At 44.9% G+C, this 144,179-nt stretch overlaps 3 protein-coding genes and 1 long non-coding RNA gene across 10 annotated transcripts in view; 2 read left to right on the top strand and 2 right to left on the bottom strand.

Moving 5' to 3' along the window:
- Positions 1 to 41,695, top strand: part of LOC133349551 (glycine receptor subunit alpha-3-like) — a 54,218-nt gene extending 12,523 nt beyond the window's left edge. Inside the window, exons 3-10 of one of the 2 annotated variants that reach the window (XM_061563110.1) lie at positions 14,683 to 14,798; positions 17,921 to 17,988; positions 20,776 to 20,999; positions 22,113 to 22,195; positions 22,563 to 22,700; positions 23,095 to 23,309; positions 24,294 to 24,446; positions 36,378 to 41,694. In XM_061563110.1, the coding sequence (XP_061419094.1) occupies positions 14,683 to 14,798; positions 17,921 to 17,988; positions 20,776 to 20,999; positions 22,113 to 22,195; positions 22,563 to 22,700; positions 23,095 to 23,309; positions 24,294 to 24,446; positions 36,378 to 36,518 (1,138 nt within the window). In that variant the 3' untranslated portion in view covers positions 36,519 to 41,694. Of the gene's footprint in view, positions 1 to 14,682; positions 14,799 to 17,920; positions 17,989 to 20,775; positions 21,000 to 22,112; positions 22,196 to 22,562; positions 22,701 to 23,094; positions 23,310 to 24,293; positions 24,447 to 36,377 lie in introns of both variants that reach the window. The other variant, XM_061563111.1, reaches the window with a different exon arrangement.
- An 18,173-nt stretch (positions 41,696 to 59,868) lies between these two features.
- Positions 59,869 to 124,198, bottom strand: LOC133349549 (E3 ubiquitin-protein ligase MIB2-like). Of its 5 annotated transcripts, XM_061563107.1 has the most exons (23): positions 124,002 to 124,152; positions 112,054 to 112,280; positions 110,999 to 111,170; positions 110,331 to 110,437; positions 106,651 to 106,845; positions 105,003 to 105,124; positions 104,142 to 104,249; positions 103,163 to 103,261; positions 102,468 to 102,624; positions 100,007 to 100,242; positions 96,918 to 97,066; positions 95,963 to 96,016; positions 95,860 to 95,923; positions 94,630 to 94,784; positions 92,366 to 92,492; positions 91,487 to 91,711; positions 89,795 to 89,973; positions 88,391 to 88,446; positions 84,777 to 84,903; positions 84,530 to 84,617; positions 82,952 to 83,088; positions 64,648 to 64,799; positions 59,869 to 61,596 (listed from the first exon to the last, which is right to left on the bottom strand). In XM_061563107.1, exons 2-23 carry the CDS (start codon positions 112,268 to 112,270, stop codon positions 61,325 to 61,327), a joined length of 3,198 nt encoding a protein of 1,065 aa, XP_061419091.1. In that variant the 5' UTR covers positions 112,271 to 112,280; positions 124,002 to 124,152; the 3' UTR covers positions 59,869 to 61,324. The 5 variants fall into 5 exon arrangements, with proteins under 5 accessions (XP_061419091.1, XP_061419090.1, XP_061419088.1 ...); XM_061563106.1 differs by having other exon boundaries at positions 95,860 to 96,016; positions 124,081 to 124,198; XM_061563104.1 differs by having other exon boundaries at positions 95,860 to 96,016.
- Positions 68,334 to 79,334, top strand: LOC133349550 (glycine receptor subunit alpha-2-like). Its single transcript, XM_061563109.1, has 10 exons — positions 68,334 to 68,412; positions 68,558 to 68,641; positions 70,547 to 70,650; positions 71,203 to 71,270; positions 72,282 to 72,505; positions 73,334 to 73,416; positions 75,339 to 75,476; positions 75,951 to 76,165; positions 76,980 to 77,132; positions 78,994 to 79,334. Exons 2-10 carry the CDS (start codon positions 68,580 to 68,582, stop codon positions 79,138 to 79,140), a joined length of 1,194 nt encoding a protein of 397 aa, XP_061419093.1. The 5' UTR covers positions 68,334 to 68,412; positions 68,558 to 68,579; the 3' UTR covers positions 79,141 to 79,334.
- A 1,615-nt stretch (positions 124,199 to 125,813) lies between the features above and the next one.
- LOC133349548 (uncharacterized) lies at positions 125,814 to 131,693 on the bottom strand. 2 transcript variants are annotated; one of them, XR_009755956.1, is made up of 4 exons: positions 131,514 to 131,693; positions 128,535 to 129,099; positions 127,815 to 127,863; positions 125,814 to 126,358 (listed from the first exon to the last, which is right to left on the bottom strand). It is a non-coding gene; the product is annotated as an uncharacterized LOC133349548 (long non-coding RNA). The 2 variants fall into 2 exon arrangements; XR_009755955.1 differs by lacking the exon at positions 125,814 to 126,358 and adding an exon at positions 126,952 to 127,425.
- Between the last annotated feature and the right edge of the window lie 12,486 nt (positions 131,694 to 144,179).

Raw genomic sequence — 144,179 nt, 5'->3', positions numbered from 1 at the left:
TATTGCATGTTCACCAGCTCACTCCTTGTTTAAAAAATGTTGCTTTGAAGGTCTGGCTCTCAGAATAACTCTCCCTAATAATCAACACATATTGGTAGTGTGCTGCTATAGACCGCCTAGTGGGAAGGATGTTGAAGCTGCATCTGCACTGAGAGAGCTTCTTGGGGGCCTCCCTAAAGGTGAAATAGTTTTAGTGGGTGATCTAAATTGGAATTGGCTAAACCCGCCGGCCGTGGCCACAAATTTTGCAGATGAATTTAACCTGTTTCAATTAATAAATGTCCCCACAAGACCCAACCTAAAAAATCCGGGACAGTCATCTCTGCTTGACGTCCTATTGACAAATGCCCCTCACAATTTCGCACTGACTGGTGTTCTAGGTAATAACCTTAGTGATCACTCCTTCATTTTTGGGGTGAGATCATCAGCCAGACCCAAAGCCCCCCCTAAATTGGTTGAGAAGCACTCCATGAGACACTTCAGCACTCAGGCATTTACTAATGATGTGCTTCACTCGGATATTGACAAGGTCTGTGATATTCCAAACCTGACTACGGCTTGGGAGACCTTCAGGTACACGTTTCTCCAAATTCTTAACAAACATGCTCCGTTGGTTAAATTTAAAACTAAAGGCAACCGTCCACCATGGTTTGATCCTGTGATTACAAAGCTCATGAAAACTAGGGACAAGGCTTGGGCATGTGCTCAGAAAAGTAATTTGGTCAATGACTGGCTAGAATACAGGATTTTAAGGAATAGATGCGTCAAAAAAATACGGCATGCAAAAAATAACTACTTCTCTTCCACTCTCCTTGAATCTCATGGAAATGCCAGGATTTTCTGGAAAACAATCAAATGTATCGAAAAGGCATCCAAAACAGATCATCTGCCCGTTCAGCTTAACCGAAATGGGGAATATTTTTCAGATCCCCAAAAAATAGTTGACAATTTTAACCTTCATTTTTCTGAAGCTGGTACCCTATTTGATAATGTATTGGGAGTCACCCCTGCTCATGCAAATTCCTACACTCCTGTCCAAACATTAAGCGAATTTAGTTTTCAGCCAATCCACGAAAGTAATGTTCTGAAACAACTGTCCTACCTCAAAGGGTCCTCCTCTACCGGAGCAGATAGTATTCCCGTCTTTGCTCTACTAACTGTTGGTCACCTAATATACAAACCTATAGCCCATATTTTCAACCTGTCCATCAAAGAAGCATCAGTTCCTCTAGAATGGAAACATTCCTATGTTCGTCCACTTCACAAAGGGGGCCCTAAAGATGATCCAAATAACTACCGACCTATCTCAATTTTGTCCCCGTTGATGAAAATTTTTGAAAAATTATTGACCTACCAAATTAGCAGTTTCCTGTCCGCCAACAATCTATTACATCTAAAACAATCTGGGTTCCGAAAAAAATACAGCACCACATCTGCTGCATTAGACTCTCTGAATCACATTTACAGTAGCCTTGATAATAAGCAGTACTGCGCCTGTCTTTTTCTTGACTTGTCCAAAGCTTTTGATACAGTAGACCACAACATCCTGCTTAGTAAAATAAGTTGCCTCGGTTTTTCCGAAAACACAGTAAAATGGTTAAAAAATTACCTCTTTTCTCGCACCCAAACTGTATTCACAGATGGTTGGAGGTCAAACAGTGTTAAGATAACAAAAGGGGTTCCACAGGGTTCCATTCTCGGCCCCCTCTTGTTTTCTCTTTATGTAAATGACTTGGGCACTGAACTGGATTATTCCAGGGTAAATCTTTTTGCAGATGACACGGTACTAATTACTGCTGGCCGCTCTCCGGATGACGTGATTGCTAAGCTCCAGAGTGATTTCAACAAACTACAACATCAGCTAGTTGCTCTTAAACTAGTCCTAAATCCTGCCAAAACCAAGGTGCTATGCTTCTCACCAGGACTAAAGCGGGAAGTTATTTTTCCCCAATTACATACCTTAAATAATGATCAAATAGAGCAAGTCAAGATCTATAAGTATCTTGGGGTCATCCTGGATTCAAAACTGAATTTTGAAGATCACATTGATTATATTGGGAAAAAGACAAAAATTAAAATTGGTTTTCTATATCGACACAAGCACTGCTTCCCTCCTATGTTCCGTTTGGAATTGATTAAAGCTACCATACTGCCTCTACTTGATTACTGTGACATTGTGTATAAATCAGCCCCAAGTACTGTACTTAAGAAGCTTGACTCAATGTATCACTCGGCCTTAAGATTTGCATTGAACTGCCCATATAGGACTCACCACTGTGATCTCTACATTGGGTCAAACTTAACATCTCTGAATGTTCGACGGCTTGTGCACCAGATCTTATTTATTCATGATGTACTTGCAAAAAAATCTGCAGATTACCTGCTGGATCTCGTCTCTGTTTCAAAGAACAAATTTGACCTAAGGTCTACACTCATTTACCAGCTTAATATTCCCTATTGCCGTACATATACTGGAGGAAGGGCCTTTGCTATTGATGCCCCCAGGGTCTGGAATGCTGTTGCAAATAAATTGAAACTTGAGTCACTACCTATGAGATCTTCACTCAAAACTGCTTTAGAGGAGTTGTACACCCCTAGCTGCCAGTGCTATTCAGTGACCTAAAATAAAATGTTTCGCTCCGGATGATCGCTACAAAGTATGACCTGTGTTTTGATTTAGTGTGCTGATCTTAAAGGTGCATTGAAAAATTACAATACTCCGATTGATGCTCCTGCTGTTGTGGAGTGACTCATGCAGCCAGCTATGGCTGCAGGGTTTTGGTAGTACATGTTGTTTATGCCATTTATTGTGAAAATTCCGTCAGTTCCTATGATTGCTTTTTCATTGCCTTCATGGCTTTATTTTGGTGATTTCGAAAAGTGTATTGGTTTAGCCATGTTTGTGTTGTTGTAGTACAGAGTTAGACTGATGGCCTTAATCTAAGTTGTCTTGTGGTTGTTGTTGTTGTTTGACTTGCATCCCACTGGGATTTTTGCACACAGCGTTGGTGTACGGTGTTTTTTCTGCAATATTTTTGCTGTCTTTTCTTGGATTTTCTGTTTGCACTTAGTCACATATTCACTTTAAGATGTTTTTTTGTTCATGTTTTTGTTTTTTGTTTGTTGCGGTTGCACCCGATTCAAGAGCTGAATGGCTCACAGGGCTATACCTAATAAATGAACTTGAACTTGAACTTGAACTTGAAAAGTAGTAGCCATCCCAGCTCTCCAACAGCTCCTCCCGGCCCAGGGTGTATGGTAGGTGGCATTCCTGGAGGAAGACCACCTCCCACTTGGTAGCCTGTAGCAGTTGTATTATTGCTCCTCTCCTCCCCTTTCCCTTCAAGCTCCTCACATTTACGGACGCCACGGAAAGTTCCATGTTGGGATGTGTCTCAGTCCGAAGTGGCCTTCTCCGCTCGCCCTCCGTAACCGTCTTCATTCGCCAGTTCCCGCAATTTTATTTTGCCCCTTGTTCTCAAGAGTGTCCCCCTGCGCCGGCTCTCCACCCTTTCCTCCATCCGCTCCCTCGAGGCCTCTGTGTCCAGCGAGGAGTCCGAGGATTCCGTGCTGCCTAAAGGGGCGCCTCTTTTTGGGGCTCTCCGTATCCTCCTTTTCCTTCCGATTGGTCCCTCCCATGTCTCGCTACTGCCTTCCTCCTGCTGTCGTTCCCCTTTTCCTTCCTCCTCCTCCACCGCCTCCGCCCAGTCTTCCACAGGTCGTCTCGGAGAATGCTGCCCATGCCGTCGCTCCCCTCCCCCGCCAGCCCCCCTTCCTGCTCGCTCGATGTCGATTCTGCTCTTTTTGCATGCCTCTCCCTTTCTCCCCCTCCATCCGTCGCTGGTGGCTGCTGCTCAGCCACCTCCCCACGTCCTTCCCTCACCAGTTCCTTATCCGGGTCCAGTTTGGTTCCACCCCCTTCCTCATCCCTCACTCCTCCTACCCTATACGCCCTAACCTTGTTGGCGTACGACTCCGGACAATTTTTGTACAGATGTTCTCGGCTACCGCAGAGGTTACATTGTGCCGGAACACTGCATTCTTCTACCTCGTGGTCCAGTGCCTTGCATCTATAGCAGACTTTTGTCTTGCACACTGCAGCCAGGTGACCGCTGCCCCCACACCTCCTACACAGTTTAGGTTGTCCGGCATACACAACATATCCCCGGTTGCCTCCTATGTTCAGGGCACTCGGGATGTGTCTCAAGGTCCCTCCCTCTGTTTTCAGCCGCACCCTCCATTGTCTTGCCCCTGTCCATATCCCCACTGAGTCCCTCACCTTTTTACAGCCCGACAGTACCGAGCAGTGCTGTCTTAGCCAGACCTCCACGTCGTGGTCATGTAGGGCTTCATTGTATAGGAAAATAGTCACCACCTTCGTGTCCAGCTCTGATAACAGTTGTAGCTTCATTGATATCAATGGCTTTTCCTCCGCCTTTTCCTCGAAGCGGGTCATAAATCTTTGTAGCAGGGGGCTTGAGTTGAAGCTTACATCAAACGCCCTCCCTCCCGGCAGAGTTATCAAACAGTACAAGTCTGTCGGCTCTATTTGTAGCAAGCCCATCATTATTGACCGTACAAAGGTCGCTCGGTCGATGGTCACTTCTTCTGCTACCTCGTCCTTCATCATTACTCTGACGCAATTATGTCGTTTGACATGAGGTCGTGTCAGACTCACCCCTGCCCCGCCTCGCCATTTCCCGTCTCGTTCCCGGGGCCTCCCAGCTCCCACCGGTCCAGCGTCCACTGTCGCGTTCTCCCTCCGGGCCTCCCCCTGCCCCAGGGTTGCTGGCGTCTCTCTGGCTTCGTTCCCCACCCTCCGCTCGGGGGCACCCGCATCTCTGCGTCCGGACGCCGTACCTTTTTCTCCTCGGCCTCCCTCACCCACTCCATCAGCTCCCGCCCTCCCATCCAGTTCCTCCATCCTCTCCTTCTGCCGTGCCTCCGCCACGTTCCCCTCCATCCGTCTCCATGCCTCCTCCACGCATCCCCCTTCTGCCAGCGGGTCGGTCTGGTTGCCCCAGTCCCCTCCGGCAGCGTAGGTGGTGTCGGTGGCCCTCTGCTTTCGCCGCGTCTTCTTATCTCCTGCAGTCACCGTCTGGCCGACTCTGTCGTCCCAGGCTCCCTCAGCAGTGCAGGTGGCATTCATTTCTCTTGACGCACTCCCTGCTTCCTTTTCATCTGCTGCGAGCATAAGCTGGGCGGCTCGGTCATCCCGGTCTCCTTCAGCAACTCGGGTGGCCCTCGTGGTCCTTGACTCTTGCCGTTTCCCCTCTTCGTCTGTTGCGATTTCCGTCTCCATTCTCCAGCAGTCCCCGCTTCTTGGCAGCGTGGTCATCCCTGGCCACACGGTCAGGGCCCTCGCAGGCCTCGGGGCTGGTGGCTAGGTCTCACTTGAGATCCGGACGGGCTGGAAGGATCACCTCGATGCTCCTGGTGTCTCCCCTGGCAAGCCAGGGCAGTTTCCCCCTCATCGGGCAATTCGCCAGAATGGTGAGGCTCTGCTGTGTCTCCCGTTCTTATATAGAGCAGCAACAGGGTGACGTCATCATTAACTCATTAACTCATCAGATGCAAAGATTTGAGGGGGGGGGGTTATTGTAATTATATACTAGATTAGTAATCAGGCTATTGTTACGATGCGAGTTGTAGATTAGTAATCATTTGGAATGTGTTTTATTGTGATTATGCAACATTAGTAATCAGTTAGTGTTTGTTTCTCTTATAAGGAATTGTAATATATCTTATTTAATAATACGCTTCCAGGCTGCACTAAGCCTGTAGCTGTCTGAGCGATTAAAGTTATTTCTGTTTCTCTCAATTTCAATGGATTCTCTAATTAGCCTTTGCCAGTAGTAACTAGTTTTACACAACACTTCAACGTTGTCAAAATCAATTGAGTGTCCCTGTTGGCATGCATGTTCTGCCACTGCCGACAGTTGTGTTTGCGATAGTTTAACATTTCTCTGGTGTTCTTTTAGTCTTACACTAACGTTACGCCCTGTCTGTCCAATATAGCATCTGCCACATACACAATTAATCCGATATACACCTTCTGTTGATAATTTAGGTAATTCGTCTTTAGTGCACGTTACTAGTTGTTGAATTTTGTGTACTGTACCAAATTTTACTGTAATGTTTGCTTTTGCAAAACACGGGCTAGTTTGTCAGTTACTCCTGAGATAAATGGTATTTTTATTGTTTTAATAATCTGATCGCTTTCAGCAGTGTTGCTTTGCGACCGTGATTTGGCATTTAGTGCTCTGTTAATTTGAGCATTATTGTAGCCATTCTGTCTTAGTGCTTCTTTAACATGTTTAATCTCTCTCACTAGACTTTCACCATCTGACACTGTTTTAGCCCGATGTATGAGCGTCTTGATAAGAGAGGATTTCTGAGCTGGGTGATGATGCGAATCTGCATTCAGATAGGCATCAGTGTGCGTTTGCTTTCTGTAAACGCTGTGTGTTATTTTACCATTTAGGCCATGCCCAAGTAAAATATCCAGGAACGAGAGTGTGTTATTCACCTCCATTTCGATGGTGAACTGAATGGCCGGGTTTTGTGCATTGAGATGGTTTAGAAAATCGTTCAGTGTATCTTTACCATGTGGCCAGACAACCAAAGTGTCATCCACATATCTAAACCAAAAGGATGGTTTTAATGTGCTCGAGGCAAGTGCTCTGGTTTCAAAGTTTTCCATGTACAAATTTGCTATAGCAGGAGATAAAGGAGAGCCCATTGCTGCTCCCTCTCTTTGTTTAAAGAATTCGCCTCTCCATAAGAAGTGTTATTTAAACAATTGTCAGCGAGTTTCGGAATATCTTTTGGTAAACCTGTATTCTTTACCAGTGTATCAAGTAATTTAAGCGACTCGCTCACTGGAACCTTAGTGAATAGCGAAATCATATCAAAACTCACCAAAATATCATTAGGGTTAAGTTTAATATCTTTGATCATATTCACAAGATGTTCTGAATTTCTTATGAATGATGATGTCCTACCGATGTAGGGCTGTATTTGTTTAGTTACATATTTTGCCAATTTATATGTGGCAGAGCCAATTGTACTGACTATGGGTCGTAAAGGGATGCCGATTTTATGGATCTTTGGTAGCCCATACAGTCTAGGTGGTTTTGAAGCCCTTGGCTTAATTAGGAATTGCTCATTTTTTGGGATTAATGAATTTGCAATGATTGCAGTAGTCTTACGTTCCAAAGTATTAGTTGGATCTCGTTTAATTTTAATGTAGGTACTTTCCTCTAATAAATCTTTAATTTTATTATCATAATCGGCTCGTGACATCACTACAGTAGTGCGGCCCTTATCAGCTGCTAGGATTTGAATATCTTTATTTAGACAAAGCTCTCTTAAGGCTTTTGCATCGTTCGAGCTAATATTTACTTTTGGTACTTTACTATTCTCAATTATTTTGGCCTCTATGGAGAGGATACTTTTCTTAAAACCAGAAAATTGGAGAAGCTCCGCATTAAGTGGATGAAATTGATATCTTCATTGGCGTTCCTCAAAAGGTGCAGAGATTCGAAGGTAATACCAAACGCAGTTAAAATAACACATCACATAAAGTCTTCTAAAGCTAACAAAATACTACACAAAGCTAGCGAATTATTATTAATAGAGAGAATACAACACAACAGGAGTGAATTATCCAACATTTCTGAATCGCTAAAGCATTTACATTTAAATATAAGCAATAGTGTGTCCATGCATGATTGGAATATAATCGATACTATAACACAACAATCGGCTGATAATGTGTTTAATCTAACAAATGCTAACCAAATTAACAAATTTTCTAGACTTTACAATAAACAAATCCCTATTAAAAACGAACAATTTAAAAACAAAACCGTAATAAACTTGACTAACACTGATTTAACCACTGACATGATTTCTGTCCTTTCTTAAGGCATCAACTTTGCCGTTACCCCACGCACAATTCCAGTGGATGAGATAATTGCTGAGGTAGAATCGGCAGTAAGACTCCTTCCACATAATGAGGCAGAGATGACTAGACACGAGGTTGCCAAAATAATTGAGAATAGTAAAGTACCAAAAGTAAATATTAGCTCGAACGAGGCAAAAGCCTTAAGAGAGCTTCGTCTAAACAAAGATATTCAAATCCTAGCAGCTGATAAGGGCCACACTACTGTAGTGATGTCACGAGCCGATTATGATAATAAAATTAAAGATTTATTAGAGGAAAGTACCTACATTAAAATTAAACGAGATCCAACTAATACTTTGGAACTTAAGACTACTGCAATCATTGAAAATTCATTAATCCCAAAAAATGAGCAATTCTTAATTAAGCCAAGGGCTTCAAAACCACCTAGACTGTATGGGCTACCAAAGATCCATAAAATCGGCATCCCTTTACGACCCATAGTCAGTACAATTGGCTCTGCCACATATAAATTGGCAAAATATGTAACTAAACAAATACAGCCCTACATCGGTAGGACATCATCATTCATAAGAAATTCAGAACATCTTGTGAATATGATCAAAGATATTAAACTTAACCCTAATGATATTTTGGTGAGTTTTGATGTGATTTCGCTATTCACTAAGGTTCCAGTGAGCGAGTCGCTTAAATTACTTGATACACTGGTAAAGAATACAGGTTTACCAAAAGATATTCCGAAACTCGCTGACCATTGTTTAAATAACACTTACTTCTTATGGAGAGGCGAATTCTTTAAACAAAGGGAGGAAGCAGCAATGGGCTCTCCTTTATCTCCTGCTATAGCAAATTTGTACATGGAAAACTTTGAAACCAGAGCACTTGCCTCGAGCACATTAAAACCATCCTTTTGGTTTAGATATGTGGATGACACTTTGGTTGTCTGGCCACATGGTAAAGATACACTGAACGATTTTCTAAACCATCTCAATGCACAAAACCCGGCCATTCAGTTCACCATGGAAATGGAGGTGAATAACACACTCCCGTTCCTAGATATTTTACTTGGGCATGGCCTAAATGGTAAAATAACACACAGCGTTTACAGAAAGCAAGCGCACACTGATGCCTATCTGAATGCAGATTCGCATCATCACCCAGCTCAGAAATCCTCTCTTATAAAGACGCTCATACATCGGGCTAAAACAGTGTCAGATGGTGAAAGTCTAGTGAGAGAGATTAAACATGTTAAAGAAGCACTAAGACAGAATGGCTACAATAATGCTCAAATTAACAGAGCACTAAATGCCAAATCATGATCGCAAAGCAACACTGCTGAAAGCGATCAGATTATTAAAACAATAAAAATACCATTTATCTCAGGAGTAACTGACAAACTAGCCCGTGTTTTGCAAAAGCAAAACATTACAGTAAGATTTGGTACAGTACACAAAATTCAACAACTAGTAACGTGCACTAAAGACGAATTACCTAAATTATCAACAGAAGGTGTATATCGGATTAATTGTGTATGTGGCAGATGCTATATTGGACAGACAGGGCGTAACGTTAGTGTAAGACTAAAAGAACACCAGAGAAATATTAAACTATCGCAAACACAACTGTCGGCAGTGGCAGAACATGCATGCCAACAGGGACACTCAATTGATTTTGACAACGTTGAAGTGTTGTGTAAAACTAGTTACTACTGGAAAAGACTAATTAGAGAATCCATTGAAATTGAGAGAAACAGAAATAACTTTAATCGCTCAGACAGCTACAGGCTTAGTGCAGCCTGGAAGCGTATTATTAAATAAGATATATTACAATTCCTTATAAGGGAAACAAACACTAACTGATTACTAATGTTGCATGATCACAATAAAACATTCCAAATGATTACTAATCTACAACTCGCATCGTAACAATAGCCTGATTACTAATCTAGTATATAATTACAATAGCCCCCCCCCTCAAATCTTTGCACCTGATGAGTTAATGATGACGTCATCCTGCTGCTGATCTATATAAGAACGGGAGACACAGCAAAGCCTCACCATTCTGGCGAATTGCCCGATGATGCTGGATGCAATTACCAGCGAAACGTCGTACTCAAATTGTAAATTGTTGTGGTTTCACGCTTCAACACACCGGTGGGCTAAAGCAGTGAACTAATTGTCTTTTGTCAAGGTGACACTTTTTTACTGATTGGCCGTGTCGGGTGGTGGAGGGTTACGACACATTTATAAATAACGCGATCTAAACCCAAAAACGTTGATTATGAATAATATTGGTCGCGAAAGCCTACGTGTTAAACTGACTATGTAGTCCAGCAGATGTTCTTGATTGGACCCGGCATGCATCCACGCTGTTGTGTGGATGCGCTGATGCCAAAACAGCGTGTTGAAATTTACAAGCCTTTGGGCTGCAAAAAAATCTAGCAGCCTCCTACAATTGTTATTGAGCTGATCTGGCCCATGCCTTCCAATCACCCCAGACCAGGTGCCAGCATCATGACCAACTTGGGCATTAAAGTCACCCAACAAAATGACTCTATCCCGAGGGGCCACTTTAGCTAGCACCTGTGACAGAAGGTCATAGAAGGCATCTGACTCATTGGCCTTGCCTGCATCCCTCCACGGATGTTCGTCTTCGGTGGGGGCAGAAGTAATCATGACCACTTCTCCTCACCTCTGGTTGATGGGCATGCGAGCCAAAAGTAGCCTGGGGCTTACAGCTTCCCACACCTCACCACCACGTTCCCACACCCCCTTCATTAGTTTGTATAGAAGAAGAGCCACTCCCTATTGTTTGGCAGTCTCCTGTCCCAAGTAGAGGACTGTCCACCCCTCGTGGTGGCAAGAGCCAGAGCCGGTCCACGGGACCTCCTGAATGCCACAGAGATCCAAGTGGTACCGGTTCAGCTCCCGACAGAGGAGTGGCAGCCTCTCCTCCGCAGTGAGCATTCAAACATTCAACGTGGCCACTCGCAGTGGCTTTTTTCTGTTTCTGGAGGAACCCCGAGGGTAAAGATTACATCTCCTGACTCTGCCAAATGGCACAAGCTTAATTAGATGTTTGTTCCATGGTTTAGTGGTACTTGGATTGAAGGTGGAAGGGTTAGCAGCCCCTCACACCCGTCCAGAGCCCCGTTTCACTGCTGTGGTGGATACAAATGCCATGAGGGGAATGGCCAATCGAAATTTGCCCTCCCCCCATGGCACTGCTCACCACAGCGTGACCGTCCGGCACCAACACAAACATTCACTCTCAGCGTGAGACCGACTCATTACATTGCCTCTGAATAAAATAGTTTCGTGGCTCAGTTTGAAATTTCGAGTTCTCGTTTTAAGTCAAAATAAATATATATTTCATGGAAGCTGGTTCATAAGTATGGGCATTCGTAAGTCGAGAACTCCCTGTACTCCTCTTAAAAGGCAGTGGTGTGGAACCTGCTGCACTCCCAATCTGGGTCAGTCTCAGAGAAGAGCTCCAGGACCCCCGTGATCTAAGTGATTGATGTCCTAATTAAAATGTTCTGTTCCGAGCTTTATTTAAGGTGGTGCCTGGTCTCGTGAGTTCTCACCTGGATAAACACATTTTTGTTTTGCAATGTAATCATGCCTACGAATCGTGATAATCGAATTGCGAGGGGTCAGGTCTGGTTGGCTCCGAGCGTACGTCGTCGCTCTCATTGTTCTGAGCGAATGATGGTGGTGGGCACGTTGCTTCAGCCAGCGCAGCTGCGTGTTCTCACTCATAAGTGCTTTTTACATTTTTTTATTATTCTTTTTATCCAGGACAAAGAGCTCTGTAACGAATCAGTTTCCTGCGGGGTTGCGCTCAGCGAGGTCTGCCTGTATAAGCCTACTTTTATCAAGCAATTATTACAACCAACAAATATTTTTAGAGGAGGCATCATAGGCTCGAATTGGGAAAACATGATTCCTTCCCCTTCTTTTGCTGTTTGTGTTTACTATACATTTTGCACTCGAAATTCACAGTGGTCTCAGCCATTTCAGCCGAAAGCCTGGGTTTAATCCCAGTCAATCATCCAATCTCGTATCTTACGTCTAATTGTGTTATGTCTCAGTTCGCCACGAAACCACTAAATGTAAATAAATAGCATATAGACTGTGTCACAATTATTGTGAGTGTTTCTACAGATGACCAAAAGTGCTCGAGGTTTGTCCCTAGATGCGGATTGTAAAACACATAAAATATTAGCATTACTAATCGGCTTTGCCCGAGACTTGGATTCTTGTCTTGGATTAATACACAGCCTACGCAGAGGTTGGGGGGGATGCGTGACGTCAGCAGGTACACCACGTAACGCTTCCACATGCGGGTGACATCACACCCACCCTACTGTATACCACACTGCTGTATATTCACTATACAATTACGATACTATATTTTACCTTATACATTATATTATACATTACACTGTTATACTATTTATTATACCATCTGCTATACACCATCCCATTGACCGTCGCTTGAAAGGTACTAAGAGGAAGCAACGAAATATGTCAATGGGAGAGTGGTAGATAAGGAGACTTGCAGCAGAGCAAAGACTCCATTCCGTGAGGAGACTACAAAAGATATATAGCCAATGCCAGCGAATGGACTGCGGTCTGAAAGTCACCGTAAACGTGAACACAATCAGTTCAGACCCGAAACGGTTTATCACGTCCTTCCAATGATTGCTGAACCAAAGTCCATCTTCACTTATTTTTATCCCCGTCTATCCATTCCAATTTTCTGAAATGACCTTATAATGTTGTTGTGAATAAGTTTTGCAACATCGAGGTATCCCCTTCTAATATATGTTCTTTGCTTCATGTAATATCAGTGTAACCGTTCCACCTTCTGCAAATATCTTTCAAAATATCGTTTTTAATTTAAACATTGTTTTTTTAAAGCTTGAAAGAGTGCATTGATTTTGAATTAATCAAATAAATTTTCATGTAAATTAAATGAAAAGGCTGCCAACGAGAGATAAACATAAATATAAGTAAAATAAAAGTCTCGTACAACGATCTCGCTAAATAATTAAATGTTTCTGTCAGAGAGACGCAAGCATAAAAAACACGTAATAACATGTTTACCTAGAGCAGTTATTCAAGACAGACCGATATCAAATTGCTAAAAAAGTGGCTGATGAGAGCAGTGGAGAATGGACATTTATTCTCAATAGCAGTAAAACTACTCACACGTCATTTCACGTTGTTGCGATTATAGGAATTTCATTACACATCGCATATTACAGTATTTTTCCACTACAGTGCAATGTGTTGCACACTCGAAATGAAGGACGTAGGCAGGTGCTCCAAATTGAGGGCAAGCACATTTATTTATTGTAGTTAATATTAATCTTGTGAAGAACCGCACCGTCACTCTGTAAAATGCAACAGCGCGAGCTACACGCAGCAATTCTTCCGAGACGCCATTAACCATGTGGCTGGTTTACACGTGCGGTTATTCATTAACCCTTTCTCTTAAACCCAATGCTACTACTTATAAACCATCCTTGTCTTTGACAATCACATTTGCACATCACTATTCGACTATTACTTTAATCCTAAGCTGTATTTCTATCTATACCATCCACTTATATCGGTATATTACACCCATTATATGTACTGTATGTGTACAGTATACGTACTGTATCTCACCATTGTACAGCTTACTACTTTACATGTGTTCTAGTCTCAATAGCATTGCAAGTAGTCATACTCTGGGTACATGGGCATGGTTATAGACTAAACAGTATTATAGTTAGAGAATTACAATGACAGTAACTAATTACAGTGCGTTATCCCTTTACAATGCACAGTGCTAAAACGCCTATAATTGCATATATCACAAACAAACAATTCAAAGCCAAGCTTAAAGTCTAGAACAAGTCTAGAACAAGTCTAGAACATTTATATAACGATCAAAAACAACCTTTGGGTCCTTTACCTGTAAAATGTAACAGCGCGAGTTACACGCAGCAATTCTTCCGAGACGCCATTAACCATGTGGCTGGTTTACACGTGCGGTTATTCATGAACCCTGCCAGCCACCTATAGGCCCGACTCAGTCATCACATGCTGCTCTACACCCATGCATTGATGCACTGCACAGCACATCAAGACCGTCACAGAACCACACTTTACTCGCTTGCTGCACAAGGATATAATTAAAAGAGTGATCCATTCCTAATGTGCCACAAATGGCTTACAGCAGTGTTCTTCACTACTGTTCAGATGTTCAGAGGGGGGCCACTTTCACCGATATGACATCGGTGTGAGGGCCACCACACATTTGAAACCATTGTGGGTTGACAGCATGATGGTGTCAGTGGCCCGTGGGCCTTGCAATGAAGAACACAGACTTAGATGTTTCCTGTTAAGTTATAAAGCTCCTGGGCTTGAATAGTGGCTGGGAAATTTACTTCAAAATCCATATTCTATTACCAGTAAAATCAATATACCTACATACCAGATTACATGTGTTTTGACAAAAAACAACATTGAGTGACCACAGCCATCACTGAATGTGTTTTTCTACTGAAGCTTGAGACATTTGGAATAGTCCAGAAATGTGGATGATGTTCCAGAGCTAAACACTTCTGACTCAAATGTCACTGAATGGCACAAGACAACTATACTGTAAATGTATATTAGGATTCTGGACCTTATCTTGTTTATCTTCACGTCGAACCCTATATAGAGTATACTGAAATGTATGCGTGTTTGTTTATCCAGTTTGGAATTTCCTATTGATCCAACAAGTGGCCCAACCATCACCCCTACCGAGTTCCTGGACAAGCTGCTGGGCCCAACATCTGGTTATGATCACAGGATCCGGCCCAACTTTGGAGGTATCTATTTTATATTGAATAAAACGTCTAGTTTTATTCTACAAATACCAGTTACCAAACAGCACAAATTGAGCCACATTGACAATTTGGAAGAAGGTAATTACTGAAAGTTTGTACCACTTCTGCTTTTACACATAGCATAATCCAACATATCATCAGATGAACTTTAACCAGTGTTTCATCTTATAAATTTGTCAGAGCCTTCTGCACGATGAGACATTTCTGATATGTCTACAACGTGCAAGGGTTGAGTTTTGGGGTTATCGCCTCCAAAAGGCGAATTTGGACAAACTCCGAATTTGCTGAAACTCAAAACTTCCTCTAAAGAGGATGCACGAGTGTCGACAAACCCAAACAGCCGCCTATGAACGTGATATGGAGTCCAGTCACTAATTAGTTTCCTCCAACATTTATTGTCAACATCACCTCCAGATTTAGTTATGGTCCAATGTAAAATAAACGGCTGATACAAGTTACACAAATGGAATCTCAGTTGCATTTGTCTCGAACCATGGACCTATCAAAATAACAATTCCAGGGACAGGCTCAAGGCAAACAGAACAAAAGTCAATGGTGTTTGCAATTAATTCCATACGGATATGTGCAAGGATTTTTAGGGGTTTTAAGAACAATAAATGGTGCAAGTTATATTAACAAGACCAACGTTAACAGCAGCAGAAAGCACTCGGTCAAGTTATAACTAGATTCAGTTTAACACTTAGGCTTTTTCGACCAATATTATCCATAATAGAGGTTTTTGGGGTTAGAACGTGTATATATGTGTCGTTAAACCCGGCACCACCCGACACAGCCAATTAGTAAGGTTTGCCACGTAAACAAAACATTCCAATTCATTATTAGTTCAGCACACCGGTGTGTTGGAGAGTAAACCCACAACAACATTCACAATTCGAGTACCGTGACGTTTCGCCGGTAATTCCAATCAGCATTATCTATTGTGGATATAACAAGACTAGCAAAGTCGTAATGGCTAGCGATGAAAGTCCAGACTCAAGTGCATTAGCCAAGCAAGCAGGGGCGTGCACCTAAGCTCACGAAACGGGGCCGCCGAGGTTGCAAGCTCACAGGCCGCAACACGCAGGTAGAGTTGGGCTGCACAGTTCTCAGACAAGCAAGGTGCAGAGGTCACAAGCTCACATAACTCATAAAGGAATTCGACATGAACAGAGTAGGGTTATGCGTGTAGATGTTAGCTTGAACACGAACCCAATAGAGTTGCAGAGGTGGCAAGGTTGCAAAACTGAGTGGTACTGATGATAGGCTCTCAGGTGTCTCCTGTTTCTGGCACTGCAACTCTGTGAACTTTGATCTATTCTCAGGCATTTATAGTCACTGACACTGTTACACTGTACTGACATCTATTCCCAGGAATTTTGAGTCACTGGTGCACTATACTTAGATCTATTCCCAGGCATTTGTAGTCACTGGAACTGTAACACTGTACTGAGAGCTATTTTCTCAGTGACTTTAGTCACTGGGACTGTGCTGATAAATACTAAACACTGCATCACGAAGCAAACGCTAGCCTAGACGTATCATCAAGTAAATGTGAAGATAGACACTATCACTAACTAAATGCTAGACTAAACACTGTATCACTAAAAACACGTGAGACGAAGCACTGTATCACCATCGATGTGATCACTAATCTATGACACTTTCTTTTCCTCTCAAACTCTGGGCTACGGCACTGCAATAAACACAGGAGGGTGTTCACTGTATTTGAAGTCATGGTAGCACTCGGTGGTTGAACACGAACCAAGGTGAATCTGGGTAGAGGCCCAACAGCCAGTTCTGACCACGAGGCACACATAATTTGCAGTCTTTAGCAGTCAAAGTTAGCAGCAACAGTCTCTAAAGGTTCACCCACAGCTAAAACGTTGTCACAGTTTCTCCAGGCAGGTCTCCTGGCTTCTCCCAACAACTGCCCAGGTTAGTTCCCAGGCATAAATGTATTCTATTTTATTTAGGATTTATATAGCGCCCTTTCCGAACACACCAGCCTCCTCCTCTCGCTCCGTATGGCCTCTCCTACTATAACGATGGTGTCCCCCTCTCCTAACATAGCAGACACCTCATGGCCTCTTCCAGAAGATTGGGATACTTTATCAAAGGAATCTACATCTGGGAGGCGATGGCTCACCCACCTGTAGTTCTGGACATTGGGGCCATGGGATTGTAATGTGAGGATATATCTGGCTCACTGACGTATCACAACTCGTTATGATGATTGGCTCTGCTGGTCCTGGTCTATAGCCAATGGGGGGAAGCCTAGGGGCGTGGCCCTGACGTAATGGAAAGGTGACAGCTGTAAGTAGAGGATTGGTTCTGCTGGCTTTGGCCACAGCCAATGGGGAGATGAGTCAGGGGCGTGGTCCCGGGAGCCTACGAGGGAGCCTGGAATATTCCATGGAGGCTAACCAGGATTGGTGGAAACGTACCACGTGACCCGGGTATTAAATAGGGGTAGAGACGAACAACACGTGGTCAGAACGGGAACGAACGGAGGAAGGGGGCCAATCGTGAGCGGGGCTCCGGGTTGCCACGTGGCGGTGCGTCTCTCTCTATCTATCCCTCTCACGCTGCCTGTCATCAGCGTGAAGGAAAGCTGTAATGCAAGTTGAATAAAAGGACCGGATTCCAGAAGTCGCCTCAACGACCTTTATTACAGGATGCAGGAACTGCCTGGGCAGGGCGCCACACCAAATGGCGCGTCGGATTCATAGTTACAAATTAATGTTTAGATTCACATACATCAAATCACGTGTGATAATTTATGATTTGCAAATTATATGCAAATCCATAATAGAGGATTGCTTTAGGCTCATGGTTTCAACAAACGAAACAGACCAAGACAAACCAAACAGGCATACACAAGACAACGCATAATTATAACCGAAACAGGACATCCCACGAAGTAAAAACGGCTCTCATGTGGAGTTATGAAATAGGTAATTTATTTCACGTATTACAAAACTATTAATACGTATATATGTCATCGTTTGAATTGGGTATATTGATTTCAGTTGCATCAAAATGCATTGCTGGGTTTCGTGGAGGAATGTTGACTCATAACAGTAATGTAATTTTTTTTATTCCAGGACCTACAGTAAATGTCAATTGCAGCGTTTACATCAAGAGCTTTGGATCGATTGAAGAAACTACCATGGTATTGACATGTACACATGATTTGAGTGCCATTATTAATTAAATACATTCATTTGGCCAAGTTCCAATTGTTAATGTAGAAGTTAATTTGATAAGTAGGCTTTCATGACCAATGTTATGATGCATATTTATTTGTATTCAATAAGCTGGCACATTTGCCGTCTGGACAACTTGATTTGTTTCGCTTTTTTGGGTGGCGGAGGTTATAGTTTAAAAAACATAACAATACAATCCAACTCAAAAGAGAAGCCAATTATGAATCAATCAATATAGATGCAAGAGCGCTGTTTCCGCTGCCAAAACAGAAAACGTAATGTAAACAAAGCCAGTTGAGGTCTAAATACTCATAAATGGGCATTGCAGGTTGGCTGAGGGCATGGCTCAGCCCACTTACGAGCGCTCGGATTGGCCGAATTTTGGCGCCCGTGTGCAAAACTTGAACATACCGTTGGTCAAAATTTCACGTTAGTCGAAACCATGGGGTCCTATGGCAGGCGAAAAGTAAACCGAAAATGTGTTAACTGAGGGATTACTGTATTCCCAGTCACGTGCCTAATATTTTATCCACCCACATTTCGAAACATGCATTTAGAGTATTTGGCTGCGATAAATGTCCACATGATAAGCCACTTCGTTGAGCTATCATTTGTGGCAGGTCGCCTATGAAAAAGAGCTACATGGCTCAGTGGGCCTTAGCTGGTAAAATAAAAAATTGTACAAAAATGGTAATATTGACCTCCGCCCTTCGACTGCTTTGAGTCACCCACCGCTTGAGCCACACACTCCTCTCCCTCTTGCCATGCGTGTCTCATTCATCTTCCCATGCGATGCATACAGCTGATCCCTGGGGCCTCAGTAACGAATGGTACGCCCAATTCTATGAAATGCACAGGCAAAGATTTGTCCCACTTTCAATCCTCTATGGGATGTATGCAAGCGGGTAGTGTACACTTCCACGAGATCTCACGGGCAGTCAGGACCACCTTTGTATGCCATTATGTCCACACAGATGCTATCACAAATATAACACATATTATCATAAATACACACGCGTGCACAATTACACACAGATATGCACTGTCACAAATCGAAAAATATCCCCCATATAATCTTTTAACATTGTCAATGAGTACCTATTACGGCCGACAGAATACGATATACACACACACAAAACACACTCGAACATTGACATGCATGCACTCTAACACACTCGCATATATAATGCATTTACATTACTTCAAATAATAACACGTGCTGTAAAGTACAACTTGCCTCAGCCACATCATGGCGGTCATGTCATTCAGGGGCTTGATGTAACCATAGTAGCCATTTGCATCAGGATTGTTTTCATGGCAACTGATTGGCTGGTGTAGTGGGAGTGATGACTTAACCTCTAGCAACCACTGATGGCATGTCCATATTTGCAAAACGGCTGCGACATGCATATATTAGCATGGTTGGCTACGTACAGTTGGCTATGCACCGTGCGAAAGAAGTTCAATATACATATACTCCGCATTTTGCTCTACGCGATTTTTGAGGGTACGCAAATCACTGCCTGGTAGAAATTTACGCAGTTTTGTTTCTGTACTCAGGCCCCTGGGCTCTACGCATTCCTTCGCCGGCAGCAGCTCACAGGGAGCGTGTCGCTGCGCAACCCAAGCGGGAGCTAGCGCGCACGCGAGGGCGCCTGGTCCCGTGAGCCTGGCCGAGTGGCGGCTTCTTCCGTAGGCTACCCAGGTCACTGCAACGGATGTTAGGTGTGCGTTTGGATATTGGTCACAGTTGTAGGTTCAAAATGACGGGACCTGCCAGCGATATAAATACAACACTGTCAATGTTTCTGGGCAACAGATCACTTTATCCTACAAATGAGACTACAGCATCCTGGTTTCCTGCGTTCTCACCTGGTTAAAACGAACACACTTAAAGGGCCCCCAAACATTGCAGGCAGTCGTGAAGTTAGGGTCTAGGTGTGCATGTGCCTCATGCCCCCACGGAGTATGAGCATGATTTAGCATTCAACTCATCCGACGTGGTTGGATGAGTTCTCATCAAGAGAACGTGATGACTGCCACTGGAAGTTAATCAAGCAATTTTTATGCACTGATTGTAAATGTATTTTGTGTGTATGTATGTTGAACTTCTTTCGCACCTTACATAGCCAAATGTGATCATTGGAGGTAAGACTGTCGATAGGCATACATTAAAAAACTAAATTAAAGTGTAGCTTTTTGCAGCCAATGTTATGGTTCATAATTGATTTTTTGATTAGGCTACGTAATGATCTGACCAAATTTGTGTTAAGATCCTCTGCCACCAAATGAAATGTTCACATCTACAAGCATGAATACATTCATTATAATTGTTGCAGCTCAATGGTAAGTTACAGAACAATTCTTACAACTAAATTCTGCAATTAGATACGACGTTTTACTTGAGACTACGTCAAGTATCATCAGCACAAGATCCAGGAAGTCATAATCAACATCCAGTCATTCTAACTTCCTGGATTAACGTAGTCTCAAAAAAGCATTGTATATATTTACTACATTTGTGAGAATTGTTCTTTACCTTACCTATGAACTGAAACAATAATAATTGGCACATTAACGCTCATAAATTCGTCAATTTAATTTGTTTTGCTGCGTCGGGTGGTGGAGGGTCTTAATGGCGCAAATTTGGACAGATCATTACGTAGCCTAACCAAAACATCGATTATGAATAATTTAAAAAATATCGCAGTTTCGATTTGATGATGAATGACAATTAGATGCCTTTTCACCAGGACTACCAGGTGACAATCTTCCTGCGGCAGAAGTGGATCGACCCTCGGCTGACTTACAGCCACTACCCTGAGCCCTACTTGGACCTCGACCAGTCCAACATTCAGTACATCTGGAGACCTGACCTCTTCTTTGACAATGAGAAGAGTGCCTATTTTCACGAGGTCACGACTGACAACAAGATGTTGAGGATATTCAAAAATGGCTTGGTTCTTTTTACTGTGAGGTTGGTTACAGCTGACCAATCAACATTCATTACAAACCTCAGAATATAATAATGTGCACAAGGTCAGCTTTGACCTGAGTGGCAAGGACATATGGAAATGAGAGTCAAGCATGACTATTCAGCCTAAGCAGTTACAAACTTGAGCAACGTTCGAATGAACTTATATGTAATAAACCTTTGTAATTAAAATGTAAACAAAGCATAATTGAGACTCAATACGATTTTTTCAAGTAATGTGTCCACTTGCGTAACTTTACTAAATCAAGGAGCCACCTCCAAAAGTTCTCTCTCTCCTAAGGCACGACTGGACAGAACTTTATCAACATAACCTGCGTTGAAGTCAATGCGTTCAGGCCTTTCGTACAATTTAGGGCCATACGGCAACATTTCAAATTCATCACGATGGGGCTGAGACTGACTATAGCTTCACGGGCAAGCGCACCATTCCACGCTCAGACCTCTATTCTATAGCCTCCCATCCTGAACCTCCACCATCTCATTGTATTCCTTATCCTGACCTCCACTTTCCATTTTTCACATTTTATTCTTTTCCCTGTCTCCTCACTGCTCTGTTAGTTATACCTCCTTTCCAGATATTTCTTAAAACACCCCACTTGTGCCTCCCCACTCCCCTCATGCCTGGGCCAGGTCAATTTCAGGCCAGTACACATTATGTAACGTGTGTGTTTTATGTATGGGTATCACACATGTAGGTATGCACATGTGTAGGGAGCGGTAGTGTAGTGGTTCGTGCCCTGCTCTAAGAACCCTACGACCAAAGTTCAATTTCCGCTCACAGGCAAAACCAGTGAAGGTTATCTGAACCGGTCCTGGGCCTCCCCTAGGTCGACTCAGTCTCAAATTAGTGCCTGGTACGGTGTGTAAACATTGTCACTGGGGAGACAAAGGCGGCCGGGTGTGGTGATGGCCACCCACCCCATAGTGTATTATTCCAGCCTTCATAGATGCTCGCTAACAGCACTTGCCCCAGCAATTATTAAGGCTATACGGGGATCTTTGTCTTTGTTTGTGTATACACATCTATTGTTCTAGGTTGTATATTGGTGCATTGATAAATGCTACCCTTTAATGATACATGTTTTGTTCGTGCAGGCTGACATTGACACTTTCCTGTCCCATGAATCTGCGCAACTTCCCCATGGACACACAGATGTGCTACATGTTCCTGGAGAGCTGTACGTAACATTAGCTTACCATCAACACATCTTTAAAGTACCAAAAAATTACCGCATTGCATATTCGGGCATTATTCAATAGGTTGTTCCTTTAACAAATGGAAACACGTGATTCGTTATACACTGTAATTTTGTAAGAATTTAGTAAGAAAGCTTTAGGATTGAGATGATTGTTTGGAGAATCATTTGTGACTTTTGATCGGTCATCTTTGCATTTACGTTAAAATGTTCAACCCTTCGAACCTTGTTGTTATCCTTGCCCGATTAGCACGGTTGGCTATATACCATACGAAATAAGTTCAACATACGGCACATCAATTTGGGTTTGCGCTGTCAGAAATGTTTTCTCTCTCCATTTTGTGCACAGTTGGTTACACCATGACGGACCTGAGCTTCCACTGGGATGAAGAGGAGCCCGTGATCATCTCCAAGGACCTTGTCCTGCCACAGTTTGTGCTGAGCAGCAAGATCGACACCGACTCCTGCGACAAGCTGTACAGCAGCGGTACAGGCAATTTGTGTCCACCCGTGTGGAGTGTTGCATTCTCACCGGTGAAACTTTACACTGTACTGTACGGGTACTCGTAAATGTCTCAAATTCGGTGAAAGCCCCCCGCTGCCTGCCTCCCCCCTCCCTTCTAAATTAGAAACAGATGAAATTTGCCTGTGTGTGTGCAGAATTTGGATGCATTGTGAGGCTATGAGGATTGGCAACAGCTTGGGGAGGCCTTCATCCAGCAATCAAGGCTGATGCTGATCGTTGATACAAACCGTGTTTAGTTATATTTCTCTATGATGATTCAAGTCATGTGTAAATTCGTTATTGGTGTAGTTTTAATATATTATGCCACAGCCGTTAAACACATACTGTACTCACTAATCTCTCTCCTTTGCGACAGGTCACTTTTCATGCATTTCAGCAAGATTCGTTTTGCATCGTGAGATGGGCTTCTACCTGATCCAGCTCTATGTGCCCAGTGCGCTAATCGTCATAATTTCCTGGGTCTCCTTCTGGATAAACATGGAGGCAGCCCCAGCCCGTGTGGCGCTGGGGATCACCACGGTCCTCACCATGACCACACAGAGCACGGGAGCAAGAGCGTCACTGCCTAAGGTCACCGGAGAGACCCTCACTGTAGCACAAACCTCACCAAACCCCACAACAGCGACGGTCCCACGGATCTAACTTTCACCATCAAGCGTCATCCTCGCAGCGGCGGCTTTTGGCTCGCCATCGAACAAAGATGGTCACCGCATCACGCGCTTTCAGATGCGCTTCTGCAGCCGTCTGGAACGCTCTTCCTTCCGATATTAGGAAGTCACTAGAGCTAAGCACTTTTAAATAATCAATATTCAAAGCACATTTCTTAATGACTGATTTGTGTTTAGTTTGTTGTCCTTCTCCCGCACCTCCACTTAGCATGGTTGGCTACATACAGTGCAAAAGAAGTTCAACATACATGTGTAATGACAGGGTGGCACCTGCTGGCTTGGAAGGGGAATCCCGGGTATGGGCACAGAAGTAACAACCAATCAGGGAAGGTGTATCTGGGACAAAGTTAAAAGGTGGGGTTAGCCGAGATACTCCGGGAACCTGCTCGAAGGTTCCACAAGAGGGCGTGGTCGGAGGCGGGGCCTAGCCTGGGGGGATATAAGGGGGAGTGGACCCAGAGCTCAGGGCTCGTGTGTAGGGTCTTGGGTCCTGGCTGTGTCGCTGCTTGCCAACATCTCCCTCCGTTGTCCGGCCACGTGGAAGTTCTCCGGCGTGGTTTCCATCGTCGTCATCGTCACGCCACCAGCCAGTGGTGTAGCCGAGTGAGGGCGATGGGACCACGCCGAGTGATCAGCTGTGTGTAGCTATTAGAGACGTTCATATCTAGTGTTGTACTCAGTCTGAAGAAGAACAAGTGTTGGCCTGTGTTGTGCCCAGTATGAGTAATAAAGAAGAAGTACCCTCTACACGACGTGCCACGGAAGTCGCTCATTACACATGCATAACCAGTACAATTTTATTTAATAATTGTAAGGTGGATCCGTGTTTTATCTCTTAACGATAAGAACATGTGCACTCATGACTTTTGTGCCACTGCTGCTGCAGGTCTCCTACATCAAAGCGGTGGATATTTGGATGGCGACGTGCTTGCTGTTCGTGTTCGCCTCACTGCTGGAGTACGCCGCAGTGAACGTGACATCCAGGCAGAGCCAGGGGTTCATGAAGAAGAGCATAAAGAGGAGCATGCCCATAGACCCGGTGAGTTCCTCCATGCGACTCTCGTGTACAATTGCGTTGTACTTCCTTAGACTGTACCAATCGTCTGTCTAAATCACACCAGGGCAGAACAATTGCAGTGGTGCACAAACTGAAGATATACACTTGCCAGGTTCCCCATTAACACTGCAGGGCCAATAAAGCCAATAAAAGGAAATAAATAGCCCGTGTCATTAACCATCATCATCAGTCGCTTGTCCCTGGCCAGAGTATAGCGGTCACCACAAGATGCCGCCAGGCGACTCTGTCCTGAGCACTAACACAGCAGTGCCAAGACCGTGGGTGTTTGACATAAACCTCAGTGGCGCACGTCCACATCAAAATGTGTCTGGCCCGAGTACCGCGGTGGGCTGTTGATTGTGGTGTGATCGGCCAATGTGTCTGCCCGGGCAACGTATCCAAAGAGGCGAAGTCTACTTACCCTGACAATTTTAGTCTCCGCCGGAAATTCTGTTCAATGACCGACCTCGGCATGGTGATCTGCTTGCTGAAGTGGATGCAGAATATCTGTCATGGACACCACTGGTCAAATGCGTTATTTTCTGCGCAGAGAGCCTGTAATTGACCACGTATCTGAGCCATACAGCAGCGTACAGGGAGGATGTACGCATTGTAGAGGCAGGTCTTTGTTGTCATTGTAATGCTGATGCGCCAGATGCATCTGTCGAGTTGTTCCATTCATTCGTGCATAATTCTGATTCATCTTTTCATTTCTGCCTCACTACTTCCAGTATGTTGCAGGTTGCAGCCGAGGAAGGGGAATGCTATTTATGACATTTACATCGATGCCTGCTATTTTCACTTTCTTCAGGTCATGTTGCTATTTTGTGGTTTTCGCCCAGTTTATTCACGGGCAAAATGATAGATATTATTAACTTAATGGATGCAATATAAGCAGATGTTAATTTCGCACTCGATATTTTCCAGAATGCTACTAGGCTGGCTTGGAGTAGGCGCCAGGCACTAGCATTAGAGTACAAGAAACGGGTATTTATAATTTCCACATCTACCACCTTCTCCATTGTCCATTGCAATGCTGAAGTTGAATATCTATACAATATATAGAAAACCTACATATGGCTTAGTGTCCACGTTACTTGTGGCTTCCTTCTGGAGGAATCGACGTGAGAGCAGGAAGGCGGAGATGGGGGGGGGGGGTCATAGTGGAGTCAGGGGTGGGGGAGGGTGGCAGTTATCAGGTCTGGCAACTGGAAAGACGAGCCCATTAAAGAGAGTCACTAATGCAATAGCGCAATAGCGTGAACAATCGGGCCATTAGGGATGTGGTCGAGGCGAGTGAAAGAATGGCTCAGGGAGGGAGATAAACAAGAGAGGCAGTTGGAAAATTTGGGAGTTGAGCTGGTAGTAGAGTTAAACTAAAAACAATAACTGTTTTTTACCAGGTAAGGCCCACTGAGCTATATAGCTCTTTTTCAGAAGCAACCTGGCCAAAACTGATAGCTCAACGAAGTGGCTTATTATTTGGAAATTTATAGCAGCCAAATTCTCTAAGCGCATGTAACTCCAAATATACAACAGGCGTCAGGGTCGGGATCGGGATCGGGATCGAACCCACGAACTCTTGTATACCAGGCGAGGTAGTTAACATCTCGCCACCGGGGCACCCCAGTTAGCTAGCAAGGGCGAGGCACGGCGTGAGGAGCAGGTTGCACGGGTAGCATTAGAAACAGCGGCGGTGCAGGAGCGGGGATAATGTATGGAGCAAAAAGAGGAAAACTCACACGAGACAGCAGAGGCGACAACAAGGCATAGGCTATACTAGTTTCTTTCACACCAAATTCTTCACACAACCCCACATTTGGATAGATGCCTCATTGATTTCCAGGTAGAGATTTGTGAGCCGATTGTGATATACACGCATGTGAAAATAGAGCATAACCTCTATGTTTGAAATGAGGGACTCCAGATCGACAGCAACATTTGTTTTGAATATCTGTAAAACGTAACAAGATGTATCACAATGAGCAGGGCTGCATCAAGTATCCATTGATCCACTTGGCAACTTTGCATGCAGTGTACTCTTACTCACATTTTACAATGAATCCATTTACATTATTTTACTGATAAGTAGGTTTACATGTGTAGTGAGCGACTTCCAAGACACGACATGTAGAGGGCTCCTTGTTTATTTCTCATACTTTACAGGCAGAGTCACTGAGTAACATATACACTGGGCTACGTATAGCTGATCCACTCATACAGCCACATCGCTGGTGTCTAACTATATAGCTGGCTGACTATCCAGCGATGACGATGATGGGGACCGTACAGCGGATTGGCTATATGGCCGGACAATGATGAAGAGATGACGGCGAAGACAGCGGCGGCAGCCAGGACCCGAATCCCCACGACAGCCCCGAACCTCCGGTTACCTCCCTCTTATATACTCCTCAGCGTGGCCAAGCCCCGCCTCTGGACACGCCCCCTTCTAGAACTCTCATGCAGGTTTCAGGAGCTTCCCGGCTGATCCCTGCTATATAGCGCACCCATACCCGTAGTTATCCTTCATGGTGAACAGATGGTACCCTGTCACTACATCACCCCCCCCCTCCCCATGTTTAAAAGATAGCCATCCTGGCTAATACTAATAAAACCAATACAAGTCAGGCAGAAGAATTCCGCAACCGAGAAGATTCTAAAAACCCCAAGATAACAACATTCTTTTTTTTCTTCGGGCAGAACAATCCACGACCGAAAAGGCAGTTAAAAATAATACTAAAGAATTTCAACTTCCACAACTCGGCAAGATAGGGAGAGGAGGGAAAAAATAAGGGTAAAAAAATTCCCAACGCGTATCGCGCGCACCCCGACCCCAAGCCCCCCTCACACACACACACACACAGGGAGATTCCTATTAGCGGAACATAGCACATTTCAGCCGGGTCCTTGATGCCAGTCCATCCTTGGGGGCGAACTTCATCTTCTTTCCAGGCGATGTGGGCTCACATAAAAGCCCGGAAGGGGTCGACTCCCCCCCCAACTCCTTAGATGATGTGGGCCGGGTATTAGCCGGCGGTCCCTCGCATTCAGGGGCTCAGAAACTGTGGGCACTACAACACAATCCTTTTGACGCACGCTTTCCCCAGCTTGTCGGACACATCAGACACCGGCCGTATAATGCTTGGAGATGAGGTGTCAGTTTGGGGAGGAATATATGGTTTCAACCGTGACAGATGGACAAACCAACGGTCACGGCCCACCTGTATGCATACGCACTGCGGCTGCTTGACCTCCACTCCCTCCATGGGACCCTGCCATGGCCGATGCAATTTAAGGGACGTTCCCAGCGGCACCTATGGGCAGTGCAACCGTGTCCGGTCCCCTATGGCCCATAGCAGCACATGGTCATGCCGCCCCGCATTCTTTTAATTAGCCGCCTGCGCTCTGGCGGTGTTTACTTTGGCCGCTTCGCGTGCTACCGACATGCCATTTAGTGTAACTTGCAGGGGTGTGGGTAAGGTCGTTTTTCCACTGCCCTCTGACAGGCCCAATTGAACCTCCATGGGGGGTTAATTGTCCCTCCAATACATGAGAAAAAACTCTGAAAATCCCATGGAAGCGTGAGGAGCCATTCTGTATGCTGCCAAGACCCCCCGAACATTTAGATCTCAATCGGTTTGAGCCCCACTAATCGCCTGACAAGAGCATGAATGTCAGGTTTCTGTGCAGGCGTTCCACCATACAATTTGTTTGGGGATGGTATGGTGACATTCTTATTTTCTTAGTGCCTAGCATGTCACACACTTCGCGCATCAGCTTCGATGAGAAATGCCGACCCTGATCCGTGAGAAGCTGCTGGGGGTCTCTCTTATCCATTACGTAGCCGTGCAAAAACGCATCGGCAATGGAAGCGATCGGGCAATGGCCAGGCCATCGGCCACCGAGAGAAATATTCCACCCCTACCAGGAGAAATGTATTCCCTCGTTGTGTGGCTGGGAAAGGTCCCAGAATGTCGAGCACGACCAACTCGTTAATCCGGGACACTGAGATGGACTGCAACGGAGGCTGGGACTTCCTCAGTAGTGGCTTTCTGCAGGCGCAGTCCGTACAGCCCTTGACGAAATGCTACATTTAACACGCAGGCTTTTGTGACCAATATCATCCATAATAGAGTTTTTTTGGGTTAGATCGCGTAAATATATAAATGTGTCGTTAAAACCCGCCACCACCCGACACAGCCAACTAGTAAGGGTTGTCACATAAACAGAATGTGCCAATTCGTCACTAGTACAGCACACCGGTGTATTGGAGAGCCAAGCCACAACATTTACAATCTGAGTACGACGTTTCGCCAGTAATTACGAGATTCATTAGGCAACAGACAGATTTGTGGAGAAGTCTGTTTTTTGGCATGCATTTAAATAATGTATTTTTTTATGCATGCCTATAAAGGGCACCACACTTCAATAGGGATTACCGTTGGTATGGCTATTTTAATACACGCAATAGACAGGAATGACAAGATCAAATGGCTCCAATAATGCACATGCATAATGTACGTTGACTCAGTAATCCTGCCCCCCCCCCACTTTGCGCAAGAGCGCAGAAGCATGGTCACCACATCTACGCCTCTATATAAGAAACGAAACAGTTAGACATCTCCACAAATCTGGCTTTCGCCTGATGAAGCTAGTTGTAATTACTGGTGAAACGTTATACTCATATTGTAAATGTTGTAGCTTGCTGTACTAGTGACAAATTGGCATGTTCTGTTTACGTGACAACCCTGACTAGTTGGCTGTGTCGGGTGGTGGCGGGTTTTAACGACACATTTATATATTTACGCGATCTAACCCAAAAATCTCTATTATGAACGTCAACAACGTCTTCCGCACCCCGAGGTGTAACAATTTATCCTCGTGCACAACCCGCGTTAATTTTCCCCGCAGGGTGGTGGGATCCACAATACGGTGACCGTGCAGCCCCTCATTCCACCCTATCAAAAGACTGTCCCGAAGAACCGATCGCGGGGCATTTGTAGGAGCAGACTCTTTGTGCCCCAACTCAGCACGACGCTGCAAAGCCACAAGGGACACATCCTCCATTTGCAACCACCCCCACTCGGCACTCGTGAGATTCAAAGTACTGTCCCCTGGCATGACCACCTTGGCGGGTTCCCCCTCATTGAGCGCCGCTATGACGGCCAGAGACCCCGCCACCGGAGGTTTACATCGGCCCGTGCCTGACAAACATGCACAACACACCCCCGGGGGCAAGCGGGACAACACATCAGCATTACAATGTCGCACCCCTTTATGGTATATCACTCGGAATGAGTACTCCTGAAGTATTTACAGCCACCGTGAGAGCTGGCCAGAAGGTTGGTCCACTCGCAGGGAGTACTGAAAGGCGGAGTGATCCGTGCGACCAACAAAATCCCTGCATTATCGATAAGGCCTGTACTGTTGTACATAGTACACCATGGCCAAGTGTTCCCTACAGGTGACATAGTACCGCTGTTCTGCGATGGACAGGACGTGGCTGCCATACGCAAGTACCTTCTCCACTCCATTCTTAACCTGGGACAGGACAGCTCTTATGCCTATGTTGCTAGCGTCTGTATCCAGAACAAACGGCAGGGAGAAATCCAGATATCCAAGGGGGGGCGTGTTGGAAAGGCGATCACGAAGGGCTACGAACACAGCCTCCTCCTCTACCCCCACTTGAATTTCTGGTTCTTGGCAGTCAGGGCATGGAGAGGTTTAGCCACCGTGGCGAACTGTGGCACAAATCTACAGTAGTACGACGTGAACCCAACGAAACTGTGCTCCTCACCCACAGACTTGGGGTCGGCCAATCTCGCACGCACGCCATTTTCTCAGGGTCCGTGGCTATTCCATCCAAACTAACGATGTGACCCACGTAACACGCGGAGGTTTGCAGCACATGACATTGAGCAGTTTTAAATTTCAGATTTGCCGAGCGCATCCTAGAGAACACAGATCGCAACCACTGAAGATGCTCTTTGAAAGTGCGACTGAACTCAATAATATCATCCAAATAGATGAGGCAGGAGTCCGACTGCAGGCCAGCTAGGACTAATTCCATAAGCCGCTGGAAAGTGGCCGGGGCCGATTGCAAACCCATCGGGAGGCAATTGAACTGGAACAGTCCCTGGGGCGTTCGGAATGCAGTTTTAGGTTTAGAGGACTCCTCGAGGGGAAGTTGCCAAAATCCCAGTGTTGAAAAAAACACGCACCGGACAACGCATCCAGGGAGTCATCCATTTGCGGGAATGGGTGTGCATCAGCCACCGAGACCTTATTTAATTTGCCAAAACACACAGAACCTTAAACTGCCATCGTACTTTTCAACCAGCACCACAGATGCTCCCCAAGGACTGGTAGAAGGAGAAATGATATCGGCGGCTAACATTTCCTCCACTGCCTGTTGCACATGCTCTTTCACCCATGGGCTCAACCGATACGAGTTCTGACGAATCAGGGCAGCCCCACTCATATCAATGTGGTGTTGCAACAGGGAGGTTCAGCCAATATCAAACTTGCTCTTACTGAACACATCCGAAAACTCACGCATTAGCGACCGTAACTCTCCCCACTGTGCCGGGGACAACAGTGCGTTTTCCTGACACAACGACTCTGCCCACATCCTGCCTAAACCAACACCTTGGTCCACCGCACCCACAATCCCGGCGGGCGCAAGCCCAGCACCCTCGAAACACACAGCCATCGCGTGAGCCAGCATCGTCCCCGCCTGACTACAGCCGTTCCCAGCCCCGCATTAAGCACCTGCAAAAATGGTTCAAGTGAAGGATTGTCTGCGCACTGACCAGTGCCAGGCCACGGGTCGCCATATTAGACGGAGTCAAGAGGACGCCCGCCTCCAGGTCAGAAATTTGCAATTGTTTGCAACAACGTGATGGCACCAATATTTGCGAGTCCGGCGGGGTTTGCACCGAGTCCCTGGCAAGGGCCTGGACTCTGACACCCGCCATTGTACATTTATATGGAGACTGCAAAAAACACAGTCGATGGCCCGATGGCATCTCCACGCAGCCTTGATCAATCAGGATCTTGAGGGGCATCCTACTAAAAAAAATTAGTACCCAAGAGGCAGGGCACCGCTAGCATCCTCAAGATCAAAACAGGCCCGGCCCACCGCAATCTCGCAAATCTCAACGTGGGCCTTTATCTGCCCTACCATCCCCATTCTCCCTCCGTTTGCCGTGATGCATGCATTCACCAACGGCAACAAATAAAAAATCATAACCCGAGATAATCGTGGCGGAAGCACCTGTGTCCACTAGGACACGATCTTCGATACCCTGGATGGAACCCATCACCGACGAGGAACCAGCCGCGGCCGCAATCATCTGGTGCACCAACTTCCTCCACTGTGTGTTTGAGCTAGGCCACCCTTTTTCGGCTAACTCCTGCCGCTCAGCGGCACTATCAGCTAGATGTCAGGGCTGGGATGCGGCCATCGGCAGGGCGGATGACGTCAGAGTCGTCGTCGGGGATCGAGCGTAGTTCTGGCACCCCTACGCAAATGTCCCAGCTGGCCGCAATGGAAGCAGTTGACAGCGGGCCTCCACAGCAGGCGATCTCCCTCTGCCCTCGGTCTCCAGCCCCTGGGTCATCGCTGGGCCTCCCCACGACTCCGACTCCATGCTAGAACCGCGGCCGCGACCTCCCTGTCCGGCGGCGGGTCCATGGCAGGCTGTACCCCAATGCCCCACGGCGACCAGTCAGCCAGGTCGTCTTCTCATCCGGGTTCCCCCGTCCACACCACTATCTGGGACCACTGGTGCAGGCTCTCATGGGCCGGCAAGCATCTGGTGGCCCAACGAGACATCTGCGCATCTTTGTCGATTACTGGCAGGACAATCCCCATCTCCTGTGCTAGCCCCAACATCCTTTCCATAACGAGAGAGTCGAGGGCCTTCGGGTCCACCGCCGGGTATGCCGCATCTCCCAATGCCAACAGCGCGCTGCGGTAGGCAAGAGGCGTGTCGGCCTCCCCTCGCCTCTGCTGCAGGAATTGATTGCACGTGTTAGAAGGCAGATCGTACACGGCCACCATCTCGCTATACGCACTTTTAAAGGTGGCCTTTTTTCGGCAGGATTGGCCTGGAATTCCGCAAGGGCGTCGTCATCTTGCGCCATCAGCAGAGCTCCCAAGGCTTCCTCCTCGGTCCAGTCCATTGACCGAAACTTTGAAGTGCCGGGTGAAAGCGCTCCAGTCGCCAGCCGTTGCGACAAATTCCTGTACCTGAGGCAACCGACGAGGCCGATCGGCTCCTCTCCCATGTGTTGCTGGAGACGACGCCGCCTCTGGTGATTCCCGTTCACGTCACAAAATGGTGGCCCCTGGCCGCGATTCTCCCACGTTTTGCGTAACACGTGGTCTTCTCTGCCTGGACGTTGGTCGCCGGTGCTTGCTCTGCTCTCTCCGGCGAGGTTCGTGCGGCCAGACCCGTCGTTGCAGTCACGCTCATGAGTGTAACAAGCTGCGTGACCGTTGCCCGCAGCAGCTCGAGTTTGTGCCGACACCATCCGCCATCCATCTTTGGACTGCGGCTGCTGGAAAATGGCCTCCGTCTCCTCCGCCTCTGGCGCAATCAGTCCTGCGGCCGCGGGGTCTGTAACCAGGACTATGGTTCTGTGAGCTGCTGGGGGGCTCCGCATATCATCCTTGTCCTCGTCGGAAGACACTATAGGTGGGTTCCGTTTCTTCTGATATTTCGACTTTTTCCTCTTTGGTTTAACACGTAGGCTTTCGCGACCAATATTATTCATAATCAACGTTGCAGTGCCTCACGGCTCTCCGAACCTCTGAGCAAAGGCTGCGGTAAGCCTCCTCATTCTCTGACTTGGGATGTTGTAGACGATGAGAGTGGGCCTTTTGCTTTTTCTCAGCCAGCCTGAACACCTCTTCTGTCAAACAGGATCTCTAGGGAGGTCCGAATCGTGCATCCAACACAGACATTGCAGCTGCATGAGCCACAGTCCTAAACCTCGCCCATTTCCCCTCGACATCAGGAGGAGTGGGGGACCATGCCAACCCCAGCCGCAAGCGATGATGAAATTGTTGCTTGCAACTTTCATCAGCTATCTGAGACCAGGCCACTATGGTTGTGAATAGGGTCCTGGGTGTACACCCACCAACGGAGTGGAAGAATGGCAGGCGCATCTTACAGATGACAAGTCAATGGTCAGTGGGCAGATCAGCTGCACAGTAGGTCCTGGTGTCAAGGACATGGGCCAGCATTCACTGTTCTGTCACTATGTAGTCCATAATCAACGTTTTTGGGTTTAGATCGCGTTATTTATAAATGTGTCGTAACCCTCCACCACCCGACACGGTCAATCAGCAAAAAAGTGTCACGTTGACAAAAGACAAATAGTTCACTGCTTTAGCCCACCGGTGTGTTGAAGCGTGAAACCACAACATTTACAGTTTTTGAGTATGACGTTTCGCTGGTAATTGCATCCAGCATCATCCGGCAATTCGCCAGAATGGTCAGGCTCTGCTCTTGCTCCCGGTCTTAAATAGAGCAGAAGCAGGGTGACGTCATCATTTAACTCATCAGGTGCAACGATTTGAGGCGGAGGGGGGGTTATTGTAATTATATACTAGATTAGTAATCAGGCAATTGTACGATGTGAGTTATAGATTAGTAATCAGTTGTAATGTGTGTTATTGTAATTATATGCTACGTTAGTAATCAGTTAATTAGTATTTGTTTCCCCTATAAGGAATTGTAATATGTATTATTTAATAATACGCTTCCAGGCCGCACTAAGCCTGTAGCTGTCCGAGCTGTTAAAGTTATTTCTGTTTCTCTCAATTTCAATGGATTCTCTAATTAGTCTTTGCCAGTTGTAAATCTTTTACACAACACTTCAACGTTATCAAAATCAATTGAGTGTCCCTGTTGGCAAGCATGTTCTGCCACTGCCGACAGTTGTGTTTGAGATAGTTTAATATTTCTTTGGTGTTCTTTTAGTCTTACACTAATGTTACGCCCCGTCTGTCCAATATAGCATCTGCCACATAAACAATTAATCCGATATACACCTTCTGTTGATAATTTAGGTAATTGGTCTTTAGTGCAAGTTACTAGTTTTTGAATTTTGTGTACTGTACCAAATCTTACTGTAATGTTTTGCTTTTGCAAAACACGGGCTAATTTGTCAGTTACTCCTGAGATATATATATGGTATTTAATTGTTTTAACAATCTGATCACTTTCAGCAGTGTTTCTTTGCGATCATGATTTGGCATTTAGTGCTCTATTAATTTGAGCATTATTGTAGCCATTCTGTCTTAGTGCTTCTTTAACATGTTTAATCTCTCTCACTAGACTTTCACCATCTGACACTATTTTAGCCTGATGTATGAGCGTCTTGATAAGAGAGGATTTCTGAGCTGGGTGATGATGCGAATCTGCATTCAGATAGGCATCAGTGTGCATTTGCTTTCTGTAAACGCTGTGAGTTATTTTACCATTTAGGCCATGTCCAAGTAAAATATCCAGGAACGGGAGTGTGATATTCACCTCCATTTCCATGGTGAACTGGATGGCTGGGTTTTGTGCAATGAGATGATTTTGAAAATCGTTAAGTGTATCTTTACCATGTGGCCAGACAACCAAAGTGTCATCCACATATCTAAACCAAAAGGATGGTTTTAATGTGCTCGAGGCAAGTGCTCTTGTTTCAAAATGTTCCATGTACAAATTTGCTATAGCAGGGGATAACCACTTCTGACTCCAAATGTAGTGAGCAACTTCCGAGACACGACTTGTAGAGGGCTCCTTCTTTATTTCTTACACTTTACAGGCAGAGTCACTGAGTAACATATACACTGGGCTACGTATAGCTTACCCACTCATACAGCTACATCGCCGGCGTCTCACTATATAGCTGGCTGACTATACAGCGACGACGACGATGGGGACTGTACAGCGGACCAGCCACCTACTCGCTGGAATCCAAATTGACCACCCGTGGTACTTACACGTGTAATTAAAAACATACTATGCAGGAGATACGTTATGGGAATTGTGTGTAAATAGCACATTTCGTGGATAATATTTGCCTATCGCGTGTGTGCAATATCTGCAGATGCTTCTAAAGCTTTGAGAAGTCATCAATCTATCTCATCACTTTCTCTTTCATTACTTTATCTCATCACTTTCTCGCATCATATTCTCTCTCATGACGTTACCACATTACTTTCTCTCTCTCTCTCTCTCGATGCAGTCGTGTAGAGTTCCAGATGCGATTCGCAGATTGCCAACATCTCGGATAGCAAATTCTTGAATAATGAAGGAATTCTGTACACTATTTCTTACAAAAATACATAATTGAGGGGTGCCCATTTCTATAGTGCCAACACAAATTAACCAGATTCGATGACTGGAAGTTAGTCGTTACACTTCTTCAGCTGGACGTTGCGGTTGAATTTTGGTTTTAGGCTGAACTCGTCCGTCCCTACAGTGTAGAGGAGGTCTCTCTTCACTGGAGGCGCAAATGACGTTAGAAGGCAATGTTGGATATACTCTCATGATGAGTCTCAACAATTACGAAATTACTAAACATTGCTGTCGACTTGCTATTCTTCTGCTGCCTAGATGTTTTTTTTTTAAAATGCCACAATATCAGCTCTTTCGAGCTGGTGGCCGCCACTAGCTTGTGCACAATAAACCTTACGTCGTGTCATCTCGGCGTGCAATCATGCTGGGGTTCCTGTCAAGATTTGCCATTGAAGACCTTTTACATGTATACTGCATTGTCGACATGTTATTGCAATGGTAGACTCACAATGCATTTAACACATTCGAATATAAAATGGCTTATTCCCACGAACAATGTTTTGAATGGATGCTCGTCTGCCTGTGCTCTCTCCACCCGCCATCTCTCCAGGAAATAGAGGCCAGTGCGCGGAAAAAGTTCATTGCCCGTGCTCAGCAAATAGATACATTTTCTCGTCTCTTCTTCCCACTCTCCTTCTTGGTCTTCAATATCCTTTACTGGGTCACCTTCAAGGTGATGCTGAAGAAATGACTCCAAGTGCCGCCACGATCCACGTCCCCATTGTTTTGTCGCAGCAGAAGCGGCGGCAGAGGCATCAGCCAAAGTGAATGCTTGTAAACATTGAAGGCATATCAATTTTGTTTATTTGATATCAGATGAAAACAAATGTTTTCATTAAAACTACAGTACCGTGTCGCATATCCGACTATCAATTGATCAAATAATCGCCACATCTCGTGCTGCATCCTGCATCCTTCAACTATAATTTTAAGAAATATTCGCACATCCGACCTTTTCTCATAGTCGCCTGTAGGGCTGAACGATTTGGGGAAAATATCTCATTACGATTTTTCTTACAGATATTGCGATTTGATTTGAGATTATTTTTTTTAAGTCAAGCTTCAGTTCAATATTCATTGTGTAATAGATTTTAAATGTGATGGAGCATTACCACATGTTACCATCAACATATGAACTGCTCTATATAATTCTAATGCAAGGATGAGAAATTAAAATATATGAATTGCTTCCAACATGTATGTATTAAAATATTTTCATTGAAATATAACAATCAAACATAGAACAATTGTTAAGTTAAATAAATACAGTTATAAAAAAAAATCATTCCAATAATAAAGTAATAGGACTTTTCAAATGGCAAAAAATAGCAGACTTTGCGATTTGCTAATCGCATTGTTTCAAATTTCGATTTGAAATCGATTAATCATACAACCCTAGTTCCCAGTGAGTCGGATACGTGGCGTTGCACTGTATGAACTTCTAAAGAACTGTATGTACTTTACATATTCGCTGGGTCATGCATTTTTATTACCAGGCTCATGTAAGCGACATTTCATGGCATGTTTTAAACATTTTAAACAAATGTGATGCCATAGGATGTTTTATACAACCACAAAGCATTGCAGTTTTTCGTTAGAATTCATGTGGTATATATATGGGCAATTGTGTTGTCCCAGTAATATTTTCCACTGCATAGTTTAACTTCACGGATAATTAAATAATAGCCTAAGAGTTAGGTAAAAGCCAAAGGCGCAGCCCTGTGATTTCTTGCTCAAGCCACTTCTGGCAGAAGGGCCTTCGCGACAGCGAGCAGGAGGGAATTTGAACGATCCTTCCAGGCTGGCCAGATGTTTTGAAAGATATTCGGAGTACCCACAGTTTTCCCCACCACGGACGCGACCTGCCGGTCAACTGTGGCATTACACATTTATATTGCTAGGTGTACAGGGTTGGGGGAATTTTATGAAACTTGCCCCACTGTTTTGATTGCCACACCGGGAGATTGAATCAAACGAGGCGACCTCTGTATTGCATGTCCAGTGTGCTGACCATTAACACCATGGCAGAAAATGAAAGCATATATACTGTAGTTCAATTTCATTTTGGACACATTTGCTGCTATTGGTACAAAGATTAAAAAATATTTACATATGTAACTACTCCAACTTGCTCACCCTCGCTGACGCATTCAAAGCCTTATATTGTTTTTTACGAAGTGTCTTTTCATGGGCAGCTCGGAATTGTGTCATTTAACCTTTGTTATGTTCGTGATGTATTGTGCTATGCCTTGGTTTAATTTGCACGTTGCTGCATGGAAAGACCTTTACAGAGGTCTGTGTAACGGTTTTTACGTATGGAAATAGGACATCTCAATTCTTACGACCACAAGCAGGGACCCGCCATAGTATACACATACATGAATCTGCAACTGCGACGGTTGGGGTACAGAAATATTTTTTTCGCGACAGTGGGGACTGATGATGACGACAAATCTCCCTGCAGTTTAGACATTCTCAATTGTTCTGTTCAAGGTTGGTGAGACCCACTTTTGTTGTCATTCGGTCGTTTTACATGTGGAGAATAGACATTGTAAATGAGTTGTAGACGAATCCAAAGAGTACCAAGGGATTTCAGGTTATTTTGTATTGCCAGGTGAGAACTCCAAGACCGACGGAGTCTTATTTGGAAAAGTGACCTGCATCTCCAAAATAACAAAAGCAAAACAAATAAAATTAAGTTCAGCAATGGGCAATATAGAAATCACAACAAAACAACTGTGATTTTAAGTCTTGAGTTGAAGCTTTCGTGACTGCAAGAATCCATACTCTTTGGTTCTTTCGGTAAAGTCACGTAATTATAAATAAAATAAAACAAATCACGACGTTTCGATCGCAATACAAGCGGTCGTCATCAGGCAAAGGAGTTAGCCTCTAAAGACAAACTGTTTATAAAGGTTTGGGGATGGGCGTAGCCCAAGTGTATCAACAGCACCAGGAACAAAATTGTTTTATTCGCAAAGCTTTTTCTCCAACCACGGAGAAACAACCCCCGGAGAAGCTGATCAAAACCATCACGTTACCATACATACAGAGGCGTAGCTAGGGGGGGGCAGGGGGGTACATATGTCCCCGGGCGCCAAGGTAAAGGGGCGCCAAAATGAGGATTACAACTTTACATTATAACTTATTGCGGCGGGCGCGGCAGCCTGAAACTACTGCAAAAATCTACACCTCAACCTAAAAGTTCATATATCCCGCCACACACAGCCTACATGTCATGTAATTACATTTTGGTACGTGGAAAATTTGAATACGGATGAGGATAAAAATGTTGGAAACTTTCTCGCGCTGATCAAACTCGTTGCTCAGTGTGACCCATTGTTAGCAAAACACGTACAGCACGCAGGAGAAACTCCGGGATCAGTTTCTTATTTGTCACCGGAAATCCAGAATGAATTTATCCACATACTTGCGTCGACTGTAAAGAACGAATTGTTGAGTGATATCGGGAAAAACAAGTACTACGGTATCTTACTTGACTCAACTCCTGATCTAGGACATCGGGAACAGCTTTCTCAGGTCGTAAGATTTGTGGATTTTCAAACTAAAAAAGTAACTATCAAAGAATAATTTTTAGGTTATATCGAGATACATGCAAAAGATGCAGCAAGCCTAGAAAGAGTCATCGTCGAGAGACTGAAATCTGACAACATACCTCTATCCGACTGTCGGGCACAATGTTATGACAATGCTGCTGTGATGACTGGGCATATATCCGGCCTTCAACAACGAATATGTGACAAAAATCACAGAGCATTGTTTGTCAACTGTGACAACCACAGCTTAAACTTAGCAGGAGTACACTCAGCTAAACAGGAACCACTTGTCGTCACATTTTTTGGAACATTTGAAAGTATATATTTGTTTTTCTCTCGTTCAACAATTCGTTGGGAAGAGTTAAAAAAAGCTGTGCCCATCACAGTAAAGCGGGAATCTGAAACACGCTGGAGTGCACGATCAGAAGCTGGTAAAGCTATCTATGAAGGACTGGATGAACTAGTAGGGCTGCTAGACAAATTATCGGAGGACGTAACTATGACGCCTGAAACCAGAAGTGATGCAGAACAGTTACAGGTGTAACTCACTACACAAGCATGCGTATTAAATTTTAACTTCATAGTTTTATTACATTTCTGTAATGTCATTCTTGGAAAAATTGATCGTGTTCAGAATAGCTTACAGGATCATACTATGAATTTCAAGGAAGCAGCAACTGATCTTAAATCTTTGGAGCATTAATTTGTCAAGCTTCATGATGATTTGAGCCAAGTTGCTGTAGAAAACGCCAAAACAAGATTAACAGCAGGGGGATCGATATGGACAGAAGAATTAGGCGACGTCGGAAGATGCCAGGAGAACTGGCAAGAGATGCAGGACTTTCAGCAGAAGAAGAAATTGTGCGCGTTATGAAGTGTATTTTATCGACTTCAACAGGAGATGTCAACACGGTTTTTACGACTAAAAGACCTGAACATAAAATTTGGATTTCTGCTGGACGTCAAAACTCTTCTATCCGACACAGATGTCGATACAATTCGTCGAAATTGCACAGATTTTGGAAATTTCTATGACACCGACATCAATGGCCACGAATTTTTCACAGAAATTGGAGATTGCAAAATGCTGCTCAGTAACCAGAATGAAGTTCTACCAGAAACTCCTTTGGATCTTCTTGGTTTTTATTGTGTTTTATGGAGGCGACATATTTCCGAATTTGCGAATTTCACTGCAAATTTTATTAACAATAGCAGTTTCAATTGCAAGCTGTGAGCGGTGGTTCAGCAAATTGAAACTTATTTTGTCGTATTTGCGTGCTTCAATGGGACGAGATCGTCTCAGTGATCTTGCTCTTCTTAGCGTTGAAAGAGAAACATTGGAAAAAACAGATTTTGATTACGTGATTGACCAGTTTGCGACAGTGAAATCAAGAAAAATGTTTCTTTTGTAGACTATGTCAACCAGTCTACGACAGTGACTGAGTGAGCCATGTAATATAATTTCTATAAATTTGCTTCTTTAAATACAATATTTCATTACAATTTAAATTGTTATTCCTTATTCGATGTAATAGGAAAATGTGATTAAACGGGGGGGGGGGGGGGGCGCCAATTTTATAATTCGTCCCCGGGCGCAAAATATCCTAGCTACGCCTCTGCATACATAGCAGGTGTTACCAAAAATATTTCCAAAATCTTAAACAAACACAAGATCCAAGTCCGATTCAATACAGTACACAAAATCCGTGATCTAATCCCATCTGTGAAGGATGTAATTCCTGACATGCAATATCCTGGAGTTTACAAACTGAGTTGTACCTGCGGTACCAGTTACATTAGGGAAACGAAACGACATGTCTCGGACCGTGTTCGTGCACACAAGGCAGATCTGAAATACGGCAGAACCAATACCTCTGCCGTAACTGACCATTGTTATAACGCTGTGGGCTCGCATGATATTGTGTTTTCTGAGACCAAGCTACTCTGCAAACCTTCGGGGTACTATCAAAGGTTTGTTCATGAAGCCATCCAGATATATAAACATAGACATAACTTCAACCAAGAAGATGGATACAAATGTAGCAATCATTGGAAAGATGTTATTAACCAGGTAAAATCTTAACTGTTTATGGTTGTTCCATTATGTCTGCCGGGTACTAGTCTATTTTTACGAGTTAATTCCCCCCCCGCATCCCCAGCCTTCCCAGTCTCCCATTTTCAGCCCCGTCCACTCCCCCCCCCCCCAGCTTCACGTCCTCTCTCCCCCGAGCGCTCGCGCAGCCCCCCCCCCCCATCCCCTACCCCCTCCCCCCTCTCTCTCTCCCCCCTTGCTCCTCCCCCCTTTCTTACCTATATAACCTCTTGCGACGGCAGCTCTCTCGCCCACTGCATTGGCATTATTGCTGCATTGGCATTGCTGCTACATTGCCATTGTTGCTGCATTGGTATTGTTGCTGCATTGGCACTCGTGCACCGCTCATGCTCCTGGTGCTGTTGATATGCCCATCCCCAAACATAGACACACAGAGACCCAATGCCTCTGTGTCGTGGCCTTAAATAGAGAGAGAAGGGGGGGAGGTGGGTCTGCTGGAGCAGAGAAATTAGCATGTCAATGAAAGAGCTGTGTGGAAATACACCCTGCGGCGGCAGGGGGAGAGAAAAACCCAGCAAGTCTGGTAAATTTTAGAGAGAGTTGTGTGGAAATCCACCTCAAAGCGGCCGGGGGAGAGAGAAAGAGCGAATGGACCTATGAGAGCCTAGTAAATTTTAGAGAGAGAAATAGGCAGTTTTAGAAAACAAACGTAGCAAATGTTTGGAAATGTAATGCAATGCAACACAGAGAGTGGGCTAACACACAGTTAACGCATAACCTGGTTGATTATATTCTCCAAAGATTGCTAAATTAGAGCTGTGTGGAAATCCACCCCACGGCGGCAGAGGGAGAGAAAAACCCAGCAAGCCTGATAAAGTTTCGCTCTTTCTCTCCCCTGGCCGTTTCGGGGTGGATTTCCACATAACTCTCTCTACAATTTACCAGACTTGCTGGGTCTTTCTCTCCCCCTGCTGCCGCGGGGTGGATTTCCACACAGCTCTTTCATTGACATGATAATTTCTCTGCTCCAGCAGACCTACCTCTCTCTCTGCACCCCCTCTCTATTTAAGGCCACGACACAGAGGCATTGGGTCTCTGTGTGTCTATGTTGTGTGTCTCTCTCTGTGTGTCTCTGAAACTCTGTTTCTCAGTCGTTAATTGACCCTATCGCCAAGTTTCACACGATTCGAAAATTTATTCAGTCTAATAACACTTGCAAAAAAAATGGTCAACAATGACCGTTGATTTGGGTCCAGGTTACGCGATTTTTTGGGCCGACAAGGAGCGCGAGCGACTGGAACAACAACAGCAGCAGCGGCTTTCTTGCGTTGCCTTACGATCCTTAGGTAGGACTGCAGCATCATCATCATCTTCGTCATCATCTTGCACCGCCGATGGATAGGATAGCAAGCAGAGTGCTGTGATCGTTAGGATTGGTTTAGGGTTATTGTAATGGCAAAAATAAATGAGGTCAAACTACAATACTCGTGAACAACCAAATGCTATTTAAGGACAACGTTTTCCAACATACTGCAGAATTGTTTATGAAATGTCAGTGCTCGTATTTCTCTCACCCGAACTTAACCCGAACGATAATTAATAGAGGTTTATTTTTTTGGGGTTAGATCGTGTAAATATAAATGTCGTTAAACCTACTACCACCTGACAGCCAATTAGTAATGTTGCCACGTAAACAAAACATGCCAATTAGTTACTAGTTCAGCATACCGGTGTGTTGGGGAGTAATCCTCAACATTTACGATTCGAGTATGATGTTTCGCCAGTAATTACAAAGAGCATCATTACTAACCTTACTAATTGGCTGCGTTGGGTGGTGACAGGTTTAACGACATTTATATTTACACGATCTAACCCAAAAAACCTCTTATGGATATTGGTCGCGAAAGCCTACTTGTTAAACTGACTAACCATAACCGTTTGACCAAGCTTAGGGCATGAATCAAATCTGTCTAGGGCCAATCGTCATCAGGCTGGGTGCTTTTTAGCAACAGACTAAAGCTTTGTCTTCAGCTGCTCATGACATTTGTCTTCTGACTGTTTCGACATTATGATAACTAATTTTATGCACCACACCGCAATATTTTGTTGACCAGGGTTGCGAATCGCGGGAAAATAACTAAAATAAATAATAATTATTGTGAAAATGTGCTTTTTATACTACGCACCGATGTACCGCCAATACGTTTAAATGTTAAACATATTTTGAGAATAACGAATGCAGCGGGCCTTGTGATGCATGTGTTGACAGAGTAGTGTAAAGAATCACCCTGTGAGTCATTCTGCACAGCAGCTTGTGGACAGCTCGAATTTCTGTACCGGTCAACAGTGGGGCATAGGGTATTGTTGAGTGGTGACACCACCACCATAAAACCCTCACCCTTGCAAAGAAGTGAGTGGGGGTGTGGAGAGTGGGAGGGCAGTGGGAGGCTGGCTGGCACCAGAGTCAGTGAAGTGCTTATGGATATCATGACACTGCTTTAAATGGGTAAAGCATTCGCAATCACATTCGCTGATGAATAAAATAACTTGATGAAGAAGCCTGCAGAGTGGGGGTCGATACAAATATGAGTAACTTAAGAGATCATGCACAAGTTAGCCAATTAAATGAAGATATCCGTCAGAGAGGGCTCCAACTGGGAAACACATCTCAGTATTGGATGGAAACTGAGAGCAGAAAATTAGCATGTTAAAGATACCGTAAGAAACATGGGCTTGGGCAGGACAAATAAGGGATGAAGGCCGGTGGTTGAGACTCATGACGGAGTGGAATCCAAGGGAGGGAATGCACCCAAAGAATGGAGTGATTAAATCTGCTTGTGTGCAGGAATGAGATGGATAGTTGCACCGACTTGCCAATATTAGTACAAATACTATACCTGCGCCCTTTTTAATATTTATACTAAGGCTACAAAGTAAATAAAGAGGAGAAAAAACCCCCATTATCATCTGAAAATTATCAACAATGCGGTTGATTGTCAAAGCGCATAATGTGGCTCCTTCACATTCTGGAGAATTGATGGTAAGGATGCTTAAATTGTGTTATTATAGTGGCATTCATGCTCCTGGAATAAACAGTTTACACCTTAATACAGGTTAAATTGATTTAAAGCTTTCGTGACTGCAGGAATTCATAATCTTTGGGTCTTTCGGTAAAGTCACGTATATAGAAAAATAATAGATCACGACGTCTTGATCGCAACACCGGCAATCGTCTTCAGGTGAGAGAAAGAAAGCGACTGAAACAAGGTCATTAATAGGCCTGAGATGGGAGTCCCCTCAGGGTAAGAGGGTGGGGCTAGAGATGGCCATTGTATTGTGAGAGATTAGCATGTCAAAAAGGTCTAGATCTGATTGGGACCATGTAGATAACATGACAGCCTCGTCAGCCGCCTCAATGTCAGCCAAATGCAAAGTTAACCTGATTTCTAAATTCAGCCTCCTGTCTAAGAAGACGCCTAATCCACACATTAAAAAGTTAGATGTTAACAAGATTGTTATCAATCAGAGTTACAACCTAATTTCCGATAGCCTAAAATCGGTACTAGCTAAAGGGTTGAATTTCGCAGTCACCCCTAAACACATCCTAGTTGATGATATCATTGCCCAGGTAGATGTATCCCTCAACGCTAAGAAACCCATTAGCAACAACAGCAAGGATGAGCGTTTTGAGCTTGCTCAACTGAAAAAGATAGATAACATAGTCATCCTCTCAGCTGACAAGGGCAATGCCACTGTCATCATGGATAAAACCACATACAATAACAAAATTCAGGACCTACTTAATAATGGCAGCTATACCAAAATCAATAGAGATCCTACCAACCGCCTGGTCACGAAAATCAACAATATAATCACTGATTCGACATCTTTAATCGAACCAACCAAGCGGCTTGCTCTAAAACCCTCTGCTGCTAGACCACCCAGATTGTATAGCTTACCAAAAATTCATAAAGAAGGTACACCGCTCCGTCCTATCGTCTCCACCATTGACTCACCCACCTACAAACTGGCCCGATTTCGGTCTGAGACCTTGCTTCCATTCACTGGCAAGACCACCTCAGCTGTACTTAATCCAGCTCACTTGGTTTCTCTAATTAAAGACATCTCACTATCTCCAGGTGATTTGCTTGTTAGTTTCGATGTGGTCTCCCTGTTCACCAAAGTTCCTGTTCCTGACACCATTGCAATCATTGAAGATTTGGTCCATCAAGGACTGAATGCTGATGTTCCAACCCTAGTAAGACACTGCCTTACCAACACTTACTTCACCTGGAATGGTACATTCTACAAACAAGATGAAGGTACCCCAATGGGTTCTCCATTATCGCCAGTGGTAGCCAATCTTTTCATGGAAAAGTTTGAGACAGATGCCATCCAGGCATCCACCCTACGTCCTTCCTTGTGGAAGAAATACGTAGATGACACGTTCGTAATCTGGCCACATGGCCTGCTAGCAATGAACCAATTTCTCACCCACATCAATCCCATACACCCAGCCATCAAATTCACCATGGAAGTGGAAAAGGAAGGAAAGTTACCATTCTTGGATGTTTTAATCGAAAAGAGACCAGAAGGTTCATTGGGACACTCTGTCTACAGAAAGGCCACCCACACGGATGCCTATCTAAAACCTGACTCCCACCACCATCCAGCCCAGAAGAATTCCGTCATCAAAACCCTACACCATAGGGCCGTTGCATCTCTGACCAGTACCACCTAGCCCAGGGGTCGGCAACCAAAATAACAAGAAGAGCCATTTCTTTCAAATTCGGTACAAAATTCAGTATTTCAAGAGCCGCAATGCATCTGAGTACATACTATACATACGTACATATCGTCAAGAAGCAGCCCGTAAAGAGCCGCATGCGGCTCCGGAGCCGTAGGTTGCCGACCCCTGACCTAGCCAGTGAACTGGAGCACGTACACCAAGCCCTCAAGATGAATGGATATTCGGACTGCACAATCCGCAAAGCTGTCACCTCAACCTTTCCAAAATCATGAACAAATACAAGATCCAGATTCGATTCAACACAGTACATAAAATTCGTGATCTGATCCCATCTGTGGAGGATGTGATCCCTGGCATGCAATACCCCGGTGTCTACAAACGTTGCTGTGGCTGCGGTAGTAGTTACATTGGGGAAACTAAACGACATGTCTCGGACCGTGTTCGTGAACACAAGGCAGATCTGAAACACGGTAGGACCAATACCTGCACCGTGGCTGATCATTGTTTTAACGCTGTGGGCTCACATTAAATTTATTTTACCAAGACGAACATACTATGCAAACCCACTGGCTAGCATCAAAGATTTGTCCATGAAGCCATCCAGATATATAAATACAGACACAACTTCAACTGAGAAGATGGGTACAAATTGAGCAATCATTGGAAGGACGTGATTAACCAGGTAAAGTTTTAACCTGCTGTGATGTTTCCATCCTTCCTGCCGATGTTAGCTGACTCTTTGAGTTGCATTACTCGGTTGGATGTCTTTGTATTGACAGGCTGGATGTCCTACTCGATCTGCCACCGATGCATCATTGACATGCTAATCTCTCACAATACAATGGCCACTTCCACAGCCTCAGGGAGACCATCTCTATCCCCACCCTCTTACCCTGAGGGGACTCTCATCTCAGGCCTATATAAGACCTTGTTTCAGTAGCTTTCTCTCTTTCACCTGAAGACGATTGCCTGTGTTGTTATCGAAATGTCGTGATCTATTATTTTTCTATATACGTGACTTTACTGAAAAACTCAAAGAGTATTAATACAGGTTTTTTGGTTTAGATTGCGTAAATATATCAATGTGTTGTTAAACCTGCCACCACCCGACACAGCCAATTAGTAAGGGTTGTCACGTAAACAGAACATGCCAATTCGTTACTAGTGTAGTGACATAGCGCTGACTGTTGGACAGCAGCAGCAACTACAGGTGGGCACTTAGCGCACACACCGCTGAGCATATACACGGGTGTGCCAGCAGGGTGGAGGAACTGGGGCAAGGGTCATGGTAGACCTCGTGTGCAAGCCCCTGGAACCCTCTAGAGGGTTTGAGAAGGGAGGCGTGGCTCGGGCGAAGCCAAGCATCACTGAGGAGAATAAAAGCAGCGGAGAGCAAGAGCTCCGGGCTGCCGGTTCTGGAATTGGATTAATCTCGTCGTCGCTGTCGTCGTCGCTGCCCTCGTCGCTGCCGCCTTCGCCCGATCATTGCGTGGCTAGACAGTAGTTGGCTGTCCCGGTCGACGCCGTCGGTAAAACACGGACAGGGTCGTGTCTGGGACGGGGTGTGTGGCAGCGGGGTCATGTATGGGAGAGAGAGGGGGCTCGAGTGATGGTGGGAGCTCGGCAACAACAATAAAAGGGCAGAGTGGTGTCTCCTGTGACCACCTCATCTCTGGCTGACTGTGTATGTAACGCACACCACCCGCATGCACAGACGACACTACACTAGTACAGCACACCAGTGTGTTGGAGAGCAAAGCTATAAAATGGTTTGCTTTGCTCTCCAACACACTGATGTGTTGTACTTGTGTGGTGTAATAATGCTGGCTTCTGAGGGAAAAGCGGTACTGACAGCAGAGGGCAGTATACACGCCAGCAGAGAGATAAGTATGGGGGTGAAGGGAACTAGAGAGAAGCTCAGGAAGAGGTCAATCTGGAAGCCCGGAAACCTGCTAGTTTGTTCCAAAAAAGGGGCGTGGTGAGGGCGGAGCGAGGCCACACCGGGAGGATAAAGGGGAGCCTGGGGGGAGAGCTCGGGGCTGTTGCTGGAAGTGGATCCCCTCGCTGTGTCCTTGTTCATCACCTTCGTCGCTGCCGTCTTGACCACCCTTAGACGCCGCTAGCTAGACAGCCTGCCAACTGTACTAGCTAGACAGTGGCGTCAAATGAGACGGATGTGTGACTAGTGTGTAAGCATGTAGGGTGTTTGTAGTTCCATGAATAAAGGTGCCTTAACGAACCCTGTCTCCGAAGTAAGTCACTACACTAGTAAGGAATTTTCATGTTCTGTTTACGTGACAAACCTTACTATTTGGCTGTGTTGGGTGGTGGTGGGTTTATATATTTACGCGATCTAACTAAAAAAAACTGTATTATGGATGAGATTGGTCGTGAAAGCCTACTTGTTAAACAGTTTAAACTTTGGTGCAACTTAGCTTTGTTCTACTGCTTCAGCATATTTAAATATACGTATTACTGCTCAAAATTTGTTTTGATTTATCCATTGTGTTGGATGTTTTTCCCAATCCAATGTTCCCAACCAGCATCACATTATGAGACAAAAAAAACCCATAATAGCATCGTTCACGCACAACTGTATTTCAAAAACTGTATGATAAAATAGCAAATAAAACAAAAGAAACAAATAAAACATATTGCACCTCGCCAGGCACATAGCACACTACAACCAGGCAGGGTCAGCTTAACTAAAGGCCTAAGTAATCAATAAAGAGTGGAAGAGACTCCGTTTAGTGGAGACGGAGCGGGAGTGCATTGCACACTGTGGGAGCTGCAGATGCAAAGGCACATCCATCCACTGCCTTTAATTTGATTTCAGACTGAATGAGCAGCTCCAAAAATCCATTCCAAACCCTGGTGGCTGTACCGTGAATCACCCTGTCAGAACACAGCCCTGGAAGATGACATCGCAGAACTACTTCTGAAGTCACTTCAATGGGTATCTGTATCCACACTCAGACCACGCCTTTAATTCAATGTGAAGTTTGGTCATCGCATGTCAATAGAAGCAAATGTTTAAGCCTCAAAGCTGGAATAGGCCAAATTAGGTTAAAATCAACATTTTAAGGTATTTAAAGAACCCATCAACTGCAGATTCTCTCCATGCCTGCTGATGTTGCCTTCCCACTGAGTGCTGCAGGCGATAATGCCAGAGAAACGAGGGTAAGTGTCTGGCAACAATTTGAACTCCACGATTTTGCAACATTGAACCCACAGCATTTCCAAGAGGTTTCAATACTGTTAATTGTGACCACATTTTAATTGCATTGCTGGTTAATCCCTTAACCGTCGAGATAGATATTTGGTTTCATTGGGCTGTATAATTCATTAATAAGAATACAAATATTTTTGGCATAGTATCCTATACGTCTGAGTGCTTTATATTGCAAATTATCTCAAACATTTGAAAGGTCACCCCCATTGGCAGCTGACCCTGTGCGTAGAAGGTGACTCAGCGCCTGGCCTGCAATCAGGCATTCACGATGATTGATATTTGTAATGCCAATTGAGAAATGTGGCAGTTTAGTAACACTTTATACCACGCATACTTTTTTTAGTGTATGCATTTTACATGATTAACTAAATTAATCAAGGTATTTGTTATTAAATCAAGATGATAATCAAGGCATTGGCCAACCCCGTTTTTGTATTACAGAATTATCTGAACAATTTGGCAAATCATTAAGAGCTAAAAATATTAAAGATGCATACATGTGTAGTGACCGACTTCCGAGACACGTCGAGTAGAAGGCTTCTTATTTATTAAGAGCACACTTGGTGATAGATTGTGTAACGCAGCTACAGATATGTGATCCTAACACGTAGCCCCATCTCCGACTTCGCTACGCAAGCTGTTCGACCAGCGCAGCGACAGCAATGGAGAGAGTCTTCAGAAGATCAGCCACGTGGTCGGAGATGAAGAGATTACGGCGAGCAGCGACGCAGCCAGGACCCAGGACCCGTAACAGCCATGAACCACTAGTTCGGTCCCCCATATATATGTCCCGGCTCAGCCAAGCTCCGCCTCTGGCATGCCCCCTTTCCAGAACCTTCGAGCTGGTTCCCGGGCTTCTCAACTGACTCCGCCTTTCACCTTCACCCCAGAAACGCCCCCCTTATAAGGCATTATGTAATGCAGCTATGACCGTAATTACCACTTCTGTCCGACAGGTGTTACCCTGTCATTACACATGTAAACCAACCGATTTTCTGCAAAATGGATTGTCAACCTTAATACCTTATTGAATGGAAGGAAAAACTGGGGTGGTGTATATAATTCCTTGTGGAAATTGTGATGGTTCATACATTGGTAAGACAGGTAGTAAGCTGTGTATCCATATGAAAAAGAAATGCTTCCTCTATTCGCATTGAAAAGATGGGGGGAAAAATCTGCTGTTGCCTCACATTTGCAAATAAACTGCACATGTGATAAATATTTATTCAGCTACAATTATTGTTCCAACCCTTAACAATGCCAGACGAATACGTTTATATTGTATTCACACAAGTTAATCACTCAATTATTTCATGAAAAAAGTCAATCACCTGCCTAATGATTTGAACTAATTAACCACATACAGAAGACTCGAGGCTACAAGCGCTGTTTAAACAGACATCTTTCCTGAAGTTTACAATGGAAATGATGATGCAGGTAATTGTTTCCTTACTCACCCATGGAAAAATAAATGAATGAAACATACAAATGAAAACATTTCAAATATTGTCTCACGATGATTTGTAAAAGGGTAGTTCTTTTAAGTACATTTTAATGTAAACAATTTTTAGCACTATATAACTGATTAAAGAGTTTGAGTGGATATTTTAAATTAAATATTGTTTAATTGCAGTCACAAGTATCCCGTTTCTTTTCGATTTAAAGCTTTCGTGACTGCAGGGATTCATCTTCTTGGTTCTTTCGGTAAAGTCACGTAGAATGGAAATAATAAAATAATAAAAATAAAACATAATAAAATAATTATCACGATGTTTCGGCCACAACGCAAGCAGCCGTCCTCAGGTGAAGAACAGGTCTGTCAGAAAGACAGCGTCTGAATGAACACCACCAGGCTTGGCAGCGTATATGTAAGCTGGTTCGGAGGGGGAAGAGCGCCTTGACAAAGGAATTTGCATATCAATAGGAATTTAGCATATTTATGGGAAATGCAGGTATGTGAATAGTACTACTTATGCCCGTGCATTATTCAGGATTAGCAGCATCAAAGGGAGGGGATATGGGAAATGCAGGCATGTGATTAGTACTACTTATGCCCGTGCATCATGCAAGATTAGCAGCATCAAAGGGAGGGGATATGGGAAATGCAGGTATGTGATTAGTACTACTTATGCCCGTGCATTATGCAGGATTAGCAGCATCAAAGGAGGGGATAGGGGTAGCATTAATAAAGGGAAGGAGTGTTAATAGTATGTAGCTGCAGTAACTAAAACCACCACGTAAACAACTAAAGTATAAACTACATAGTATCATCAGTATACTAAATATACTCTACAATAAGCTGAGTTACTAACAGTAAGTAATACATTACAATTCTACGTCGTAAAAAATATAATATGCTTCCATCTAAACTTTATTCTCTTACATCACACGAGTCTACACCGTACTATATACTGCCATAGACAATCCCAACGTTACATTATATACTGTATTGCTATAAACCACCCTAAACCTTATACATTGTAATATTACACTATGTATTATTCTACCCACCCTAATGTATATCACACTGCTGTATATTCACTATACAATTACGATACCAGGCGAGGAAAATAGCATCACACCGCCGTGGCGTTCCTTAAACAAATTACAAATACAATTACAAAATACAGTTGGGGTTAAACTACAGCTTGAAGGAACCTATCAAAGTCTAAAATCACAGGCTAGAGTCTCAGAGTAAATGTGCCAAACTAGTCTAAAGCATTAAAGGGTATAAAGCATCCAAGATACAATACCAGGAAATCATGGAGGGCAGACAACTCTCAATGCTCAAGTTCAAGTCACTCTTTGCTACACTTGTGTGCTAAGTCATAGGCTCAGAGATAGGTTTTCAGATTCAGGGACCTGGGAACAGTAGGCCACAGCAACTACGCAACTTAACAATTCCGTGACGTGATGGCAACAGTAAGGAGAACATCGTAGTCATAGGGATCCGGTCTCAAGATTAATACAGGGGTGCCCAAGGGTTCTGATTTACCGCACTTTCGGGTTAGAAAATCAGAGGCTGAAGCTACCACTGGCTCACAAGATGGAATCACAAGATTCAGGACAGTCTAGCAGAAGTTGTTAATGCACAGGGCCTTCACCAAACAGGGCCAAAGCGATACAAGGTGAAAGGCAGGCGAGAGCTTGGAGGTTATGAACACAGTTCTGGGCATAGCTAAAGCTAGGCATCACACGACACTGAACACAGGATTTTCACCATTGCTTAGTGCCCACCAGAGTCGAACGAGGTGACACTGCAGATATCTATAAGCATCACCATGTAATGACGAGGTGAAGCCCTCCACAAGGTATCGCCCAGGATCAAAGCGGTGGCACAAAACTGTACTTAACGAGGCAGAGCATCATACAGTCGGTTCTCATATAATTCTGCGTGTTGTTTTCATAACTAAAATTGGATATAACGCGATTCATGTTTTAGGGAACACGTTTTTTATAATGCGGATGAGAATTGGCTATAACGCGATCGAGGGAACAGAACTGCATCGCACGAGTAGGAATAAGGGTTTGTACGGCTGCCTCGGCGTATTAATTATTGCACAATGTGGGATGCTTCTGGAGTCTTCTAGATGCTACCCACGCGTCTCAGCCTTTGTTCAGCCTGCTTATGTATCTCGCGTGTTATCGCGGACTGTGCTTTACTCTATATTATAACCGATTTTTCCATAGCGTGGTGTTTTTCAGCAACACAACTGTCACGTTATAGGAAAACAGACTGTTCAACACGGTTGCACATGCTGTGCCTCTTCTTCTGTATGGCTGATGTACATGCAGAGCAACGACTACAATTTCACATTCAGGTGCTCAAGCCAGACAACCGCGCCAGGAGCAGCAGCGGAGTGTGTCGCCGGGATGTCTCCTTCGTGTTTGTGGATCCGGAATTACTTTTGAGGACGCTCTGAAGTATGTTGCAGGATGCATGAAGTGTGCTCCCACTTTGATCTTCTTGAGAACGATGGTGAGGTCCGGGTTGTAGTCGCGTTGCCAGCGAGCAGAGTGGAAGTTGATTGCTGTTTAGGATCGAAAACCAGGTACGATTGCGACGTCACAGCATCGGTGGTGTAAAACTAAAACTAACCTGCCTCACGATGGTCTGTGCATGACACAAAATGTTCAAAATGGGACTTTTATTGCCCGTATCAAAGTAGGAAAAAAAATTGGAGAATGTGTTATCATTTTGGCAATGAAACAGGTGTTAAGATGTTCAAACACCAAATTTAAGCATTTTTAAAGGAATGTCTGCATTAATCAGCGCATGTTTGCATATTATCAGAGCATGTTTGTTTGCATTTTCATCACAAATACGTGTGATTAATGCAGATAGGATTCCTTGCAGAAGGTTTCTATTTGGTGTTTGAACATCTTAACACCTCCTCCTGTTTTAGTGCCAGAAAGGGTAAAATCTATTCTTATTTTTTCATACAAAATGTTCAGCTGGGTGGTGCGCATTGTACAGGGTGGTCCAGATGTCTTTTGACCCCCATATCATTCTCGAAAGCTTTATAGTTTTGTAAGTAAGGTTTACTTAAAACCGAAATGAATATGCAAAATAAAAAAATGTGTTAGGGGTCAATTAATTGGGGGGGGGGGGGTCACAAGACATCTGGATCACCCTATACGCGACGAGGCTGTGCAGCATGAGGTGCTTTGCTTGGCAAGAAGATGGCATCCGCTCGAGATGGAGGCTGTCCGATTCCAAAAGATTCCTCCTCTTTTTCCAGAAGATGCTTCCTTTTCATTTGACTGTACGGTACAGAGTACTCACCAGAGATGGCGGTGAGTTGAAGAGTCACAGTTCGTGCAATGACCGAAATTTTACCCTAAACAAATATGCAGCCTAATGGATATTACAGAAATAAACCAAGGTCTCCGATTGGTATAAAGAGGTCTCCACGATGATTGGTCGGGACGCAGACTTTTAAAGGGATTGGAGGAATAAGGTTTGAACGAGATCAATGGGAACACAGAAAGTATCTGTTAGAGGGGAAGGACATGGATTGGCTGAAGGGAAAAAACACAAGGACAAGAAGGTTCGAGAAAGTGGGCTAAGGAATATATAAGTATAACCCGTAAAAACAAAGTTTTTCACTATAAATCCTTTATATGCGTGGCGGCTAGAGTCCTCTCGTCCTCTGGCTTGAGATGGCTGCCACCTATGGGTCAGATGATTGTCTGCCAGTATTAAACAATTGGTAATTAAATATTTAATTTGTTTTCCCTAGACAGTGTAAATTTTTTAGTTTTTTTTCACGAACATTAATTGTCTCGCACAACGAGTCTGTGTGCAAAATGTCAGCTCGATTGGATCACGGGAAGTGGGTTAAAACACGACCGAAAGATTTGCACGGTCGTAAGCAAGCAAGCAAGCACGCAAGCACGCAAGCAAGCAAGCGAACTTAATATAAAGGATTTAAAAAGGGGAGAGCGTTTGGAGTGGGGACGTTCGGAAGAAGTTACGAGCTGGGTTCTTTATTATGGCTGTGTCCAAATAAAAAGTGGCTCTTACTACTTTGTCGTCAGTCTTTACACTTGTAATGGTGATGTTGCCATAGCGTTTGCTCTCACAGCTGGAATTAGCAATTGGTTATTTGTGCTGATAAAATTATATTACTTCATGGAGTGTCTAATTCCATCACTGCTGAAGTTTTCCTGGACGAGTCACCTATTTCCTGTGATCCAGCCATTCGACAACGCAGCCTCAGGAGCGATAGGCACATTCTTGTGTGGGAGGTGCAGGCCAGATAAACCCACGCACCAGCCTCGTGCCACAAACTGTTCAGCGATGACTCACTGCGACATGTCCACGACCCACTGCTTGTATTGGATGTTGTCAGTTATGCGTGGATGGCACCAGTTCGTCCCTCTTGTCATATTTAAACACCAAACCACGACCCGGAGCAGATATCATATAACGCAGGGGTGGGGAACCTTTTTTCTGACAAGGGCCATTTGGATATTTTTAACATCATTCGCGGGCCATACAAAATTATCAACTTAAAAATTTGCCTGTTATATTTGGTCGAACATTTAATTAACTCACCCCGAATGTGATGGCTGGAACTGTATCTCTTTGGTGAGGCGTGTGATGTTAGCTGGTATTGATGATGTTGCTACTCGCAACTGCTTGTCCAGGTTTGCTCCGAGATTTATTGAATTTCGAGTCCCGCCTGCGGTTGCCTGGGCAGGGCCAGACCAAATGATTTCGCGGGCCTTATACGGCCCGCGGGCCGGACGTTCCTCATCCCTGATATAACACAACCCTGCTAGTTATGCAAGAAGACGCCTCAAGTTTAAAGGGACGCTTGTGTATCCAAATTACATTTTTAAATGCCTTTGACCAAGAAAATTGTATGTTTTCAACAATCTTGCCCAAAGTCAGAACTGATCAAAATGATATAACCCTCCTGACACATACAAGCTTATTTACATTAATGTTCTGTTAAGCATGCCCACACACACGTACACACGTGTAGAATCCAGCTAGTCCACAAAATGCAGCGGAATTAATACTTTTTTCCAACTGACTAAAATCTCTATAAAACAGAATTTGTTTGGGTTAGATCGCAAAAATGTCGTTAAACCCACCACCACTTGTGTCAGGTGGTGGTGGGTTTAACGACACATTTATATTTACGCGATCTAACCCAAAAAAACCTTTATTATGGAGATTGGGAGCGGAAGCCTACGTGTTAAACTAATTTCTTTATAGAACTGTTCCAGAAAGTGCAAACATACAGCCTCTTGTGTCTCAAATCATTTTTTATTTTACGTACCAATATCGCCCTCAATAAAGTCGGAATCAGTGCACATTACAAAGGAACGAGAACGGTAAAATGGGCATAGAGCAAAAAGAAACCGTCACGATCTCGACGGCTAACACCGACTGAGCAACGTAAACTGCAACCGTGCGCAAATTAAAGTACAACCGCACACAACGAATAGCATAACAAAGGTACGTAGTAAAGAAATCAAAACCTATAAAATAACTGGAGTAAAGAAACCGTTTTTACTTTATTTTAAATGTTATGGGAAGGAAAGTCTGAGCAGGTGAGTCTTGCACAGACCAAGGAATTGAGAGACATTTTATGCGTTTGGATGTCCAGCGTCGGGTGAACAATCCTGGGCTGGGCAAGTCTTGCCAATCCCGTGGAACGGAGTTTGTTGTACGTGCCTGATGATTGAAGGGAGATGCGGTTTTGCAAGTAGATAGGTGTCAAGCCATGCAGTGTCTTGTACGTTAGGAGAGCAACATTGAATTGGATGCGGAAGCAGACCAATGCAAGCTGCGGAAGGTGGGCGTGATGTGTTCAAAACGTCTAACCCACCGGATCATCTGGGCAGCTGCATTCTGCACTACATGGAGCCAAGTGGTAGCTGTGCGTAGAGGGCATTCCCATAGTCCACGCGTGTTGAGACAAAGGCATGAACTGATGTTTCCAGGTCTGGGGCAGAGAGGAGTGGGCACAATCCTTGGAGAATTTGGTGGTAGAAATCTCCTCTGACTGTAGCTGTGACCGGAGAGTGCATAGTCAAGCTCTAATCGAACAGCACACCGAGGTTGCGTACTTCAGACAAAGGGAGAGGGCGAGCTCCGTTCATCAGTGAAGGATCGATCTGGCCCTGCCATGCTATTAAACGCTGCTCCGAGTTGACAAACATGTACCCTGTCTTGTCCAGGTTTAGCTTCTGACAGTTTTTCTCTATCCAAACAGCGACTTCAGACAAGTATTCTGATAGGGTAGAGATCGTGGCGTCTGGATCTGACATAAAAAAGATGTAGATCTGAGTATCAGTGAGGGACCTCATGTGTCACAACAACACTCAATGATCAATGGTATCAAGGGCAGCAAATAGATCTCGTGTGAAAAAGACAGATATACATCATCCATATCCTGAAGGAGATCATTCATTATGCAAACTAGAGCCATATCTGTTCCATGCAGAGCCCTGAACCCGGACTGGGTTGAGTAAAAATATCTAGACAGGATTCCAGTTGAATCGAGACAGCTTCCCTACAAAAGGAAGGTTTCAGATCGGACAGCAATTAGCCAGCTGGCCAACGTCCAAACCTGGTTACTTGAGCGATGGTCTTATCAATGCTTTTTTCAATGACAGGAGGACCCTGCCCTGTAGGAGAGAGGAGTTATTCAGATGTACTGCCACCGGGCCATTGGACCAAAGGACTCCCAAAGGAGACAGGAGGGACAGGGGTCCAGGTCACAAGTCGTCCAGCGCACCCCATGATATCCGCTGGAGGTCGGGCAGCATAATGGGCAGGAAGTGGTCGAGGACAGGATGGGATTCTGTGTCAAAACGGGGCAGGTAGTGCCACTGGAGTTATTGAATTGCTGATGAGATTGATGTTTCTGGTGAAGAAAGATTGCAATTCCTTGCAGCGTTCTATGGATGGGGAGATCTGTGCAGATTTTACACCATAGATGTCTTCTTGCTGTGGTAGGAATCTCCTCGTCCCAATTCTTCGATTGCTCCAAAGACAAAAACTGACCTTTAATTGACGTTGGTGGCAACTCTCAGGCAACCTCATGCCACCCTGATCACGTACTTGACTTTAACATTTAAAAAAATGTAATTCCACACATGCTTTAGAATAAGGTTGAATGACTACAGCATCAATCAAGAAGTGATATTCTCAATACCGAAACTCTGAAGTAAATCTTGAGTTATGTGCGTGTGTAATGTGAGTTTAGTTTGAATTCCGACAGTGTATTAGTAACTGGTAATGGGCTTTGCCTGCATTCTATATACTTTAGGTATGCCATCTCCCAAAAATTACCTGAAAATTTGTCAATATATCCACCGCTACTTCATTTTGAGACAGTCAATCCTTCCCTTTGTATCTTTTTATTGTAAAGCCCTTTAATCCCAACACGCTTGAATGAGATCCAGTCAATGGCCACAGAAAGATCAAATATAGTCCTGCAGTACGATCACCGAGTTCTGTGACACTGATAATATATAAAGTCCAACAACAACAAACCCCAAATTCTGCAACCATCCAATAATACATATTGCACAGTTCAATCACAATAAATCCGAACCCCACAATTCAATTATACATCATAATAAAGCTGAATTCTGCGACAAAATCATTATTACCGCTGATTCACCAATACCAATAATCATCAATTCCCTTAGAATCGATGAACACTAAATCCGATTCACCAATACCAAAACATCTACACTTTGTTTTCACACAAATGGATACGATGCTGTTTCCCACCAAAACTCTTCCTCAACCACGTGCCTTGTTTCCCACCATTTCTGTTTTGCTAGCTCTCCGCTGAGCCTATCTCTATTCTCACCACCCCAACTCTCAATTTCCTTATTTCTATATTACACTCACTCTGTCTATACCTGTCTCTTTGTATCTATGTCTATGTGTCGTTGTCTTGTTTCTATCGCCTTGTCTCTAATTATTGTCTGTCTCCTTGTCTGTCTATATATCTACTGTAGACCTATTTCTCTCCTGGTCTCTGTGTCTCTATATCCCTGTCTTTCTCCATCTCCTTGTCTCTCTCTCTCTCTCGGTGTCTCTGCCTCCTTTTTTCCATGTCTCTGTCTCCTTGTCTCTGTCTCCTTCTTTCTCTCGGTTGTCTGTCTCCATGATTCTCTCTCTCGGTGTCTTTGTCTCCGTGTTTCTGTATCGCTGTGCAGTTGTCCCCCGAGTCTCTACTGCACGCCGTTCTATCTCTCCCCGTCCTGCGCTCCTCTCTCTCTCTATGCCCGCCACATGCCCCGCATTTCCTTTTTAATCCCGCCTAGCCCAGCCTTCATTCTCTCTTCCTTAGCTCTCCGTCACTGTACTCCGTACCCCCTCAACTGCGCCTCCCCTGGGCCACAACATAACAAGATGCTGTTTTGTGGTCCCGGTTCAAAAAATCAAATCTATAAATGACGGGGAAAACCCCATCAACACACTAATAGGGCAGGCAGGAAAATCATAACTTTTAGTCAAGATGCAACATATGTGTAAAAGCACACACCCATATGTGCATATGAAAGAAAACAATCAGCAGTTCCTATCTTTTGATGGCGTTTGAAACTTACGGACCAGGTTCTACCCGACGGCTTCCAATATCTAATGAGAGCGGGCTTATTGTGGCTGATATGGCTAAAGGCTGCAGGGCTATGTGGTGGGCACCAGAGGGCATGACAGAAAAGCCCAATGTTGTTCTGTACTTCTTTTCCCACACATATGCTCCCCACTTTCACCAGCCTGCATTGACGAGTGTGGTGAAGTACCATTTGACTGCAACAATTAAATTAAATCACATCGTCTGACATCATACCATCACTCACGAAATGTTATATCACATAATACCAGCTGTGCTCATCATTTATTCAGCATTTGAATGATCCTCATGGTATTTCCCTCAAATATTCACATAAGGCAATCACAACATGCAATTACTTTAAACTTGTGGATGATTTATTTTGTGTTTACGTTGAGTAATGTAACCAATGATAGGACGGGTATAAATGTTATAAATGTTTCATTCACATGCAACGATGAAAGCTGAATTATAATCTGAAATTACCTGCAATATTAACAGATATTGGGTATTTGAAGGCACTTAGCAAACATATAGTTGGACACAAGACCATCAATATTAAATCCCCATTGACTAAGAATATATATTTAGTATTCATCGCTTTATCTTGACATGTTCTATGCATTAACAAGTTTGTTGAGGCAATCTTAGATACGGTGCTTGTGTTTGAATGATCCACTCGTCGCTGTAGCAGGTGTACATTTCTCGAGAGGATTTGTAAGATCGGTGAACCACTTCTGCGGTTGCATGAACACAGTCACAAAGTCCTGCTTGAGATGAGAAATGATCATCAATGATGTGTGTTATCCTTGGGGTACTTACGTCCTGCATCATATCAAGGCAATGTAAGTGCAGACACAGAACCGGAGCCACTACTTATGGCATAATGTCAGTTGCTATCAGTTGATCTTGTCTCTCACATTTATACCTGCCTGATTGGCATCCAATCTTCGATGTCCCAGCATTTTCTCTGCATCAAACCCACCTGCATAACGGTTTGTGCTATGAAGAAGAGAGATTGCCCGAAACGTTGCCCAGAATATACTTGATTTTTCCCCTTTTTGGCAACAAAACAAGTGTTAAGATGTTAAAACACCAAACTGAAACATTTTACAAGGAATCATCTCTGCATTAACCACAATGCTTGTGGTCAGAATGCAAACAAAAAACATATTCTGATAATATATGCATTGTTCTTGAAACTGATTGGTCCACACCAGAGACAGCTTTCTTTTGAGCCTCGTCTCAAACGGTGTTAGACTAGAGGATGCCAAAAGGCCTGTTTTGTTGCCAGAACAAAAAAAGTGGAAAAACCTATTATCATATTTTGGTACTGGCAAAGGAGGTCCCATGATGTAGAATATATTTGTTTTAAGGCAGTGCTATTGACGACCGTGTTGAGTTGTTTTTTTGTGTGTGCATAACTTATGGTGGAGGATGGGGTGGGAAAGGTGCTGGAGAGAGTTGGCGGGAAGACGGACTTGGCTTCGCCTGGGTGTGCAGGGGGTGGTAAAACTAGGAGGTATAAAAAGAGTTAAAAATTAACCCTGCACCTTCAAATCGTGAATTCTAAGTGTGTGTCATCATCGGCAAGAGGAAACTACTGAACATGCAGCTACTGTAAATCATAAATGTGTGTGTCTGGGACAGTTGGAGAAAGTATGAAGTCAATGAGCAATAGTTAATGTTTAACAACAAAATGTTCTGCTTAAAACCTCCAAAGCCATTTGGAGTCTAGAATCACCACAGGGAAACTTGATGGACAAAGCTCCTATGGGCTGAGGTGGCAGCATCGTTGGCTCCGTTGCCACTCAGTCTGCACGGTATTGGATGATGTACTCCGGGTAGGCCTGGCTGCTTTCAAAAATCACAAAGATGGTGGGGTCGTTCACGTCGTTGACGCAGCTGTCGTATAAATTGGTCTTGGTGTCGTCCCGTGAAGGTGGGCGAAGGTAGGATGAGTATCCGCGAGTGAAGCGCCCCACCAGAACGCTCACCACGAACATGTGGCACGTAGTGCCCCCGGCCTTGCCCGCACTGGCGTAGCGGTGAGCGAGGCGAGCGTCTCGGCCAAAGTAGCAGCCTAAAGCACAGTATGAGCACCGCGTTGCACGGTGGACACAACTTAGTCATGAAATACCTACCCATAAGAGGTTCTTTTTGGGTGAGATCGCGTAAATATAAATGTGTCGTTAAAGCCGTTACCACCCCAATGCAGCCAATTTAGTAAGGTTTGTCACGGAAACAAAACGTGCCAATTAGTCACTACTTTAGCACACTGGTATCTGTTGGAGATTAAACCCAGCAACATTTACAATTCGAGTAGCATGAGGTTTCGCTGGCGATTACAACCAGCTTCATAAGGCGACAGCCTGATGAAGTATTTCAGTGTCAAACGTAAATACCTACGTTGCAAAATGAGAACGGCTTCCAAAGCACGGTTATGACAAACCCTGGCCACGGCGAACGGCGGAGTGATGTTTAACTCCCAGCTCTTGCCCCCCCTCCCACCTTCGTCGACCTGCATGGTGAAGCATGATCAAAAACACCACTGCAAGACGTTGTGGGGAGGCGTTCGTTGGCGGTGAAATGACAAACGGCTGTGAATTATTACCAAAATGGTCAGCAGTCTTGCACTGTCCGCACTTGGCGATCGAGACATAATTGTTATCCGGGCATGCAGCCTTTATCACTGTATTTGATATTTACCTTTGAACTTTAAGAATTCAAATAATTATTAGTATCATTCACAGTCCTTTGTCAATCCATTATTGAGTTGTGTGTATATTGAGTGTATATGTGTGAGGCATTGTGGTGGAGTGATTATTTAATTCCACCCCCATTGATTTACATTCATTACTAGCCACAGCACAAGTCAGTGGGACGTGTTCCAAGTTTTCCTCAAGGGGAATCACTCTATATTGGGGTCCAATGCAGTGTGCCCTTTAGTAGGGGTATAAATTTGAGGATTGCCAGGGGATAGGGGTTAGTGTGACGAAATGTTCAATCCCAAGCCTGACGCCTACTGTACATTTGGAGTTTGCATGTTCTCCCTATGGTCGCGTGGATCTTTCTGCGGGTCCTCCGGGTTTTCCCTCCACATTTAGAAACATTCGTCTAGAGTATTTGGCTGCTATAAATTTCCACGTAATAAGCGACTTCATTGGGCTATCATGTGTGGCCAGATCACTTCTGAAAAAGAGCTATATAGCTCAGTGGGCCTTATCTGATAAAATCTAAAATAGTTTTCGTTAATAAAAAAGGGGAGCAAGAGAAGGATTGTAACCGGTCTCGAGTTTGCTTGTGATGAATTGATACTGCTGAAATTATACATTTCCAGAAGGCCTTGTGTCCGATGGGATGTGTAAAAATATTTTCTTTTGATGTTGAGAGATAGGTATGTGTCATGGGATCTCCTTTGCCAGTACCAAAATATGATCATAGGTTTTTCCCCTTTTTTCTGGCAACGAAAACAGGTGTTAAATTGTTAACAATAAACTGAAACCTTTAAAAAGGAATCATGTCTGCATTAACCACAATGCTTGTGGTCAGAATGCAAACATAAAACTGACTCTGGTAATATATGCACACGGTTTGAGATGAGGCTCAAAAGAAAGCTGTCTCTGGTGTGGACCAATCAGTTTCAAGCACAATGCATATATTATCAGAGTATCTTTATTGTTTGCATTCTGACCACAAGCATTGTGGTTAATGCAGACATGATTCCTTGTAAAAGGTTTCAGTTTGGTGTTTTAAAATCTTAACACCTGTTTTGTTGCCAGAAAAAAAGGGAAAAACTATGATCAGGTAGGTATGTGACCGATATTGTTAGCTTATTGATTATATTATCATGTACATAGAACGGGCTACACCCCAGTAATATATCCAATGTTGCTCTTGCTTTTCACAGGTTTTTATGAAAATCGCAGTCAAGAGTTTGCTCCATCGCGCGAGTGTAGACTCTAGCGGTCTTATATAATAAGCACTCTCATTTAAGCTTATGCTGGCATCCCTCCAAAAGCGTGATATGTCCACATCTGTTGTTGGTTGCACAAGAAATATGAAAAACAACTTTTACGTGGTCACCCCTTTTTCCCTGTCACCAAATGATTCATCTATGTGTCTTCGGCAGCTGTAGAGAGTATGCACGCTCCAGTTGGCCCTTGTTGTTCCTACCACTGATGGCCATACCTGAATCTCAGTTTAAAAACTGTGGGGTAAGGACTTGCCCTTCAGGGTCAATGTTTACTGGTCACATGTGATGTTGCCTGTGATGTGCTGCTCACATTCATTAGTCCCTCTTGTCTTGTTAACTACCGAACGCGACCCAATGACGATATCATATGTCACCCCCCCCCCCCCCCCTATGTAATACGAGCCAGATTTAATTTTAGAAGGGTGCTGATGTGTGCAAAGGACACTTCATGTTTTATCTGGCCAAGAACTCGGGCAGTTGCAGCGTGTGCCATCTGTTGTTTAGCGTTGTGTGTGAGCTCACTGTATTGGGCTTTCAGTGCATTAAACATCAACAACTGAGTGGCTGGTTGGCATGCATTTCCCAATTGAATGGGGAAATGGTTAACTATTTTTTGCAGTCTCAGGTTCACTAGTCTTTTGGAAAAATTCCTGGTATTCCCATGCAGCATTTGTAATTATTCCGGTTTTTGTGCAATTTTTTTCCCCTGGCCATTAGGACCATGTGATTTAAGAAGGTAATTACAAAATGGTATGCTTGACTCTTACTGTTATCTAAGGAAAATGGCTTGGGGAAACGAAATAGTTAATTTATTAAGTTATCTACAATCATATGGACGAAAGATCTTAAAATACATTCACCATGTTATTTATATGATACTCGTGGTGTGGATCAGAATTGTTTTATATAAAAATTGATGTCAACTTTTGTCACTCGTGGCTATAGCACACAGAGGTATTGACTAGTCAAAATACATTGTTATATTACTAGATAAATAATCGTTTGTAAGTAAATACACATCCATGCTTGTGCAGATCTTCCAGATTAAACAACTACAATAGTGTAAAGTATTTCTGGGTTATATCTGAGGACTAAACTGCATCTGAAACGCAGTGCAATCTGGAGTGTATGTGTGAGGACATGCGGAGTCCACGTTACCTTTGCCATACTTGTTGCCGTGGGTGCCACCCATGCGCCAGTCAAAGTTCTGGAGGCAGATGGGCTCCACCATGTCCTTGCTGGTGCCGTGGAAGAGCAGCATCTCCCTCACCGCTTCCCCACTGGAGCGTCGCTCCATGAACTGTCTCCGTCTACCAGAGGCCAGAATGGGGCACATGTCAGACATGGCAGATTTTGATCAATGGTAATTATACTTTTTGGGTTGTGGGTAGTAAAACAGTGTTTTCTCTGTTGAGAAACTGACCACAGTTCTATGACTATGGAATTTATACAACCAGTTTAAGGGCTTCAATGTAGATGAGCACCTCCCATTCCAATGTCTCCTTTTGTGAAGGAAGCAGTTGGTGGCTTTCATGGATGAGATTACTTTCGCAAGAGCCAGGGCGACACTGGGGGTGAATCTGCACAGAGTGCAAGGGTCACGGGCTGAGTTAGAGATGGGGAGGGAGATGGAGGTATGGATGTATGAGGCTGCAGTGGTCATACAGACTTGTGGGAAATTATGATTTGTTAATTATGGTAATGATGTACATTTTATATCGAGGCAAACGGAGTGGAAGTATTATACAAAGTGACAGAACATTTTAGAATCAATATAGGTGTTAGATACGAGAAGAAAAAAAAAGATGTATTCTTGAATCAAATTTTGACCAATAATCGTGGCAATTCGTGACATTTATGGAAGGGTGAACGATTACACACCTCTTAAAAGCCTCGTATTTATACTACTGTAATGGGTTAGATTGAGGCGCACACTCGACTTGGAGGCAACACTATTTATTAACACACTAGCTTTACTACCCGGCTTCGCCCGGGACTTGGATTCTTGTCTTGGATTAATACACGGCGTACGCGGAGGGTGGGGGGGCATGCGTGATGTCAGCAGGCACACTGCGTAACGCTGCCGCATGCGGGTGACGTCAGATGTGACGTCACAACTCACTTGCCGTGCAAAATATATCCATTATTGCGCTCCCCCCCCCCCCCAAATACAAAAGTATTTTTTTATACTTTTTGCATTGTGTACAGTCTGGAAGCTACCCACATGCCAAATTTCAAGTTTGTTGCATGTCGGGAAGTATGCTAAACATTTTAAACAGACACACATTCACAAATTTCCCTTTTACATATATATAGATAACACCAACGTGAACACTATACACTTTCCAAATCTCACTAACACTCGGGGAACACTACACAGCGTGACCGAGGGCAAGTGACGGCTGCCTGGTCACGAACGACGATCGGAGACTTGAGGACTTCTCATGGCATCTTCATCCCGGAGTAGAACAGCCCAGCTCTCCGTTCACATCCCGCTTATAACCGCTCCGGCGTGGCCGGCTCCACCCCAGGCCACGCCCCCCTTCTCGATCCTTCGGGAAGGTCCGGGCCCCCAACCACGTGACCGCTAAGCTTCCCCCTGGGGCCCCCGGCCCCCCCTTTATCCGGTCACGTGTCCTGTTGGGTTCACAGGAGTGCCACGGCCTGACACGACCCCTGTGACACCCGCCTACAGCCCCCATACCGAGCCGACACGGTAGTGACGTCATATGTCCCTACGATCGTACAGTCCCGACATAATAGTGACGTCATATGTCACTACACTACTATTAACCCAATAGCAGTTGCTTTCCTTCCAAACCGGCTTTTTTCAGCCAAGTTTGTTATGAGTGCGAGCTTCGTAATGAAGATGCCTATAAACATTATCCACAAATACAAGTCACCACAATTTATTTTATAACCATGCAATTAATACAAAAAAATACTGCATTGAATTCAGCACCTATGGAGTGTAATGAAACAGTCTGAATCAATCATGCGTGTGACATGGAAGGCATGAACGACGATACTCAATGAGTTGATTCATCATTACATCTTCCCGACCACACGCCCCCATGCAGCAGTGGCGAACTTCCACAGCGAGCAGTCTGTGGTGCTTTGAAGGCGTCATCTTACACGGCTACCCACGGTAGCACTGAATCTACGTGCCACCATTACACGGTCCACTGCCAGTGTGTGAGTTTCGCCATCTACTGGTGGCATTAACATTTTACAGCCATTCCTTTACCAAGACATAGGAATCCGGTGCGTTTCATGTGCATGCGAAATAATGTGCAATATCACATAACCATCACGAGAGCATGTGGGTTCCAAAAGCAATAAATAAAAACAATAGAAGTCTGGTTTGAGCTCCATAAATTATAGTTTATAGAGTGATGGAAATAGTCATATTGAAGTATATTGTCTTAAAACATTAGACAATACTGTATCTATAAAACGTCTGAGTGGCTACTCTGTAAAATGAGCTTGGAGAGGCATTAATTTGTTTGTGGTCTGATGCAGTTGTGGATGCGAATCCCAAATCTGAGAGGACATCGCGCAACACTACCCACAACTTCGACTATTCACGTGCAACAACGCAGCCGTCACAACTTCTCTCCTGCAACGTATTACGCGTCAACATCCTCGACATTAATATAGCTATTGCTGACACGAAATAATAATAAAGTGATGAACAATTAACATTCTTATGGCAGCGGAAATTCCATACACAGGAAACAGGTTTTTACTTCCTACAGGGTGGTCCTGATTTTATCCACCCGAGAAAGAGAAAGAGCTGAGCCAACTCCTAATTTTGATCTTAACTTCAAAACTTCCAATTATGCATCAATGTCTCTACCAACTGTGACATCTCGCAAGATGAGAAACATTATCTTCTCTGCGATCATATAGCCTACGATACAAGCACTGTATGGTCCATGTATACTTGACATCTGTGTCCAATTCTTCCTATTACCTGCAATTATCCACATTCTGCACAGTGGAATGGTTTCTTATTATCCACATGTTTATCATAGATAAATAGTCGTGGAAATTCCACCCTATTACTAGTGGGATATATGCAATTCTTGAACATGGTGCTGAAAAAATAGCCTACGGGATTGATGTGTAATGCAAATATGCAGCCACCACTCAAGGGAAAATGTCCACCTCCACGCACCCAGGCAGTATAGACATTAAATCTTGACTAGTATAGTATGAACATTGTGGTAATTCACAGCAGATATCAATATCTACGGACATCTTTTTGCATATACTGTAGGTGGAGTTGTGTGGAAAATTCTGATTTCCCACAGGTTAATCCACACGTAATGTCCCGTGTGGCCCTTTTCTCAGCAAATTTTAGATCATAACTCTGATTATCTGTAATTATTCATCAGCAAGACGACCCTAATATCCGGAATGTTTTTCACAGATATTTAGAGTAAATATGCGGATAACATCTCAGATAACAGGGTCATCGGTGTTAATTCCCCAAATCGCTGGGGGTAAAAGGAATTCTTACTGTAGTTTGTAAAAGGATGAGTCAGTGTTGGGGAGTTGTCAATTGCTGCTATAGCAAATGCAGTCTTGAACTCAAGGCTGGTAGCCACAAGGCCAAGCCAACGCCAAGGCTGGGAGCCTTTACGCAGAGGCGAGTGTCGAGGCCAACGAAAGCCGGATCCTCTAGGTTGAGGCGAGTGTCGAGGCTGGTGCCTTTAAGCCAAATCATGTGATCGAGGTAACACCCCCGAGGCAAAGGTCAAAGAGTGGCTCCATAGCAAAAAATAAACAATGAGGCGGCCATGTGTTGGGTTACTGGCATTGCTGCACCCGTCCATAAATTCCTCAGCACCGAGTATAAATACACGGCCCAAATACAACTGCAAGCAGAGAGCTGACATTGTCACATGCTTCATAAAGGTTTGTCGGATGAGTACAACCGTGGGACTGAAACGGCTTCGAATGCTATTGTAATAAAAACACACATAATGGAAAAGCAAGTGTAACAATATGTCTCGTAAATAAGTTTGCAGCAGAAGTTTGAATCATTTTGTTTTCCCTGCAGGAAACAAAATACCTCGCCAACCATGGCCCGATGGATTATAAACTCTCTGGCCGTCCTGTGCTTTTTGAGCAGTCACACAACAAGGTAAGGTTGGTAAAACACAGAACAAAACAAGGGCTTGCTTCTTTCACAAACAGAACCTGCATGTCAGCATGATCGTCAACATTATCAACGTCACGTCATCGCACGCTCTAGAATTGTCAGTGGAGTGTTACCGTGAATCTCTGAGTAACCGTTATCTTAGTATGATGCATTTCTATGCCACCCATGGGAGGCCTCGCTGACTGATTTGAGTGAACAAAGGGAATTCCCCGGGAAAGTTCCGGTTCTCAAATAAAGTTGTTAATGATGCAAGAAACATAAATATTGATCACAGCTTGATATACTCGCGTTGCCAAAAAGTCGGTTTCCCCCAATGTCTGGTATAAAATTGCAAAATCACCACTGCAATCTGTACATTTGGCCAGTCTATATCGCAGATTGACTCCAGGTAGTTTTTCTGCCAATAAATGAAACAGGCACTTCATACAAGCCTTCAGCTTACTGTTTGTATAAAGATAGCATTTAAGTATCATCATTGCCTTGTGACTGATCATAACCAAAGCATGAGTGTACTTAAATGCAGTGTTGTTCAAGCATAATGGACACCCCCGGCATATAATACAGAGATAGAATGAAAGCAACACACAAATGCAACCGCCAATGCAACCAATTAATCACGTGCGAGACGGGGCGCACACGGCCCCACCCCTCGTTGGGGACTAGGCATAAAAGGGGAGCTCCCTGGACAATCAGAGCCAGTTGTAGCTCAAGACCCAAGACCAGCCATCTGACGACCCTGGGATGCTGTGAGAGCGAGTGGTGGGACTCTGGAACTCCCGGCTCTACGTCCTTGTGAGGGCGAGTTCCAGAGCGTAGCCAGAGTAGTGTATCTAGGCTGTGTACCTAGGCTGTGTACCTAGGCTGTAACAGAGTAGTTGGACTGTTGGACTGTTAGAGTAGTTGGACTGTTGGAGTGTTGGACTGTTGGAGTGCTGTTGGATTGTAATAAAGAAGTTACCTCTACAAGTTTCTCTGGAACCCGTTACAGATCCATGGGTGTGGACATCAATAACACTGGTCAAAAACAAAAAATTCTGGCCTGGACTTTTGCAGCTGTTTTAGACTAATTTCAGGGTGCTGATTCCAAATCTGATCTCAGATTTGCTATATCACATCTCATTTTTATGCTATCGGCATACCCTATTTTCATTGATTTTACCCGAAATTAACTCTGTCACTTAGGATTGCAAGTTGTTGCGAGTCAGTGACTGCTTTAGTGTTAAAATATGGTGCTGTATTTCTAGGATAGTGTGTTTACAATATCATTTTATGTAGATATCCACATTTATTTAATATTTTTCTTCTGCAGTTTTTATTGAAAATGCAATATTTGATATCTCAAAAACCGGATGTGATAGACAGAAAACTGATCAGCACCCCAAAATTACCTTAAAACCGTTGGAATACCTTATGCCAGAAAAAGTGTGTTGACCAGTGTAATTGAAGCATGAATACATGCCACTGGCCTATCGACTACAACATAAGGATGCCACGGTAGCGAGATGTGAACTACCTCGCCTGGTATACAGGAGGTAGTGGGTTCAAACCTGATCCCAACCATGATGCCTGCTGTATATTTGAAGTTTGCATGTCTCTCTTCCCGTGGTCGCGTACATTTATTTCCGGGTCCTCCAGTTTTTCCCTTCACATTTGAGAACATGTGTTTAGAGCATTTGGCTGCTATAAATATCCACGTAACAAAGCTAATTCGTTGAGCTATCATGTGTGACCAGGTTGCTTCTGGCCCACACATTAGCTGGTAAAACTAAAAATGGCTTAATAGTTTAAAATAAAATAAAAGTGTGTAGTTTAAAGTATTTCATCCTAATGAGGTGTGCCTTTGTTACTCTAACAAAATGTATTGAAGTAATATATTAATCATTGCAGAGCTGACTCGACCACAGGTCCAAATCTCTCACCCTCTGAGGTCCTGGACAAGCTCCTGGGTCCATCATCTGGCTACAATCACAGAGTTCGGCCTAATTTTGGAGGTAGCTTTGTTGTTTTTCTTTGTGACAATACTATGAGGTGGTAAATATACACCAAGGTAAGTGTATATTACAGTATAGAGACACATCATCACAACTGTTTGGTGGGATGCAGGGAAATGTGCTTGTGGAAAGAGAATCGCAGTGACGGTGTAATCTGGATTAAGAAACGATGTTGTCCCTCTAGATCAAAGGTTTTTAACCTTTACTGCAGCCTTGCACTCCGTTGGTTTTCAATGGTTAAAACAGGTACAATGTAAATAAACACGTAGAGGTTTGATGAAACAAAATAGTTGTACTTACGTGTCCGTACTTCATTTGTCATTTGATAATTTACCTTCTAAAAAACATCTGGCCATGTCTCGCAACCCCAGAAAGGGCATCTCGCACCCTCAGGTTAAGCGTGTACCCCGGGTTTTTATTAAGAACCACTGCTCCAGATGGAAACGTCAACATTGGGGCGTTCTGTGTTTGATGCGTTTAACACGTCTGCGAGGTGAACTCACGCAGGCATTACGAGTCCGTGACATCCCTTATCTGCGTGCTGACTTGCAGGGCCCGCAGTCAACGTCTCCTGTGAAGTCTTCATCAGGAGTTTTGGGTCCATTCAAGAGGCCACCTCGGTAAGTTCCACTAACGCGTTAACCCAAAGGAAAACATCACAGGCCACCCCCGCAACTATGACCGAATTGGTTCCTGGACAACGGTCGCAAGTCGAGCAGTCGTAAGTCGGGGGTCACCTGTACCTTCATCAATAGTCAAATAGAGTACTGTTCCAATTAATTGATTGTTTCTCACTGCAAGCCTGCAGCCAAAACTCAAGCACAATATTGAGTCTTAAGTTAACATTGAAGACAATTTTTTTAATCGAAAGTTAATGCTTGTATTTCACAGTATCATTGTGGAAATGAAGTCTTTAAGTTGCATATTATAAAATAACACGTTGTTAAATCTTGACTTAAAGCTTTCGTGACTGCAGGAATTCATATTCTTTGGGTCTTTCGGTATAGTCACGTAGATAGAAGAAAAAATAAAATAATAATAATAAAAATGAAAATTAAGTGAATAAAACATAATAAAAATATCACGACGTTTCGATCGCAACACAAGCAATCGTCATCAGGAGAAAGAAAAAAAAGATTGCTTGTGTTGCGATTGAAACGTCGTGATATTTTTGTTATGTTTTATTCACTTAATTTTCATTTTTATTATTATTATTTTATTTTTTCTTATATCTACGTGACTATACCGAAAGACCCAAAGAATATAACACGTTGTTCTAAAGTACATTCAAAGAGAATACTGTAGCGATGATACCCCTGAGGAGGTTTATTGAATGGTCCCAAAACTGAAATATTTGGCCAACACAGATTACATTGCAGAGTTACATTATTAGCAATGGGAGGAGGAAACCGGAGACCTGGAGAAAACCCATTGCAAAATAGGGGGAGGAGAACGCACAATCTGTGCACAAAAAAGGCACCCGAGTTGAGAATTGAACCCAAGATATTCACGCTGTGAGCCATGATTGTTGAGAACACTAAACGAGCATTTATTACATTCGTGGTGACAGTCATGATAAGGTTGAGGATGGTCAGCAATGATTAACGCTGACCATGAAATGTCTCCACCAGGACTATCGCGTGACAGTCTACCTGCGACAGAGGTGGACTGACCCACGGCTGGCTTACAGCCACTACCCTGTACCCTTACTGCATCTCGACCAGTCCAACATCAAGCACATCTGGAAGCCTGACCTCTTCTTTGACAACGAGAAGAGTGCGCACTTTCACGAAATCACGACTGACAACAAGATGCTGAGGATCGCCAACAATGGCGTCGTTGACTATGCCATGAGGTCTGCAAGCACAACATTCCCACCGACACCTCTATCTGGGGCTAGCTGGAATCGTATGCAGTGGTAGAACGAGGGAACAACAGAGTATGACAATTATGATGGTGAAGTGGCACGGCAAAAGGACACAGGCACATTGCCATAATGTGGTCTTTGTAATGAACACCGGAGTAAAGAGCTGTATAAGTAACACAGCAATCACTCATCGTCATCATTAGCCGTGATCAAACCACTGGTGGATGAAGGCCACCCAAGCTGCCACCACCTCTCACAATCTTGCGATTCCATGAGGTCTGCAATATTGTGGGAGGTGGCAGCACCTGCACATGAACTGATCCCATCGCCCCTTCTCCTAGGTAGGTGATCTCTTGGAGGTGATCCTTTCCTATGGCTGCCAATCCGTAATCATTTTTTAACCAATGTCTATTGTCCCTTCTAGCCCTATATAGTTATTTTACAGAAGCGACCTGGCCACAAATGATAGCCAGTGGTTTATCACGTGGAAATTTATAGCAGCCAAATATCCAGATAAATATCCACGTGACCACGAGGAGGGAGACATGCAACTCCAAATATACAGCAGTCATCAAGGTCAGTATCAATTCCACAAACTCCTGTATACCAGGCGAGGTAGTTAACATCTCGCCACCATGGTGCCCCTTCTGTTCCTGCTTTTTTCTCGATATAATTCCAAGGGTGCATAGCATTCACTGTTGAGGTCAAAATAGGTGTCTGCAAAATTGCGAAAAACCCCATAATTACTAGGGAATCATTGCACACTCACCGCTGTAGACATGTCCTCCTTACTTGATGTGTGCTGTCTCAATACAGGCTCACGCTGACCCTCTCCTGTCCAATGGACCTGCATAACTTCCCCATGGACACACAGATGTGCTCCATGTACCTGGAAAGCTGTACGTAACATTCCATGTAAAATATCTAAATTAACTTTACATCACATGTTATATGAAAATTTTCTTTGGAATCATCACTATCAGCCATGTTCTGTCCGCTGCTGGATAAAGGCTTCCCCCACGTCATCCCCATGCCTCACGGGTCCTGTAATGCAGGAGCTGATCTCGATGCTCTATCTCTGCAGTGGTCATCCTTTGGGGTCTGTTTCCTCCTTTGTCTGCCATTCTGTCACCAGGCTCATCCATCGGCCATCAATCTTTCTTGCGACGTGCCCTGTTCAAGCCAAATTATTTTCATTAATGGTCTATAAGATCTTGATTTGAAGCTTTCGTGACTGCAGGAATCCATACTCTTCGGTAAAGTCACGTAGGGAAAAAAATAATAGATCACGATGTTTCGATCACAACACAAGCAATCGTCATCAGGTGGGACAACCACAGCAAGAAAAAAAAATGCTGAAGTAGGCGAGAGATCTGCCATGGCACGAAGTTATATAGGCCTCGGGAGTAGGGGGGGAGAAAGAAGTGGGGGGGGGGGGGCAGAAAGTGGACCCCGAATTTGTTCTGTGATCCACCTTACTATTTATGTCTCTCAGCATGTATCTCTCCATGCTTATTTGAATATTTTTCAGATTTGATTCCATGTTCTTTGTCAAAGTCCATGTTTCTGATACATACGTCGTGGCAGCTTATATGCACTGATTGAAAAATGTCTTCTTTAGGTACATTGGTATGCTGCTTTTTTAAAGTTTAATTTTGCAAAAGTACCCCATCCTACTTTCAGAGGAGGGAAGCAGCAAAAAGGAAGTTCGTAAATGATAAATCGCAAACAGCAGACTTCTTAGAGAGCAATAAAGAACCATAACATACGTAGGTATGTATGTTTATCTTCTTTCGCACTGTAAGTAGCCAACAGCGCTAATCGGAGGTGCGGACAGCACTAATTGGAGGTGCGGAATGCACTGTCTGCTTCAAATAAACAATCTATTGACTAAGATAACCAAAGATTCTTCAAAAGCCGGCCAACAATGAGAAGAAGCTTGTTTTATAAAACATGCTGATACCATTGACCACATCTATACTACCAATTACATTCCAGAAAAGACAAATGAAAATCAAATCCCATCATTGATAGCTTTTTGGGATTATTTGCAGTCCTCAATGGAGCTCTGGGCTACGTTCATGCATCCAAGTCACAAGTGACAAAATACGTGACAAGACACACAGGAATCCTAGCTGCTCCTCCACGCATTATCTGGTGAGGGAAGAAGATGATGAGCCAATGTATTGTGCCAAGACAGAGAGGCAACAGTTCAGGCACCCGTGCAGTGTCATTGTAGCCACTGCAAGATATAAATTAACCAGGTAAGGCCCACTGAGCGACACAGTTCTTTTTTAGAAACGACCTGATCACAAATTATGGCTCAACGAAGTGGCTTATTAAGTGAAAATGTATCGCAGCCAAATACTCGAATTTTGCGTGTTGATTTTAAATGTGGAGGGAAAAACCAGAAGGCGTGGAGAAAAATCCACACGACCACGGGGAGAACATGCAAACTCCAAATATACAGCAGGCGTCAGGGTCGGGATCGAACCCACAACCTCCTGTTTTCCAGGTGAGGTAGTTAACATGTCACCACAGGCCCGACATGGGGGAGTGCGCGACTGCAGCGTAAGAGCGTTCGCAGTCGAGTTTTATCATCTCCCATACAAATTATCCGCCAAATCTTCAACAAGAGATGCAAACCCCACATTTCCTACGAACAAACAGGTTTCACGGATAAAAGGATGAAACGTATGAGGGCGCTGTGCTGTATTTCTCAACACACATACGTGCTGAATATAGTTCGTGTGGTAAATTTTGGTCACCAATATAACTTTGCGTGCCGTTTGTGAACTTCTCAATTTTCACGACGCCGCAGTCGGCTACACTACAGCGGACATCGTCTTCCACTGGAACGGACCTACGCCCGTGTCTCTTTTTCAAGGACTCACGCTTCCACAATTTGTGCTCAGCAACAAAATAAGCACTGGCTCCTGCACAACGACTTACAGCACCGGTACGGTCACCAACCAGAGTGGAACGCTTGGACACCCACCACCACCCCCCACCACCACCTCTCATTCTGGTTTGGGGAGGCAGAGGGAAAACTGTCGAGTGACTGATAATTCCTTGATCCTTAGGAACTAAAGTGTTTCTAAATATAAAGCCTTATGAGACACGTGATTCTGTACGTGTTCATCGAGTAATTACGTTACTAAGTTCAATTTAATTCCCAATTATAAGACGTTGTAACCATTTCTACACAATGCTTCTCCATGCATGTCTCTGCATTAAAAAAAATGCTTTTCAAGTGTTGCTTTGTATGCCATGCTCGCTTGATCCGAGTTTTCCCTTAAAACAGGCCCTTTCAGGCTTGATAGGCTTTTAGCTACAGTAAAAGGATATGTTACCAGAAGAGGGACATCATTTCATTTCCTTTTAAGTCTAACATAGGGTTAGCATAACAGTGGCACTTCTATTTTTTCCACAGGTTCATTTTCATGCATTTTCGCAAAGTTTACTCTGCACCGTGAGATGGGCTTCTACCTGATCCAACTCTACGTACCCAGCATTCTCATCGTCATCCTCTCCTGGGTCTCATTCTGGATAAACATGGAGGCAGCCCCAGCCCGTGTGGCGCTGGGGATCACCACGGTCCTCACCTTGACCACACAGAGCACGGGAGCAAGAGCATCACTGCCTAAGGTCACCGGAAAAATCCTCACTGTGGCACAAACCTCACCACACCCCACAACAGCGACGGTCCCACGGATATAAATCTGACCATTACGTGAACTCCAGTGGCATTCGGCAGGCCATCAAACAAGCATGGTCACATCGCGCAGCTTTCAAATGTGCTTCTGCGGCCGTTTGGAACGCTCTTCCTTCCGATATTAGGAAGCCAACTAGAGCGATGCACTTTTAAATAATTTAGATTGAAAACAAATTTCTTAATGACTGATCTGTGTTCAGATTGTTGTCCTTTCCCCGCACTTCCGATTCGCATAGTTGGCTACATATGGTACGAAAGAAGTTCAACGGACATACATACATCATCAGGACAATTCTATAGAGTAATGGTGTATCCATGTTTTATCTCTTAACGATAAGACCCCTGTTTAGCATTTTAACATGAGCACTTATTATGATTTTGTGCCACTGCTGCTTGTCTCCTACATCACCGCATCGCGCAGCTTTCAGATGCGCTTTTGTGACCGTCTGGAATGCTATTCTGATATTAAGAAGCCACTGGAGCGATGCACTTTTAAATAATCTAGTTTGAACACTCATTTCTTTAGAACTGCTTTTTGTGTTTAGTTTGTTGTCCTTCCCCCGCACCTCGGATTATCACGGTTGGCTACGTACAGTGTGAAAGAAGTTCAACATACATGCACAACCGGTACAATTTTATAGCGTAATGGAAAGGTGTCTCCATGTTTTATCTCTTAACGATAAGACCCGGTTTAGCATTTTAACATGTGCACTCATTCTGAGTTTTGTACCACTGCTGCTGCTGCAGGTCTCCTACATCAAAGCGGTGGACATTTGGATGGCAACGTGCCTGCTCTTCGTGTTCGCCGCGCTGCTGGAGTACGCCGCAGTGAATGTAACATCCAGGCAGAGCCAGGGTTTCATGAAGAAGGGCAGAAGGAGCCAGAAGCCCATCGACCAGGTGAGTTCTCACACTCAGCTACACATGCTCTGCTTTTCTTCACATACTCTAGCCAGTGTGCAGTTACAGTATTCGACAAAACCCACCCCGCCTTTCTATCCACAGTATGATTTAACACAAGGAATTTGGGTACAATCCTATTTAAGTAAAATAATACTTGGCAATATAGATTTTAAATGAGCATCTAAATGTAGCAAGAATGCTAATTAAAGTTTGATTGCATTGGCAACTAAGATAAAAAAAGTTCAAATGCCGTAAACCATCGGCTCTGTACCTGCCGAAGGACAGCCATAGCTCTTCACTCTTCACTCTGCACTCGCTTGATGCCGCTTAGTCACAGCATTCTATATTTCCATCGTCTTCAGAAACATGCGACTCACTTTCCTGAATTCTCTGGACCCTTTGTATCGCATCACAGAGCCATATGGCCCACCAGCCTCCAGGTGGCATGCAGTGAACGTATACAGTGTAAAAGAGACACATAGGCGGTTGACAAAATCTCATATAGTGTTAAAAACACAAAGGTGCATGTGTAATTTTTTTCAAGTAAATTTTTAGGTCCTATGTAAAATCTGTTTTTTTTACACAGCTTGTGCGTAAAAAAATGTCAAACATTCTTTAAACAGTGTGATTAGTTCCTGTGAACAAAATTTTAACTTAACCAATAACAGGGAACCTGTTTCACGTGAGGAGTGTTGCTGCTGAAGTAACGCTGCCTTGGATCGAAATAAGACAATTATATTCACGACAGCATTCTGAAATTCATTAATTGTAATACCGTCAACACGCGCACACACGTGTTGACACACCAACAACAACAGCCGTCATTCACAGCGAAGTGATGGTGACATCACCATGGTGCTTGTGCCATGCGTATGTGCTGACATTCATACATGTGCTAACATGCATACACACGCTGACACACACTGACACGTACACTGGCACACACTGACACCACAGCAATCACCGCCATTCGCCAAGACGTGACGGTGATTGTGTGCTGACGTCATGGTCCAAATTTGTCAAGTAAAAAATACCCTCATTAAACATGCTCCAGGCCACTCTTGAAAATGAGACTATCCTCATGGTCTCTGGAGTTCTAACCTGGGTGAGACAAAATGACCTTGCAACTGGATAAACACAAACACACATACAGACTATTGGGGCAAGCGGTGATTTTTAGACACATTTCTAACAGTGAAACAAATAAAAGGTTTGAATATTACAAAATATAGCAAATGATCACAAAGTGTTAAAATCTCTTCCATAATATGTATAACTAATGTGTAACATGTTGTATCAACAACATTGTATTTTTAAGCATCTCAACTTTTTCAAAAGTGAAATTTCTTGGCCCTTTTTGAGGTTCTAGAAATTTCTTGGAGCTGAAAATTATAAAGACTTTTTGCCCTCAGTCAATGCACTGCTGGATGAAGGCCACCCCATGCCATGTTGATGTTGGGGGTTGTTTGACCATACCTGACAACGCTGGCCAGTGCGTGTTGGTGAAGGTGGTGGTCCAGGAAAGGTTCAGATATCACTCGCTGCTGATGTTCGCTCTGACTAGACTAGGACTGAGTTCGCTAGGTTCACAGTGCAGGGCACTAACCACTGCGGCACCAATCCCTTCAACTAAAATATATAACAAATGTATCTTACCATCACAATTTTTACACTGAATGGTCTTCTTCCTGTTAGTGACAGTAAAAAGCCTGTTATTATTGTATGTAATATGTTAGATATGGTTTAAGGGGTGACATTAATAAAGCAAAATATTCGTGTATTTATTTCTGCAAAGCCAGTGTGTGTTGCCAATGTAGCTTTGCATTTTTTCTGCAGCAAGTCTCCATTATCATTGCAGGAAACCGAAGAAAAGATGCGGAAAAAGTTTGTTGCCTATGCTCAAACCATCGACAATATCTCACGACTGTTTTTCCCAATTTCATTCCTCATCTTTAACGTCGTTTATTGGGTCACCTTCAAAGTGATGCTCAAACGGGAAGTTTAAGGATCACGTCCACTCATTTAGAAATTTGCATGTGGGGCCCATCCAGTGGAAACTATTACACACTATCCCTCTACATGCCATGCTAAACTGTGAGACCGAGTCATTCTAAAGTCCATGACTCACATTCTGCAAAGTTACATCCTCTGGTCCAGCATTTGCAGCAGTTAATAAAAAAAAGGTTTCAAAAGTCAAAATGTTTCGTCATGTGCTTTTGAGTGAAGAGCAGTGCTCACCGCGAGGTTTAGACAAAATAATCGGCAGACATCTCACATCGACGCAGTGTGCCAAGGGCTATGGGGAAGTACCAACACAATTCCATTAATCCACAAAAAAATAAATGGATTAATGGAATCGTGCGGCACAAGATTATCGGTTAAATTAATCTGCAAGAAATTTGCAGCTTATTAGGTTATACTTATTTCTAAGATCCAAATGGAGAACATCTGCCATATTGGTCTATATAAAAGGATTCTGCATTGTTTTAACTTAATATCCGAGTCTAAAATTTCTGCTTAACAAATCACGCTGTAATGATGCAGAACAATATACATTTCATAAATAATTTAAATCTTAGCTTCCTGTGGCTCCGCTCTGCAGCTTCACGTTAACCCTGTCCACTACTATGGAGCGTGGTTTGTGTCTCTGCTAAGAGTTTTCAATCTGCTGCAGTGCACAGCAGATTACAGGAGCATTTGCGAGCTGCCAATACATCATAAAATACATTGGATCTCAGATGATCGGATTTCTGTTGCATATCGATACAATAACTTATGAGTTCCTTCTCATGAACTGGTTCTCACTTTGTTGTACTCATTTTACTCATGTCGGAGAGATGACAGAATGAGGTTTGAGGAATTGGGCGTAACATATTCACTATTTCTAAATTTGAAGCTTTCGTGACTGCAAGGATTCATACTCTTAGGTTTTTCGGTAAAGTCACGTAGGTAAAAAATAAAAATAATGAAATAAATAATAATAGAAATAAAATAATAAATCACGACGTTTCGGAGGCAACACAAGTCTCCGTCATCACGTGGGACCGTCACAGCTAAATTTACTGTATCAAGTCGTGATTTATTATTTTATTTATATTATTATTTCTTTTATTATTTACTATTTATTTTTTACCTACGTGACTTTACCGAAAAAACCTAAGAGTACATATTCACTATGTTGAGCTCACCACTCCAGGAATGAGCTACTCCAGATTCTATAATCTTCACTTCCCCAACCCACACAAGGCGCAAGTCAGAGAAAGACATATATTCTAAGCAAAGAGAAGACATAAACATACCAACGGGTCATTCAAATAAAACAATATACATTTCTGCATCATACATGCGGCATGACGATGTGACAGAACATACAAGGCACGATGGGAGGACCAATCCCATGGTCACAATTGCTATAAATAACCCTCTGCATGTACCGTATTTCAATTATTTGTGAGTTTCTCATCATTTACACAAAGTTTTAGGATGCCGTCATTATCCCTCTTACACAGTGCCAGCCAAACTGTTCTGAGGTAGCGGTTGCCCACATAAAGCCCCGCGAGGTGCAAGGCAGCAGTAGGCATTGAAGGCTGTGCCGTACAGGGATGATCCTCAAAAAGGCTACAACTGGTGAACGGTTGTCCCATTGTCCTACTGCTGCTGGCGAGATGTTAACTACCTCGCCTGGTATACAGGAGGTCATGGGTTCGATTCTGACCCTGACACCTGCTGTTGTATATTTGGAGTTTACATGTTATCTTCCTGTGGTCCCTCTTTAGGAGGCTGGAGTAGGGGTCTGAGTGCGGGTAAAGGGCTTTCCCATGAATCTACACTGAGTCTGGGTCGCGTTGTGTGTCAAGTGTTCAATGTTGCCATATGGCCATAACTTGTTCTGCCTCCAAGGCAGAACAAGTTAACAAATTCCTGTAACGTGAGTTACCCTAAATAACGTTCAGCCCAGTCGGGCCCCACGTACAAGATAACTTTTGGAGGTGGCTTCTTGAGTGATCGGACTTGATCAAGGGTACATACAAAGTATGTGTGGGGTGCGAGGCGGGAGGCTATCACATGGTGATGTCACGAGACATTCAAGAGATTATGGCAGGAGCGATCTAACGGTTACAATGGCACCTTCTGCTGACATATAAATCACCTTTTGTACGTATTGTTACTCTGCTTTAGGACGTTTAACCTGAATGGGTAGAGATAACTTGTGTGACATTCCATGGAGGGTTGATGTAATTGAGGCAATTACATTATAAAAAATAAATGTTACGTTTATAAAACACTAGCGGTAAGTACCCGGCGTTGCCCGGGTGAAAAAGACAGACACACACATCGGCTCACACACACACATACATAGACTCACACACAAATTGACCTACACATATGGACTTACAAAGACACACATATCGACTAAGACACACATGGACTTATACACACACATGGACCCACTGTGGTGGTACCTGGTATCACCACAGCAGTGCATACTGACTGTGGTGGTGTGTGCTTTCACTACAGCAGTGCATACCTACTTTGGTGGTACCTGCTTTCACTATAGCAGTGCATACTCACTGTGGTGGCACTTGCTATCATAACAGCAGTGCATACTGACTGTGGTGGTACCTGCTATCACCACAGCAGTGCATGTCGACTGTGGTGGTACGTGCTTTCACTACAGCAGTGCATACTGACAGTGATGGTACCTGCTATGATAACAGGAGTGCATACTGTGGTGGTACCTGCTACGATTACAGCAGTGCACACTGAATATGGTGGAACCTGGTATGATTACATCAGTGCATACTGACTGTGGTGGTACCTGCTATGATTACAGCAGAGCATACTGACTGTGGTGGAACCTATCACAACAGTAGTACATGCTGACTCTATAGCAGTATATATCGACTGTATAGCACAAACCACGAACCTGGCAGAGTGGCGTGGTGAGGCCTAGTCCCGTGCAGAGCCCCCGGCCTTGCCTAGATTGCCCACGTGGTAGGCTGGGGGCTAGGCCGCTACCCCCCCCCCCCCCCCACAATCCCCCCGGCCGCACAGGAATAATACTATCTAAGCGCTATATTAATATATACGGACTCTATAGTAGTAACTGTACGCATCGGGGTGGGGGGGGGGGGGAGGACATCACACAGTGAAGAATGTACCTCAGCGTTGTGTTTTTTTGTAGCATTTTTAACGCGAAAGAAAAATTCCCCCTCACCCCCATCGAACGCGTGTGACTTGGCATAGGTCCGTCCCTCCCACCAAAAATGCGTGAGTTGGTATGGCCGAGCGTGAGCAATAAATAATTAAATAATAACTATCACTAAATCGCTCATTTAACTAATGTAAAGGTGACGGACGTGAACAAGGAATAGTGCTTGCCAACCGCGGGTCTTAACATAAACCCCACCGTTTGAGAGCCAAATCCTTCTTAAGCGCGTGAACAAACAGATAGAGACAAAAAATTACATTTATATATAAGAAGATAAAAGTCAAGCATTCATGCTCAAATGAGCTCTCATCTCTATTTGTGGCCCGAGCCATGAGTGGAAATTGTCTCATTAAATTATTATTATTGGCATACAATGTAGCGTACCTTAAAAGAGTGAACAGAAAATATGTATGTACGTATTTTGAACTTCTTCTGCACCATATGTAGCCAATTATGCTAATAAGAGGTGCGGGGGGAAGACAATAACCAAAACACTAAAATAATGTGTGCGCTTACTTGTTATGTTTCTCTAACAAACTAGTCAATAATGTTACATCTTAGTTGTTAGTTTCTAAAAGAGAAAAGGCTCACACTGGCTCTGTACCTGCTGAAGGACAGCCACAGCTCTTCATTCTGCACTCGCTTGATGCGCTTAATCACAGCGTTCTTTATTTCCATCGTCTTCAGGAACATGCGGCTCACTTTTCTGAATTCACTGGACCCGTTGTGTAGTTCCACAATCTGTGACAACGTTGGACACGTGTTACATCACAAGCGTACACTGACAGTTTTGCACTCAAGAATAACATTTGGTAATTACCCAAATATACAAAATATTGTTTTAAAATGTACTGCTGGGTAGTTGCATTCAGCATTACTTTAAATAAAAATCTATATGTATAGATATTTTTGTTCCAGAATCATATTCCATTCATTCTATAGGAAAAGATTGGCTCTGGAAGATAACTTCACGCTGGTTCGACCTGCCGACACGTGACCGGATGATATTGGAGGGGGGCCACCGGTGGACGGGGGCCGCTGGGCGGTCACGTGGTAGAGGAGCTCTCGGGAGCCTTCGGGAAAGGGCTCGAGAGATCTAGAAGGTGGGCGGGGCGAGGGGCGGAGCCAGCACCAGCCCGGGCCGATATAACGGGGCCCCGTAAGGGGCTCGGGGTTCTTCAGGTTGTTGGTGAAGAAGATCCACGTCGGGTTGAAGAAGCCTCTAGCCACGCAGTCTGGGACACAGCTTGTGGTCCGGACCGGGATAGCGGAACCGTGTCTAGTTCTGCCGTAGTGTGGTTAGATGGGCGTTCAACACCCAAGTGTAGGTTACGTTATGTTGTGTTGAGTTGTAATAACTAGTGTTGCTCCCAAGACAACGTCTGCGACTCCGTTGGACTCACTACACATATTCTTAATCTTTCGGTAAAGTTACGTAGAAGGGAAATTATATAATAATAAAAATTAAACAATTAAATTATCACGACGTTTCGTTTGCAACACAAGCAATCGTCATCAGGTGTGAAAACCACAGAAAGAAAATTTTGCTGGGAAAATTCTTCGGGTGAAAACCAAAGCAAGAAAATGTTCTTGCTGTGGTTTTCACACCTGATGAATGCTTGTGTTGCAATCGAAACATCGCGATAATTTTTTAATAATTATTATTTTATTATTTCCCTTCTGTGAACCAACAATATGAATCCCTGCAGTCACGAAAGCTTTAAATCGAAACTCACTACACATATTAAGACGACGGAAAAAAAGGTCTTAAAAATCATGAATATGATTTGATAATTTTTAAGAATGGTTGTAATGGTATAGTTGGATAGAAATTAAAGTAATTGACAGCTGTGTCTGTCATAGGAGGTTTTTTTTGTTTACCATACTTAACCACATTGGAGAGTGTGGGTTGGTGAAGTGAGGGACCCAGGACTGATTCAGATGTCACTCGCCACTGATGTTAGCCGTAGCCTCCGGTTGCCGGATTCATGGTGCTGTTTCCTTACTCCTGCAAAACTGACTGGTGTGTTCTTTACATGGGCACTGGGCTATGACCATCGGCTCAGTACACTTGAGAACCCGGTTAATCACACATGGCCATGTGGATTACACCCCAGGATTTGAACATTGCCAGCTCAGTACTGTGGATTGGTATTGGTAACCTCATTTAAAAAAGCTTTACCTTGAAGTAATCCGACATGTGGTCCCAGTGAGTGGGGAGCAAGTCTGATGTCGAGAGACCCTGCGACTTGCCTTTGCCTGCACCCAGCCTGTCCCACAACACATACACGCACAATGCAGAGAACATGGCCTTCACGATCAATGCAGGCCATATTTAGTACGTCAATGGTAAGGGCTGGCTGACTTTGTTTACAGGAGTCCAACTTCAGAGATGGAAGCATCGATGAATGTAGGTGCACTTTTCACACCGCTCGGAGTTCAAGTCCTCTTCTGATGAAGATGATGATGAAGAAGAAGAAGAATATCTCCTGTTTTTTCTGATGGTTGAGTGATCATCTTCATCTGTGCTGTCACTGTCCTCCTTGGCCTTGACATCTGTTGGAACATTGAGGTGGTGTCATTGTGCTGTCGAATTCATGCACTGCTAACTCGGATCATATAATACTGCCCCAATAACCCACTACATGCTGGGCCATGCCAACACACAAGCCACGACACAATCACACGCAGCAATTCTGAGTCCACCGCTCTGTTTGCTAAATCTGTTTCTTTCCAGCTTGTACGATACATTTTCTTGTTGTGGCGCATGTTCCCATCATTTACAGAAAGTGCTGGATTGAGTTTTCAAGTCTCTGCTCACTCAAAAAAAACCATTGCTAGTTTTCACGTGAAAAATGCAAAGCTACAGTGAGGGAAAAAAGTATTTGATCCCCTGTTGATTTTGTACGTTTGCCCACTGACAAAGAAATGATCAGTCTATAATTTTAATGGTAGGTTTATTTGAACAGTGAGATACAGAATACCACAAAAAAATCCAGAAAAACGCATGTCAAAAATGTTATAAATTGATTTGCATTTTAATGAGGGAAATAAGCATTTGACCCCCTCTCAATCAAAAAGATTTCTGGCTCCCAGGTGTCTTTTAAATAGGTAACGAGCTGAGATTAGGAGCACACTCTTAAAGGGAGTGCTCCTAATCTCAGCTTGTTACCTGTGTAGTGGTGATACGCGCTGGGATTAGGGATCGTATGCCAGCGCGTAATGATTGGCTGTGTATGTGGTGACGCGCGCTGACGGTGGAGGATCAGGGGTCAGCGCGGGGTCGTGGGTTACGGGGTGCTGATTGGCTGTGTGCCGGTGACGCGCTGAGAGGGAGTGATCAGGTGACAGCGCGGTGTGATTGGTGGAGTAGTGTTAACACGCGCTGGGGGAAAACGGATCGTAGAGAGAGTGCGTCGTGATTGGTTAACTAAGGAGCGATGCTCACGTAGACGTCCGCATCAGCTCCGTCTCCCGTGAGCAGGGGCTATAAAAGGGGATGCACACAGGCGTAAGGGTAGTATGTAACCAGCGAAGAATGAAGACGGGGATCGAAGAGATAGGGCCCTGCGGTACCTAGTCCCGCTGTCCTAACGGGACCGGGACTCTGTGTAACCCAGAGGCGAGTGTATTGTGTGTAGCCATAGGCATAGGGTCTACACGAGCCGAATGCATTGTGTGTAGCCAGAGGCATAGGGTCTACACGAGTCAAGTGTATTGTGTGTAGCCAGAGGCATAGGGTCTACACGAGTCAAGTGTATTGTGTGTAGCCAGAGGCATAGGGTCTACACGAGTCAAGTGTATTGTGTGTAGCCAGAGGTATAGAGTCTACACGAGTTAAGTGGAGTGTATAGTACAAAGAATAGAGACCACACGTTGTATTGTGACACGTCAAGATTTCATAAAAGTGTGTTACCCGTCAAGAAGTTCCTGCCGTCATTTCCAATACTTCACCTGTATAAAAGACACCTATTCACAGAAGCAATCAATCAATCAGATTCCAAACTCTCCACCATGGCCAAGACCAAAGAGCTCTCCAAGGATGTCAGGGACAAGATTGTAGACCTACACAAGGCTGGAATAAGCTACAAGACCATCGCCAAGCAGCTTGGTGAGAAGGTGACAACAGTTGGTGCGATTATTCGCAAATGGAAGAAACACAAAAGAACTGTCAATCTCCCTCGGCCTGGGGCTCCATGCAAGATCTCACCTCGTGGAGTTGCAATGATCATGAGAACGGTGAGGAATCAGCCCAGAACTACACAGGAGGATCTTGTCAATGATCTCAAGGCAGCTGGGACCATAGTCACCAAAAAAACAGTTGGTAACACACTACGCCGTGAAGGACTGAAATCCTGCAGCGCCGGCAAGGTCCCCCTGCTCAAGAAAGCACATATACATGCCCGTCTGAAGTTTGCCAATGAACATCTGAATGATTCAGAGGACAACTGGGTGAAAGTGTTGTGGTCAGATGAGACCAAAATGGAGCTCTTTGGCATCAACTCAACTCGCCGTGTTTGGAGGAGGAGGAATGCTGCCTATGACCCCAAGAACACCATCCCCACCGTCAAACAAGAAGGTGGAATCAATTATGCTTTGGGATGTTTTTTTGCTAAGGGGACAGGACAACTTCACCGCATCAAAGGGATGATGGACGGGGACCATGTACCGCCAAATCTTGGGTGAGAACCTCCTTCCCTCAGCCAGGGCATTGAAAATGGGTCGTGGATGAGTATTCTAGCATGACAATGACCCAAAACACACGGCCAAGGCAACAAAGGAGTGGCTCAAGAAGAAGCACATTAAGGTCCTGGAGTGGCCTAGCCAGTCTCCAGACCTTAATCCCATAGAAAATCTGTGGAGGGAGCTGAAGGTTCGAGTTGCCAAACGTCAGCCTCGAAACCTTAATGACTTGGAGAAGATCTGCAAAGAGGAGTGGGACAAAATCCCTCCTGAGATGTGTGCAAACCTGGTGGCCAACTACAAGAAACGTCTGACCTCTGTGATTGCCAACAAGGGTTTTGCCACCAAGTACTAAGTCATGTTTTGCAGAGGGTTCAAATACTTATTTCCCTCATTAAAATGCAAATCAATTCATAACATTTTTGACATGCGTTTTTCTGGATTTTGTTGTTGTTATTCTGTCTCTCACTGTTCAAATAAACCTACCATTAAAATTATAGACTGATCATTTCTGTGCCAGTGGGCAAACGTACAAAATCAGCAGGGGATCAAATACTTTTTTCCCTCACTGTACTTCAGCCGCTGTTCTGACACTTTTAATTATGGACTATTGCAAGGTTCCTGTAGTTTTCCATGAACAAAGGATTTCTATGTAATGAGGCCCAACGCAAAAAATCCCTGGGTTTATCTTCCACGAAGCTCGTGCTTCACCCTAAATTGCATCCGTACAAACCATGGCAGATGCAGATACCTGATGCACAAATGCAAAACTCTCCAGTAGTGTGCAACTGTGGTCATCCAGAACAGACCGTACAATGTATAATGACGCAATGCCTGATCCAAAAATACCAAGGAGACATTGCAACGATACACTCTACTGCTCCTTACGCGGTTATCTGGCTTGACCACCTGAATGTGAAATTGTAGTTGTTGCTCTGCATCTTCATCAGCAATACGAAAAAAAGAAGGCCCAACAGAGGCCCGTGGGTTCACTTGTGAGTGCGAGTGTCACTATCACTCACTGCTTTGCCCATTACCGGTCAGGCGGCTATAAGAACACGATATTCAGCAGGCTTCATCCTCCCACCAGCTCAACGGCACTCATAGTGCACGGGCTGTATGGCAGCAACCGTCTTGTGATGATGTGGCCCGAGTGCTTCACGAGCAAATTGGAAGTTTACAAAGTCGAATCTTAATTGGGCATCTACTCAGCTTATCCTTCCTGTGTGGTCAGGAAAACGAGTTCCACTCTGTAACAAAGGAACAGTGATTGCCTATACAGAGTATCGCTCCTGACATGAGAATGTGGAGTTTCTACCACTGGCTCAGGGACATCAATGGAGATGCTTCCCAACAATACCTCTTACAGGTTGGCTTTTGGCTTTGGGAATTTCTTCTTCCGCCTCTTCGTCCCCACTAAGGAGAAACAAAAACAGAAAAAAAAAGTTCCACAACAGATGTCTTACCGTTTTGTCGAGATTATAACGTGCACTTTTCCCCTGTATTTCAAGCAAATGTTGAAGGTGCAACTTAGAATTAAATAATTCGGAAGGTCTGCATTTGCATGATAATACTTGGATAACTTTATGAATACCGGGCCCAAAGTTTTTCGTGCGTCTCACTTTTTCAGAGCGCCTTATAATCTCGAGTATATGGTAATCGTCACATCCTTACAGTAACATGCCCCTTGAATGTGACACGTGTATGATTACTCTGTACTGAAGATACGTAGTGTATGTTGCGTTACAACTGCCAACAATCTGATCATTGCAAACGCAAGAGATGTCCTTGCACACTCATCGTACGCATAATGTAAAGTACGTTTTTGTGTACTGAATTCAATCACTAAGAAAAACACCACAAATACAAACGTTGAGGAATTTAACTCATTGAAAATATTCGAATAATTTGTTTGACATTTAAGATATATGTTTCTATGACTTTTATTGACAAAGATGTTTATACTTTGATGCATTGAGATATTCGTAATATTCTGTTTACTCTTTTCCTGCACTCACCCAACCGCTCACCCCCTCCCTCACAATTTCCACTCCCTTTTTGTCTATTCTCGGTCGGGGTGTCATTACAGGACTGTAGTATTTTACCCTCTGGTGAATCGGTTTATTTTTTTCAGATGCTATGGAGCCATGAGAACACAGAGAATGTATTACCAGATATCATTGGATAATTTACGTCCTGGGTTTTATGCTCTATTGTTGCTACTTTTATTCTTTCCAGGTTGTCCTTTCCTTACCGATGCACTCCAAGAGCAGAATTGGAGCAATTAAGGCCGAATTGACTCCACTTTGATCGTCTGGTCTGTGTATACTTCTACACTACGAGTGGTGCATAAATTGGATAGAATCTGTTTCCCTTGTTGTCCAAAGAGGGTTTGTTCCACTGCCTCAATGGCTAATTTTACTAATGATATTGCGGAAACTTCCTTTCAAATCATCATTTAAAACACTTTATCAAACAGGACTCTGTGACATTTTTTTTAGTAATTCTTCAAAACCAGTTTTGATCTTGATTTGAAGCTTTCGTGACTGCAGGAATCCTACCTCAGCATTTTCTTGCTGTGGGTGTTCCACCTGACGAGGATTGCTTGTGTTGCGATTGAAACGTCGTGATTTGTTTTATTTTATTTTATTTCTACCTACGTGACTTTACCGAAAGAACCAGTTTTGCTTAAAGAATCAGATTTCTCACGTGAGACCCAGGCAACACGCGCCACCGTGAGTTGTGATTCGAGTGGAGGACATACTTGTAGGCTTTTTCCAACTTTGTGAGGGTTTTTCTCAGCTCGGGTTTCAGGATGTAGTCAAAGGGTGCCTTGCCCCGGGCATTGGTGTGGCGGAGGTTTGCGCCCTCCTTCACCAGGAAGCAAGCAAGAGCTTCTCCAGCGTAGATGCTCCCGGCACCGAACAGGCCAGAGTCGCGCAGCTGAGGCGCACAGCACGAGTTACGCGGTGCACATCACATGGCATATGGCACACTTCACACAGCACGCGTCACATGGTGCCCGTCACGCGACACATGCTGCGCATAACACGTCACACGACACACAGTGCGCGTCATATGCCGCGCATAAGATGGCGTGCGTGTTGAGCCACGCTGCAAACACGAGTTGACCCAGTTAGCCCAATGAACAATGCATCACCTGCAGCGTGAACCCTCCGACTGACTCGCGAGTGCACAGGGAAGTCATTAACCGACGCTAAAATTCCCCATGCCTCCACCATGAAATTATTAAATGTCACGATGCAGTGTTGCCAATCAATCACCTGTTCATATTTGTTATGCTTTTAATATATTATTAGTATTGTGTTTGTATATACTGTCTCATCTAGTAGAGCCTCATTTGGTCCACTAACTTATATTTAAGTAGATAGCTATAAAATGACATGCTAATTTAATAGCTATTTACTTAAATAGTAAATAGTGACAATCTATGTGGACGGTTTTATGCATGTTTTGTGAATACATCATTTTGAATGATGAATAAATCAATGGTTCTGAATATAGACCCATGAATTGCTATTGTATCACTTGGAAAATGTGATTCACTTCACTCGTCATGACATATCGGCATCAAAAGGGACTCATGAGCCAAGAGTTGCAGACGACAACAGCTCAACAGTGAACATGGGTGGAGCAGTGTTGCAGTGGCCAGTGCATTCGGTGACGTGGAAAGGACACTAAAATGGTGCCTGATAAAAAGCTCTCAATTATTCAATTCCACCATCGATTTCCCACGATTTTATGGAAAATAATGCTTTTCATTATTGCCATTGAAATTCCGTGTCTTTCATTAAATCTACAAAAGACAATCCTAATTTTGGTTGAAAATATTTTTTAAGCATTCTCTATTATTGCTTTGACAAATAAAAGCCTCATGGCCCTGCTGTGCGGAGGGTGGAGGTGTGAGCTGGCAAGGGCGGGCACAGATCGGATGGCAAGCGGGGAGCTTGAAGGATGGGGCGACTCTCGCCGAGAGAACTGAGGGGAACCCAACTAACATTGCGGGGGGCTGTTAATGGGAAAAGTCATCCCACTATCTTTGCTAATTTGGTATTTTCAGGATAATTAATTAAGGTTGTAACTATAATTGTGGGTTTTCAGGGTTCCTGTGGCTATGAGACTCATGAATTCAAATCCCAGAAGGAATTTTAATATGTTTTGGTATGGGGGTGGATCGCGCAACTTTATACTGCTCTATTGATATTACTATAGCCAGATGCGTGAATCGGGCTTGGTCCGTTTTTTATGAATATATTTTCTTGAATATTTTTCATACTTATTTATCTGTTAATCCGGAGCCCTCTTGTGGCCAAGTGTGCCCCTATGCGTCGCATAATGCTGTCACATATCCCCCCCCCCAAAATTGTTGCGCCCCTGAGTGGAGGAATTAATGAGTAAAGTTGGCAGAGAGTGGCCCGAGAAAGGAGAAACTCACGATCTGGACGATGGTGCTATCGTCCTGGAGGAGGTGGCAATCTTTGGAGAAGAGGTCGGCCTCCTTGAGCACGAGGTGCAGTGCCGTGTTGCCCCCCTCGTCCTCAACGTCCAGCTTGCAGGCCTCGCGCACGAGAAGGAACACAACGTCCACGTGGCCGCGGCCCGCCGCCAGCATGAGGGCCGTCTGGCCCCCGCACGTCCTCGCGTTCACAGCAGAGCGGCCCTGCGCAGGAGATGCCGTTAGGGTCATGATGTGCATCTTTAACTTGTGGCTATTGCTACAGATTTTAGATTCACCGGGGGAAAGACGATGGTAGTACAAACATATTACTGTGTTGATATAGGGTTATTCTACATTTAAAACATCTCTGTTTAATGCTGATCATATTTTGGTTAGGAGTTGGATGCCCTCTGTAAAAGAGAAGCCTGGCTGGGCAAAACTTATCTCACCATTCAATGAGGCCTGTGGTGATGGTTGTTGCTACTTTTTATAATCTTACAACGGCCATGCACAGGTCAACCAGGCAGTCAGCATCCTTTATTTCACCAGGAAATTAAATAAGCTCATTGAGACACGAAAGAGCACTCCGATTGGCACGGTTGGCTCCGTACAATGTAAAATAAATTCAACATACATACATCGCTGCTTAATTTTGCAAGGTGATCTGGGTTAGATTAGGTAGTGCATGTTATAACTAAAGTTAATTCTTGCTGCTTTCGTTTGTGCTACTGATTTATTGACCTCCCATACTTAAGAAAAATCACATTCCTGATCTAATGTCTCTTGATTTTTGGACTATTTTGATATGAAATACAGACAACTGGTGCCCAGGTGCGGTCGCAGAAATAAAGCACGCAGCCCATGCAGAGGAGTCACCTGCTTGATCAGGATGTGGACGACGTCAAGGCGACCGTTGTAGGCTGCCAGGTGTAGCGGAGCAAACCCATCACTCTTCTGCTCATCCACCAGCTTTGGAGATTTGGCCAGGATCCGCTGTACTGCCCTAGACGCAGCACAAATGCACGGCTATTTGCAGGACAATTTCCATTGCCGTGTAGAGATATTCCACCGTGGTTTGGCATTAGGAGAACTGTGCAAGTGCAGAGTGTCCATGGATGCATCATCCATTTTTAAGAAATAATAATTAAGACTCCGTGATTGTAATTCTGGCAACATGTATTATATATGTGACGTTTTTATTTTTTACTGAAAAGCTTGAGTGATCTTAAACAGGACCTGACACAAATATTGAAACAATGATCCAAGGTGTTGGCGAACACCTGGAACTCTCTCACATCTCGGTACAAACAAAGATAAAAATCACCCGTATAGCCTAAACAGACTGTAGGGACAAGAGTTGTTCGAAAGCACCTATGAAGGCCGGGCACACGAGGGGGTGGGTGGCCAGTACCATGCCCGACCGCCTTTGTATCCTCAGTGATAATCTCCACACACCACTAATTTGAGGCTTAGTTGACCTAGGAGAGGTCCAGGACTGACCGTCAACAAGAATCGAACCCGGCTCGCCGGGTTGATAGCACAGTGCCTTAACCACTGCGCTACTACTCCCCATAATGTCGATTCATATCACATCTCAATACGATGCGTGTCACCAACATCATGGCAAACTCATGCAAGTTTATAGGATGAGACTCAAATGATTATTCATATTACCAAGTCCGTGTACGTGTAGTTAAATTAACCTTGGTCATACTCATATTCTTAGGTTTTTTCGGTAAAGTCACGTAGGTAAAAACATTAAAAAGTAAAATAAAATAAAAATCACGACGTGACTTTACCGAAAAAAACCTAAGAATATGAATCATTGCAGTCACGAAAGCTTCAAATCTAGGACTTGGTCATACTGCTGTGTGATTATCAATAATTAATAATGCATTACACCTTGATGGACTTTCTGGACATTAAAATAAATTTTTTGTAAAAAAATCTGTTAAATTTGACGACATATCAAACACAAGGATTTAATGAGGTGGCCGGTAGGTTCAGAGGTCAGGACTGTACAGACAAAAGTTACTTCACAAAAAAAAACCCATCAGATTAAATTTGGTTAAAATACAGTTCCAACTAATGGTTGTACTGACATGCAACGATCACTACTCTTGTTGGCAGAGTGGGGGGGGAGGGGATGCTGCCCCCTGCTGTGTGGAGCAGAAGTCACTTGATGGGAGCTCAGAGGTAGCTCTGTGATATCTGCTTCTGTGGACCATTCTCTAGCACAAAGGGTTGCAGTGCTCTGTGAGGCATTTAAATGGATTAACAGTCTCATAATGATACCCGTAGCTCAGCTAAAATTGCAGGAAAAGGCGAGAAAAGTCAGATGGATTTTATAGTTATGGTAAAGTTTGGGAAAAATATGATTGAGATTACTTCCCTCATGAATAAGACACTGGCCTACATGGAAATGGTTAAACAAATTCTACTGATTAAAAAAAAAAACATCTTCAATCCAGAAATGTTACATTACACTGTATATAGTGTAGTCTGCATATTACGAAGATTATCATATAAATACATTGGCATATAATGCAAAAGAACCAATAATGTATGATAATATTACCGACACTTCAGAGATTGGGTGCCAACCATGATGCAGATGATTTAAATCATTAATTTGTTGCATAGTTTCCATGACATATGCTGTCCAACTCTTGTTTTGATCCTGGTAAATGTTAATACTCTAGCAATACAAGCAGTGATACTGGTCTGTGTGACATGGCCCAGCGGTAACGTGTTGGCCACTTATTGCACAGGTTCACAGTTGGAATGTGGCAGGCCGCCCTCGTTATTACCGCAAATGAATTAATTACAAAATACCACATACCATTGGTTTCATAGGGGATGTTATCAATTTCCCATTCCATATGTCATCAGTTTTACACGTACATCATCGCAACAGAATTGTAAGCAAAAGGCCATGCGGGGGGTGTGTGGCATAGTTTGGCGCCAGCTATCAAAGAGTGCTGTAGTGTCGCTACAATTCGCTGCAGTGAGTACTATGGCTTTAAGAAAAACGGCGCTACGCCTCTCTAAATAAAATTAATGCCGAGCCGCTTGCGGTGAACAGGACGTCTTGGAATGGGAAAGTGTGAACATTGAGGCAGACAAAAAGTGTTGCTTACAGTTTGCTTCCCTTGAAAGCGGCGAGTTGCAGAGGTGTGAATCCACTTTCGTTCTGCCGCTCCAGGTCGAGTGTCTTCACAGAGGCGAGAGCCTCAATCACCTCCTCGTAGTTCTCAGCTATGGCATCGTGGATCGGGGAATTTTTGGTAGAATCCTGCCAGGAAAAAACACAATTATAGAAATCTTACGTTTACAAGTTGACAATGTGCTACAACTACAGATAGTCCCCGAGTTACGATGGTCCGACTTACAATATTTCGATATTACGATGGCGATAGCGATACGACAAAATTGTAAAATATTTTAAAATTCGTGCGACAGGCAAACGCAACAGCATACGAGGTACGAATCTTGATGAGTACAGTACAATATGATACATTACGATACGTTCAATGCATGTATGATACGTAGCTTTAGCGATTTCATTTTAGGGTTACCACGATACGATATGTTCAATGCATGTTAAAAGTTTTCATAGCAGATAGGATTGTTTCCTGAAAAACTTTCTATTAAATTGCAGTTCATATAGGTAGGCTAAGAATTTACCTTTGTTTTTTAAATTTACATTTTACTGTGCAATACAGTATTGTATCAATAAATACATACAGTATATAGTTTATACAGTACGGTACTGTAAATTGCTCTGTTTTGCTAAATTATCACCATTCTTTAAGACTCCTGGGTAGGCTAGGCCATCTTCGACTTACGATATTTTTGACTTATGATGGGGTCGTCGTAATGCATCTCCATCGTAAGTAGAGGACTACCTGTACAGGGTTAAAATTAATTAATTATAACACTGAGTTTGGTGGTTCAGTTGTAATTTAGCTGTACAATATCAAAAGCAAATGCCCACCTGCAAAATACTAACCAAAATGTATCAAATATAGAGCAACCGCTTGTACACATTCAATTCCTTAAAATTAACTGTGATTTTGTCTTTTCTGCAGGGTTATATGACTGGGACACTGCATAAATATGGCCCTGCTTTGTATGACTATATATTATTTTATGTTAGAATATGTTATTTGTTTGTCCTTGCACGCCTAGGCTGGAATTCCCTCCCATCGTTCCTCTGTGCAGGTTCTCATAACCTTGCCCAATTCGGGAAATGCATTAACTCGACATTATCCATTGCAACTTTGCAATCGCTGCCTGTCGCTGGCCATTGGGCCGGCACTCAGCAACCTCGCCAGCACCCAGGCGAGCGAGCCGGCAAACGACGCTACCTGGGTGTTGACATCGCAGGCGTGCTCGCACAGGGTGCGCGCCACCTCCCCGTAGCCCTTGCGGGCCGCCAGGTGTAGCGCCGTGCGGCCCGCGTGGTTGCGGCTGTTCACCCGCGCTCTGTGCGACACCAGCAGCCCTGCCATGGCCGCTTCATTCCTAGCGAACCCACACACACACGTACGGCAGCCACGTCACCTTTCAATCGCCAACGTCAAGACACCGAGAAGTCGGGCAAATTCATACACCAACGTGACGCGATGTGTACGCATGTATGTTGAACTTCTTTCGCACCGTACATAGCCAACCGTGAAATCACCTCTGCAATTCCCACTGCGATTGAAGTGAATGCGTGCCTTTGTCACTCAAACGTTTTACTTGCAATATAGGGTAAAGCTGCAGCTTAGCTTATGGTATTGGTAACATTATTGATCCAAATGGTTCCTAAAACTTGTGCTTTCATGATACACGCACCTTATTCAATGCAACGATAAATGAAAGTTGGTAAGGCACAACCTTCAATATGTTCTCAGGCAGGCACACAAATCAGCATCAAGACAGATTATACCCATCTCAAATACCCAATATGCCTCCTTTGCCTCTCTTATGCTTTCTTCACTGCTCATTCTAAACATCATCATTGATTTTTGGGTTATTCCACATAATGATCCAGCCAAATGTGTGTCTTTAAGACCCTGCACCTAACAAAGCCAAACAAATTAAACTGCCACATTTACAATAACTTACCACCTCAATTATCATCGTTTAAACTCACAGGTAATGTGAAGACAGTGCTGTACATGACAACATGCAGCCAGATGTCATACAACTTGCAGCGTTCACGTTGCAACAACCATTGGAAACAGTTGATTCGTTCTTTTAAGCAGCAAATGTATTTTTCCACGAATTTTCTTTTTAACAGTTACACAATTATGTAATTTACATGGCTGCTTTTTAAACGAAACGTTCTTTTTAAAAAACATAGGTAAAATATGAACTATGAAGAATAACCGCCTGCAAGGTGTAAATTGCGAAGTTGGAAAGCGCAGAGTTGCGCTACCCGTGTGCCGCGTAGTGCAGGGCCGTGTTGCCCTTGTCGTCGCCAATCTCAGTAGAGGCCCCCGCTTTGAGCAGGGCCTGCGCCACGTCGATGTGTCCCTGGTGAGCGGCCACATGCAGGGCAGTGCGTCCCTCCTGTTGTGCGTTGATCTGCAAAGCAACACCGCCACCACAGCTAGGCATGCAACGCAGCAACAGTCATTCACAATGCCACAAGCATGTGAACGCAGCGCAAGATATGGCACTCAACCGTAAGCCATGAACACACCACCAGTGATTACACAAGTACAAAGATTACTCTTTGGTTCTTTCGGTAAAGTCACATAGAAAATAAAATAATAATAGAATACAACGTTTCGGTTGCAACACAAGCAACCATCATCAGGTAAGAATGATGAAACACAGACACGGAAACAACACAGGCAGACACACATGCAGAGAGAGGCACACACAAAGACACACCGAGTGAGACACACACCAAGACAAACAGAAGGACAACGACTGTGCCGAGGCCTTAAATAGAGAGAAGGAGGGGGAGGGGCCGGGGCAGAGAGAGGACTGCGAAGGCGGACAAAACGAGAGGACCAGCAGACAAACGAGGGGAGCAGTGTGGAATTCCGGACCACAGTGGCCGGAAAATAGACAATGGTTTAGAGCAAGAAAATCGAAAGTTTGAGAAAGCTAATTTAGTAAAATTACGAAGTGTAATGCAATGCAACACAGAGGGTCGGTTAACACACAGTTAACGCATTGTCTGGTTGATTAACGTTCTTCCAAAGATTGCTAAATTACAAGTTGAAAGTGGAACAGACAAGCAAGGAGACATTTAGAGAGAGAAATAGGAAGATTGACAACAAATTTAGTAAAAATTAGAGAGTGTAATGTAATGCAACACAGAGAGTCGGCTAACACACAGTTAACGCATAGCCTGGTTGATTAACGTTCTCCCAAAGATTGCTAAGTTAGACGTAAAGTATGAGTTGTGAGTAAACCCTCCCCATAGAGGTGGTTCAAACTATTTTCTACGTGACTTTACCGAAAGAACCAAAGAGTAATTCCTGCAGTCACACAAGCTTCTAATCTAGTTCAAGTACAAAGATCTCCCCAATAGCCTTAACAGACTGTTGGGGCAAGTGCTGTTATTGAGCACATTTGAAGCCCGGCACCGCACACGAGGAGATGGGTGGCCAGCACCACGCTTGGTCGCCTTTGTCTCACTAGTGGAGATGTTTACACATAGAACCCAGTAATTATTTGAGGCCGATTTGACCTAGGGGAGGCCCAGAACCGATTCAGATAATCGTCACTGGTGTTGGCTGTGAGTGGGAATCGAACTCGGGTAACCAGGTTCGGAGTGCAGTGCGCTAACTACCCATGAGCCATTAATACAACACAAGTGATTAAAGACCACCCACTGAACACACCACCAGTGATTAAAGACCACCCACTGAACATGCACCACCAGTCAGTAAACTTGCTCTTGGCCATTAAATACAGAAACAGTCATGAAAAATCAAGAGCCATGAATGCACTCCCAGCCAATAAACCCCCTGATAGATGAAGGCCTCCCCATGCCATTCCGGTCATGGGTGTCATTTGACCATACTTCACCATACCGGTCAGTGGGGGTTGGTGAAGTTATCTCTGATTAGCACAGTTGGCTACGTACGGTGTGAAAGAAGTTCAACATACATACGTACAAAGAACTCACTACACATTTAATAGTTTTATTTAGGACATTTTTCAATAACTTTTGTTTCATATATTATCTGAACAGGATTTTAATAATTGCATTAGGATGTTTTGTTTCTGGGGAGGGGACCACAGTCAGTCAACTAGAGGCCCCTAGTGATATTGTACTAACTTCAGCAACAACAACAACAACAGAAAAACAAGGATGCTCAATCGTTATTCTGTTTTTGAAGATATGCCGATTGTAACATGTGAAACTTGTGCTGGGGGATATAATTCCATGGCTTTATGGGAAAAATATCATTAGCACATATGTAGTGAGTCCAACTGAGTCACAGACATTATCTTAGGAGCAACACTATTTATTTACACAACGGTACGTAACATAACACAATCTACACTCGGGTCTCGAATGCCCATCTAACCACGCTACGGCAGAACTAGATACGGTTCGCTATCCCGGTCTGGACCACAAACATGGCTAGAGGCTTCTTCTCCACGACGTGGATCTTCATAACATCAGCACACGAAGAACCCCGAGCTCTCCACGGGCTGGGGCTGGCTCCTCCCTTCACCCCGCCCACCTTCCAGATCTCTCGAGCTCCTTCTCGAAGGTTCCCGAGAGCTTTTTGGTCCACATGACCGCCCCGAGGCCCCCGTCCACTGGTGCCCCCTTTCCAATATCATCCGGTCACGTGTCGGCAGGTCAACCAGCGTATCATGCCCCAACGTAACCCTGGCTGGCTGACACTCCCTCTCGCTCCCTCACCGGGAGCCCGCACCGCACACTGCTCGCGGTGCCTCCGCGCTGACCAGCGCTCACCCAAGCCCCGCTAGGGCTGGTACTACACCCCGTAACCCGGGCTGCCCATAATGACAACACATTATCCGCCTTGGCTTCGTAAGCCCCGGCACCATACAGTGACAACCACAGTCACTACACATAGATGGGTATCCACAAACGTACAGAGTACATTTACAATATCAGCATGTTTAGTGGTGGTCTCCCTGTTATAGGTTGAGTCACAAACCGCACCTCTCTATAACAAAGGCTCAGCCTTTGTTATGCAGTCTATTCTTAGTCTTAACCCTCACCTTACCATATTAATAAAAAGTATGCGGCCCTTGCCCCAACACCTTCTCCAACCATTATATAAACGGAGTGGTAGCTTCTGAAATCTCTCATTTACTTGATACAGCTGTCGTGGCTGTGACGGTACCACCTGAAGACGGAAGCTTGTGTTGCCTCCGAAACGTCGTGATTTTTATTTTATTTTACTTTTTAATGTTTTTACCTATGTGACTTTACCGAAAAAACCTAAGAATATGAATCATTGCAGTCACGAAAGCTTCAAATCTAGAATTAGGCTGAACAACTTTAACGTGATAATTTGTTACCTGTCCAGGGAATAGCTGCACGAGCTTCTGCACATTTCCCACGTTTCCCTGGGCAGCTTCAGAGATGAGCTGTTCTGGCTTCAACTCCTTTGCCACCACGCGGGGCTGACTCTGCCGGGCTGCACTCCTCGCTGCAGCATCCGCTTGCTCCTCTTTGTCATTGTCATCATCATCGTCGTCGTCCCCTTCAATGATATGACTCAGTAGCAATTTCATCAGCAGCCCCGCCAGTGGATCTGTAAGAAACCCAAGTGTTGAATGAAAGCTATTTATTTTAACTTGGGAAAGATTAAGAATGCTGGATTCAACCATACAGTATCTTCAGAGGCTGTACAGACACATTGAACCTCATATATGAGGGGCAGTTCAACTGCTTGAGGAAATGTAAAAAAAAGTTATTTAAACTTAATTTTAGGACTACGATACAGGGTGTTTTAAAAATATGGACCCGATTTGAAATCGCTATATCTCTGCAACCACGAACCGGCCATGAATGAAACTCTTACCACTTTAAAGGGCGGGGCATATAGTTTCAAATGATTATCGCTAGATGCCTCAGCCCCTAGCCTCAGTCATTCGCAAGACACACTGCCTCAACGTTGGATAGGTCGCATGGGACCCCAAGATTTGGCGCTACACTCTTGGCCCCCAAAATCCCCAGACATCACACCCTGCGACTTTTTCTTGTGGGGATACGTCAAAGACCGTGTTTTTGTGCCACCATTAGCGACTAATCTGGATGACCTCAAAAAGAGGATCACGGCAGTGGTGACTTCAGTGGAAGAAGACACTTTGAGAGGCGTTTGAGACGAATTCAACTATCGTATCGATGTTGTCTGTACAACAGGTGGAGGGCACATAATGATTTATAAAATGGTTAATAAAACTTGATAACTCATTAAAAGTTTATAACTTTTTGTGTAATTGTAACATGTTGCCATCGTGAAATATACTTCTATGAAATTGGCTCAATTTTTTTTAACCACTCTGTATTTTACACCGCAATGCTCATACTGACAATTACACCTTGTATCTGTGAATGCTATTATCAATGAGGAGGGCAGGAGGTTCTGTAGTCGATGTAATTCTCCACTGCCCTAAGGGATGCACTATTAATTTGGATGATAAAAAATATAAGAATAGGCTTTACCCTTTCTGAGAATAAAACAGGAGTTGTGTTAAGATGTTCAATCACCAAATAGATACATTTTTCAAAGCATCAAGTCTGCATGAACCGCACATAATTGTGGCAAAACCTGCATACAAACATGCTCTGATTATATAATGCATTGTCCTTGAAACTGATTGGCCTGACGATGGATGGGTCTCGCCAAGTGGCCCTGTGCGCCCAATCAAGGATCAATTTATAGCCCATCATTTCTCCAGAATTGATCCATTGAGTACCACTCTGTGCAAAGTCAACAGTGGTGGCCTATGTAGAGAATTGCCCCTTACGAATTTCCAATATTAGCCGAGGACTCACGATCAAAATGGTCAAAACTCCTTGACTTGTAGTTGCTGAATGGGTTGCACAGTAAATCATTGCCAGATTCTTAAGTTTACGTACATTATGTCTCATCTCAACAAGGTTAATGTTGTAAAAGCTTGTGCAATAATTGTAATTTTTATTTAAATCTGTACCCCAGAATAAAATTACTCTCTCTTTTAAAATGTATGCATGTACATGTCTAACAGTTGAAAACTTATAACTAAATGCAATGGTCATAATGATTAATTCCATCAATAATTCAAATGAAGTTTACAGATTCAAGGACACAATATAATTTTATATTCGATTATTTTTAATTTGTGAGACGTGGACTTTATAGCGGTGTGTATATATATAATCAGTAGCATACCTGTCAACCCCTTATCAGTGCCTATACATTTCAACGTTCATCCTACAAAGACCCACAATAAGGGAGAAACCCAAACAAACATAGAAAAAAAATTCACTGAATTTCCCTATACAAGAATACGGATAAACCATATGGGTTGCCAGGTATGCAGGAGTGTTAATAAAAATTATAAAAACAAATTAATAACAAAAACAGATCCTAGAGTTGAAAATCAATGCTCCCACATGGTGAGTGTCAGAAGTGATTAGAATCAGGCCTAACAAATACTCTGTATGAAGATAAATCTTTGTGTATTTACATTTATCCCCATTGTCATTCCTTGCAGCTGGCTTCAAGGTAAAGGGGGGGGGGGCAGCGTTGGTCCAGAGAAACGAAAATACTGAACGGTTCATTCGTGACAATAACGGGGGAATCGAGTTAATCACCCTCGACGAGTGAGGAGCAGCCTGGTCTGTTAAAAAAAGTGCGCGTGTACGAGCAAGCTTAATCAAAAACCCGGAAAAATCTACCCGAGACTGAACTGTATGCACGTGCAGACAGTGTCGCCCCTCGGAGTGGAAATGGCTCCAATTCTCTCCCGCGCGCAGCTCTCCTCCTCCTACCTGCGGCGCTGTCCTCGGACATCTCGGCCAGATCAAGCGACTTCGGGTCGGCAGTGCTGACGCAGGCCGGGTTAAAATTCCAGATGTGGCCTCCCAGAGCCACACGAAGGTCACCACTCGGAAGCACTTTTACCACCCGGCCCACCCGACCCAGCGTCTGCCAAGAGCACACAAGGGACGCCGCTTCAACCACTTGCATACAAAATCGGTGTGCGAATCCCATCCTAGTATGAGGCCACTATCATTCATGTACTTACACTATTTGTTGTTTGTTAAGGATGCTTCAAATTGCCGTGACTATGTAAGACTATAGAGCAGCGGTGGGTAACCTGCGGCCCGCGGGCTGCATGTGTTCCGTCGAGCCCTCGTGGTGGCCTGGTCTCAGTGTGTCCCTAGGATGATGCGTGGGGTAATGGTTAGTGCACAAGCACGATGTCAAGCTTGTGGCCCACTGAAGTGGAGGAGGGCCGCTCATGTGGGCCACTAACTCGTTTGGGTTGCCCATTACTGCTATAGAGCATTCATTACTTTTATACAGTAATGTACAGTCCTTTACAGTAGACTGATGGATGTATTCACAGAATACAACGACTGAGTGCTCCGGGTGCACCAGATAGGAAGGGTTGGTTGGCAAAGTGACATCGCGAGGCAGGTGTGGGTGCTTCGTGCGGCTGGTGTCTCAAGTAATGTCTTACCTTGGTCATGGGATCTGCCCATCCCCCATGGCCCAACTGCAGCCGCTCCACCTCCGCCTTATTATTGCCGATTCGAACTGTGTCACCCACAGAATACACCTGCAACGGACGTTTTTTAAAATAAGCACAGATTTGTGAACGGGTATAATTTTACACCCCATCGCCACACTAAAGCTTATGAAGTCATCATCGTGCAATGTCCCTTACATCAGTTCATGAGTGACACTGGGGTGAAACCAATGTCTGCCGTGGTTATTTCTCTCTAGCTGGTATCACTACTTCACTCACTTTCAATCAGTTTCAATCTAGATGCCTCACTCCTGCATCCATCCCCTTGGCTTTTCTGTCTTACCTTACTCCTGTTCCCATTCACTTCCGCGCATGCAGCGTCGCTAATTGCAGGATCCTGTCTGGCCTCATTCCCGCGACGTGTCCGGACCACTGCATCTTCTCTCCTTGACCTCACTCCTGACCAGTCTTTACTTCACTCCTGACCACTGTCTTACATCGTCAATTTCATTCTCTCTGCAATCTTGCTACTTCATTGTGATAATTTACCCGTTATAAAAAATATACACAACCATCAGCATCAACGCCACCATCCGCGATTATCATCGTCATTTTTGGCATCATCAACGCACATTTTTACGAGGCTGAGAAAAGTGAATAACGGTGATAAATGATCGCTTTGTATTAGAATGCACTTGCTTACATATAAAAACACGAAAACAAATCTAATATATCTAAATAAACTTTAACCCTAGTTGAGGCACCGTATTTCATTTGTGTATATTTATTTCGTAAATAGGTCTGATCATTTTCATCCACTAAACTTAAAATTTTCTATATTTTCAGTTATTCACATTTCTAGAATTATCGTTTATTAATGCTATACAGGAAGGGCTAAAGATCAGAGATATTACAATCCAAAACGACTGTGTTGTAATTGCAAATGTGATATGCATTGTGCTGTCTTTACCTTGATGAGACACTTGGGGTTGTAAATATACTTTGCACCGTTGCTGTACACCACCAACACATCACCATTGTCAATCAAACCAGCCACTTTTCCAGGACGTGCTGCAATCTACGCAATACACAGAATAACAAACATGTTAAAATATGAGACAAGGATAACAATCTCTTAAAACGCATCGCTGAACTTATACAAATGTGACTTTGCAGCAAGTATGCTACAAGCCTGTTGCCTGCTTGTTGCACACATTGTTAATTTCATAGCAAAATAACGTTTGTAATTTGAGTAAATGCAGGAGCAGTGGTGTATCTAGTTTATAAAGAGACCTGGATCAGGACCGCCAGAGGTTCCTGGGAGCCTGGAGCTAAAGGCCTGGAAGAGACTGCCACATGGGGTCCCATTATTGAATAAGTCGCCGTGGTGGCAAGATATTAACTCCCTCGCCTGGTATGCAGGATATCGTGGGTTCGATCCCGACCCAGATACCTGTATATTTTGAGTTTGCATGTTTCTCTCCCCATGGTCATGTGGATTTTTCTCCGGGTCCTCTGGTTTTTCCCCTCCACATTTAGATACATGCACTTAAGAGTATTTGGCTGCTATGAATTTCCACACGATAAGCCACTTTGTTGAGCTATCATTTGTGGCCAGGTCGCTTCTGAAAAAGAGCTACGTAGCTGTGGGACTTACCTGGTCAAATAAAACATAGTTTAGTTTTTAGTTGAGTTCAGTAGAATCGTGACAACAAATCCAAGCCCGTTGTGGGACTCTCATCTATGTGAGGCCTGGGAAAAAATTGTCCCTTTGTCCACCCACCCTTACCCTCTGGGCAGCCCTGACCGAGATGTCTTCCCATACTCTTACCAATGCCATAGCAACTGAGAATCCACCATGCTCCTGCTGCAGTACCATGAGGGTCTGTCCGTCCACTCCGCACCTCACGGTGTCGCCCAGACAGAAGCCCTGCTCAATGCTGTCCCCCTCACCTGAGCACGCACACATGCACGCACAGGCCACAGGATGCTCTGGTAAAAACGTGGCTGCTGATGACAGCAGTGAGCACGGCACTTAGAGGCCTCTAAAATAAGGGGTAACGGGGTTCAGTCTGTTACCATCGCCGGGCAGAAGTCTCCGCATAATCTTGTATTTTTAGCAACACGAGATTGTGACTGAACAAGCGTATGCCGAGGACCCAAGCTCGCCAAGTCTATGCCACCAAACCCTAGGTACCATCAGGGGCAGTATATTGTACATTTAACTCAGAAATCCACCCGAATGTGGACTGGATTCACACAATGCACACCTCTACAGCGCAGGATAAAGCGTGGTATCTTTTAATATAGTACACACAAATAATCTGGCGATCTAAGTTCGATTCCCAGCCACGGCTAACAACAGTGTCACATGATATCTGAACTGGTCCTGGTCTCTCCTTCTACAAAACCCACACTGACAAGCGTGGTCAAGTAAGATCAACCGGCCCCCAAGACCACCTTCACAGCCCCCACGACCAACAAGCTGTGGAGAGGTCTTAATATAGCAGTGGACTGATGAATGACAACTGTAAGATATTATTCTATTGGAAATTATTACACAAATGTTACCTACTTGCATGCAATATTCTTCAATACATAAGGTAGGCTGGGGTAAGAGGCCTGTGTGGGGTATAAGGCATTTCTTGTCTTGGTGCTAACAGGACAAGAAAGGCTAACAGCAATTACGTCATCAGCCATGGTCAGGTTTGAGGTGCAGCTCAACAGACAAGCCACATGTGAACACCAGGAAAAAAAGGCCTTTTACCCGAGGTAGGCCTATTATATTATGTTACTATACCTTTTCCTTTAGCCATGTGTTCTGATTCTATTTGTCACATAACATGTGCTTGATCACTGGGTCAAGCACGGAAAACCCACGGTAGTGTAATGCCCACCTTTAATTACACTCTAATATTTTTATTTATTTAAAGTAGCTTATGATAAATTAAGAAACACGTGGATAATCACTTGAAGGTTTGCATCATGATATTACGGAATATAAGATGACCCCTTCTGTGATTTCAATGGCATATGGTTTGGCAATAGATTAATAATTAAGTGATATAAAAAACACACACAAAACCTAATGACACATAGCATAAGGGGATAAAATATGCATTAGCTATTGAACATAAGTGTCTTCTAAAGCATGTTAACTCATGTAGTAAAATTGCACACGAGTCTTTGGCGTGAGCTGGTTTCAGCAGTTGCGGGACGAGTACCGCGTCCGTACAGAGCAGCGTGCTGGCCCTGTCAATCAGAATGTCGGCAGCCATGACAGGATCACAATTACAGACGCAACAACTGCGGCAGGAGGCTCTGCCTTACCAGGATCGGCCGATCGTAGGAATTGTGCAAATAATTAAAATCCTCTCACAAAGTTAAAAATGAAAACCCATCATCTTCTGCAGACGAAAGGATGCCGTGGAGATGGTAAGTTCTCCAGGCCATGGTGGATGTCCGATTAGAGGAGGCACCTAGGCAAGACAAGTGGTCTGGGTAGTAGTGGCGTCCACTGGAAGTTGGGCTCGCAAGCTGCAGGTCCATTTTTCCGGAAGCGCCCAGTCGGTATGAGTTGATCTCGCCTCTCCAGCGAACTTGGGCGGCGTTCCTCTGACTGGTGCTATCCCAACCTTTAATGGTCAACACCAGGCCCTTTCCGCCTTCTCCGCCTGGGACAGAGTAAGAGAGGGTTCAGCTGTCAATGAATCATGAGGTGACGGCAAAGCTCACAGGGACAACAAAGTTCAAGTGCATTCCCAGTTTAAATGCTGCTGCTGTGTTACGGGTGGGGCTACATTCACTGCTCTCACAGGATAAAATGGCAGAAAATAAATAAACATCAATCTGTATCTTTACATAAAAAGAACATCTTCTCTAATCCATTAATATGTTTATTGACTTTCTATATATATTTTTAAATAGCATTTGTTTAAGCACACTAGTTTCACACTTATAGAAAGGATCGGGCATGCAGACAAATACCGTTAGATTAACAGATACTATTGGAGAGTGACAGTAATATGGTCAATAACATCTTCTAAACCAGCAGATAATGATCTGGTGCGATTACTCGCAACTGATGTTAGCCTTGGCCGGTTTTGGTTCAGTGAACTAATCACAACGCCACCACACCACATATCTGAGCATAATACTTGATACACTTATTCTTTGGTTCTTTCGGTAAAGTCACGTATAAAGATAAAATAATAAATTAAATAATAGCATACTACGACGTTTCTATTGCAACACAAGCAATCATCATCAGGTATAAAAGAAATAGCAACAAAAATCTAACCAGAAAACTATAGACAGACATATAAGCAGACAGACATCATATACATACAGAGAGAGAGAACACATATCAGCACAAAGAGAGAGGTCGTCTCTGTGACGGGGCCTTAAATATAGAGAGGGAGCGGGGGCGGAGAGAGGGAGGGGGCAGAGAAAAAATTACCATGTCAATGAGTGGACAACGACGTGGTACGGTACGCAAGCTTGAAAATTAGGAGAAAGACACACTAAAATTAAATAACCTAGTAAAATATCGAAATGTAATGTAATGCAACACAGAGAGTCGGTCAACACACAATTAACGCATAGCCCGGTTGATTACTTATGTCAAAGATTGCTAAGTTAGAATTTAAGTGTGAAAATTCCAAAGAGAGGACACAGGCAGAGAGAGAAAACCAAAAAACCAGAGAGAGAGGAAAAAGATAAGCATAAAACTTCCCCATAAAAGTGGTTCAATCTTAATTTTGGAGCTTTCGTGACTGCAGGAATTATTCTATGGTTCTTTCGGTAAAGTCACGTATAAAGATAAAATAATAAATTAGTCACGAAATCTCCAAAATTAAGATTGAACCACTTCTACGGGGAAGTTTTAAGCTTATCTTTTTTCTCTGTCTCTGGTTTTTTGGTTTTCTCTCTCTGCCTGTGTCCTCTCTTTGGAATTTTCACACTTAAATTCTAACTTAGCAATCTTTGACATAAGTAATCAACCGGGCTATGCGTTAATTGTGTGTTGACCGACTCTCTGTGTTGCATTACATTACATTTCGATATTTTACTAGGTTATTTAATTTTAGTGTGTCTTTCTCCTAATTTTCAAGCTTGCGTACCGTACCACGTCGTTGTCCACTCATTGACATGGTAATTTTTTCTCTGCCCCCTCCCTCTCTCCGCCCCCGCTCCCTCTCTATATTTAAGGCCCCGTCACAGAGACGACCTCTCTCTTTGTGCCGATACGTGTTCTCTCTCTGTGTATCTTTATTATGTCTGTCTGCTTATATGTCTGTCTATAGTTTTCTGGTTAGATTTTTGTTGCTATTTCTTTTATACCTGATGATAATTGCTTGTGTTGCAATCGAAACGTCGTAGTATGCTATTATTTAATTTATTGTTTTATCTTTATACGTGACTTTACCGAAAGAACCAAAGAATAATTCCTGCAGTCACGAAAGCTCCAAAATTAAGACTTGATACACTGTATCTTGTTACATACAGTGAGGGAAAAAAGTATTTGACCCCCTACTGATTTTGTACGTTTGCCCACTGACAAAGAAATGATCAGTCTATAATTTTAATGGTAGGTTTATTTGAACAGTGAGAGACAGAATAACAACAACAGAATCCAGAAGAACGCATGTCAAAAATGATATGAATTGATTTGCATTTTAATGAGGGAAATAAGTATTTGACCCCTCTGCAAAACATGACTTAGTACTTGGTGGCAAAACCCTTGTTGGCAATCACAGAGGTCAGACGTTTCTTGTAGTTGGCCACCAGGTTTGCACACATCTCAGGAGGGATTTTGTTCCACTCCTCTTTGCAGAACTTCTCCAAGTCATTAAGGTTTCGAGGCTGACGTTTGGCAACTCGAACCTTCAGCTCCCTCCACAGAGTTTCTATGAGATTAAGGTCTGGAGACTGGCTAGGCCACTCCAGGACCTTAATGTGCTTCTTCTTGAGCCACTCCTTTGTTGCCTTAGCCATGTGTTTTGGGTCATTGTCATGCTGGAATACCCATCCACGACCCATTTTCAATGCCCTGGCTGAGGGAAGGAGGTTCTCACCCAAGATTTGACGGTGCATGGCCCCGTCCATCGTCCTTTCGATGCAGTGAAGTTGTCCTGTCCCCTTAGCAGAAAAACACCCCCAAAGCATAATGTTTCCACCTCCATGTTTGACGGTGGGGATGGTGTTCTTGGGGTCATAGGCAGCATTCCTCCTCCAAACACGGCGAGTTGAGTTGATGCCAAAGAGCTCCATTTTGGTCACATCTGACCATAACACTTTCACCCAGTTGTCCTCTGAATCATTCAGATGTTCATTTGCAAACTTCAAAAGGGCATGTATATGTGCTTTCTTGAGCAGGGGGACCTTGCGGGCGCTGCAGGATTTTAGTCCTTCACGGCGTAGTGTATTACCAACTATTTTCTTGGTGACTATGATCCCAGCTGCCTTGAGATCATTGACAAGATCCTCCTGTGTAGTTCTGGGCTGATTCCTCACCGTTCTCATGATCATTGCAACTCCACGAGGTGAGATCTTGCATGGAGCCCCAGGCCGAGGGAGATTGACAGTTCTTTTGTGTTTCTACCATTTGCGAATAATCGCACCAACTGTTGTCACCTTCTCACCAAGTTGCTTGGCGATGGTCTTGTAGCCCATTCCAGCCTTGCGTAGGTCTACAATCTTGTCCCTGACATCCTTGGAAAGCTCTTTGGTCTTGGCCATGGTGGAGAGTTTGGAATCTGATTGATTGATTGCTTCTGTAAACAGTTGTCTTTTATACAGGTAACACGCTGAGATTAGGAGCACTCCCTTTAAGAGTGTGCTCCTAATCTCTGCTCGTTACCTTTATAAAAGACACCTGGGAGCCAGAAATCTTTCTGATTGAGAGGGGGTCAAATACTTATTTCCCTCATTAAAATGCAAATCAATTTATAACATTTTTGACATGCGTTTTTCTGGATTCTTTTGTTGTTATTCTGTCTCTCACTGTTCAAATAAACCTACCATTAAAAGTATAGACTGATAATTTCTTTGTCAGTGGGCAAACGTACAAAATCAGCAGGGGATCAAATACTTTTTTCCCTCACTGTATTACATGTGTCATGTGTTTCTGTATTATGGGAATAAATGTGTCAGTTACCGTCCTGGTTGCCCCACTTCCAGTCAGGCCCTCGTATGACCACAGCTTCTGGGAAGATGCCCTTCAGAGGCACCTTCCTGGCCATATGCCGCGCTGGCACCTGCACACTGAGAACAACGGGAGAGCAAAGGGATCAGCACAGCACAGCCCAGGCTCCCGCACCGTGGAGCTGCACTCGGCGGGGCACTGACATAGACCAGTGGTAGCGCTTTCGCCACGTTGTTGCAGAGGTCCATGGTCTGAATTTTCGCCAGACCACCCCGGTTATTACTGCCAGTGTACGCGCCGCCTTTTTCACAATGTATTCCGAACGTCAATGAGTCGGCCACTGTGTGCCGGTGTCAGTGTCCAAGTTTTCCACATTTGAAAACTTATCCGTAAATTACTGAATTGGGATTACCCATGGAAATCATCCACCCCCTACTAGCAGGCAATTCCCGATTGCAGACCACGTGCTGAGTCAACTTGTGCCTATAGGAACTGCCAAATTAATTCTACATAATACAATTTTTAGATTTTTTCCGGATACGTGAAGGAAGATTTCTATTGCCGTCTGTGACAGATGCCAGTTAATAAAGCAATCCAAATGGCAAGGTGTTAGTTAACAGAGCTTTTGCCATATTGTAGTTACTGCAATGTCTTATATGTAAAGAGGGGGACAAGCTTACCTCGGCGAGCCTGGTGAGGTGATGCGGTTGAAGGCGTGGCTCAAGCTGTGCTTGTCACCCATGTAGCACGACGTGCACAAGTCAAAGTCGGGGCACCCCCTGCACTTCCAGCGGATGCCCCAGATCCACTTTTCTCCGCAGCCATCGCACATCACCCCGAGGTGCTGAGTGCCTAGTGTGGCAATGCGTACACATCTGCAGTTGCATCCTTCATGGACAGTGTGATTTACGTTTGGATCAAGCACCAGATGAAATTGCAATTATGTGGACGCACAATGATTAGGTGCTATTCATAGTCAACACACAAAGGATGATGCGATTCATTTGTTTGTGGGTACCCATCTGGAGTGGATACCCAAATCTTGGTAACCAAGAGGAATACCTTTGGTCCATTAGTAGGAAACTGTACGAGGTGACTGTGTGGGTTCTGTGTCTACTACATCGGTACCCAACTACTGCCATGTTACATGTGTGAATTAGCAGAGCTTAGGAAGGGTTGGTGAGGTGTGGTGGCATTCAACGGCACAGGCTAAGATGATTTCCCGATCTTTAGTTTAGGCATTCAGTGGAGGTTACACTGTTTTGGTGATTTCAGATGGGGTTTTTTTATTGACCATATACAAATAATGAATTTCATTTTAAAAAGCATCTGATTCAGTAAAAATGAATGCAGTCATCCAGCTTTTCATACATCAAGGTCGAAGTAAAATATATATGATGGATATTCCACATTCCTAAGGTCGGAACTGGTCTCTTTATTGCACAACAATGGATGACTTCCTACGATGTGATTCTAATTTTATCAGCCATGTAGGGAGGATAGGTCTGAGTTCACTCTCAAGCAGTATTGTTGTGTGGCTATCAAAGCATCACCTGAGCATACATTCATAATAATAAATACATATTTCTTAGATAATTTTCAAATCGCTGTCAGTATATCTGGAAGCAATGGCTTTCAGCGAAAATACAACTGAATACAAACACACAAAACTATCTTGCAAGTTTTTGCTATGTGCGACAGGGCCTTAAGCTGGGCTGGCTGCCACGAGGCTGACCTGTCTGTGCGTTGTCATACAGACGTAGGTCGTAGTGCCCGTTAACCCCAAGCCTGTACTTGTAGCGGCCACCGCAATCCCACTGCACAACGGCGCCACAGCTGCGCTCTGTGCCCCAGTTGCCTTCGGCCACCAGCGTCCCCAGGCCTCCCTCTCCTCCATCCTGCTGCTGCCAGCTCCAGCCCGGGCCCCGCACCACACGCACACCGGCCTGCATGGCGCTCCTCCTGCAGCAACACGCAACTGGCACTATGCAACCAGCAGGACACAACCAGCAACACGCAAACAACAACCAGTAACACGCGACCAGCAACACACAGCCAGCAATATTCCACCGGCAACACGCACCTAACGTAACCAGCAACAAACAACTATCAATACGCAACCAGCAACGTGTAACCAGCAATGTCACCAGCAACACACGGCCAGCAATACACGAGTAATATGCAATCGGCAACACGTGACCAGCATTATGCAACCAACTGTAATTAAAAGCTCACCTTGAAATTGAATATACTGTAGAGGCAATCTACAGTCCTTTCTACGATTGGATGAAGACCTCCCCATGCCATATTGGTTGTGGGGGTTGCTTGACCATACTTCCCCACACCGGTCAGTACAGATTGGTAAAGGAGTTAAGGACTGGTTCTGATATCACTCGCCACGGATACTAGCTGTAGTCGTGAATTAAATTTAGGCAGCCAGGTTCATAGCACGGTACACGACTACAGTACCACTGCTCCGCCACAATAAATGAAATATATATATTTTAAAATATTTGTTTTTAAATCTAAGGTTTAAAAACAAGCCATGGAGATATATATCGATGCATAGGTTCTTCTGGTTCAATAAAACAGTACCATTTTTTAAATCTTGTTGCTTAAATAACTAATTTCCATTTTTAATTATGTCATTATCAGACAAAATTCACCAGGATAATGTATTAGTATAATTTTGGTTCCAATAAAAGTTAAATTACATTGTGTGGCTAAATATAGAATGGTAAATTCAGATATTACTTCCATTCTCTCACAAAAATTGGTTTAAATAATTCAAGCGGTAAGAACGGTGTTACTCTTTGGTTCTTTCGGTAAAGTCACGTAGAAAATCAAATCAAATAGTAATAGAATACGACGTTTCGGTTGCAACACAAGCAACCATCATCAGGTAAGAATGAATGATAAAACACAGGCACGGAAACAACACAGGCAGACAACATGCAGAGAGAGACACACACAAAGATAAAACACAGACACGGCAACAACATAGGCAGCAGACACGCATGCATGTGTAGGGGTGTTACGGAGGGCCAGTATACATGGGATCACACGGGAAACAAACACAGTGGGCGGGGCTCCGTGAGCACACGGGGACGCGCTCGCAACGACGTCCGCACCAGGCAGCCTGGGGGGCTGGCCCGGAGTGTGATCCCCCGGGGGGCCCCACCCCTCAGCGGGGGGTTGGAGATAAAAGGGGATGAGCCGGAGGGCTCGGGGCAGAATGTTACAGCTAAAGGCGTGAAGACCCAAGATCATCTAGCTAGAGTCCTGGACTCCCCTGGAACGCCGCCCTTGTCAGGGCCGCGCAGGACCGAGCCAGCGGCGTGGTCCCGAGAACCAGAGTTAGTGCTCTGGGACTCCGGGTACCGTAGCCCGACTCACCAGTGTCGGGCCAGATAGCCTCCCCTAGCTCTTAGCGGAGGACTAGGAGGTAGGTTAGAGATAGCTAGCAGTGTATTCCCAGCTAGCCGGGTGAGGGGGCCGATACCCCCTCTAGTATTGTATGCCCGCGGTTGTAACCACTGTGCGGAATAAATACGTGTGCCTCAACCCGAGTGTCCAAGCGTCCTCAACGGTACTACATCTGGTGACAGAAGTGAACGACAACGAACATGGACACGCGCCGGACAGCTCATGCCGGGGTACCAGAGGCGGAGGACACCGATGAAATTCTGGAGCCCGAGACGGCTGCGGGAGGCATCGAGCAGCCGGGGCCGGACGCATCCTTACCTGGGCGTCGGGATGAAGAGGAGCCGGCATCAGAAGGACTGAGGCTGGCTCACGCGAGGCTGGCGGAGCTGCTGTACGCTGCTGCCGCCACGCTCAAACACATCACACGGCTGGGCGCTGCTGGACCGCCACGGGGCGAGGATAGCCGACGACCGGCGCGCCTTCCTGCCATTTCAACGGACGCCAACTTTGAATCTCCCGCCATCGCCGCTGCAGCTGCTGAAGGCGTGGCCGGCCTGAACCTCGGGTCCGACATCGGCCTCGCAGGGGCTGCCGCGTCATCACCAGCGGATGGAGCGTCACCACTGGTGGGACCGGCGATGCCATCCGTTGTTCGCGCCGAGGCACAGACGACTCACGGAGACAGTAAAGTTCGAGCTTCCACGGCGACCACTGCGCTGCACCAACGGCTGCCCCCACTCAAAGAGTTTGTGGGCGAGGAGGGCGACTGGGGCGGCTTCCAGCGGCGCTTCCTAGCGCACCAGGAAATGGCGCAGTGGTCGGATGCCGAGGCGCTCTGCGCGCTGCCGGCGCTTCTCGACGGCGACGCCCTCGCCGCTCTTACATCGGCGCCCAAGGAAAAACGCTCCACGCTTCAGATGGCGCTGCAGTTGCTGGCCGCGGTCTACGGACCTTCAGCGGAATGCAGGCAGCGCTTTTATGATCGCCAGCGGGGGGCAAAGGAGTCGCCCCTCGCGTATCGTACGAGTCTCCTGGCGCTGGCGAAGACGGCCTTCCCTCGCATGGACGACGAAGGCGTGGACGCGATGGTTACGGAAAAAATCCTCCTGCTGGCGGACGACCTGGACATCGCCGTCGTTGCACAGGAGGACACGGAAATGGGTTCCCTCCAGCCGGCGCGGCTCCTCCACGCCAACCTGCTGTCGCAGCGACGGAAGGCCAACAGAACGGCGGCCGGGCGTGCGGTGGCTGCAGCCGCCCTCCCGACGGAGGACGTTTACGCCGTCGACCATCGACAGCAGCAGAGGGCAGGTGTACGGGCGGGCCGCGACGGGTCGAGCCGCTCCGACCGTCCCTCATCGCCGCCAGCGCTCCCGCGCTGTTACAACTGCGGCATCCGGGGCATGTCGCCTCGGGGTGCCGCTCTCCTCGGCAGCGCGGGGCGACGCCTTGACAGGACACCGGACCTCCTCCTCCCAAGCTCCATCAACATAACCCGGCGAGTCGCGGCACCCCCCATGTTTGGCCCATGCACACGCCCGTCACACACTCGCACACCACAACGAACGGGGGGCCGACATTGCGCACCGTCGGGCCAACACGCACCACTATGGGGACACAAATCGAACCCAGCCAGTGGTCCATGTTGGCCCATCGCGTTGTAGCTGCGTCGTCGGGCTCGTCGGCCGTGGTAGGGCACATTGACGGGGTTGTGTGCGCATCCTGGTCGATACAGGAGCATCGGCGACCATCATTTCGGAACTAATTTACAATATTCTCCCTGTCCAGAGCCGTCCTTTACTGCCGGTTAACGTCCCATTCTATGCTGCTAACGGGGGCTCACTTGGCATCATTGGACAGATTCGAGCCCAAATTTGTATCGGTGATATCAAATTGTCCGGCCCGATTTTTGTTTCCTCCTCGCTGGCGGTTCCATGCCTGCTGGGTACGGACTTCTTGGCCAAAATGCCGATTCGTATTTTAATAGACCACGGCTGCATTGAGCTCCCGTCGGGGCGACGCATGGCGTTTCTGCCTTCCCCTACTGCGGCTCGAACGGCGTTCGCGACAGTACCGGCGTTCGTCGTCAAAACGGTTCGCGTACCGCCAGGGGCACAAATGTTGGTGCCTCTCAAACTTCGTCGGCCCTTCGCTAAGGGCATTGGGGACCAGGGAATTCCGCTGGGGCCATCTAGGGCCGGAGTTAGCGGACCTCATTTAATTCCGGCCCAGACCATCGTTAAAGGGGACGGGGACCCTTTCATCGCGGTCCTCAATGTGGGGTCGCAGACAGTGGTAGTTCCTCAAGGGACCGTGCTTGCTCACGCAACGCCGGTGCCCTGTGAGGAACCTGTCGCGAATCACGTCGGCACTGTCCCTCTGCCGCATCCACATTCGGACACCGATGAAGGGTGGCTCGAGGCGCTTTGTGCGGGATCGACGGACCTGTCGGATTTAGAGCGTCAAAAACTTAAAACACTGCTGCGCGAATTTTCCGACGTTTTCAGTCAGAACAAATTCGATTTAGGCTGTACCCATCTGCTGCGTCACCATATTGATACGGGTGACAGCGCGCCAATACGCCAAAATCCCTTTCGGTCAAGTCCCGCCGAAAAGGACCATGTCAAATCGGCTGTTGATGACATGTTAGCCGCCGACATCATTTCTCCCTCTACCAGCCCGTGGGGAGCGCCGATCGTCCTGGTTAAGAAACAGGATGGCTCGTTGCGGTTTTGCGTCGATTTTCGCCGCCTCAACAAAATTTCCGTTGCTGACGCATACCCGCTCCCGCGGATTGACGAATCGCTTAACGCCTTGGCGGGAGCGCGATTCTTCTCCACATTGGATTTGCTTTCGGGATTCTGGCAGCTTCCTCTGGACGATGATTCTAAGCCTAAAACTGCATTCCGTACACCGCACGGTCTCTTCCAATTCAACCGGTTGCCGATGGGACTCCACTCGGCGCCGGCGACTTTCCAGCGATTGATGGAATTGGTTTTGGCTGGATTGCAATGGGATTCGTGTTTGATTTATTTGGATGACGTTATCGTCTTTAGCAGAACATTTGACGAGCATCTCCAGAGGTTGCGGGCGGTTTTCCTCAAAATGCGGGCTGCTAATTTGAAATTTAAACCCCAAAAGTGTCATCTGTTACGCGAATCGGTGCGTTATTTGGGGCACATCGTCGGACGCTCAGGTATTGCTACCGATCCCGCCAAAACGCAGTGCGTCAGCTCCTGGCCGACTCCCACCTCTGTGGGAGAGGTCAGGAGTTTCATTGGGTTCGCGTCATATTACCGACGCTTTGTCGCGGATTTTGCCACAATTGCTAAACCCCTACACGCTTTGACGTCAAAGGGGGTCCGCTTCCATTGGGGACAGGAGGAGGAGGCTGCTTTCAGCTCCCTTCGGGACGCTCTGGTTAAAGCCCCTCCCTTGATTTACCCCGATTTTTCAAAACCCTTTGTGCTCGACACCGATGCGAGCAACACAGGTATTGGGGGCGTGCTTTCCCAGGTGGTTGATGGCGTGGAAAGGGTAGTCGCGTATGGCAGTCGGGTGTTGTCTCCAGCGGAGCAACGATATTGTGTCACCCGTCGGGAACTGTTGGCAATTGTCTATTTCATCCAACAGTACCGGCCATATCTGTACGGTCAGCGTTTCACCGTCCGTACAGATCATGCGGCACTACAGTACGCCCTGCGAGTTCAACAACCATCGGGACAATTGTCTCGATGGTTGGAGGTTCTCCAGGACTTTGATTTTGAAACCATGTACCGTAAGGGCGTTCGCCACACCAATGCGGACGCTCTGTCGCGCATACCAACCACCCCCGAATGCGCATGCCTCCTGGGGTCGGGTCGTTGCAGGCATCCGGCTGAAATATCTGTTCCGGTCTTGGCGGCCGCAGACGACGCAGCGTCGATGACGAATTCGATCGCACAACAGGGATCAGATTCCCTGTTGGGGTTGCCGTCACTGAATCGGGGCGCTTGCAGATGGAGGATACCTCCCTCCTCGCGTTGCGTCGTCGCGTCGGGGAGGCTGGACGGGGGAGGGGTGATGCCGACGCCTGGGAAATGCTAACGGGTCTGCTGATGCATTGGGACGGGAAATCTCATCGACACCGACTGGTGGTCCCTTCGGGGTTACGGGGTAAGGTGGTGTGGGCCGCTCATGAGCGCCTCCTCCACCTGGGGACCCATAAGACCCTCGCCTTGCTCCAGCTTGATTTTTTTTGGCCGGGCATGACGAGGGACGTCGCAGACCTGTTGGGGTCATGCCCTCAGTGTGCGCAGCGTAAACCACCAGCACGGGAGTCAAACCCGCCTTTGCAGTCTATCAGAGTCTCCAGAGTGAACAAACTTGTCGCGCTGGATATTCTGGGCCCATTCCCCGCCACCCCCAGGGGAAATAGATATTTGTTGACCGGGGTGGAGTACTTCACGCGCTGGCCTATGGCCTGGCCCCTGGCCAACCAGTCGGCAGCAGCCATCATGGAGGCCTTTGTCCAGGGATACGTCCTGGACAAAGGTGCTCCGGAGCGGCTGCTGACCGACCAGGGCAAACATTTTTCCGGAAAATTGCTCCAACAGGTCTGTGAGCTCCTGGGCACGAAAAAAATTCGTACCTCTCCCTATCACCCGCAAACTGACGGGATGGTCGAGCGTCTGCACCGAACCATCACGTCTATGTTGTCACAGCAGGTTTCGGACTCACAGACCGATTGGGACTTGCAAATTCAAGGGGTCCTCGCAGCATACAGATTGGCCCCCCATGCTGCGACGGGATTTTCCCCCTTCTTCCTCATGTATGGCCGTGAACCTGACCCACCTGTTCGGGCCCAGCTGCAGATCCCCGCGCCGCAGGGAAAAACTAAATTGGCCGACCATGTTAAATTTAACCTTGCAAAATTGACAGAGGCGCGGGATGCGGCCATGCAAAATTCCGACATGCGTCAGAGAGCTAATGAGCGCCTCAGACTGGGTCACGCGCACGTGCTACAGTGGAAGCCGGGAGACAGGGCATGGCTGCACTGTCCCCAGGTACCACTCGCGACCTCCTCGAAACTGGTGCGGCCGTGGCGGGGCCCCGTCGAGGTGGTTGAGGTTGTGCGCCCTCAGTGCGTGCGCATCAAATGGGGGAAGCGCCGGTGGTTTGTACACCCCTCCAGACTGAAACCCTTCGTTGCGGCGCGAGATCCCACTCCACACACGCGTGGCCAAACATGTGGGGGGTCGACCGACTCAAAGGGTCCGTCTCCGCTGCTCTCGCCTGACGTGTTGCCGGCTGTCCCGCCCCCAGGTGCACCAGGAATGACGGGCTCACGCCCGACAACCCCGACGGGGGATGCCAAGGGTCTCGCGACATCGAGAACAGACCCACCCGGAAATGGACAGTTGCCACCCGACGGGCCGCCATCCGGGGTTGCCCCGTGTGACGGGCCAGCGGCAAGGATGCGCGCAAGAATGCGCAGACTCTTGTGATGAAAAAAAAAAAAATTCCCGTGTCATATTCACTGTGTGCTGCGTCGGTGGCGTGTTCCTGGCACATTGGATCGTACGTATGTTGTGTTCCTGGTGTGTTGTGTGGGTGCTGGGGTTCCCCCCTGGCACATTGGATTGTACATATGTTGTGTTCCTGGTGTGTTGTGTGTGTGCTGGGGTTCCCTGGAAATTGTATATACGTTGGTTTTACGGTATTCGTATTTATTCGGGGGTGGGGTGCGTTGGGTTGTTTTCCCTTCTGGCTTTTCTGGTTATTGTTGTTGTTCTCGTTGCGTTATGGCTCTAAAATTGTGAGGTACACGCGGGGTCAAAGGGTAAATAAAACTTTTATTGTTGATTGATGCAGCCGGGACGGCTGCGGGCTATGTAGGGGGGGGGGTGATGTAGGGGTGTTACGGAGGCCAGTATACATGGGATCACACGGGAAACAAACACAGTGGGCGGGGCTCCGTGAGCACACGGGGACGCGCTCGCAACGACGTCCGCACCAGGCAGCCTTGGGGGCTGGCCCGGAGTGTGATCCCCCGGGGGGCCCCATCCCTCAGCGGGGGGTTGGAGATAAAAGGGGATGAGCCGGAGGGCTCGGGGCAGAATGTTACAGCTAAAGGCGTGAAGACCCAAGATCATCTAGCTCGAGCCCTGGACTCCCCTGGAACGCCGCCCTTGTCAGGGCCGCGCAGGACCGAGCCAGCGGCGTGGTCCCGAGAACCAGAGTTAGTGCTCTGGGACTCCGGGTACCGTAGCCCGACTCACCAGTGTCAGGCCAGATAGCCTCCCCTAGCTCTTAGCGGAGGACTAGGAGGTAGGTTAGAGATAGCTAGCAGTGTATTCCCAGCTAGCCGGGTGAGGAGGCCGATACCCCCTCTAGTATTGTATGCCCGCGGTTGTAACCACTGTGCGGAATAAATACGTGTGCCTCAACCCGAGTGTCCAAGCGTCCTCAATGGTACTACACATGTGTGAATGGGCTAAGGCCATGAACTCACTAAAATTGAGAACCAAGTTTAATCACAGATGGCCCAACCCCAAAATAGAACTCAGAACCTCAACTGTTCCAACTCAGCACTCTGACTTTGCCGTAATCTGTCCATCTTACTTGAGTGTTTTAAATGTGGGAATAAATGACAATTCCCATTTGCAACCGAAACCACGTGTACCAAGGGATTACCGTATTACGAGAAAACACAGGGAAATCAGTAGCCTACTTCTATTTTTTTTAGATACTTTAGTTTCAATGTGGTGTGCTCATTGTATAAGACATCGTTTCTAAATGAATGGAAATTTCACTCATGGCAGAGTGTAAAAATACAAACTTTGAAAATATAAGCTAAATAAAATCACCTGCAAAGGAATGCAACAAAGCAGCCACAAAGGCCATAGTAGTTGCTTTGTGGATGAAATGGGGATTTGGTGACGCGATAACAATCCACAAAAGGGCATTGCGGACATCAGCTACGTGGGTCGTGAGCAACAAGATGTAGTGACTGTGTATGTCACTGTGTGGTGCCGGGCTTACGAAGCCACGGTGGATAATGTGTTGGCATTATGTGTAGCCCGCTTACTGCGCGTAGTACCACCAGCCCTAGCGGGGCTTGGGTGAGCAGTGGTCAGCAGTGGTCAGCGTGGAGGCACCACGTACAGTGTGCGGTGCGGGCTCCGGTGAGGGAGCGAGAGGGAGTATCAGCCAGCCAGGGTTACGTTGGGGCATGATACGCTGGTTGACCTGCCGACACGTGACCGGATGATATTGGAGGGGGGCCACCGGTGGACGGGGGCCGCTGGGCGGTCACGTGGTATAAAAGAGCTCTCAGGAGCCTTCGGGAAGGAGCTCGAGAGATCTAGAAGGTGGGCGGGGCGAGGAGCGGAGCCAGCCCCAGTCCGGGCGGATATAATGGTAGGCCCCGTGAGGGGCTCGGGGTTCTTCGTGTTGTTGGTGATGAAGATTCACGTCGGGTAAAAGAAGCCTCTAGCCTCGCGGTCCGGGACCCAGGTTGTGGTCCGGCGTGGGATAGCGAACTGTGTCTAGTTCTGCCGTAGCGTGGCTAGATGGGCATTCACACCCAAGTGTGGGTTGTGTTATGTTGTGTTGAATTACTGAATAGTGTTGCTCCCAAGACAACGTCTGTGACTCAGTTGGACTCACTACAAAAATAAATGGTGAAGCTGGAGATGGCACCGCTGGAGGTGGGGAAGGGTGTGGGAGGGTCCAAGTGCATTCGAGTGGGAGGCATAGGAAGCACCGCCTTACCTGTGTGGTCCGAGATACAGGGGGCGTGCGGCACGCACTGACGCAAGGGGCATGTGACGCAATGGGGGCACAGGGCAATGAGTGCCCCCCCCCCACCAGCGCTACACAACTGAAATAATTAATTAATTCGGAGTTGCCGAATGTGAACAAACTAGATCGTTCACACGCGAGGCATGGGATTCCCAAAGGCTGACACAACCCCTGATGTACAATATTAGTGCAGTTATGCAATGTTTACTGATAGAACATATGAAATGTTCGCTCTGGCTTTGTTTCATTTCTCAGGAATATATCCAACGTTGGAAAGTGGCCCTACGGCAATGGAAAGGAATGCAATTTTAAAAAGGGTCAAGGAAGAAAAAAGTATCCTTCAAAAATATATATTAAGCTGCCACCCATAGCAGCAGGATACTCATAAGATGTATTTCAACGGAGGGTATATGCTTTGCCAATGAATTGACTCAACACTGGTACAACGTCAGTCTCACTTCTGCGTGTCACTACATCCAACATGTGGGTGCATGTTCTCTCTCAAGGCAACATTTCAAGCTGCCTATTTTAAAAGGAATAATTCCGATACTGTACGCTTGAAACACCCAACAATGTGGATACCGTTCCTAACAGCTTAATACAAATGCGTGGGTTACGAGAGTGTAATCGTGGCCAAATTAAGGAGGTAAAATCTGCCATCAGGGAAACGGCTCAATGTTTACTGGTAGGGCATTTGTGGAAAAGTGTGCTGCAAAACATGATGTATACAGTGGATACAATTGCCTTTGACTGGACTAGAATGCTATATAATCCAAATGAGTAATGGCAAATACATTTAATGCACCAACTTTGTATAAAACCATATACAGTATACTTTACGCTTCCCAAAGAAAGTTTAAAGCGTGACTGCTGCATTTTTACTTTTGTCCTTCTGTCTCTAAAATGGGTTCACGATAAACTCTCGTAAAGATGAGCCAAGATGAACGAGAATTTAGTGTTAAGTTGTGTTATTGTTCTTCTTCTCGACGTTACCCTATTGGCACCCGGTCAATTTAATAAAGGGTTGCCCAATACAAGAACACTGTACAAGGAACGTATTTTGGAAGGGCAGCTGCCCACACTCATCTGCGCGAGATGCAGACGTGGGGAGCACGGACGTGAAAACGCAGTGGGGTAACAAACCCAATACTTCACATCATCAGAATATGTATTTATCCTGGAGGAATCCGATGAGCTATAAAGCACTATTTTCACAGATATCCAGTGGGGGTACGGGGTAAGAACGTTACAACAACCAATACAAAATCACGATGGTAGTGCAAGGCACCATGAAGGTAAACAAATCAAACCAAAAAACATAGAAATAGAACTAAACCACCCCCATCCTACCTGGCAAAGCCCACTGAGGTATTCACTTCGCTGCACCGTCCCTCTATCATCACACGCCCACCACATATGACCCCGCAGCCGATAACACCTGTTAGACATGATGGTCGCTCATCCAAACACAAACTCGAACCCGATTCACTTCCGAGACCTTAGAGTCAGATCGGACTGAGCCGACGGCGATTAACGGCGTCGATGTCTGTTTGTCTCATCATCCACTCAACTTCAACAGAGAACACCGCCACCAAAATAACTCACCGCGCACACGACTCACCACTCACACAACTCACCATTCACACGACTCACGACTCACCACCCACACGACTCATCACTCACACAACTCACCACTCACACAACTCACCATTCACACGACTCACCACTCACACGACTCACCACTCACACGACTCACCACGACTCACCACTCACGACTCACCACTCACGACTCACCACTCACATCACTGACCACTCACACGACTCACCACTCACACGACTCACCACTCACACAACTCACCATTCACGCCACTCACACGACTCACCACTCACACGACTCACCACTCACACAACTCACCATTCACGCCACTCACACGACTCACCACTCACACGACTCACCACTCACACAACTCACCATTCACGCCACTCACACGACTCACCACTCACACAACTCACCACTCACACAACTCACCATTCACGCCACTCACACGACTCACCACTCACGCGACTCACCACTCACACAACTCACCATTCACGCCACTCACCACTACATGACTCACCACTCACACGACTCACCACTCACACGACTCACATCACTCACCACTCACACGACTCACCACTCACACGACTCACCACTCACACGACTCACATCACTCACCACTCACACGACTCACCACTCACACGACTCACATCACTCACCACTCACACGACTCACCACTCACACGACTCACCACTCACACCACTCACTCACCACTCACACGACTCACCACTCACACGACTCACATCACTCACCACTCACACGACTCACCACTCACACGACTCACCACTCACACCACTCACTCACCACTCACACGACTCACCACTCACACCACTCACTCACCACTCACACGACACCACGACCAGAAATCCACTCACCACTTGTACGGCTCTCACTACTCGCCAGACTCACCACCCTTCGACGCTGCTGCTGCTGTTGTTGTTGTAAAATACTTACTGCTACAAAGTGAAACTGGGACGAACAGCCGCGCTCGCTGCCACTTCCTCATGCGCAGCGTGCGCTGTGGGCCAAGTGTCACAGATACAGCGGCACTTTACGTTGCGTGCAGTGCCGATTTTAACTTCTTTCGCACCATACGTAGCCAACCGTGCTCATCGGAGGTGCGGCGGGAGAGGGGGGGGGCAACAAAACTGAACACGAAAAGCATCGAAACAATGAAATTAGTTTGTCAATGTCGACTTCAAAGTGCACAGCTCCCAGTGGGCTTTCGAATATCGGAAGGGAGGGAGAGCGTTCCAGACGGCCGCAGGAGCGCATCTCGAAGCTCACAGACGCAGCTGGCCGCAATCTTTGTTGGTGGGGGGGGCAGCTTGTGTGGAGACACGGGGGGGGGCAGCTCGTGTGGAGACACGGGGGGGGGGCAGCTCGTGTGAGACACGGCGGGGGGGGGGGCAGCTTGTGTGGAGACACGGGGGGGGGGGCAGCTTATATGGAGACACGGGGGGGGGCAGCTTGTGTGGAGACACGGGGGGGGGGGCAGCTTGTGTGGAGACACGGGGGGGGGCAGCTCGTGTGGAGACACTTATCGTGTAGTCACTACGTCACTCGTCGTGTAGTCACTACGCCACCTATACTGTACTGATAGGAACCTCCTGGTTACACCAGCCCACAGGGGATTATTGTGTCCGTCCGTCCATCGTGCAGGGAGGGGCTGGGTGGGGAGGGGTGGGGAGGGTGGGGAGGGGCTGGTCACCCCGTGGTGCCCTTATAAAACTCAACGTTTAACCTACTCACGCCGGCTTGTGCCCGCCCTCACAGTCGGGCATATTTGCGGAATACACCACGCCGCCGTTGACCCTGACCATTGACCGAGCAACCCAACATTACTACCAGCTCCCTCCACAGCAGGAATGTGTTCATGTAGTCACTACGCCACTCATCATGTCGTCATTACGCCACTGCTCGGGGTCCAACCGGAGGGACTTGTGATTGATCGCTCATAATGAAGCATTTGGCGCTCAGCCCCCAGCCCTTGAAACCAGGAAATTGGTATATTTTTAAAAATATATTTACCAGAGAAAATACTATAGGGCATTAAATGTCGTGTTAATATGGGTGGTGGTGGGTGTGTTCACGTGATGCCAGTCTGTCCCTTAACCACATTTCTGCTCGCTTGCAACCACTCCACGCAGCAGCTTGTTAACAGAGAACTCGAGTTGGTTGGGGAGACAAAAAGTGAGCGGTAGGGCAGCGGTTATCGCTACGAACCTGGCCACCCGAGGTCGATTCCCGCTCACGGCCAACACCGGAGACGATGATCTGAACCGGTTCGGGCCTCCCCTAGGTCGGCTCAGTCTCAAATGAGTACCTGGTGCGGTGTGTAAAAACATCGCCACTGGGGAGACAAAGACGGCCGGGCGCGGTGCTGGTAAACCACCCCCTCTCGTGTGCCGTGCCTGCCTTCATAGGTGTTGCTCGCTAACAGCACTTGCCCCAACAGTCTGTTACAGGCTATACGGGGGATCTTTGTCTTTGTTTGGTGTTCGTGTGATGCCATTCTGTCCCTTGACCCAATTGCTGCTGGAGGGCTTGCAACCACTCCACGCACCTTATATATATCCACAGAAAACTCGAGTTGGTAGGGGGAAATAAAATACGGGTGGCGTTTCCACTTTACTCGCGATATCGCGGGGGTTGGGGCAGGAAATAGGCAGAATCCTGTGCACCTGTTTGGTGATACGGTATATTTCTCAGGTCTGCAAATGACGACAAAAAACCATAACGAACAAGCGCAGACCAGCAAATCTTGTTTCAAACAGGATACAAGAATGTGCAAGAGCACAAAGGCTTTGTGCATATGCAAAACACCATCAACAATTACGGAAGTACATTGCATTCCTTTTGTCTTGAGTGGCCATTTTTGAGAAAACGTGACGAACTGCAGAGGTGGTGTGCTTTTTAGACATTAGTTTGTGGCAAAACATTGGCAGCATACTCGTTTCGGAAAAACCAGGGCTGTTAAAATAGTGAATTTTCATTGTACGGTGAGGCGACCATGCACACTCCTGGGCGATGATGATGGTTCTGCGGGATGTTGCGATGTCACTGGGGATAGTTGTGATGATTGCGACGGTTGCATGGTCCAGCCCGAAGGAGTCACTGATCAGACAGAATGAGTAGGGATGTGAAGGAGCGGCTGCTCCCACAGAAGCTTGGACACGGCTCCACAGCGACGCGAGATCTTGGGAGGTGGGGGGGTGCTGCTCCTTGCCACCTTGCACACACATGTAACGCCCACGCTTACTGTATTCTCCAGGATCATACAATCCTGTGTTTCAACGTTGGCACGTCAGTGTTATTCAATATGTAAACCACGTGTCAATGTTCAAAACAGCATTTCGCAAACTCTGGTCGTACACCCATGGATGATGTCAGTCTCATTGTATGGCCATTGTCTAAATCACAATAGATTGCTCGGGAAGACACTGGAAGGAACAATCGATAATGCATTTGGTCAACAACCCGACACTCCATGCTGCAGTTTTTCAGCCACACTAAAAGGGGCCTTGGATTTAAAGAAGTTTGAGAAATCGGTCCCAGTTAACACTTTATTCAAATACAGAAGCCATGACATTACATACATTAGGTCTGTGTGATTATACAATAGCCTCAGGACATTTTCCATTAAAATTAGTTACGTAAAATAATGAATGAGAGGTTTTTGTAGTAACTATTTGCACGGTTGACCTGAGTTTGATTCCTAGCCACAGTTAACATCAGTAGCAGGCGATATCTGAACCCATCTGGGACCTCTCTCATCAACGGGCACTCATTGAGTAGCGTTGTAAAGTTTGGTTTAAAAAAATGTACCTCTCCAATCACTCCGAAGGCATCATGAGGCTTTCAGTCAGCAGTGGATTTACCAAGGCCTCTAAGTTATCACTGGTGATTATCCACAATTATGCATGCTCAATTAAGTTTTTTTTTGGATGGCCTTCATCTTCGTGACCCTCAATTGGATCAATCCAAGTGGGCTGGTTCTGGGCTGCCCTGGATCCCTTTAGCAAGGGGCAGAAGATGGAAGCACTGGTTGCTGTTGTTCACCGCTAGTTTTAAATGATGATGTCGGTAGTGACGATCTCTTGTTTTTCATGCAGCCAGTCCCGTGTAGGTTTAATGGAGACGCTAGCCGAGCATTGAGCACATATTGAAGTTGCTCACTTCTTGGAAGATGAAAATATATACGTGCCGTTATGTAAAATTAGACCCAAGATAGACTTTTTCCCCAAGATTACAAGACCAATAAACCTAATTCATGCACAGAATGAGACCAGTCGTAGTCTGTAATACAAACAAACCAAGATGGTTATTCACAATTATTACCTTAGCGTATTCATAATAACAGCTTGGCAATTAAAGTAATCATGCATCATCTTTTGTAGTTGAATATGAACATAAATGCTCTAAATATACTATCTTGGTGGCTAACTTACAAAACATGCAGTGTTACAGTCCTGTATGAGGGAGTAGTGGCACTGTAGGTTAGGCACTACACTAAATTAGATTCCTGGTTATGACTACTATCAATCCACACTGACCAGCATGAAGTATGGTCAAACTATTTAAAGTGAGAGTGGGCATTCATATTGCATGGATTGATAACTGGATATAAATTATTACTTTATATTATTCGAAATGAAAGTTGTCATGCAGATAGGATTTATCCTTACCTGAGAATATTGCCCATGCATGCCTCGGTCAGTCACAGCTGGAGGTACGCTGTGGAGAGACAGGTTGTCAAGTTGCACTTGGTTCATTCGTTTAACCAGTATACACTGACACAATTTGTTGTAATTTAATTACAGAGGATTGTTTACCATTTCAAAAAAACACTGTACCAATTTTAATTTAATATAACCAGGAACGCCCCGTTTCAATAGAAATCGATACAATTGGGCTTAAATACATTGTACAATGTTTTAACATTGATTTGTGATAAATATATTCCTTTTTTGTTACCACAGCAAAAACAGGGTAGCTACAGTGACTTGCTAGACTCTCAGACAATCCAGATGTTGCTATGCATTTATCCCAGTTACTCTCAATCGGGTGCAGTTGTGTTGAACATAAGTGTTGAATGCATCTCCCTTAATAATGTCCTTTTAATAGCGGTGATGGAGCCCAGCGGTAGGCACGTTCGCCTCTTGTTGCAGAGGTTCACGGTTTGAATTCAGCGGCTGCCATTATTATTACTGTGGGCATAATAACTGCACACCATTTGTTTTACAGCTGATGTTAAAGATACCCCCTGACGTCTCGGGGTCCCAATTTAAAATATACCTGCATATTACTCAATTGGCACTGAACATATCAATCATTGCCCCCCTACTGGCAGACTAATACCAAAGATCACTGTTGCGTATGAGACCATCCTGGTCTCGAGTTCTCACCTGGTGAATTTTTACTTCAGTGGCCCGTGCCCGTGCCCGTGGTGGCCGTGTCCGTGGTGGCCGTGTCCGTGGTGGCCGTGCCCGTGATGGCCGTGCCCGTGGTGGCCGTGCCCATGGTGGACTTCATGCACATGGTGGACTTCATGGCCATGGTGGACGACTTCGTGCCCATGGTGGACGACTTCGTGGCCATGGTGCCCGTGGTTGACCCCAAGCCCATGGGCGACCGTGTGGAGGAGCCCAGAAAGCCCTCCACTATGGGCCCCGTGGTGATGGTGGCCAACTGCTGGCACATGTTGATGCACATGGTGATATACTGGGGCTTGTGTGTGGTGGTTTGCATGGGGTTGTGGGTAACAGACTGCGTTGCTTTGACCTGGATGCCCAAACATTTGCACTTGGGGATGTGCTCCCGGAGCGGGTGCTGTGCCAACATAGGTATTTGGGGAATATGCATGGTTGGCAGGGTATCCTGGCTGGGGATAACCCTGCACGTATGTCGGGTATGGGGAGTTGTGTGCATTTGTTGGGGGGTATCCTGGCATCGAAGGAGCACTTTGATTACCTGCAAATATACATTAATTGATTAAATCAAGCCAGACTGCAGATGATGAGAACATTTATGAAACCAGTCCTGAGTTTGCTTGTTCAGAATCAATGTTGGCATTACGCACTCCCAGAAGGCCGTGGGGCCGATTAGTTGTGTAAAGATAAATTGTCTACTTATATATTTGGTTACTTATATTCTCCACCGATTATTGATTTGATTTCTAATTCTGCTTTCATGACTACTCAAATCAGAACTTTTGCGACTATATACGAAACATTTACATGCAAAGGACATCAGAATATTACTGTTAATGTTCTAATATGGATTAGTTTTCCTGCAAATTTGCATTGCTAATCTATGACAAGCTCCTATTTTCATTACACAAATTAACCTGAATGTGTAAAAAACCTCTAGGGTACCTCCCGACAAGGGAAAAAGCTGAAATTTGGTACATAGGTATATTTTTGACAAAGGAATTTGCTCATGAAGCTTGACAAAGGCTGTAATCATGCGAGTGAGCAATGTGAACACACCACCAAAATGCGACGGTGGTGAGATGTTAACTACCTCGCCTGGTATACAAGAGGTATCGGGTTTGATCCCGACCCTGACACCTGTATATTTGAAGTTTGCGTGTCTCTCCCCGTGGTTGCATGGATTTTTCTCCCTCCACATTTAGAAACGTGCGTTTAGCTGCCACTTCGTTGAGCCATCATTTGTGGCCAGGTCGCTTCTGAAAAAGCTATATAGCTCAGTGGGTTTCACCAGGTTAAATACAACGTTCAATTCAGTTTGCTGTACTTAACCAAGGCAAAGCCCCCCCCTCCTCTTCTTGCCAGGGAGACAGCACCAACCTTCCTCCCACCAGGAATTATTTTGAGAAGTCACTGGCAAGTTCCAAGCGTGAGATTTGGTCTATCACACAGGATGACCCCCAATACATCGCTAACCATGAACAGTCAACTAGAGGGCATTAACGTTGACCTATTTTCTCCCAGAACTCTATAGTTGATATGAAAAAAACTCGATTAAGAAAATAATAGTGGCATTACCGTGGAGGCTTTTCCAAAAATACTTGCGGGTAAAATTCCAAGACTAACAAAAGAAAATGTTAAATTAAAAAGTTAAATTAAAAATGTTCCCAACGCATACATGTTTTTATTGATATGTTCGGTGATATTATTTCCCAAGTTCTGACTTGGTAAATTTGGCCCACCCCCTGACATAAAATTGGTCCCGAAAATTCAGTCTCCATTACCGAATATTCAGTCTCCATTTCTCGAGTTGTGCCTCACAGAAACAGGTACATTCGTTTATATTCCGTGTCAATGATTATTTACATCTTTGACATTCTCGTGGTAACAGACAAATCGTGAAGATTGCCGGTTATTGAAAGTAAACGTTTTTTAACCAACTGAAGAAAAATGTATTACAAGTTTAATCTGGGTAATACAGTACATAACCTTGAGCCTAACAAGCGTCGTTCAACCGGGTGAGCATGAAGAAGCCTCACATGCAAGTTTGGCGACGTTATATCAGGTAAAAATAGCACAGGTAAAACGGCACAGGTCAAAATGACACAAGTTAAAACTACGAACAAAAATGGCACAACTAAACGGGTTAGAGTTAATCATCTCTTTCATTCAGATCAGTACGTACGTGTTAGTACTTCTGTTAGCACAGTACTTGTAACTGTGAATGCCAGTCCCGTTTGACGGTGCCTTTACCCCCCCCCCCCCCTAGTTCACTTGTGCCATGTTTACTTCAAGATTGTTATTTGAGTCCAGTGAACTCTTTAGGAAGCCTGGATAACTCACTGGAGACCACCGACTCTCGTACTCAAATCAGCACCGTGTTCTACTGACCTCCACCAACTCATCAGTCGGATCACCGCAGTACTGCATACAACATACCCACCCATAGCAACACAGCACACGACTCCACAGTGGGCTGCACGCAACTGATTGTCGATCTGTATTAACAGCACTGACCACTCGTTTTGAATATAGTTGTATTTGTATATTTTCATAATCAACGTTCGCGAAAGCCTACGTGTTAAACTTTGTATATTTTGTTAAATTTGTATTTCCTATACTTTGAACTCCTATCGTGTTGTTGTATCGTTTGTCGTTGTAACGTTCTGACCCGCCTCTATAACTGAACATATGTGCAAAAGCGCTTTATAGCTCATCGGATTCCTCCAGCATAAATATTCTGATTCTGAATAACAGTAATTTCGAGTACAGAAACACCAAAAACAATACACAACACCAGCTATAATTTCAGGCGGTAATCATACGATCTCTCGTTAAATGCTAATCCAAAGTTAACGTGTATATTCTGTATAAGTATAATCCAAAGGGCCGGCAACCGCTCAACGTGACTGTCGTTCTAAGATGCCTGCGTGCGCGAACCTTGCAGATCCGTACCTGCGGGAGGATTCCACATGGTCGCAGGCGAAATGTCACAACCGGAGAGACGATGGGGGAGAGTCTTGGGAAGATTCCTTCCTGTTCTGCTTCTCTTCGCCCTTCCTGTTCTGCCTCTTCTCTTCAGCCGCACTGGAGGAAGTGTGGACCGTGCTCATCACGCGCAACCCGCGTCAATTGTCCCCTCCCTTCAACAACCGGTTTGTCCCGTTCAAACATCGCCCGCATTTTTAGAGTTCTTCTGTGTCCTGAGTCAAGCCAACAAGACAAAGATCCCCCGTGTAGCCTAGAAACCAGACTGTTGGGGGCAACTGCTGTTAGCGAGCAGCACCTACGAAGGCCGGCACGGCGCACGAGGGGGTGGGTGGCCAGCACCACGCCCGGCCGCCTTTGTCTCCCCAGTGGCGATGTTTACACATCGCACCAGGTACCAATTTGAGGCTGACTCGACCTAGGGGAGGCCCAGGACCGGTTCAGATAATCGTCACTAGTGTTGGCCCGTGAGCAGGAATCGAACACGTGTCGCCAGGGTCGTAGCGCAAGCCACACATATTCACACCCCCCCCCCCCCCCATGAATAAAGTGACATTTGCAAAAAAAAAGCATTGCCACGTCATCGTTTTCAGCTCCTGCTGTAATATAACAACACAGTAAAATGTTGATTCATGCGACAGCGAACTTTATTATACATTGCACATGATTCGGTGATGCTGCGTTGGCAGTGGTTCACAAGCACAATGAACTCACAATGGTTAACAGTTACTGCCTTAAAATACAATACCTTTGGAACCTCATTTGCCAGTAAAAAAATATGATAATTGGTTTTTTACCCTTCTATCTGGCAACAAAACTGACACTTTTTTTTACAAGGAGTCATGTTTACATAGACTACAATACCTGCAGTCATAATGCAAACAAAAAACATAACTCTGATAATGTGCACTGTCCTTGAAGTTGATTGGTCCACACCCGAGACAGCTTTCCTTAGAGCCTAGTCTCACATGGGTTGGACCAGATGACGCCAAAAGGCGCACAACTCAAAGACAATGCACCATCAGAGTATGAGAGCTCGGGGTAAGCATTTACACCATTGGAACCTCATTTGCCAGTAAAAAAATATAATAGTTTTTTTACCCTTCTATCTGGCAACAAAACTGACACCTTTTTTTACAAGGAGTCATGTTTACATAGACTACAATACCTGCAGTCATAATGCAAACAAAAAACATAACTCTGATAATGTGCACTGTCCTTGAAGTTGATTGGTCCACACCCGAGACAGCTTTCCTTAGAGCCTAGTCTCACATGGGTTGGACCAGATGACGCCAAAAGGCGCACAACTCAAAGACAATGCACCATCAGAGTATGAGAGCTCGGGGTAAGCATTTACACCATTGGAACCTCATTTGCCAGTAAAAAAATATAATAGTTTTTTTACCCTTCTATCTGGCAACAAAACTGACACCTTTTTTTACAAGGAGTCATGTTTACATAGACTACAATACCTGCAGTCATAATGCAAACAAAAAACATAACTCTGATAATGTGCACTGTCCTTGAAGTTGATTGGTCCACACCCGAGACAGCTTTCCTTAAAGCCTAGTCTCACATGGGTTGGACCAGATGACGCCAAAAGGCGCACAACTCAAAGACAATGCACCATCAGAGTATGACTCCTTGTAAAAAAGGTGTCAGTTTTGTTGCCAGATAGAAGGGTAAAAAACAAATTATAATACAATATCTGTCAACCCATACGGTTTTCTCCGTATTTTTGTACAGGGAAATTGCGTTTTCAGGTCCATATGGCGTACAGCCGTTTCAATACGGGCAAAAAACATGTCTTTGTGTTTCTCCCTTGTGATGAGACTTTGTAGGTTGAACGTTGATATTTATAAGGGTGACCAATAAGGTCTGAATTGGTCTGTTAAGGTAGGCACTGATAAGGTGTTGACTGATATGAAATACAAAGATAACCTGTGGCCGTTTCTGGCAATTACCCTTCTACGGTATCCCCCCCCCCTCGATCACCATGAAAACGGAGAGAGTGAAGGATAATGAATGAGAGATCATGGGGGTCAGGGTCATTATCTAAAATGTCGCCGATTATATGTTTTCTTTGAAGGCGGTGTTGTTGATGAGTGGTGGGTTCTGTTGATAATTAACCTGTAGTTTTAGTTTTCATGAGAAAAAAGAAGCTACAGCATCTAAATACGAACAGGTTAACGTACTATACTGTTTGTTGATAAGGTTTTTGGTGGCCCACAAACTGCACTATTCATACTCTAAGTGGCCCTCACCCAGTGTAGTACAGTAGAATATCGTCCAACTACGTTTGCATTTGATATTTGCAGTAAAGCCTACCACTTGCTACAAACAGGTGTAAAGGTCACATCTAAAGAGACCACGAGTCTGCTTGTTGTTGAATCAATGGACTGATAATAGATTTTTTCCCCCAATAATGGTGTCATTGTCTCCGTGGCTCCAAAAACAACACGAAGGTGAGTTACGCCTTCTCATGCTCGGGGCATCACAAAAATAGCAATGACTCAGAACCTGGAAGCTATTGTAACTCGCTCACCGTGACTTCCCAATTATTCTTTCATACATATGAATATCAGCAGATTAAAGATTGTATTTTAAACGAGCTTTACTACCCGGCTTCGCCCGAGACTTGGATTCTTGTATTGGATTAACACACGGCCCACGCGGAGGGTGGGGGGGGGCGTGACGTCAGCAGGCACACTGCGTAATGCTGCCGCGTGCGGGTGACATCACAGATGGGACGTCATCACAGATATGACGTCACCACTCACTTGCCGTGAAATATATTATATCTATTATTGAGCCCGCCCGCCCCCCACAAATCTAAGTCTATTTTTATACTTTTGCATTATGTACAGTCTGGAAGCTACCCACATGCCAAATTTCAAGTTTGTTGCATGTCGGGAAGTTCGCTAAACATTTCGAACAGACACACATTCACAAATTTCCCTTTTATATATGTAGATGTGTTAACCACCCAATTGTCTGTTCTTATACAGAGTGGGTCTCATCCATTCCTCCTTTAAATGAGTCAAGGCAGCAGCTGTTTACAATGTGATCGATGGTTTGGGATTGGTGGCCGCACTCGCATCATTTGTGCATCACTTCCCAGTTTGGGAACGTTGTCGTGTCCCTTATGCTTACACTGCTTAAACTGATGCTGGAACGAGCCAGACCACGAGGGGCGCCGGGTGCCCAACGGAGGCAGCGGTCGTCAGCTGAGGACAAACAGGGGCGGGGCGGGAGCGCCTGAGGACACGGGTGGGGGACGGGCGGGGGTCACGGTAGGGGAGGGGCAGAGGGGAACTGGCAGAAGTTGTCATGGCAATGGGCCGTGAGTGACAAGGGGATTGAGAATGGGTGTGACGCCCAGGGGATGTTATGGCACAATGGGGCATGGATACGAGGTGATATCATAGAGCAGTTGGTTCTTAACTTTTTTTTTGGCTATTGTGTACCCCCATTTGTGGAATTTTGTTTCAACCGAGTATCCTGCCCCCCACCTTGTCTGACTTGACATGGTTCTGAGAAATAAATGTATGAACATCAATAGCTTAACCAATTGTCAATTTTGCGTGGTATATCCTAACTATCTGGTAACTGCAAGTGAATTAAAACAATCAACGGATGCTCTGCATGCATGACATAATTTGTTTGCGCTCGCTGGTTACATTTGGAAACCACATTTTTACAATGATTTTAGAAAGGTATTTTATATCGTTGTAGGTTACCATATGGATTTAAATTGTATCGTAGTTATTTTATATTGGCAGATTCATACATGATTATTCACCAATGACTCATGGATGATATTTCACACAATTGTAAATAACCTCACGTACCTCCTGGAACATTGCCACATACCCCCAAGGGGTCCGTATACCGCCTGATTGAGAACCACTTGACATAAGAGGGGCTAGGATGAGAGAATAAAAGCCGCAGGGACAAGAGGGGTCCCAGAGCGGTGTGGAGAAGGGAGAAGTGGTGTTGAGGGCAGAGACAGAGATTGTGCGTCAGGGCCAGGGCAAGACGAGAGAGTGACCAGGGTGGGAGAATTTATTAGTATGCCGTTCCTTGTGATATTAGGAAGCCACTGGAAACATGCACTTTTAAATCAAGATTGAAAACTCATTTCTTTAGAACTGCTTTTTGTGTTTAGTTTTGTTGTCCTTCCCCTGCACCTCTGATCAGCACGGTTGACTACATAATATACCTGGGCGAACGGGAGATTGAGAGTCAGGCAGGAGATTCATGTCACTGTGTGGAAAGTGGATGTGGAGAACCCGAGTGCTGGACGATTCAAATGACCTAGAGGCCAGGTGGACAATGTGTGGAGTTGAGTAGTATCCAAGTGTGAACCGTGAGGTATATGTTGAGAAATAGGCTGTATTATTTTCCCTACATTGTTCATGGAGCTCGCACGACATAGACGACCGAGTTGTCCCTATCCATTGCAGGGATGCTTGTGTCACTATGGTACTTACTACTGCCACATGTTATGAAGATTTGAGGTGTTCAGATTGAGTCCAAGTGATTTGACGTGAAATAACCAGCAGGAGTATTGCCAGCAACACCAAGGGTAATACAGTGACTTGTGTAAGGGTTACCTTTTAAAATGAATCATGTACAAAGCTTACTTTAATACGTGAAAGAGTAAGCATGCTCGAATTCAGTTAAAACTGTGTGTAAATCACATATTTCTTAAGATGGTGTTTTTTTTTCATAAAAAAACTAAGTGAGACCTTGCGCACCTAGGTCAGTATAAGGCTGTGATTTCCATGGTGATTGAAAATGCAACCAGACTCAATGCGTTCGACATTTTACCTTGTAAATGGCATCATTTAAGTGCGTATGCGTAATGTCGTCTGTGCGTGTGGCGTGCGTCGCACACACAGTGAGTCGGAGACGAGGTGGTCACAGGGGGTACCGTTCTGCCCTCTTTATTTGTTGTTGCCGAGCTCACGCCACCACTCGGGCCCCCCCTCCGTTTACCACACACGATCCCGCTGCCGTGCGCCTTGTCACCGACACGACCCTGCCCGCGTTGCACTGATGGTGTCGACCGGGACAGCCAACCAGTGTCCGGCCGCGCAATGCCCAGGCGAAGGCACCAGCGACGAGGGCGGCGACGACGACAGCGACGACGAGACGAGTCCAATCCCAGAACCGGCAGCTTAGAGCTCTCGCTCTCCGCTGCTTTAGATTTGCAAATATATACAATTCCAGAGGCATCAAGGTCTCAGATTATGTTATGAAGTAGAATATAAAAAACTGTTTTATTTTTGCTTTGGCCACCTAGCCAATTCTGAAATGAAGAGAATCAGGAGCAAATGTGCTGAACCAAAGATGACTCACCTAATCTGAAAGTATTTAAAATAAGGCGTTTCATAACGTTTGAGACTGAGAGCAGTCTCAAATCCCCCCCACCCCAGCAATAACAGCGTGGATTACAAACTTCTTCCACAAAGGAATTTCAGAGGTAAATTTCAACAGAAAAATAGGAATTGGTGAGCTTTGGGACTTCATCTGCATATGATGTGTACCATTATGGATAATTTAAATAATTGAAGATCAATGATCTTCTTAAATAAATTTTCCTGACGGCGGTATGCCACGAAAAGGCCCCAGTATAACGCGATATTTTAGGAATCATTGTTGGTAAGCTAGGACAGGTGGACTGTGCCACATTAGCAGATCCAGCTACCAGCCATGCCAACTGCATTTGGGCCAACACATATACACAATACACAAAGAGAAACACGGAAACATGGACTTGGACACAAATGCACTCACACAGTAGGGCGCTTTCTTTTCACGGATTTTTGGCATCACTTTATTTCCTTGTTCATGTATAAACAAAGCATTGTGAATCTCTCGTCTACAATACATTCCCCACCAACCCAGGCTAAGGGTGATTTTTCAGTTCAGTATGCCATGAAGATCGAGCAAGCTTGAAAGTGTGCTATGGACTGAAAATAGTTGAGAAGCACTGTTCTAACGTATCAGGGTTTATGTTTGCTTTCTCCAAGTCATGCAAAAATGTCCATATAATTCAATCAACAATATCTGTCTCTTTCCACAGCCACCAATACATATTCATAGCTAGTAATGCCAATTCCCCATGAATTTATGTTGATTGATGACTTGACACAAATGAATCAAAGAAGCATAAACCTTTACATGAACTCCGGCCAGCCTCACAGTTGCTTTTGGTTAGCCATCAAACAAAAACAGTCACTGCATCCGCGTGCTTTTAGATGCTCTTCTGCGGCCGTCTGGAAATCTCTTCTTTCTTATATTAATTTTCAATCTAGATTTTCAATCTAGATTGAAAATTAATTTCTTTAGAACTGGTTTGTGTTTGGTTTTTTGTCCTTCCCCCTTACCTCCGAGCAAGGTTGGCTACATATGGTGTGAAAAAAGATCAATATACGTATGTAATGGGCTCGATTGAGGCACATTCAACTTGGAGGCATCGTTTATTAACGCATAACCAACGGGAACGTTATACACAGGGTGGTGACCACCGTTCCTAATCTCACTAACACTCGGGGAGGGAATACTACATAACGTGACCAGGGCAGGTTAACGGGCTGCCTGGTCAAGGACGAAGGTCAAAGCCTGGAGGAGCGTTGATGGCGTCTTCATCCCAGGGTCGAACAACTCAGCTCTCTGTTCACACCCCACTTATAACTCCCGTGGCATGGCCAGCTCCGCCCCAGGCCACATCCCCCTTCTTGATCCTTCGGGAAGGTACGGGCCCCCAACCACGTGACCCCCAAGCTCCCCCCTGGGGCCCCTCGCCCCCCCTTTGTTTGGTCACATGTGCTGTTGGGTTCACGCTGAGTGTCACGGCCTGACACGACCCCGTGACACCCGCCTACAGCCCCCATATCGAGCCAACACGGTAGTGACGTCATATGTCACTACACGTACATACAAAAGCTCATGCATATTTGCGTGGATGAAAGGTTATTCTCAAAACAAGTTTTCCTTTAATAGGTTACGGTCTCATGAGTATGGCAAGTCAAAATAAAATGCATTATGTGGTTGTTAATACCCCTGCGATGTTCAGTTAAACGATGTGAAAGCTCTTCCACGGTCTTCCTAACGTCAATTACATTGATGACATGATGTACATGGATACGTGGAAGGAATATTTGGATTTGCCAACTCAAGTACTGGAGCGGTTGAGACTGTACCATCTTTTATTATTATTTTCTCTCACAGCACATCCTACAACACATATGTATGCATGTATGTTGAACTTCTTTCACACCGTACGTAGCCAACCGTGATAATCAGAGGTGCGGGGAAAAGACAAACTAAATGCCAAGTAGACTTCGCAAAAACGGCCTTCTTGGGGTACGAGTTGGTGAAGGGGAGATCAAACCAACATAAGGTGACCCTAATTTGGCAGGCTCATATACCGAAGGAAAGTTTGTTGGACGTTTTATACACGCAAAGAACATAGCCACATCATTCCAATGTAATATGAAGGCAATTGTAAAAGCGTGGGGGTGGGACCATTGGTTTCAATGTCAATATTAACAAACGTGTGAAAACACATAAATAAATCCTATAAGACACACTATCGTGCTATCGTGTCAAAACTTTCGTTGCGAATCCTAAGCCAAATTAATATTGTTAATTATACAATGTTCATATTTGAGAATAAATATGCGCCTTAATTATCACACCATTTTCCTAAAACTAGACATCAAGCATAAAAATAAAAGTAAACTATTTCAAACATGCATAATGTTCCTCACGACTGACGGCATTTATCATAAGGTCGTGGGCCTCACGCTGCAATGACCGGATTATTCCCACTGGGTGGCGTATACGCACAATGTGTTATAATAATTTATACCGAGAATTCTCCCGTCGCCAGTGTGATCGCAAGCGAGCATGCGTCGTGGATTATATATCAGCACGCTCAATTAAAAAGATTTGCACAAATACATCCTTGCCACCACTTTGAACGCTGAAAGTGGCAATGCCAAAACGAAACAAAGCGTGCCTACAATGTTAAAAATAATACGACTTCAAGTTTTGATACGATGGTATACAGTTCAGAGTTCCCTCGTTATTCGTGAGGGATACGTTCCGGAGATGCTCATGATTGGCACATTTCGCGGATGATATTGGCCTACGAAAACCTATATTTATATGGAATTACCTTAAATGATTACATAAATAATCTATCAAATACACAATTATCTTGAAAAAAAAACATTGGTTATGATAAACAGTAAATAAAAAATTAAGCTAATTAAATAGTAGTTTATAAATGAACTTGCCTCGCATCACTATCTCTCATAACTTTCTCTCTCTCTATAGAGTCGTGTAGATTCAAGATGCGATTCGTGGGTAGCCAAAATCTCAGATAGCAAGTTCGTGAATAACGAGGGGATCCTGTACATAATTTTCCTTAATGCTGTAGATTGAAGACGGCTTGAACTGAGACACTGTTGAACAAAGTTTACACAAGGCAAAGTAGATAGTCAGAAAAATATTAATTTATGGCAATGGATATACAACGATGAGGAAAGCTTAAACCATGTACTTTTAAAGACTTTGGTTATGAGAATAAAGAAATGAGTTGTGGGCAGCTTAAGCCAAGTACAGACAATGATGACTGTTTTACCAGACTGTTGTAAAGTTAACTGGGAGTTAAGTTAAGCTACATTGAAATGTTTTGGTTGGTGAATCTATGGAAATTTGTTGCGCATTGCACACGTTTGCAACCTGTCTATTGAAACACTTAACTGTTAAGTGACTTCAGTTAAATAAGTTATTAAAGTATTCAGTCGAAAAAACCGTATTTGCAAAATATCTTGAGTGCATACACATTTGTAAAAAATATAAAAACATATTTAATCGGTGGGAGAGGCACTGAGACCAGAGCCACAACCAGGAAACTATAGAACAAAATTCTGCCCCAAGAGATCACCCCACAGAAATGGCCCCAAATCTGGCAAGCCCCTAAATCCAGCCCAAGATAAATATGACTCAGACTAGTACAGTTTAAATTAATGCATGGCACATATGACAAACGAAAGAACGGCAAAATCCATGGCTACCCCCCCCCCCCCCACACACAGTGCGAGATGTAAGAGTAGAGTAATAAAGTGTAAGCAGGTGACTTGGAACAACGTGTCCGACTGAGTGATTCTACACAACACTACATTTGGTCTTGATTTAAAGCTTTCGTGACTGCAGGAATCCATACTCTGGTTCTTTCGGTAAAGTCACGTAGGTAGAATAAGAATAATAAAAATAAGGTGAATAACATGTTCTTGGGTTTTTTCGGTAAAGTCACGTAGGTAAAAAATTAAAATGAATAAAAGTAAAATTAAAATAAAATAAAAATCACGACGTTTCTGAGGCAACACAAGCTTCCGTCTTCAGGTGGAACTGTCACAGCACGCTTGCTGTATCAAGTAATTAATTTTAATTTTTTACCGACGTGACTTTACCGAAAAAACCCAAGAATATGAATCCTTGCAGTCACGAAAGCTTCAAATCTAGAAGGTGAATAACATTAATATTCAAATAATATATCACGACGTTTCGATCGCAACACAAGCGGTCGTCCTCAGGCGGAAAAAATATAATCCAGCAGTGGAACTGCTGAACCAGCGAGAGAGCTGTTACAACAAGAGGTTATTTATGGGCAAGCAAGCATGCCTGCGTCCGGGGATGAAATTCCTTTCCAGCTCAGACCCCGCTTGCTTTCTACCTACGTGACTTTACCGAAATAACCCTGGCTCCTCCCCCCTCTCACTTTTACTTTGCTCGTTCCCTAATCCCTCTAGCAGCGCTCCACTCTCCCTACCCCACACTCCCCTCTCTATCACTCCTCCCTGGCTCCGCCCCTCTCTCTTACCTATATAGTCTCTTGTCACAGCAGCTTTTTTGCCCACTTCAGCAATTTTTTCTTGCTGTGGTTGTCCCACCTGATGACGGACGCTTGTGTTGCGCCCGAAACGTCGTGATTTTATTTATTTTATACCTACGTGACTTTACTGAAAGAACCAAAGAGTATGAGTATAGTACTACATTTGGTGTTAGAAGTGCCAATTAACCTGCGTCGTCATGTCCAAGTCGGCGTCGAAACGAAGAAACCCACCTGCTGCATCGTCGGACGATGAAGCGGAGCAGAACGTCGTCCCTCCAATGGCTCAGGTTGCCGGGGCTTCAAGCGGCCGCTCCGACAACGTGCTACAGTCGGCGCAGGAGACCGTGGCGAGCCCAACCCTGACGCCTCCTCCGCAGAGCTGGCTGGACGTCGCTGGTCATCTGGGGAGGCTGCTGTCGGCTGCCGTTCACCTGTTCGAGCGGATGACGGCCATGTTGACCACCGGTCTCCAGGGCGCGCTTCACGCTGCTGTCGGGTCCAAGGCGTCGGGAGTGCTGGACCCGGCCGCCATTTCGGAGGCTGCTGCTGGGCTCCGCGCGTCTGCCATTTTACGTCATCGGAGGACGCCTCCAGGCTTTGACGACTCCGCCGGTGTGCCAGTTCGTAGTGTTGTATATATTGGGTCTGGAAAAAATAATAATAAAATACAAATGAAATTAAAATAAAAAAATGTATAAGTATCCGGAATTATGCTAATTTATGTAATATGTAAATCATGCATGCAATTTTGGAAGGTGTAATTGTATTACGTTATGCAATTGTATGCGATTATGCTAATGTATGCAATCATGATAATTCGGCTCTGCCTCGTTGTCTAGGATTGTATTATCAATTGGGATAATATAATGAATTGTATGAAGTTATGCAAGTGTGATGTAAGTATGCGGATTAAGCTCGGCGTCGTTGTGTAGGGTTGTATTATAAATACAAGGTTAATACAATGATTCTCACTTTAACTTTTACTGATTATGTCTTAGTGTGTTTATGTCAGGTCTCAAAATTCGGATCTCTCCGCAGGATACAGTTCTAACAACTAAGGTTATTATGCATGAACTTAGGAAGGCACCAATCAGACTCTTCTGTGTTAAAAGCAACTTTAATTTCTAAACAAAAACATAACACTCTAATATGCGAACTCTTACGCTAGGAATTTCAACACAGTACTGCTGGAGATGTCCTCATTGATCCGTACTTTTAACCCTCAATAATTACGTTTGTTAAATTGGGTAACAGAACAATCGGTTAATTCCTCAGAGTAGAACGAGCATACACGGCGATAGGAAAAAGTCCTTAAAAATGAATGTGACAATATTCATACGAATAGCAATAAAGAAACATGTCCCGAAAGCAAACGTATACCTCAATTAATTCATTGGTAAGATTATACAATTAACGAAATGTCTTTGAACAATGGTGTGCGGCAGTGTGCCTGCTTTAGCAAATGTTATCAATTGACTAAGACTTCAGTAAATTCGCGGGCAAGATTGCGATATAAGTATAACCAGTAAAAACAAAGTTTTTCACTATAAATCCTTTATATGCGTGGCGGCTAGAGTCCTCTCGTCCTCTGGCTTGAGATGGCTGCCACCTATGGGTCAGATAATTGTCTGCCAGTATTAAGCAATTGGTAATTAAATATTTAATTTGTTTTCCCTAAACAGTGTAAAATTTTGGATTTTTTTTTCACGAAAATTAATTGTCACACACAACGAGTCTGTGGAAAATGTCAGCTCGATTGGATCACGGGAAGTGGGTTAAAAAACGAGCGAAAAATTTGCACGGTCCTAAGCAAGCAAGCGAACTTAATATAAAGGATTAAAAAATATATTCGCCTGTGGAGGACGCGGGGATCAATCCCGCGACATTTGGCATGGGAAGCGAGGGCGCTACCAACTGCGCTACTCCGCCACGGCCTGTGGAGGGGTTACGCTCTGGGCTCTTACACTCTGACGTTCAGCCAAAGCCATGAATGAGTTATATTTGAATATATGTAAAATAAAAAAATTTTGCCTAAAAAGTGTAACATTTTGGGAATTTTTTTTCACGAACAATAATTGTCTGGCACAACGAGTCTGTGTGGAAAATGTTAGCTCGATTGGATCACGGGAAGTGGGTTAAAAAACGACCGAAAGATTTGCACGGTCCTAAGCAAGCAAGCAAGCACGCAAGCAAGCAAGCATGCGAACTTAATATAAAGGATTTAAAACAAGTAAACCCGTAAAAACAAAGTTTTTCACTATAAATCCTTTATATGCGTGGCGGCTAGAGTCTTCTCGTCCTCTGGCTTGAGATGGCTGCCACCTATAGGTCAGATGATTGTCTGCCAGTATTACGCAATTGGTAATTAAATATTTAATTTGTTTTCCATAAACAGTGTAAAATTGTGGAAAAAATTTTTCATGAAAATTTATTGTCACACACAACGAGTCTGTGTGGAAAATGTCAGCTCGATTGGATCACGGGAAGTGGGTTAAAAAACGAGCGAAAGATTTGCACGGTCCTAAGCAAGCAAGCAAGCACGCAAGCAAGCAAGCGAACTTAATATAAAGGATTTAAAAAGAGATTTCAAAATAAAAGAGTCTCCCTGTGAATGTGTAGATTCGTAACGTAAACATTTCTAAATGTTTAGTTTCATCAATGAATTCATTGGTACAGTTATGCAATTAATAGAAAGAATGCCTAAAATACTTCTAAACGAC

The sequence above is a fragment of the Lethenteron reissneri genome, chromosome 30 (assembly GCF_015708825.2).
Source record: "Lethenteron reissneri isolate LAM-NWPU_2019-01 chromosome 30, ASM1570882v1, whole genome shotgun sequence".
NCBI lineage: Eukaryota > Metazoa > Chordata > Hyperoartia > Petromyzontiformes > Petromyzontidae > Lethenteron > Lethenteron reissneri.
The sequence above is the reverse complement of the archived record's forward strand: the minus strand, read 5'-3'. Positions and strand labels throughout refer to the sequence as shown.

What these genes read in the sequence shown, in the direction of transcription:
- LOC133349550 (XM_061563109.1), top strand. Translation starts at nt 68,580, where the DNA reads ATGGCCCGATGGATTATAAACTCTCTGGCCGTCCTGTGCTTTTTGAGC. An exon ending in GTCGTTGACTATGCCATGAG is followed by an intron (nt 72,506 to 73,333) that starts GTCTGCAAGCAC and finishes GTCTCAATACAG; the next exon opens with GCTCACGCTGACCCTCTCCT. An exon ending in CAAGAGCATCACTGCCTAAG is followed by an intron (nt 76,166 to 76,979) that starts GTCACCGGAAAA and finishes CTGCTGCTGCAG; the next exon opens with GTCTCCTACATCAAAGCGGT.
- LOC133349549 (XM_061563106.1), bottom strand. Translation starts at nt 112,270, where the DNA reads ATGCAGGCCGGTGTGCGTGTGGTGCGGGGCCCGGGCTGGAGCTGGCAG. An exon ending in AGACCACTTGTCTTGCCTAG is followed by an intron (nt 105,125 to 106,650) that starts GTGCCTCCTCTA and finishes GTGCGTGCTCAG; the next exon opens with GTGAGGGGGACAGCATTGAG. An exon ending in ACATGTCGGATTACTTCAAG is followed by an intron (nt 83,089 to 84,529) that starts GTAAAGCTTTTT and finishes ACGTTGTCACAG; the next exon opens with ATTGTGGAACTACACAACGG.